The 118375-nt window shown below is 40.8% G+C and overlaps 1 protein-coding gene across 1 annotated transcript; it reads left to right on the top strand.

Annotated features, from left to right (window-relative positions):
• The first annotated feature begins 17569 nt into the window (after positions 1-17569).
• LOC137500982 (uncharacterized) lies at positions 17570-88312 on the top strand. Its single transcript, XM_068227770.1, has 4 exons — positions 17570-17638; positions 64129-64284; positions 73590-73754; positions 88038-88312. Exons 1-4 carry the CDS (start codon positions 17570-17572, stop codon positions 88194-88196), a joined length of 549 nt encoding a protein of 182 aa, XP_068083871.1. The 3' UTR covers positions 88197-88312.
• Positions 88313-118375: the final 30063 nt, after the last annotated feature.

The raw sequence follows: 118375 nt of genomic DNA, 5'->3' as shown, positions 1-118375 counted from the left end.
GCCTCCGACGATTATGGCAGCGAGTAGAGCCTCGCTGACTACTCGACTGTGACTGACTGAGATATCAGGCTATATTGAGCCCTCCCTACATTCGGTTTGGGGACATCTACGTCACATATGCCGTAAAGCTGGTTATCTCCTGAATCCCTCGACGGATTTTCTTGAAATTCAAGCATTGCGACGTTTATGTGATTCCCTTTAAAATGACATGTTGCTCAAGTCGCTACCATAATTATTATAGGAGTTTAAAAATTTTTCTCCGTCGAATGTGTTTGAAGGTGTGACGCTTGAATCTAGAACATACGAGTTCAGGCCAGCTGCACGTGGCATGACAGGCAAGTGATCTAACTAGCCCCTGCTAGGGCTCTCTAAAGACCAGGTATGCTCGCCCGCCATTATGGTTCATTCCTGCACTGCGTTGGTAAGGCAGTTGACCGCCCTAGCCTTGTATATCCCTCTTTTTTTACTGTTCACCACGCTAGAAAGTAATGCTAAACAAACATATTATACAAATACTCATTCTCAGTATTACTCATACGGTTACTCATCATAAATATTAGTATATTTGGTACATTATTGTGTAATTTTTACTCGAGACGGTGACTGTAAAAACAAGGTCGTTGATAATTTGCCTTTTAATAAACAAACAAACTAGGCATGTACTCTCACTGGATAAATATTAGCAAAAATAGATTACTAGTAAATCGGTTATTATTATATTATCGATAAGTAGAATAAGTTGTTCGTACGCTATGCGCCGCCGTACCGTCAAATGAAATGAGGGACACCGTGGTATTGATATAGTCTACTGTCATTCTTAAATCGTGGAATTTGACGTGGTAATCGGTCAGTGTCGAAGATATATAAATTGTGATACCATATGATCTCAATCGGTATTTCATACTTGCGTGAAATTGATTCAGCGCTATTTTCAATGTTGTCGAAATAATAAGAAAAATATTCTTCGAACAAAAATAACGCTGAAACGTGCTGTACGAAGATGAACACACGCAAGTAACTGGGATTCTTTAAGTTTATTTCTTTCTTCTAAAATTTAGTCCCTTTTCTTATTTACCAGTATTTTAAAAAAGACATTCTATGTGTAAAATAAACTTAATTTTTGGCGAGTGTTATGAATCTCATCTACTTATGCAGTTGTAATGAACACAGGATTTTACCAAGCTCGATAGCTGCAGTCGCTTAAGTGCGGCCAGAATCCAGTATTCGGGAGATAGTAGGTTCGAACCCCACTGTCGGCAGCCCTGAAGATGGTTTTCCGTGGTTTCCCATTTGCACACCAGGCAAATGCTGGGGCTGTACCTTAATTAAGGCCACGGCCAGTTCCTTCCCAGTCCTAGCTCTTTCCTGTCCCATCGTCGTCATAAGACATATCTGTATCTGTGCGACGTAAAGCCAATAGCAAAAAAAAAAAATGGATTTTAGTTTATTCAACCGAACATTCATGAAACAAATGTTATGTTATTATAAATTATATTCGGGAAGTAAGCAGGAATAGAGTAACTACTTCTATAGCTGAATCTTCTCTCCCAACCTGAAATATTGCACTGATAACCAGTTACCAGTGACTTGCAAGGGGAGTGACCCATGAGGTGTGGAGAATATTGAAAAATTTTGACTTTGAAAAAGTTAAGAGTACTTCTTTTTTTCTTTACAGAGATTCCTCTGGTTTGAGAAGAAGTAGTATTATTTCTTAACATAACTCACCTTATTATACTTCAAAAGGCTGCAACATTGGTTAACTTGTCCAGGCAGCACATTTAAAAAGAAATATATTTAAGTAATATTTTACAAATATACTGTCTCCTTTTATTACAGTATTTAAAAAACAATAATATTCCATCCCGTACATTTTTGTTAAAGTACACAACAGCATACTATCGAATTTTGAAGAAGTGTCTAACAATTTTTCTTTTAAATTACAGCATGTTGGAGAACATGTATTGGTACATTTGTCATTGAAAATTATCCCCTTTACAAGATTTGCACCACCGGGCGAGTTGGCCGTGCGCGTAGAGGCGCGCGGCTGTGAGCTTGCATCCGGGAGATAGTAGGTTCGAATCCCACTATCGGCAGCCCTGAAAATGGTTTTCCGTGGTTTCCCATTTTCACACCAGGCAAATGCTGGGGCTGTTCCTTAATTAAGGCCACGGCCGCTTCCTTCCAACTCCTAGTCCTTTCCTATCCTATCGTCGCCATAAGACCTATCTGTGTCGGTGCGACGTAAAGCCCCTAGCAAAAAAAAAAAAGATTTGCACCATTTTGAATTATGTATTATACAATGCTTATAGACCCTATATAAGTCCTCATAGTTGCAAATTAATTTCATAACTTCACAATTTGGTTTCTTTAGGCAAGCCAAATAAAAAATACGAATATTTCAGAGCTTGAGTCAGAAAACTCATAGTTCTGTCTGCATCTAGGCCAACCACAGATCTCGGTTTTCAATAATGCATTTGCTGCAATGCCAACGACGTTAAACAAATTATTTCTGTCATATGAAGTCAGTTTTGACAAATACAGTAATGCAACTGTGGTGTTTGGAATTTGAACTCCTGTTGCAGGACTTTGTGGGCAGAACTGAATATGGAATGATCAGTCTGACTGAATTAAGGCGTGTAGTAATGTCATTGGGAGCTGGATGCAGGTTTAAGTCAACAGTTGAAGTAGAAGGTGTAGCAGAGGCAGTGGAGGCATAATGCAGACCAGAAGGGAATCCAAACAACCTGTATCCCACAGCAGAGACATTACTGCAATTAGCTGCAGAACAACCCACCGTTATGTAATAAATATCCACACAAATATAGCACTATGCTGTCCCTGCACGCGGTGCTTAAAGCAATACGTTCGATGTGACGAAGCGAGCACACGTAGGAGAAACTAGAGTTTGATCACATGGCTCATTGCGCATGTATGAACCAAAATGGCGGCTAAGCATACCCATCTTATAGAGCCTTAGCCCCTGCAGCTACGTCACACATACAGCTGTCCTCAGCTTGCTCGCTCGTCCCGCTGAATGTAAACAAAGCAGGCTTGAACGGGGTAATACGCGTGATGATTAAATACAATTAACTCTCAAAAAATATGCATGTACAGGTCGTAGCCGGTACATTACACTGCGGGATATGTCAACATTACATTGGCCAGTCTAGTCTACTAGAGACACGAAGTACTTGAGCACAGCTACTTATTTCATCTGGCGATCTCGAAACTCATATCCTCATCATGCTCACTTCCAACAAGAAGATCTTCTGTTTTATCCGGATCGGCTGCTATTCCCCAGTGTCTATATGAATCCACAAACATTCTTATTCGCTATAGGTCATCATCAGTAGTACAGGCAAAGTACCGTCGAACACAATGGGTATTGAATCACCATTTCCCCACGGTTTTGGCGCGAAATTTGAATGTTTGCTGAGTCATAATATTTTTCTGTTGCAGGTTAAGTTTGGACGCTGTAATGACGTCTTAAACTAACATAACCTAACTTATCGCGCTAACATAACCTGACACAGGCTCTATATGGAGGATCAGTATCTGTAAGATTAACGATCTAGTTTAGCGATAAATGGTTCCTCTCCCCCTTGGACAATCTACCAGGCCATCCAAAAAATTAGGGGAGAGGGCTCTCCCCCTTGGAATATATCTCAATCCTACAGAAAACGGACGGCCTCCTTCGGCTGAAGGATATATAAATGTCGCTCTCCTATGAGGGAGAGAGTGAAGCGGAAATTTTTTTGATGGTTCTCCAGGTGCGCACTCACCCCCACGCAGGAACAGCAGTTAGTGTGATTCTGAAGGAAGTATCTAGGTTTTTCGATGTTCTGCATGCCACCAGGCCAGGTGAGGAATGAGTCATCATAGTAGTGTAATCGGGTAGTGTGAGAGATAACAACATAGGGAGAAATAGAAAAATACCTACATGCAATACCTAACAATGTGTAGGTAGCACATGCAATGATGTGCGCTGGAGAATTCCAGGTAGCTTTTTAGTTAGGAAGAGATATCATTCAATAATCGGATACCCATTCTAAAGCGGGCCAGTTATTTGAGAAGTCAATCTTTGTAGGCACTACTGGTAGCTAGAGCGCGCCTTGTCGGTTACCAAGCCATGCCACGAGAAATCCTACGACCTGCTGCGCAGCTCGATCTCCCTGGGATCCCTGGTATCCATTTCCCGATGTGGGATAATGCAGCCACTCCCGCCTAAGCAAGGGCCCACTGGACGATACAGCCACCTGGTGAGAGGCCACCTTCCTCTCTGCTCGAAACAGAGCTCTGTAAACCGAGCAACTGCGATGAGAGTTTGGATGACCCTCGCACATTTGGCATACACCGGCGCCTCACTAGGTGCTGTGCACGCCGTGTGGTGATGATCACCAGAAAAGCGATTGTAGCGTACCTGAATCCCACCCCGATGGTGACGCCACCTCATACAGCGGAAACATTGCTGTTGAGAGGGACGTTTAGCTGTCACTTGATTGCCACGTCTTATTGATGAGTTACTCTTCTGTTTTGTTTCTCCTTCGAATGCCTCCCTGGGTACAATCGTGAGTTGCGTCTGGGTGGCCTTCTCCTGGTGGGCCGGCGTCTTCCTTTTCCCTGTTAAGGGGCCGGCATCTTTCTCCTGGCGTCAGTCTCTCCTTGGAAAGGGAGGAGACCTCATTGCCCCCTTCCTTCCTGGTTCGTGGCAGCGTCGGTTGATGCAGTTATATTTGTAATTGCCCTGTCCTGTAGGGCAACACAGATGTCTGAATAGTGAAGCAGTCACTAGTGGGGTGGGTCTGGGTAGCAACATGCGAACGGCAATGGTTGTCGTCCGCCCTCCTGGACACTGCCCTGGTTTGCTCCCGAGTATTGGGCCTGTCCTGCGTGGCCCTTCCAAGGGCTGGTAGGCTTGGACGTCTGCAATCTCTTTGAAAGGCGAGGCAGGATGACCTGAGTTAGGCCATCACGACTCTTGGTGCCTCGCCATCCACATCGGCCCTTGCAGCTGTGGGCTTCAGAGATGCAGAAGGGCACGGATTCGTACCTACATGCTTATGCTCCTGCGTCCCGACAGTCTGCATGGTGGCAGTGCTCGTCGTCAGCTCCTCCTGCAGCTTCTGCATGCCCGCCTCCTTTCTACCGTTGGCGTCTTGGCTATCTATGGCACCTGGTAACCGGACGACCTGAAAGTAGCGAAAGACCAGCTTCTTGTGAAAGCGGATGTGGTCCAATTTGTCAAGGCGAATGATAATCCCCAATTGAGGACCGCGTTGGCGAGTTCGGTGTATTTACCTCCTCCAATGCGCTCCATTGGCGCTGCGAGGGAGCCGATTATTGCCAAAACCGCGGTAAAATGCTAATTCAGCTCCCATATTGTTCTTGAACTTACGTTGCCTATACTACTACCTAGATCCAGAAATACTTTGTCGTCAGAGAACGCTATTAAATGCAAGCGTGGATGGCGTTTTAGAGAGCTGAAAACACATCACACCAGGTAGGAGGTACCTGCTATATTGCGGTGACTATTGGAGGATCCAGATATTCGTTCGACTGGCACATTATAGCAAAATGAGTTAAAATCTGGGAATGTAGAGAAGTAACCCCAGTACCATGGAAGAATTGAAGAATACCATTCGCACTGAAATTTTGAAGATTCAGGAGGTTGAACTGCAGAAACTGCATTATCATCATGTTCTACAAGGTTTGTCTACAGACCGAACGAGAGAATTTCAACACTTACTGTAATGTGGTAAGTTTTATGTTTTCTTTATCTGCTTTTCAATCTGATTATCAATTTATCGAAGTTGATAGGTTTTCTATGGACGTATGAGAACAAGGTGATGGCAACCGGGCTGTCGTTCAACGACACGTAGCTTGCAGGAATAGCAGCACCCTTGTGTAACTCACTGATTTCCTTCAACAGTGTCACTGATTCATGAAAATGACCTAAGTTACTTTCACATACTTTTAATTATTCTGATTTTTCAATATTATACATTCATCCTTTTTATACTGTATGTAGCTATTTCAATTTTAATAAATGTACAATTTTGTTGTAAGTTACACTTCATGTAGTTGCAATTTTAATTTTATATTAATATTCCCATATGGCATCGCCTATCATTTTTAAAGTAACTCAAGTCCTATAGTCGTTTTGGCCATGAGTCCACATATTCGTGGAAGAGAAATAAGTAACAATTACGGAAAGTGCCAGAAACAACTTTAAGTGTGAAGTAATGGCCTCCATTTCATATTAATATCCAAATATTAAATAACGACCACGCTTAACACTGATCGAATATGACTGTAACATTCAAACATACCGCAAGATAACGCCGAAAGGCAAGCACAGTTTACACGAATGTAGATGAAAATGGCATTACGTTATTTCTTCTTGGCAAGGAGACTGGGACCCTGTCATAGCAACCGATACACTCGCTGTCGATATGAATGGGTGTCCGCCATTCTCATTGAAACATAAACCCACTAGAAATATTCTCCATCATTTGAAGTGTATGCGAAATTGTGCACAGAACAAACTTGATTAAAATTAAGGGGCGTTTCACTTATAGTTAACTGAGAACAATAATGACGTAACTGATGATTAGCAGTTTTGAGATAATTGTCTTCGAAGTTTTGGCGCAATTTCAATTATTCATTCTGCCGTCACCGTTCAATATTTTTCAGAATTTATTTTTTATTCAAGTTAATATGAAAGTATTTTTGCATTTTAAGAAATATTAAAATAAATATTTTATAGTTCATTTTACTGACTTACCTCGCTAATGAATTAGTTGGTGTCATATTCCGAGGATATCTCGTTACAAGGTGATATCTGTATTATTATTATTATTATTATTATTATTATTATTATTATTATTATTATTATGTCTAACGCACATGTTGCAATACTGCTAGCGTAACTGCCGAGTCATCGCTCCGTCATTGTGTGCTTTTAGCGGTGAGCTCACTTTGTTGGAGTAACCTAGAGTGCCCCAGGCAATTTCAACGTAGTGTGTAACAGTTTTAGTCGGGTGGGCGTAGATCATAGTTATCTATATGTGCCAGCTAATGGCTGTATAAGCTGGCTGTATCTTGTAGCGTCAGTCTTTAGTCATTAGTCATGGGGAGACTGAGGCCACAGTAGGTCGGTCAGTCAAACGGATGGTGCACAGTGAAGCAGTCAAATGGATGGTGACCAGTGAGCGAGTCAATTGAAGGGAGAGACCTCAGTCGGTCTGTTATTTGAAGATACGGACGAAAAGGCTTGCCTTGAAGTCATAGAAGTATAGACTTGCCAAGAAGTCATATGGATGGAGACACTTGCCAAGAAGTGTTGTACTGAGATGATAGTAGTCAGTCATCTGGTTGGAGAAGAAGCAGTTGCATGGATACTTAGTCGTTAGTGAAACAAAACGGATACATTACCGAATTAGGCTTGATACATCTACAGCAAACTCCAACTCAAAGGATTACGTCGTAATTACACTCAAAGTGTTGAAGGTACAGTCAAGTGAACCAGTGAGAGATAAATTTCGTGTATAATTTGTTAAATGTCCGGTCAAGAGGAATTCAAATTAATGCCTAGTTTATTTCAGTTGCAATGTCATACTTTTATATTCTCATCTGTTTTATCGCAGCAGTTCTTACTATTTTTATTGAAATTATTTCAAGAATATATTTTGTTCTATCAAAATAATGTATAGTTTTATTTCAAGACTATAATTACTTAACCTCAAATTTAATGGGGAAACAAAACGACAATCTCCTTTTCCCAGAACTGATATGGTATCTTGTCAAAAGTAAGCTTATTACCCCACACCCTAGAGATATTCAATATTCTCATTCTATTATTGCTGCACTGAGTTGTAGCTGGCGCCCTTCAAATATTATATGTGTAAGTAATCAGGTAAGAACCAAGTGCGAGTACATAGTCCGACGAATGAATATCTTATTTAATTAATATTCATTTTCATATTTTTCATTTTAATTCAGATTTATATATTTTTAAAGTAAGTAGCTGAGTCAGGGACATCTCCAATAAGTCTTGAGTTGACCTAAAATGGATAAATATCTTTAAAAAAATTGATAATAAAGGAATGTAGAGGCAGCGGATTCCCTACAATTTCGTATATATCATTCGTTATATTAGTACCCAAGTAACAATATTCACCTTCTTCCTTTAAGACATCATATCCTAATCTAATATCACCTGCACAACCTGACGTTGTTGGACCACACCCGATTCCTTTTGTTTTGGACTTACTTATTTTCATCTTGTATTCTTTCCCCATGAATATGCCCTACCACTCAACAAATTCCTCCATATCTTTCGCAGAGTCAGATAAAATAACAATATCATCGGCGAATCTCAGGGTTTTGATTTCCTCTCCTTAGACTTTGATTCCCATTCCAATTTCCTCTTTATTTACTTTATAGTATGTTGTATATAAACAATGAAAAGCAGGGGGAATCTGCAGCCTTGCCTCACTTCTTCCTGGATTGCTGCCTCTTTTTCAAAGCCCTCAAATCTTATCAATTCAGACTGATTGTTCTATAGATTGTAGATAATTTTCCTTTCTTATTATCTGATCCCGATCGTCTTCAGAATCTCAAACAGCTTGCACCAATCAGCATTATCGAAAGCCTTTTCTAGATCTACGAACACCATTTACGTGGGCTTACCTTTCTTAATAACTCGGTACTCTAAAATCAGACGTAAAGTCAGGATTGCTTCACGTGCTCCACATTTCTTCTGAAGCCAAATTGATCTTCTCCCAACTCATTTCCAGCTTGTTTTTCACTCTTCTGTAAATAAAACGTGATAGAATTTTGCATGCGTGAGATACTAAACTAATGATGTGGTAGTAGTCACAATTGTCAGCACCGGCTTTCTTGGGAATAGGTATAACAGCATTCTGCCGAAAATCCGATGCCACTTCTCCTATATCATTAATCTTGCACACTGAACGGAATAACCTCTCCTTATTGGTTTCTCCTAAGGCAGTCAGTAATTCTGGGAGTACATCATCAATTCCCTGCCCCTTGTTCCAACTTAGGTCTCTCAAATCTCTGTCAAATTCTGACAGCAAATTTTGGTTTCCCATGCCATCAGCATCAACAGCCTCTCCTTGTTCCAGAACCATAACATCTACTTCTTTACCTTGATACAACTGTTGGGCCTGTTCCTGCTATCTTTCTGACCTGACTTCCTTCCCTATAAGTGGTTTTCCATCTGAGCTTTTAACATTCATACACCTAGTTTTCCTTTCTCCAAAAGTTTCCTTGATTTTCCTGCATGCATAATCTACCTTTCTAGGAACATTCAACCTTCAAATTCCTTGGACTTCTAACTCAGCCATCCGTCCTCAGCTGCTCTACACTTTCTCTATACTTTATTCTCTATTCGCCTGTATTATTTCCTGCCTCCTCATTTATTGCATTCTTGTACTTTCGTCGTTTGTAAATCAGGTCTAGTATCTCCTGAGTTAATCCTTGTTTCTTAGTTGATCTTTCCTTTCTTCCTATTTTTTCAGTAGCCTTACTGCTCTCATTCCTTATAACTGTCCATTCGTCCTCTACTGTCTTTCCTTCAGCCTTTGCACTTAGTCCTTGTGTTACATTTTCTTTGGAACAACCCCTCACACTCTTTTATTTCAACTTGTGTAGATCTCTTCTCCTTGCATTCCTTCCTTTCTTTGATGTCTTCAACTTCAGATGGCATTCTATGACCAACAGGTTGTGATCAGAGTCCACGTCTGCTTCTGGGAAAGTCTTGCACACCAACACCTGGTTTCTGAATCTCTGCCTAATCATAATGAAGTATGTTTGATACCTTCCAGTATCTCCAGGTCTCATCCATGTATACAGCCGTCGTTTTTGGTGCTTGAACCAAGTGCGAGCAGATACTAAATTGTGATCGGTGCAGAATTCTACCAGCTGTCTTCCTCTTTCATTCCTTTGTCCCAATACGAATTCCCCTACTGCATTACCTTCTCTTCCTTGGCCTAACACCGCATTCCAGTCTCCCATAACAATTGGATTCTCGTTACCATTTACATATTGTACTAAATCTTTAATCTCTTCATATATTCTTTCGAATTCTTAATCCTACGCTGAACTAGTAGGCATATAGACCTGCGCTATTGTGGTGGCCATTGGCCTAGTATATATCTTGACAACCATAATCCTTTCACTATGCTGGTCGTAGTAGCATACCCGCTGACCTAATTCTTATTCATTATTAAACAAACTCCTGCATTTCCCATGTCTGATTTTGCGCTGATTATTTTGTAGTATCCTGACTAAAATATATACATTAGCTAGTAGAACAAAATACTGCAAAGATTATTAAAGTGAGTTACAGATATTTAGGAAACAGATAACAGTTGAAGTGCAGCACCTTTTCATAAACATATCGGAAAACGGCGGGAAAAGTTTACATTGCAGTAACTCAGGTGACCTAAAAATTGTTCCTTTTGATAGCATGTAGAGGACAATAGAAAATTAAATGAGTTACTGTTTGTTCTGATTAGCAATTGCAAAGGTATCCCTTCTGATGACTGTATTTTAAACTGTTAAAAATAACTTCTAAATTTACCATGTCTAGTATAAACTGTGTAAGTATGAAAGTGGATTCGAAGAATTTTGAAGTTAAACGTTGCTGGCCGGGCTGAGTGGCTTAGACGGTTGAGACGCTGGCCTTCTAAACCGAACTTGTCAGTTTCAATTCCGGCTCAGTCCTGTGGTATTTGAAGGTGCTCAAATACGTCAGTGGCGCATCGGTACATTTACTGGCACGTAAAAGAACTCCTGCGGGGCTAAATTTCCGGCACCTCGGCGTCTCCTGAAACCTTAAAATTCGTTACAGGGACGTAGAGACAATAACGTTATTAAACCTTGATGAACGGTTGGAAAGAACAACTCCCGCGTGACATAAACCTTCATGCTACTTGTCCATAGAGCGTTCCCACTCTTTTCCATTTCACTCCTTAATATCTTCTTCACATGAGGTGGGGGAGACGTGGAGAAGCTGAAATCTGCATCCCATCGGGCTGAGGATCTAGCTAACATGTCCGCCCTCTCACTTCCAAAAGTTCCAACATGACCGCTTACCCAACTGAAACAGATATGCAAGTTGCTGGATAATTGAATTCCTAATATTTGAGGCCAATGGGTGTAGATTATATTTGTGGTAGGTTGAGATTCACTAGATATTTGAGCACTGTAATTGTTTTGTAGGCACCATCATACTGCCAGTTTTATAGCTAAAAGTTATGCTTGAAACATGATGGTTGACGGTGCTATATCCCGTATTCAAAAATTCTGTATTATTAATATACGCAACGAATGAGCATCCTACATAGCCCATTTTGAGCCCTGATGCAGTATCCAAGAGAAATCAATGTATATTGTTGCATGCGCTCATCGTACAAGCCAGGATGACATAACACCCAAAAACGTGACTTATTTTCAACACCCTAATAGGTATTTGAAGAGAAGCGTTGTAACCTCTCTGTAAATTAGTAACTTTTGCCTTAAACATAGTTGTCAAATACAGTGGTTCAATTCCAGCGATTATCAGCGTAGCGTCGGCGGAGTTTCTCAGTATGCAGCATCTCTGAATCTGGCCTAGTTTCATTAGAGCCCACTGTTTGTCAAGGATATCTTGAAAAGCTGTCACACAGTATTTTATAATGGATTCAACAAGACCCCGATATATTGTTTCTAATATGGATTAGTTCAGGCCCCAAATAGGTTTGGTGGCGCGAGTTATGCTTGATAGGAAACTGGTAGATTTCATTTTAAGGTGATTAAAATGTGCCCGAAATATTAGTGTTTGATCCAGTATTACACTTGAGTAAGACGTCTGATTAACAAGAATGATTTCTATGTCATTCATCAACAATTGTTTTTTCCATCTTCCTTTCTTTCTGGTTGCAATCATAGCTTTCGTCTAAGCTTGATTGAAATGTAACTTGTTTTTATGACCCTATTGATAGAGTTGATCAAATGCTGGGTTAGTATGCTGAGTTATGTTGGCCATGTTATTGCCTCGAACCAGGGGCAAAACATTGTCCGTATATTCCATGAGTTAGCAATTATCAGGCAAACCTAATGGCAGCGTGTCATCATAGAATATATTCCAGAATCCCGGACTACATGTGGGCCCCTGCGGACAGCCGCTATAAAGTTTTTCCACATACGGTTAGTTGAACTTTTCTGTCTTTGAAATAACTTCGAATAAGTTTGAAGAGGTTTTCAGGACATTTCGTCAGTTTCATCTGAAGCAAAATTTTCGGCCATCAGGCGTTATTGAAGGCGTCAGGAATATCATCTTCCTGGTGAATATATCCTTAATCCACTCCACAGCCCTGAATACTGCATCTCCTGTTTATCTCTTCTCTGCGAATCCACATTGGTTTCTGTTAAGCAACTCGTTTCTATGCCTTTGAAACATAATCCTGTCAATAACAAGCTTCTCTAGTATTTTCCCGAGAACTGATTGGGCTAAAATAATTTGATGTGGAGTTGTTCCTGTCAGAACCAGTTTTAGGAATAATTTTAACCACAGCAGTTTTCAAAAAATCTGGAGAACTCCTGAATGAAATCATTTGTTGGAAAGGTTAAGACATAAGGATGGACTGCGCAGTGAACTTGTTTAATTACATTAGCAGAGAAAGCAACAATGCCGGGAGACTTCTGATCACTCTGTATTTGAGTGACGCGTTCAATCTCCTGCTCATTATGATTTTTCTCCGTCTTCTTCTTATTATTATTATTATTAATGAGCATGTTTATTTTATAAGATAATTTACCCGCGATTAAAATAATTCTGGATATTATTGCTTATATCGACAGCGATAATTTTCCTTGTTGCTGCAGCGACGTAAGTAGTGTTATATTACATGTTTGGGCTGTGTGTTTCCTCGGCGCCTAGAACATTTCTGTTTGTCTAGCTTGTTTACATTATCATATTTTATCATTTATCATTATCATATTTTAATTCATCTTCTCTGACATGTGCGTGGCGTACGTTTCTCTTACGACTTTCAATGTGTGTGATTCGTATGCATAAGCTCTGGGATCACGTTATTTTTCTCACTGAGGGCACAACTTATGACTGGACGATGTATTTATCTTGCTTGACTATTAGTATATCCTGAGTGGCCATATTTATGGCTTTTGGGATTGACGGGAAGAGGCTATTAGTGATGTATTTTGAATATGATGTGGTCTGCGAGGTTATGATTTCCGTTAATGTATTTGGGTAGACTTTTGTGGTAAGAGTCTGATCTGGAGCGACGTCCTCTGGGATGTATGTGACAGATACCTATGTGCAGCTGTGGTAATTTCTCTCCCTCCTGTTTATGGCACTATTGCGTCGTGTGAATGCTGGTTGAGTGTGAGGAACCTATGCCTTGTTCTCCGCCGAGATTTTTTTTCCCTTTTTCTGATTCTGTTTCTACTCAAGGTAATATCTTTTATGATTTTCCTCAGCTCTGCGTTTTTCTATCATTCATGAGTTGACATGTACTTGACGCTAGGAAATTGTTGTATTTATTTATTTTACTTACAGTGGCCCCCACCCTATGAAGGTGGGAAATGATATACTTTAAACGGTCCTTTGATGTTTACGTCCTTTGTGACTTCCATTCTGGTCTCGACCGTTGCTTACGTAAACTCCCACGGTATATCTCTTTGTTTATTGTTCTCTGGAATGTCCATTGTTGAGTGGGTGGAGTCTAGCATGATAATACGGGATAGCAGTGGGAATTGAGACATTTTTCTGTATTTATAATTTAACATTTGTTCTACATTTGAGTTATTGCGTCATAAGGCATAGTCAGTGCGATGAATCCTTTCTTATTTCGGGGCCGTTAATGTGACCGTCAGATAGCGTCTCAGTTGTTCTCATGAAGGCTAAGATCCCTGTCCTGAGCGGAAAACGAACTCTGGTGTTTTGAATAAGAATCGGAGTTGCTGCCGCTTGACCTCGGGTGCCTGCAAACTCAGCCTGGGGTAAAATAATTGAGAAGACAATCGGATTCGAAACCCCTTGTCGCGTAGCCAAACGTGACACATTCACTTTTGATTGTGTGTCTAAAAATGGTGTACTTGGGGTAAGAACCAGGGCCTTCACTCTATTTAAAAGAAGAAGTCAGCGTAGTCACTTGAAATATGATAGATATTAATTCTCGTTCTAGTACGTGCTACCAGCCGTAGCCGCAGTTGTTATGGTACTCTAATAAGGTTAAATTAAATGAGAAGTTAAAGTTGAAATGATGAAGGTTTAGTACAGAGGAATCAGTAGCAGTAGTCCTCCATTGTGCTAAACACAGTAACAGAGTTGTAGAAGCACACTGACGGTGAGATAGAATTGTCCATACATTATATATTCTTGTTTCCATATGTTACGCAAACACTATGTGAACCGCTTAGTCTGATTGTGATGGTTCGGTCAGCTTCCGCTTCGAACGCTAGCGTTGTGCCACGTCCTGGGGTCCATCTGGTGGTGAATGAACGTACCATTTCCACTTCTACTTCCATTAACGTTCCAAATTCAAAAGTGTCATTGTTTAAGAAGTCTTTCTCGTGGACAGTCAAGAATTCTTCTGAGGACGCAGAGCACAGTTTTCTGCGAAACGTTAAGAATTTCACCTTATTTTCTTGACACGGCACAAGCCCAAAAGCCTATACAATATCATGTTTATATACTCTTGTTTGTTGAGTTAATTACATACACATTACAAAATATTTCATGTGATTCTTAGTCAAGGTTACAAACATGTTATTACATTCTCATTCTTAGAATGGTGCTACATAGGTCTTCATTTTCTTTACAGCGTTATGCACATCTGAGGAACCCTATAGAACTTACTTAACTGATGACTATATTTTCTTCTCCCAAAATCTCTTCATCTGGGCACAGAAACTTTTCTTCCGTTTTTCATTCCATGATTTATTCTTCCTGGTATTCATTTCCTCAGCAAAAGTATCCTTGTTGACTGCTTTTTTCAATTGGAGACGATCTTGAAAATTTTCCTACGGGATTCCTATTTTGTTAAGACCTTTTCCTATTTTATTAAGCCAGTTGTTCTTGGCTTTCATTGCAAGAGCAAGGTTGAGAATCCTTTTGGTGAGCCTGTCATTGTTCATACTGAGAATATGGCCATAGAACTTTAATCACCTCTTTCTAATGGTGTCGGTGATCCTTTCAGAATGCTGATAAAGCTCTCGAGACTTCCTTTTAATTCAAATTCCTCTGATTAGACTGGATGAAACACTTTCCTCTGTGCCTTTAATAAGTGATCAGCCTCCATACAACAAAGCTTCCGAGGTTTGATAACTGAATTGTAATGTCTTAATTTTCCGTTCCTGGATATTGGTTTAGTGTTATATCTGTTCTAGGTGAGTCTATAGGCCTTCTGTAATTTTGATATCCTCTCATTATTTGCTTCACGATTCAAGCCCTATGGCTGAATTACTTCTCTTAAGTACTGGAACATTCACTTGATTAATTTTGTCGAATTTGGTCTTTGGAGGTTTCCCATTCCGATAGCGAGCGGATCCCTCCATGTACTGAGCTTTTCATAGGATATTTGGAGCCCAGTCTTAGCTGCAATTTCATGAATTTCCTCAAAGGCCTGAACTGCTTCGTGTTTGTTGTTAGAAATAATAACTAGATAATCTGCGAAGACCAAACACTGCAGATGAATTTTCTTCTTGACCTATAGTTAATACCTTTGTGTCATTTTCCCAATTCCTGATAACTTTTCAAGCATAAGATTGAACAATAACGGAGGTAAACCATCTCCTTGTCGAAGTCCTGTGGTAATATCAAATGAATCAGAAAATTCACCCTGAAATTTTACTTTTGATGTTATGCCAGTCAGCGTCTTGCAAATTAAGTCCCTCTTTTCTTGTTAATTTTGAATTATTCTAGAACATCGAATAGTGTGTGTCAGTCTACTGAGCCATAAGCTTTCTTAAAGTCTACACAAGCGATCACTGTTTGTATAGTTTTACGGATTTGGAAGATGGTTTTGAAATTGAGAATTTGTTATACAGAAGACCAGCCTTTTCTGAATCCTGCCTGATATTCGCCAATAAGGTGTTCAGTTTGTTTCTCAAATCTCGTGAGAAGGGCTTTAGAGAGAATTTTGTACAAAACTCATAGTAACGATATTCCTCTGTAGTTTCTTGCATCCACTTTTTTGCGGAGTGGGTGAATAAGTGCAAATTTCCAGTCTTCAGGAATTTTCTCCGTTAACCAGATGTCTTCAAGAATTGCTTGAGTTTTCTGAGCTAGGATTTCACCTCCTAATTTCAACATTTCAGCGACATATCTTCCCCGGGGAATTTGTTTATTTTTAAGTTCACTGATTATTTGCATGATTTCATCTAATAAGGAGGGGTTCTGAATCTGGACTTGGAATAGGTTGTTCAAATGAGAGTTGTTCTACAGGAGGTTTGCAGTTTAAAAGTTCATGGAAGTAGTTTGCGAAAATAATACAGTTTTCTTTATTATTTGTGACCAGGAGCCCGTCCAGACGTTTAACTTGGTAACTTGGTAACTTGATAGTTACTCAGCGATTGTTTTGTAAAAGTCTCTTGTATTGTTTTAAAGAAAGTTTGATAAATTTCCGTTATTATTATTATTATTATTATTATTATTATTATTATTATTATTATTATTGGCATTTTTACAGGAATTGCTACTACAGGCCTTTATTTGTTCACCTATGAAGCACTGTATAAAAATAGACCAGACGACTGGAGAATAGATCCAGTGCCAGTCTCTTACTTGGAGTCTCCAGGTTTAATTCCAGGCTAGTCACGGGATTTCAAATATGGAATTAGGACTGAAACGTAGTTCATTCAGTAACATGGGACGCATTGAGGGGTTATTTGATACGAGATGCAATGACCCGGTTAAGAAAGGCAAGGAATATGGCTGAAGAATTCGTCAAGTGACTCTACTGTCTGCAGGCCACTTGCTTGGGCAGTAGTCGTCGTGCTGTTGCGCCAAGGTTTGATTTGTTTCTTTGTTCTTGTACAAGTAAGAAGAAGTCGCAAGTACGGCCTAAAATATTGGCATTTACTGAAGTAAAATTTTCTTTCTTCTCTTCACGTACAGACACAGGAAAAAACGAATAAAACTGTTAAAACATCTACCATATAAACGACGAAGCATAGTTCTAAAAAAGGAATCATTTTAGTATGAGAATTTCTAACTCTACTCCATTTACTAAACAATGTGCGCACGTATGTACATTGGATTACATGTAGATTACGAAATTCTGGAAACACGTTTTGCTGTGTTAGAGAGGAAATTTGTGTGGTAGAGAAGTTGAATGTTATTGTAATAATCTGTATTAAGATCTAAAATAATGAGATGAATATCTTTTTATCATCTCTGTACAACAATACATAATGTATTTAGGAAGTCGAGGTCATTTATATTGATAAAACCCATTCGAAGTAGCATTGTGTACACTTCCGGATGTTGTATATCGTGCTATATAAATTATATCTTATCATAGAATAGTCTTGATTCACCATGGCTCGTCTGATCATTCTGTTAGCTGTTCTCGGAGCTGAGTATGTACATGCTGCGTACAAGTTGTCGGTAATGCCTCTACCATATTCTTTTAGATATGTCTTTACTTTAGTAAGAAATGGCATACTTAGATCAGTAATTAAGTTCCATGCTTTGTGGAAGTATCACCTTACATGAGACATACGATGTTCTGTACTTGATGATAAGTGCATTGTGGTGGTCAGCATCATATACTTGTTAGAATACTTTATGAAATGCTGTGTTATTGCTTAGTGGTGTCTTCATTATGGTGTTTATCTGTAATAATTAGGGCTCGGATGTTTAAGATGTAAAAATAGCCCAAATAAGCAAGCAAATATGACCTCAAATGTGACGAAATATTAAAATAAGTTATAAATCGAAATGGCAATGGCACGTTTTGAAGTTTCCGTTTTACACTGACGCCAACTATTCCATGTGACTGTTGTACTGAAAGTTCAACACTTCTCACAATTTCAATACTCGCATGAATTTCTAAGCTAGCAGCTTCTAAACGAGTAATTGCACTCGATAACATTTCGATTTAATATATGCCAGACTTTCTGACAAACTGTTGGAAAACAATTCCTGCGCAATCTCGATAGAAGAGGCAGAGTATTCCACTTGTATTAACTACAGATGTGATACCGGGAAGCAGTTTTGTGAATACTAGTTCTCATTCGGAAAGTTGACGATGATTTTGCACAGCTACAGCTGTCGTCAAACCGCCGAAATATTACTGAAATATGACGTTTCTACGAAAATAGCTCAAATTATGACCTTATGACAAAAAATAGCTAAAATATGCATTTATATGACAAATAAAAATCACTTAATTGTGACGATGATCACCTGAATTTCACCAAAATCCAATCAGGCAAGAAAATAGAGACAAAGAAAAAATATGACTTTTATTAAACATCCGAGCCTTAGTAATAATCATAAGTAAAAAAGCAAAGCAAAGAGCAAAGTCATCTCCGTACAGGCCATGAAGGCCCTTGGAGGGGTGGAAGGTAAAGGCTTCCACTATCCATAACCTCGGCACTTGATGGGGTAGAGTGGTTAGGTCTACGCCCGGCCGCCTTTGCACCCAGGAATTAACCTGGTACTCATGTTTGATGTAGGCTGAGTGAATCTTAGGGCCATGTGCACCTCCAGAAGTGGAAATCTCGTTTCTTAAATTTTACTGTCGGGGATTCGAATCCCTCGTCCTTGCGGCCGAACCGAGCACGCCTTTACCGCCTCGGCCAGGCAGCCCCTAATAACAATTAGCGCTGGTATTAAATTCCATATCGGGGAGAGTTTAAATCACGTGCCGTTCCGAAAATTACCTAGAAAAGTGTGTTGTCCAAGCTAATGGAAGTAGCCTATGTGAACTTGTATCTGCTGTTTCGAGTAGCAGGATATGAGATCAATCTATGAATGAAAAATAAATAATATATCAGTCATTGATGACCTGCATTTAGGGCTGCCATCCAGGTGGCAAATTTTCCATCAATTGTTTACCTAGCTTTTTCTTAAGCGTTTTCAAAGAACTTGCAAATTTATCCAACATTTCCATCGATAATTTATTTCAATCGCTTATTCTTCGTCCTATAAAATAATATTTTTTCTCTTGAATTTCAAATTTATCTTCATATTATAATCTTTCCTACTTTTCAAAGCTCCGCTCATTGTCATTCCATGCCACCTCTCAGATCTAGAGCAAGCTTCTGCTTCTCGATAGCTATGGGATACAAGGCTTTCATGGCCAAATTTAGGCATTCTTACGAACCTATTCTAACAAAGTTATACTTGATGAGATTGACGTTAGTTATTTGTACTGAATGAGAGGCTCTTTGATATAATACATTGTAGTAGCCCATATCAGAATCTCTGACGAATACTGTACATAAGCTGAACCTAATAGTCCAGTATCATTCGAAAGCATACTGTAATTTCCTACATCTTTATATTTTTCTTTTTTTCTTTTTTACAAGTTGCTTTGAGTCGCACCGACACAGATAGGTCTTATGGCGACGATGGGATGGGAAACGGTTAGGAGTGGGAAGGAAGCAGCCGTGGCCTTAATTAAGGTACAGTCCAGCATTTGCCTGGTGTTAAAAAGGAAAGCTACGGAAAACCATTTTCAGGGCTGCCGACAGCGGGACTGGAACCTACTGTCATCCAGAGGAAAGCTCACAGCTGCGCGTCCCTTACCGTACGACTAACTCGCCCGGTCGTATTACTCTCAAGTCAAGGCTCCTTCCTAAATATTCGCTAGGGTATAAATCCCATTATACAGCTTATCCCAGTCTCATATGTATACGGTCTTGGATGGCACACACATATATAAAAAACTTTCACATCCAACGAATTCGACACTTCAGAACAAGCATTCATTGATCTATATTGCCAAGTCTATCACTATCGCCTACCTTAATTAAAAAACGCTATCATCCTTCATTACTACGTGAAGGAGAACCAGCCGTTTGCTCTGCAGTCACCAAATGTGGATCAAGTTTTGTTCGCAGCACTTGGCAAACTTTATTACTCGTACAATCGTCTCCATAGAACACTCATCACTTTCTGTTGGAAAGAGATATTTCCTAAGCACAAATCTTTGTTCGATACATTTAACGGTTTGGTCTTCGACTTCGAAAATTTCGTGGCGTACATTTCTATCTATTTCTCCCTTAAGTCTTTATATTCGGAAGATTTATAAATTGAAGTCTCTGGAACAGTATAATTTAATCTACAACCTAGTACTCAGCACGAACGATCCATTTTGGGAAATATAGCCATTACAGCACAACAATAGACATTATTTTGCACAATATTATATACACCTCTAGCACTGAACAATATTCACAACTCGTTAAAGATTGTCTACATACTTTGAACTTTAATAATGCGGTTGAAATGGCACTTCTTATATATACACAATGTAAACATAGCGATGTGTGCACAACACATCCCTTATGACCACCTCAAAATCCATAATTTTCCCGCCAATTTACATCAGCAAAAGGTCAGAGATAATGTAGCCAGTTTAGGTCCCCGCTCCTGTCATGCGTAACGATCACTACTGATCTGCATTTAGGGCAGTCGCCCAGGTGGCCGATTCCATGTCTGCAGTTTTTCTAGCCTTTCCTTAAATTATTTCAAGGAAACTGGAAATTTGTTGAACATCTCCGTTGGTAAGTTATTCCAATCCCCACCTCCCCTTCCTATATACGAATATTTGCCCCAATTGGTCCTCTTGAATTATAACTTTATCTTCATATTGTCATATTTCCTAACTTCAAAGACATCACTCAGACTTATTCGTCTACTAATGTCATTCCACGCCATCTCTCCACCGACAGCTCGGAACATACCACTTAGTCGAGCAGCCACCTCATTTCTCCCAAGTCTTCCAAGCCCAAACTTTACAACATTTTTGTAACGCTACTCTTTGTAGGATATCACCCAGAATGAATCGGCTGCTTTTCTTTGGATCTTTGTCGAGTTTTTGAATCAAGTAATCCTGGTAAGGGACTCATACACTAGAACCGTATTCTATTGGGGTCTTACCAAAGACTTATATGCCCTCTCCTTTACATCCTTACTACAATCCCTAAACACCCTCATAACCATGTGCAGAGATCTGTAACCTTTATTTACTATCCCATTTATGTGATTACCTCAAAGAAGATCTTTCTTACAATGATTCCCATAATGAACTTTCACCCCATCAACGCAATAACTAAAACTGAGAGGACTTTTCCTATTTGTGAAGCACACAACCTGACTTTTAACACTGTTTATTATAAATACCATTGCCTATTGTCCATCTCACAACATTATCGAGGACATTTTGTAGTTGCCCACAATATTTTAACTTATTTATTACCCTATACAGAATAATTCCTCGGAATGCAAGGTTGATTGGCCATTCTGAAGTCCATATTGATTGTTTCGCAATAGTTTCGGTTTATCTTCTTTACGACGGGCTAGATTTTAGCCATTCTGCTAGTGAAGTAAATTCCTCTATGTTTAATTCGTTGTTCATTTCATTCTTCTTGAATGAAATTTAATGTGTTGTTTCTTATAAGAAGGAGAAAGGCTTTGTGTTATTAGCTATAAACGCGAAATGTAACGGAGAGTTGCAGCAAGACGTATTTGCACGATTCATCACAAAAGTAACTAATTCATGGCTCCAATTTTATCGCAGTATCTCACAGAAACAATGACATTTTTTGTTAAAATTAATATTCAGGAAATATATTCATTTAGTACGTGTTGGCTACAAAGTAATTAGAAATCATTTGGAAAGGTGCATTAGCCCAAAAATCTGTTAGTCCCATTTATGACCTGTAGGATCGTCGGTGAAAATATTTCCCTTAACCCTGGGAACATTTTGTTTGTTTTAAGTACCTTCGTTGTTATGTATTGTTTATTAGCTGCAAGAGTAATGGAAGGCACAACCACAAGAACTTCTATTATTTCTGGGGTTTCCCTTTCGCCTCCTCAACCATTGTCTCTCTTGTTGCTTTTACACTTTCCTAACCGAGTGCGACCATCCGGACCTGTAACGTTGACACAATGCATGAGAAAGAGATTAAATACAATTTGCAAAAAATCACTAATGTAGGTGTATTTCTACATTTCTGAGGAGTTTAAAACTACTTTAGGTAGGCCCACTTTGTCGAAACATTAGATCAGTTTGCTGCCATCATGTTGACTAAGTGGGGAAGAAGTCGTGAAGTTAGTCTTATCTTTCGTGCTAACGAATTCAGTGGGAAAGGCGTGATTCATGTGGAAAACACATTCAAAGTAAATGACACATAAATCCTTTCAGCTAATGAGTCCACAGGATTCTGGACCGGAAAGATAGTGCAACTTTTAGTAAAGTCTTCAAGCACAGAATAAATGAAAGAGCAAAATACGAGTTCGTAATGGGCACAAAGAAAATGTTCCCAAGGGTAAAATGCATTTTGTTATTAACTAACGGACCCGTGATGCTCCGAAACTTTCCTTATAAGTAGGTCGGATAACTCGGCTTGATATGACTGTTTCAGTCATAGTTTTATCCCTACTATTCTACTAGAAAAGGAAACAACAAACTGATTATTTAGAAATGTCATTTAGTCATTTAATCATTTAGTCATGAACATTTAATATCCGGTAAATAATAATTGAGTCATTCGTAATTTTGTTTATCACACTTCCTTCCATACAATATTCCTTTTTTTTCCGATCATTTGGCCGTATCTGGATCTTAACGTTTTCAAACGATATATTGTCACTTTTTCAAGAGTTTGTCAGTGCGCTTTATTAATAGTCATACCAAGACCGACTCCAATTCTCACGCAGTAATATTAAAGAAACATGGCGGCCGAAGTGGCCGGATTGCTGGGATTGGCTAACGCGAAAATATAACGTACAATGGCTGAAATTTAACATAATAAATGTTACATCATAGAGAAACATAACTTTTTCACATATGAAAACGTATCGCGCACAAGTATGTACCACGTACAATCAGCTACAATCACACATATTCTACTAGAAAAGGGAACAATAAGGTGATTATTTAGAAATGTCATTTATTCATTTAGTCATTTAGTCATTTAGTCATGAACATTTAATACCCGGTAAATAATAATTGAGTCATTCGTAATTTTGTTTATCACACTTCCTTCCATACAATATTCCCTGTTTTTCGATCATTCGGCCGTGTCTGGATCTTAAGGTTTTCAAACGATATTGCCACTTTCTCAAGAGTTTGCCACCGGGCGAGTTGGCCGTGCGCGTAGAGGCGCGCGGCTGTGAGCTTGCATCCGGGAGATAGTAGGTTCGAATCCCACTATCGGCAGCCCTGAAGATGGTTTTCCGTGGTTTCCCATTTTCACACCAGGCAAATGCTGGGGCTGTACCTTAATTAAGGCCACGGCCGCTTCCTTCCAACTCCTAGGCCTTTCCTATCCCATCGTCGCCATAAGACCTATCTGTGTCGGTGCGACGTAAAGCCCCTAGCAAAAAAAAAAAGAGTTTGCCAGTGCGCTTTATTAATAGTCATACCAAGACCGACTCCAATTCTCACGCATTAATATTAAAGAAACATGGCGGCCGAAGTAGCCGGATTGCTGGGATTGGCTAGCGCGAAAATATAACGTACAATGGCTGAAATTTAACTTAATAAATGTTACATCATAGAGAAACATAACTTTTTCACATATGAAAACGCATCGCGAACAAGTATGTACCACATATAATCAGCTACAATCACACATATTCTACTAGAAAAGGGAACAACAAGCTGATTATTTAGAAATGTCATTTAGTCAAATAATGTATTTTCTCAGATTTCACTTTGCTGGATAGATGAAAATACATGATAAAACTGTTAAAATTATATTTATAACATCATTTTGAAAGTTACAAATTAAGTTAATGTGTGATATTTCTCAATTTATTCGCTCTAAGAACTATGAAACATAATTTGTTTCATTAAGTTTGAAGTCGTGGACGATTTCTTATATTCAGCACCCAATCAAAGGGAAGTGCAACCAAAATAATAATATTATTGGCTTTACGTCCAACTATCTACCTTTTTACGGTTTTTGGAGGCGCCGAAGTGCCCGAATTTAGTCCTGAAGTAGTTCCTTTACGTACGTGCCAGTCAATCTATCGACACGAGGCTGACGTATTTGAGCACCTTCAAATACCACCGAACTGTGCCAGAATCGAACCTGCCAAATCGCGGTCAGAAGGCCTTAACCGTCTGAGCCACTCAGCCCAAGTACAGCCGAAATGATTGTTAACCCAATGAACGGCCCTGTTAATGCTAACATAATGTTGACGTATGGCATAGCAGCACTTCACACAATGGTGGTAACCTTAATAACGAAACGTTCAGACACTAAAAATACAGTAGGTTTTTACCCATTAAAGAACATAAGTGCATAATCTCTATTGGCAATAAACACTGATATTTAACCACATGGACGAGCTTCATTTCGGTGTGGACTGCTTGTTGACAGATAACCACAGCATGAATCGGAAGGTGTTTGTAGTGTTAAACCCTGCGTTACAAACCCACCTAAGCCGTCCAAGTCACTATTTCTTCTGTGTAACAGTATACAGATTGCTCCATATATCACACTTATAAGTTTTTTTGTACTCCAAGATCCAGCCGAATATTTCTGCAGGCAAGCACAGATTATTGTAAAATACACTTGCATCCGGGAGATAGTAGGTTCGAATCCCACTATCGGCGGCCCTGAAGATGGTTTTCCGTGGTTTCCCATTTTCACACCAGGCAAATGCTGGGGATGTACCTTAATTAAGGCCACGGCCGCTTCCTTCCAACTCCTAGGCCTTTCCTATCCCATCGTCGCCATAAGACCTATCTGTGTCGATGCGACGTAAAGCCCCTAGCAAAAAAAAAAAAAATACACTTGCATTTAAATCACTCGACACTTAAACCACATAGACTCTGACGGAATATCAAAATATCAATTATATTCTGTTTAAATTAATATTTGTTGGGAACACGAATAGGTTCACCGTGTGGAATTAGAGGAAAGTCTTCCCTAACTTCAGACTTATTTTCAAAATAATTTATGCCCACTACAGTTTCGTCGTCAACTTCAAAATAATCACGATATATATTTCTAATCCATTTCTCTCTTCACGTTTTATTCCGTAGAAAACTTAATAGTTGTGTGAGAGACATTACCATAGTTCACAATACGATCAAAACAAACACATTCTCATATAACTGCGCATGATTACAGATCCAAACAGTCCACTGGCTCATATAAATACACTTGCACACTTATATTCTACAAACAAATTAACATTTATCGCCAACTGTCATGAAATTACACCGACTACATACGGTAACAGCAAACCAAAACAAACCCAAATTTCCACATGTCCGGCTGCGAATCTATTCGCCATCTTTGAACGATCGAGAGTAGTATTGAGGTGTGAGGATTGGAGTCGGTCTTGGTCATACAGAAGGCTAGTCGACTTGATACCTTCCCGTCTGTACGCACGTAGATTGTTTTTTCTTAGCAGCATGTAAGTTATTAGGAACGTTCTGCCATCTGTTGAGTATATTCAGAAGCTGCGGAAGGTCAGAGAATCAAAGAGTATCTAGCAGAGAATAGTATTCTTCCATCATCAAAGGAAGTGTATACTCTTTGGCTTGACAGGTACTAATCAAACAAGGCTGCATGCAATGACATCGCTAAGGATGAAAATCACATATGGTATGTCAGAGTATTAATGAAATTGTTAGTCGCTTAGAAACCTGCTAAGTACAGAATGTATTGCTGGTTAGGGTAAGTCTTTGCCTGCAATTTGGGTGATAATTTAATGATTTGATCTTGAGAATAAAAATATTTATCCTGGCTTTTCAAGAAATGCAAAATTGTTCCTGTACTATAGAGAAGATTTGGAAGACTTTGATGCAAACCGCTCTTTTCAATTCTCTCTGGTTTAAGAGTTTAAGTTTTGTGAAACATACACGTTAGCGTTATATATATATAGATTATGCTATTTAACAGCTGCGTAGCAAGTGATGTGGATGTGTTGGGGTTTATAATTCGGATTGTTAAAAATGTAAAAATTAATAATATAATAGCATCTCTTTTGTAGGTTTGCGGGAACGAGATACTTCCTAATCGTACCACTATTAGTACTATATTTAAGCCGCATGTCTCAATAATACGGTCAAGGTTGACAGCATCGGCATAGATAGAGTTGAAAACCCCGTATTATCTTTCTAGCTACTTTACTGATACTTAATAAAGGCCCTTTTTAATTAATTAAAAGGAATTGCAGGAAGGAAATAAGGCAAACCAGCAATAATATTTTGTGATAAAACGATCTATTCTAATGCTAACTGTGTATTTGTGGTACTTATTGGAATTATAGAAGGGAAATTAGTTCAGAAACTTTATCTTGATTCGTGTTCCACAACGAGTCAAGTGGTAGTAAAACAATTAATGATTTAAATATAAATTAATCAAATGTAAAATCAATTTGTACGGACAGTATCACTTACATGCTGAAATGTGTTTAAACTCTGAGAGTACCAATAGGAGATCATTTGATTCGTTTCACATGTTGGTATCATAAATTTAATCTGGTAGGAGAAATATGGCAGAGAAATCTGAAAGATCATATTTGTGTTATTTCAGGTCAAAAAAGTGCTTTTAGAATTCCAAAGAAAACCAAATCACAGTATAAAATATTTGTTTCGGAAATTTGTCGTGACCTCACACCAGAATTGTTTCCTTTTCCTGTTGTGACAAGATGGTCAAGTTGGTTTATTTACATGGAATATCTGTTTGAGTATTTTGAAGGAATTATTTTTTTCCATCAGTACAATCCACTATCACGTCAAGGTCAAAAATTAGTTTAGGAATATTTTTGTAATGCAGACAAATGTAAAATTCTGAAAATCCAGGCTTCCTTCCTTGCTCTGAATTGCAAGCTGATCACAAAACATACATTATATAATCAGACACGCAAGAAACCCGCAGTATATTTGTTAATTTCACGAACTGAATCTCTAAAAAAGCAAATGTGAACTAATATAGTGTGGTCAGTTTGATGTTAAAGTTAACAATTTAACTGAATAGATCAGCAGTCCATTATTCGTTACAAGTACGTATGTGCTAAATCAGCGCATAAAATACTGAAATATTGAAATATTTCAAGCACTATTGTATATTTTTGAATAAAAAATTAATTTCCCCGGTTGGGGTGAATATATTTATAGATTTAAAGCAATGTTCAGTAAATTACCGGAGTTTGAAAATGTTGGTGAACAACGTGATTTGCTTTTAGGTTATGTAGAGTTATGCAGATAATCTAAGTGTGTATTCGTGTATAATGATAAATCTGTGCTGGGTGCAGTTGCCATACGGGAAGCATATAGAGCAAGAGGTGATGTGTTCACAGAGTTTGTTGATAAGTGTATGCAGTCATTGTGATTACTTCTTGTAAACGCTGATAACGAATGGTTGTCTTCATAGTACAATATGGTAGTGTCTGACATGAGAATAAGTATTAAGAAACAAAATGTAGTTACTCATTGTATGCTGATGTGTGATGAACGAACATGAATGAAAGATTTATTGCTCCGTGTACGATTTTGTTTTTGCTCCACACTTTTTTAATATAAAATATAACCGAGTAAGATTGATTTTCAAAAGGTAAAATTTATTATTTACTATTATTAACTTTATTTTCCCATAAGTGTTGCAAATGTCATATCTTGAAAAATCATTTATTGATTTATTAATATTGTGTATAAATGTATAGTGCCAAAATTATCAGGAAATTTTCACGAAATGACTTCCCAATTTTGAACTATGAACACGATATGTTATATATTTTTCACCAAATTTCTGAAAAATTAACGCCAAACAAATCCTACCCTTGTTATAAATACGTAGGTGGATCAAAAGGTTAGTTGCACTAACGCACCGCAGCAACGCGCTGTGTGTCGCAAACGTGGGCACAGCGGAGAAAGGGACAGACACTGCCCACACGTCTGTTAGGCAGGTCGCTGTGGTGTCTCGTCTAGTATTGTGTGAATAGCGGCCAAATGCAATGGTGCGTCAACTGGACGTTCACTCCAAATATGAGGTGCGTGCGACAATCTGATTCCTAAGGGCCAAAAGGAAGAATTGCACGGACATTCATCGTGAAATTAGTGCTGTGTATGGGGAGCGGGCCATTTAACAGCAAGGTATCGTAAAGTGGTGTCAGCAGTTCGAAGCCGGACGCACGGACATCACGGACTACCATCGCGAAGGCAGGCCCAAACGTCCAGGACCCGTGCAAAGGCCAACAGTGTGAATGCGATTATTAGACAGAACCGGCGAATTAAACTGTGATAAATCGCCACGCAGCTGAACATGTCGTATGGCAGTGTGTTCGCCATTGTTCACGAGGACCTTTGATATCGTAAGCTGTGTCAAAGATGGGTCCTACGTCTTCTCACCGATGAACACAAGGGACAACGTTTCCAACCCTCCCTGGCATTTTTGCAACGCTATGCCGCAGACGGCAACAGGTTTCTGCGGCGAATCGTCACAGGCGACGAAACGTGGGTCCACCACTTCACCCCCGAAACGAAGCGAACATCAATGGAATGGGTGCACCCCTCATCACCACAACTAAAGAAGGCCAAGGTTCAACCTTCAGCCGGTAAAGTTATGGCGACAGTGTTCTCTGACATGGAGAGTTTGCTGCACGTGGAATTCATGCCGAAAGGAATGACGATCAACGCGGCGTCGTGTTGTCAAACATTCCACCGGTTGCGTAAAGCGATTGAAGAGAAGCGCCGGGGGAAATTGAGCGCCGGTATGATTTTGTTGCAGGATAACGCAACACCTCACAAGGCCCGCCAAACGAGAGAACTGCTGCAGCGTTGAAGTGTGAGGTCTGGCAACATCCACCCTACAGTCCCAACCTAGCGCCATGTGGCTTTCATCTGTTCGATAAGCTCAAAACGGAGCTCGGTGGTCGACGTTTCCAGACCGATGAGGAGGCGAAGGCCACTATCTCCGAGTGGTTGCAGAACGCTGGAGGAAATTTCTATGAATCCGGCATCGACAAATTGGTTGTGCGTTCGCAGAAATGTTTGGAGTCTCTTGGAAACTACGTGGAAAGTGACGTTACAGTGTATGTCGTTATAGTCGTGTTGATGTTGTATAGGTGGTGTATTAAATGGCCATAGCTGGGAAGTGCAACTTATTTTCTGATCTGACCTCATATATATTTCTGAACATACATCTGCTTTCTATAAAAAGAAACTAATAAGTGTACTTGTAAACATAAAATTGCATGGCATTTGAAACTTATATTATTGACTAGACTACGCAAATATGCAACATTTGTCTGTAGAAGTGAGTTCCATTTTTTAAAAAGTCTTGTTCAGTATTTACTGAATTCTTTTGTTGTTGTAAGCAAGTATTTATCCATTTTCAATAGCTTGTATAGAGAACGTGAGCTGAAATTAAAATATTAACGTAAACACCGAATAATTGAGTAAGATAATTCTAATTATTTGATACTTATTTCTATTATTTGACAACGCAAGAAATAATCTTCTAGTGCAAGAGGGCCATAAATTAATATTGAGAGGGGGCCCAATTATTACAGATTCGACACTGATTTCAGCTCAGATATTTTGAATGTGTGCAGAATTTACAACATAAAATACAATAATGCATTTTTAAATGCCCGTAAATTTATTTTTCCCTTTCAAAAACTGAAAAATGATGGCAGAAAAAGAACTGGAGGTTGAAGTTAATCTAAACGTTTGTTTAGTTATATTATGGGACAGTATTATGGAATAGAAATATGATCCCTATACTTGCCCCACCTCATGAGCAACACATTTAACGTGTTTGTGTACAATAACGCTGTCTTGTACATTTCACTATGTGGTGGAACCCTCACTTCTTGCTAAACACTACTGGTTTACTTTTGATTGACTCTTTTATCTGTAGTAGAGTAGCAAGATATAAACATGCGTTACCAACTAGGCCAGATTTTCCACTGTCTGCTTTCCCAGGTGAATTATCGTAAACTCGTGTGTAAATATGTGACATCGGCTAAGCATTTTGAACTTCAAATTCTTTGAACAGGATGAACGAATTATGGAATGAGTTTAGTCTTAAAACAAAAGTTCAGGAAATGAACTTCATGGTAATCAGCTAGCAAAAAATCAGTAACGCTGTTATCACCCTGGACAGAAACACCGATACTCACTCTTGCAGGATGAAACCCATCTATTCCATCATTAACACTTCAGATGGAAGATACTGTATGTTTAAGATAGGGCTCAGGAGAGAACTGAATAAGGGCGACATTTTTTCAGCTATCTAACAAATACCGGCTGTGTATTGTTCGTTAAAGAAGGAATGGACGTATGTAAGCATGATAGAAATTACTTTATATCAGTTAATTGTATAAAATGACCAGCAATTACCTGCGGGTTCCACCCTCATTGAGTCATTTTGTTCATAAATATCCCCACAGATACGTATTTATAAAGTTACGAGGTACCGGCAGTGAAATAATACACATGTGCCCTTGATATAATATAATGGAATACGTATTATATCAACAAATACTTGAAAATACATAAAAAATACGAACTGAACTAAATTTGTTTTCTTTCAGAATGGTAAGTTTTGGAACTATTGCGATTTATTGATATCGATTCGTTTTGTACACCTTTTCTAACTGCGAAATCAAAAATAGAATTCCGTAGGATAAACAATATTACGTGACACATTAATAGGAGCATAAATGTACAAATTCTTCGAGTCGTACGAAAATCGGTTTTAACGACAAATAAAAAGTACTTAGTAATAATTGTTGACACATTCACCTTTTTTCTCTTATAAATTCGTTGAAAACATATCTTTCGAAGTACAAACATCAAAAGACGTAAGTGAATATTTTTGTTTGGTGCTCCCTTAAAGTTTACTGTTTAGTACCCCCTTACAACTTGGGGTTCAAATTTGAATTTGCCAATAAAACTACATCTACGAGCCATCCGGGTGCTTCATGTGTCTCGGTGTAACTTTTTGTACTGCCAATGAAAGCGTGTAGATTTGTACAAATAACAAACAAAATTACTTTTTATTTTATAGATATACTATATATTTGTAGTATTGTGTGATCTAAACAAGGCTAAGCTTTGTTACTGCACACTGTACCTTACTGGGTCGTTGATAAATAAAAATAGGTAGGTCACAGAGTGAGAAGGCACATTTTACCAAATTATTCCTGTCCTCTTCTTACCCGGCTAGTCAGCGGCAAGCTCGCGGACGTTGGTTGACTTGATCAAATACATACATACATACATTATCATTATAGACTGTTATGCCTTTCAGCGTTCAGTCTGCAAGCCTCTGAGAGTTTACTAAACGTCGCCACAATCCTCGATTTGCAACTAGTGTTGTGGCCTCATTTAGTTCTATACCTCTTATCTTTAAATCGTTAGAAACAGAGTCTAACCATCGTCGTCTTGGTCTCCCTCTACTTCTCTTACCCTCCATAACAGAGTCCATTATTCTCCTAGGTAACCTATCCTCCTCCATTCGCCTCACATGACCCCACCACCGAAGCCGGTTTATGCGTACAGCTTCATCCATCGAGTTCATTCCTAAATTAGCCTTTATCTCCTCATTCCGAGTTCCCTCCTGCCATTGTTCCCACCTGTTTGTACCAGCAATCATTCTTGCTACTTTCATGTCTGTTACTTCTAACTTATGAATAAGATATCCTGAGTCCACCCAGCTTTCGCTCCCATAAAGCAAAGTTGGTCTGAAAACAGACCGATGTAAAGATAGTTTTGTCTGGGAGCTGACTTCCTTCTTACAGAATACTGCTGATCGCAACTGCGAGCTCACTGCATTAGCTTTACTACACCTTGATTCAATCTCACTTACTATATTACCATCCTGGGAAAACACACAACCTAAATACTTGAAATTACCGACCTGTTCTAGCTTTGTATCACCAATCTGACATTCAATTCTGTTGGATTTCTTACCTACTGACATCAATTTAGTCTTCGAGAGGCTAATTTTCATACCATACTCATTGCACCTATTTTCAAGTTCCAAGATGTTAGACTGCAGGCTTTCGGCACAGTCTGCCATTAAGACCAAGTCGTCAGCATAGGCCAGGCTGCTTACTACATTTCCACCTAACTGAATCCCTCCCTGCCATTTTATACCTTTCAGCATATGATCCATGTAAACTACAAACAGCAAAGGTGAAAGATTACAGCCTTGTCTAACTCCTGTAAGTACCCTGAACCAAGAACTCATTCTACCATCAATTCTCACTGAAGCCCAATTGTCAACATAAATGCCTTTGATTGATTTTAATAATCTACCTTTAATTCCATAGTCCCCCAGTATAGCGAACATCTTTTCCCTCGGTACCCTGTCATATGCTTTCTCTAGATCTACGAAACATAAACACAACTGCCTATTCCTCTCGTAGCATTTTTCAATTACCTGGCGCATACTGAAAATCTGATCCTGACAGCCTCTCTGTGGTCTGAAACCACACTGGTTTTCATCCAACTTCCTCTCAACGACTGATCGCACCCTCCCTTCCAAGATGCCTGTGAATACTTTGCCTGGTATACTAATCAATGAGATACCTCGATAGTTGTTGCAATCCTTCCTGTTCCCTTGCTTATAGACAGGTGCGATTACTGCTTTTGTCCAATCTGAAGGTACCTTACCAACACTCCACGCTAATTTGACTACTCTATGAAGCCATTTCATCCCTGCCTTCCCACTATACTTCACCATTTCAGGTCTAATTTCATCTATTCCTGCTGCCTTATGACAATGGAGTTTATTTACTATCCTTTCCACTTCCTCAAGCATAATTTCACCAACATCATTTTCCTCCTCCCCATAAGCTTGACTGTTTGCAACACCACCATGATGATTTCCTTTTACATTGAGAAGATGTTCAAAATATTCCCTCCACCTCTCCAGTGATTCCCTGGGATCTGTTATGAGTTCACCTGAATTACTCAAAACACTGTTCATTTCCTTTTTCCCTCCCTTCCTAAGATTCTTTATTACTGTCCAGAAAGGTTTCCCTGCTGCTTGACCTAGCCTTTCCAGGTTATTACCAAAATCTTCCCACGACTTCTTTTTGGATTCAACAACTATTTGTTTCGCTCTGTTTCTTTCATCTACGTACAAATCCCTGTCTGCCTCTGCCCTTGTTTGGAGCCATTTCTGATAAGCCTCCTTTTTACGTTTACAGGCTGCTCTCACTTCATCATTCCACCAAGATGTTCGCCTTTTCCCATCTTTACACACAGTTGTTCCTAGGCATTCCCTTGCTGTTTCTACTACAGCATCCCTGTATGCCACCCATTCACTTTCTATATCCTGAACCTGCTTACTGTCTACTGTTCGAAACTTCTCACTAATCATATCCATGTACTTCTGTCTAATTTCCTCATCCTGGAGATTTTCTACCCTTATTCGTTTGCAGACAGATTTCACTTTCTCTACCCTAGGCCTAGAGATACTTAGTTCACTACAGATCAGATAATGGTCTGTATCATCGAAAAATCCCCGAAAAACTCGTACATTCCTAAAAGATTTCCTGAATTCAAAGTCTGTTAAGATATAGTCTATTATGGATCTGGTACCCCTAGCCTCCCATGTGTAGCGGTGAATAGCCTTATGCTTGAAGAATGTATTTGTAACAGCTAAACCCATACTAGCACAGAAGTCCAGCAAACGCTTCCCATTCCCATTAGCTTCCATATCTTCCCCACATTTACCAATCACCCTTTCGTATCCTTCAGTTCTATTCCCAACTCTCGCATTGAAATCGCCCATTAGCACTATTCTATCCTTGCTGTTGACCCTGACCACAATGTCACTCAATGCTTCATAAAACTTGTCAACTTCATCCTCATCTGCACCCTCACATGGTGAATACACGGACACAATTCTTGTCCTAATTCCTCCCACTGACAAATCTACCCACATCATTCGCTCATTTACATGCCTAACAGAAACTATGTTGCGTGCAATGGTATTCCTGATAAACAGCCCTACCCCAGACTCTGCCCTTCCCTTTCTAACACCCGTCAAGTACACTTTATAATCTCCTATCTCTTCCTCCTTATCTCCCCTTACCCGAATATCACTTACTCCTAGCACATCCAGATGCATCCTCTTTGCTGACTCAGCAAGTTCTACCTTCTTTCTTCCATAAGCCCCATTAATATTGATAGCTCCCCATCGAATTCCATTTCGTTCGCCAAGTTGTTTCCAAGGAGTCCCTCGCCTGTCAAATGGGAGTGGGACTCCATTACTCCCATAGGTCCGAGGCTTGCTTAAAGTGTTCTGAGCTCGGTAAATTCATGAAGCAGGATGCTGCCCTACTTGCACATAGTCCAAGTGAGGATCTCTCCTCTAACGGGTTATGGACCACCGGTGAATTGTGTAGTCCTGGCCGCCTGAGCACAAGGAGGGCCACGACTCAGAATATGTCCGAGATGCCCACTCCCATTCCATAGCAACTGGTATCCCGACTCTCAGGACCACTTACTAGGCCACTCAGCCGTTGCCCATGGTTCACGAACTAGGACGTGACTACAGTAACCCACAAACATGAACCAAAATAAACTAAAATAAATCTTAAAGATATCACAAGGCAGGAATCACGATTGTGTGAGTGAATGAGGATAAGAATTTCACAAACAAAACTTTAATAATTGAAAACATAAAAATCGGACGAAAAGAACATTAATAATCCCATAAATGTGTACACAAACAAACAAGTTCACCTCCGTAGCCACGAAGTGGCATCGTGATCAATAATCTATTCTGAGACAGTGGGAATATTACATAAACACTGCATTTTATATCTTGATAAGTTAGAAACAGATTTTACACAGTAATATTCGTACTTGTGGGAACATAAATTCTTCGCACATAAATAAACGAAATTTAACATTATTCCCATAAATTCGGGACACTAATACGCATGAATACAAATACAGGACTATCTGTCACCCCCAAAAGGCACTGAAGTTAAGATGAGCCCGCGCTCATTGTCAAAAGATGAGTATGAACTCGCAACCTCTAGAAAGCATACGTGCTATACCTCTAACCAAACTCAATCAAATGACAAACACTGAAAGAACCAACAAAATAAATAACAGAAAAAAATCATAAGTACCACCCCATCTGAAATAAAAATTACAAAGAAATACACTCGTCTTGCGGGCTTGGTGAATTAAGCGACTTTCTTCTTGGGTGATGGCATTGACCTTCCCTGGTGAGAGGGGGAGCGCAATCCCGTCTCTCCTCGAGTACAAACAAAGCATTACGTCAGCAGTCTTCTACCATAACACGGCCAAGTTCCTCCCACAACTGGGATCTGTCACGTGGCTGGAGGCCCCCACCTCATGCACTCCACAGCTCTCTCAGCTGGACAAACCCTCATCCCTTCAAATACGGACCACTCTACAGGCGCTCTTAGCCTTCAATAATATAACAAACATTACTCTGGTATATGAGTCACTTTCCTCAAATTCATAATTAGGCTTATATGCTGGACCTCTTTTCAGGCCATTCAAATCAAACGGAATATCAACCGTGCATTTCATTTCTTTATAGACCCCGGTTCATGCCACGTGCACAGTCATGAGAAAACTCGCCGGAATAATTTGGCTAACCTTCTCTAATACGACGTTGAGGACATCTGACCCTCAGCTTCTTCAACAACTGTGAAATTCATGCACATTTATATAGCATGTTGGCCCTATTGTTAGGTTGCGTGGTACTCTAAGTAAAGGTCAACCACTCGACGGTACAAGGCATCTATATCGTTTATATATTTTAAAGATCCTAGCTCCGCAAAACTACTATACAAAATAATCCAACGATGTAACATAACATTATCAGACACTAAATCAAACCTAAATCGAACCTAACTCCCTCATTACCATCAACAAATAATTCAAAGCTACTGCACTTACTACACATACGAAGTCCTGAGTAAAATAACATGATTGCCATAAGGGCTTATTGAAAGATTATATACAAGAAACCGGGCGAGTTGGCCGTGCGGTTATGGGCGCGCAGCTGTGAGCTTGCATCCTGGAGATAGTGGGTTCGAACCCCGCTGTTGGCAGCCCTTAAGGTGGTTTTCCATGGTTTCCCATTTTCACACCAGGCAAATGCTGGGGCTGTACCTTAATCAAGGCCACGACCGCTTCCTTCCCATTCCTAGGCCTTTTCTGTCCCATCGTAGCCATAAGACTTACCTCTGTCGGTGCGACGTAAAACAAATAACAAAAAATATTTACAAGAAATTATATGCGAAGCTAGCTGTCCCCATCTCATTCTAATAACATATGTTCAAACTTATCTTGTCATGGTGACCTCACGGCCCCTCCATGCCGGACTCAGTAATTTGACTTAGCCCAAAATCACTTCGTCTTCATCCTGGGTCGCTGGTCTTCGGTTCAACTCCTGGAGTTGATTCATGGCGATGCCGTCTGCTTGATTGATGAGTGTTGGAAGGTCTTGTGCTATTGGTAGCTCTTATCGTAGTTTCCTTACCGCACTAACTGCAAGTAGAGACACAGTCAAACGTCTGCTGGCGCACTCCGTTCACTCCTATTCCTTTATATTTCACGTGGGGGCTGAGAGTACAGTATACTCAGTCGAAAGTTATTTAACAAAATTCTTAGCGCTTTACCACACACGGTCTCTGAGTTGAAGTCTATCTTCCTTTCCTAGTTCGGGTACTACCTATTTCTTCAGGCTACAGTTATTAAACGTTTGACTCTACATTTTCTAAAACAGAGTCTTTGTGTAGTTTGCAAATTCACGATACAGCACCCTACGTGGCTGATTTCCACAACGAGCAAGACTGAATAAACAAATGACGCCCTCTCCACTTAGCACGCTCTGTGTTTTAGTCCAGACAGAGGTGCCACGCCAGGGGCCTCACCAAGATACACTCTTCACTTCTTTGTGTAGAGAAGAGTTTGGTTCCCACGCTTGCCTCACGCAAGTTTTATAACGGAAGGCAATGGCCATTAATACCATACATAAATTTATAGCACTCAGAAATTTATGACAAATTTTTCTGTAGTTTTAGTTTCCCTGGATTTCGTCCATAAGAGAAGATATTATCCTCGTTTCATAACTTGCCAGTCCTGCTTTCTGCCTCCTTCTTCTTATCACGGTGACACATGTGGTTCCCCAAACAGCATACGAGTCGCTCCATCCTTTATATGCGATTTCGTCGCCCTCTCCGTCTGCGTGCCACGCCCGTCCTGGCTTGTTCTGACGCCCCCGCGCTCCAAGCTTCTTCTTCGCGCCTTTCTGAATTCGACTCCCTGATGCCACATTTCTGATGCGTTAAATACTAATTTTCTTTCACCATGAACGATATGGTTCAATACATAGAGTTGTCTTGAATCATTCTTATGAGAGCTGTAAATAATTCTGGTTGCCAAGATTTTGAAATAAGAATCTCATTGTCATCATTTTTCCCTCTTATCAACAAATTTTTCTTCGATGATGTGGCAAAGGAAGGCATCGTGTCTAAAAATGTGACGCAGGTCTTCGCCTTCCTTCTGTCAATACCTTGATTGGGTTTCTTCTCTCATCTATGTTTTGAAGAAGCTAGGTGTTACTTTTTCCTCTGTACTATTTATTCGGGTAATTCTTCTCCATATTCACATCTCCATTGTTTCCAGTCTCTGTCCTCCATGTTTCCCCACCGTCCGACTTTCACATCCATACGTTAAGTACACTCCAGACAAAGTTCTTCACGAACGTCTTCCTTGTTTTTCCACGTGCTTACTGTTTAGTGACTTTGATGATTTTAGCTTTGGAATGCTTTCATAACCATGACTTTCAGTTCTTCAGCTCACTGATACTCCTGTTATAGTTGGTGACGATAAAAAAAACTAGCTCAGTTGCTCAGTTTTTGGATTGCAGACCTTAGTTGACCTTCAGGTCTTTGGGTGGCCTTAGCTATAACCATTGGCTTTTCATTTTTAATGTTTATTTTAAGATTTCCTTTGGTGTAAGTGATTAAATATCTATTAGAAATGATTGAATCTTTCTCCTCGTTGAGAAGAAGTTTCAGATAAAAATAATAATTACAAAGTCTAAAACTTGAATCATCGATACAATCCAAAGACTTACACATTTTTTGTGTAATTATACGCCTTTGAGTACAAGATCCGAGTTAAATTTATACTAAAATTGTTTGGATGACTAGGCTCTTCCATCCAGCGTTTTGAACAATTAAATGGCACTATATTTTCTGCACATTTTTGTTCAACAGAAGATAAGCAGTAACTTTCACTATGTATCTCCACTATACTGAATAAAATTCATCATCGTCATCATCATCACCATCATCAGTGTCTAAAGCCAATGCCTTATCTATGCAACCAATGTTCTCCGTCCTCAGCGCCTCGTTTCATATCATAATTAAAACCATAATGAAGACGGTGGCAAGTCTTGAAGTAATTCTTTCCTCGGTCATCCTCGCCATTTCTTCTCTGTGATATTGCCTTCCAAAAAATTTTTAAGAAAGACGCGACGAAAGAATTTGGCTCTTCTTCTCTGTATCGCTGGCATCAGTTTTCACTTCCTTTGAATTTATTGCAGAACGCTTTTGTTTGTTCTGTTTTCAATCTATGTAATCCGTAGGATTCGTCTCCCGACCCACATCTCAAAAGCTTCCCGTCTCGTTTCCACACCTGATCTCTGATTTTTCAAGAGTCGCAGCCATACAATAGCACACTCCATACAAAAACATTCACGAACTACTTCCTAATTCCAAAATATAAATTTGGACGGATTAAAAAATATCTCTTATTACTAAATGCCTGTTTGGCAAGCTCTATTCGACTTTTGATCTCTTTGCTGCACAATACATAGAAGCGAAAAATTAAATAAGTAGTATTTTCTCGAGCGAAATGATAATAGCAAAACAAAAGTCATCTCCGTACAGGCCATGAAGGCCCTGGGGAGGCTGGAAGGTAAAGCTTCTACTATCCGGCACTTGGTGGGGTAAGGTGGTTAGTTCAACGCCCCGCCACCTTTGCTCCCAGGAATTAACCTAGTACTGATTTTTGACGTAGACTGAGTGAACGGCAGGGCCATATGCATTTACGAATGTGGAAATATCGTTTCTTAAATATTTCGACTTTGTGATGGGAAATCGTACCCATGTCCTTCCGAATGAACGGAGCATGCCTTTACCACCTCGGCCAGGTACATATAATTTTTGAGTAATTTGATGTATTTCAGTACAAGATCCGAGTTACATTCATTTACATGCAATTGATTCGAACACAAGGCTCTTCCATCCTCGTGTTTTGAAGAAAAGACTATTTTTTCTGCACATTTCAATTCAACAAACTGACAATTTAAAAATCAGTAACTTAGCTATGCTTCTTCATTATATTGACCATAATATGAGGGAGTTAAGAATTAAATCGTCCGCCTCTGTGGTGAAGTGGTGAGTGTGATGAGCTGTCACCCCGTGTTCGATCCCGGCTCTGCCACAAAATCTGAAAAGTGATAAGAGGGTTGGAAAGGAGTTCGTTCAGCCTAGGGAGGTCAAGTGAGTCAATGGGGGTTCGATTACAATCTCAAACATCCTCGAAGTGGTTTTTAGTGGTTTACCATTTCTCCTCCGGGCAAATGCCGGGATGGTACCTAACTTAAAGACACAGCCACATCCTTCCCTCTCCCTTTTCTACCCTTCCAAGCTTCCCATCCCCGTGCAAAGTCCATGTTCACCATAACAGGTGAGGCCGCCTGGGCAAGGTACTGGTCTTCCTTCCTAGTTTCATCCCAATTACCCAAGGTCTCATGCTCCAGAACACTGCCCTTGATGCGGCAGAGGTGGCATCCTTCGCTGAGTCTGAGGGAAAATCCAACCCTGGGGTGTAAACGGATTAAGAAAGGAAGAAAGAAAGAAATAAAGAAAGAAAGAAAGAAAGAAAGAAAGAAAGAAAGAAAGAAAGAAAGGAAGAAAGAAAGAAAGAAAGAAGTCGTATTAAATCAGTAGAACTGTATTCGAGCTATGTGATAATAATTGAAATAATAAGCAGAAGAAGAAGAAGAAGCATATGTCTGACTACTTGTACATATAAAGAATATAGGAGGAGCCAGTCAGTGACTCTTTTCCGTTTTCTTAGTTTATGGAAACGTATTCAGATCAATTTCTTCGTTTATCTGATATTTTATTTTTCCAACGATCATGACCATCATCATCGTTAAGGCATCTAGTCTATACGGTCTGGCACAATGGTTAGCCGTTTCGAGTCCTTTTGATCGAAAAAATTTTCATCGCCGCAATGTTTGCCGCTGGGTTAAGAAAGGTGGTGGTATAAAATTTCTAGTCACTGGATTGAGTACTAAAAGTCTGGATTGAATACCTTACCTCTCTGCAGTGATCGTATGGAGTGAGGTTATATGTCATTGTTGGTGGTGATTCGTCCGTCGGATAGGGGCTTTAAGCCTTGAGCAGGCCCCTTGGTGCCATCAAATACTTTAATACACTAATACCGGACAGCTCTATCTCAACAGCATTGAGTGGAGTGCGAACAGCGACGGTGGTGACATCTAGCGTGTTGGTGTGAACTGCATACTTGTCTATGCTACAGTTGAGAGGAATGCACTGCACTTATTGGAAATATTGTTGTTAAAATAATTGAATAATCATAATAATTAAGAATGAAATTTTAAAATATGAAATGCCTTCTTCATAAACCTCCAAACGAGCATTATGGTAGCCGCGCCTTTCGCTATGTCTTAAAAATTATAAAGCAGAATTTGTTTGAGGGTCCACTCTGGGGGAAATATTTAACAACTACTCTCTGCTCTTTCTAGCCTTTTCTCGATTACCTAGCGCATGATTTTGTATGGACTTAGCCTAGTTTTCCGGCCGAATGCCTTTCCTAACAGCAATCATATGTGGAGTGATATATAACATACTATTGCGTGTTTCTGTGGTTGTCTTTCGTATGATGTGTTGTATATACTTGAAGATGCGCATGAATACGAACATAAACCCTTAGCCCTCGACCTAATGGAATTAACAGACGCGATTAAATTCTCCGACTCAGCCGGGAATCGTACCAGGGCCCTCTGAATCGAAGGCCAGTACGGTCACCATTCGATGAGGATTTTAAGAGGAAGTACAACTGACCAGCCATCCTCTATTAACACTAATCAGAAGGGAAATGGAAGAGGTCCAACACTCCGAAGAATGAAAAAGTGTGGGTAGGGGGGGGGGGGGGGGAACGAAGCGCTAACTATTCAGCCAAAGCGACAGAGGAGGCAGATAACTTAACAACATCCATGATTTATTATAATTTTGGGAAAGAGAAGCTGTAATTAAGGTACAGGATTTTTGGTCCATTATTTTTGACTGCTTCTTCGGTACGGCCAATCTTCCCGAACTTTACAGGGAAACTCACCTCACGCTGCCATCTCGCTCTTGCTGTAATTTGAATTTTCTGTTTTACCTCTGAAGACAGAAATACATAATATATATAACACATACTGGGTTTGCGTGAGTGAACTACGATGTTCCTGACAAGGAAGAAGTGTTCGTAATTTCGTTAAGTCTCTTTCACAAATTTATGCATGAAGAATTACCATACACACGTATTACATTAGTTGGACTGGTGCTCAAGCCTATGCCAATAATACACTGAAATAATTTTCTTTCGCCGGACTGATTTGCTCAGACGGTTGATGCGATGTCCTTCTGATCAAAATTTGGCAGGTTCGATCCTGGCTTAGTCTAGTGGTATTTCAAGGTGCTTAAATACGTCAGCCTTGTGTAGGTAGATTTACTGGCATGTAAAAGAATTCCTGCGGGGCTATATTCCGGCTCCTCGGCATCTCCGAAAACCGTAAAAGTACTTAGTGGGACGTAAAGAAAATTATTATTATTATTATTATTATTATTATTATTATTATTATTATTATTATTATTATCTTCCAGTAAAAAGGTGACTGGATTCAAAACTCGTGGCCTTCAGTTTTCAGTTTCAAGACTACCGCGATAACCACTACGGTACGCTACAGGCCCACAAGTTTTCGATTATGAAATTTAACAATGTGGACCCTCAAGTCTGAGTGTACTAGAGTTCCATATTTGTTAATATTATTGGTTTTACGTCCCACTAACATTTCAGTAGAGTAACCTATTTGATCGATTTTCTTAATATAAGGGGCATAGAATGTAACCTCAACACAAATGCGAGGTCATTACTTTATTTAATACTTGGGGTCCTTATCAGTTCCCATGCTCATTATTTTGTTGGACAATTTCCTCAGCGCATAATACTTATCTTGGAATATAACTGCAATGCAAGATTATTTAGTGACAAACACTGATATATTATAAACAACACGGCAGTGCGCCAAGAATCATTAGATGGCAATATGTTATTGAAGAGTTGGTCACACCAAGCCATGTAGGTAGCAGCACTATCGACTTTCTCGCTGAAAAAAGCAAGCTGTCCGGTATTGCCATATTAAAGTATTTGGTGCTGTTGCCGCTCTAGAGATACCGTGACCTTGTTGATCCTGAGGGTTGTGCCAGCTCAAGGTTACCCATGCTGGATTGTCCTTGGCTTTGAACTAGACCTGCAACGCGTCCCTCGAGGAGCCTGAGAGGTGTCTGTGCACCTTTTCTTTCATTCCTCTTTCTTTCCTTCCATCATAACCAACATAAATTTCATTTCTCTTACTGTCTACCTAGCCTCTCTTCCTCGGGTAGTAAGATTGTATGGAGGGGTATAACTCTCCCAATCACAAGTTTCGGGTCATGACGGAGTGATGCATGGATACTGGGGGAGTGGTCACTAGTGGCCCACCTCCAGATGTCAGGAGCCCTATGGAGTATATAACCCTACCTCGGCAATTGGGGCAAGTACTCGATGACTTCCATGACAGTGACCATTTCGTGATACTTCTTACGCTCTAGAATCAAAGACAGTCCGAAGTACACAAGTGCTGGTTAATTCGGTGAGAAAATTGGCCAGAACTTTCAGAACGCGCAGTGATGGCTGATGATATGCTGGAGTCTGTTGACGGCCACGTGTGTTCCATTAACACTAGAATTCTGACTTATGCAGAGGAAAAATTCCTTCTTCGTCCGGTATTTCTCGCCGTAAACGGATCCCATGGAGGACCGACGAAATTGCAGCTGCCATCGCCGATGGGATTTTAAGCATTATCGCCGGAATCCTGCCATGGCCAATCATATTACATTTAAGCGTCTGGACACTAAGTAAATTAAGTCAGTAAGTAAATTGCATGGGAAAAGTATGTGTCTTCCATGACTGAACATACTCCGTGATCACAAGTGTGGGTACAACTCCGCCGTACTGTCGGTGTGCAGACAATGCCCTCAATCTTCTGAATCTCCATTAATGGAAATGTAGTGACAGTTCCTGCTGTCACTGCAGATCACATCGCTTCACATTTCTCAGATACGTGCAGCTCTGGGAGATACGACCCTACACATTTCCTGCTAAGCGTGAAGCAGAGGCACAAAACCTCTCCTTCGCCTCTAATACTTCGCATTCCTATGAAATTAATTTCATGGAGTGGGTATTGCAGCGTGCCCTCGCGCTGTGCAGGGTCCTGGATCGGACAAAATCCACAATTAATGCTTCGGCACTTGAATGACCGAAGTCTTAACGATATTCTCACTTTATTCAACAAAATATTGAGTGAGGGAGTGTTTCCATCCCAATGGCGTAAGGGAAATGTCATACCAAGTCAGGTAAAGATCCAAAGCTTCTGGATAGTTATAGGCCAATATGCCTTAAAAATGGCCTGTAGCCTGTATGACATATGAAACGACGGTGAACCGGCGAATAGTGTGGTCCATGGTAGACAGCAATCTCTCGACTAAATACCATTGTGGATTTCGTTCTCATCGGTCTACCATGATCATCTGGTCAGACTTGAGAGCGCCATTCAAGAGGCCTTTCTCCGGAAGGAACTCCGGCTTACGGTTCAGCAACATGATCTTCGCTGAACATTTTACATAGCGCCTACCATAGTTAAGTTAGGCTGGCAAAGGGAGATTTCGGTACTAGCCTCATTCGCAGGCTACTGGCTGAAGCGGGAGTTCCATCTCTGGGAGTAGGGAGGCAAACGTTACTCTTCACGTACGCTGCCGAAATTCTTGATATGCCGCTACATCCAAGTTATCAATGCATCCTTATTACCAAATACAACCAGACGTGCCAAAACCGGCCGAATGCCACACAGCCGATTGGGATTCGAATTGATAGCTTGTGTCATGAGTTAATGTGTCTATCGGTGATTGCCTTGAACGGACTTCTAGCAAGGTACCTCCGTGGTTAGTGTCACGACCAGATATACGGTTAGATCTACTCCGTTGATCGAAGGTGAACACAGATGCCTCTGTTCATCAGAAGTGCTTCCAGGACTTCGTTCACCAGTAACCGGTCGCGAGACATGTCTTCACTGATGGTTCTAAAATCGGAGAAAATATGGGATCATCTTTCGTCTCCTATATCTCGCTTCATAGTGTCTATATCCTGTTTCCTGCGGAGCTTTTTGCCACGTTAGAAGCTCTGCAGTTTGCACTGGGTGGCGAAAGAAAACACTTTCTCACGTGTAGAGCCTCGTTACGTTCTCTGCAGTCTAGTGACAACTGTTTCGTGCAGTACCCACTGGTACATCAGATTCATGACATTCTAGCCACATTTGGATTGCGCGAAATGAACTTGCAGATGATGCTGCAAGGGAAGCGGTACTTCTACCTCCTAGACCTGTGAATGTACCTGCGAGAGATATTTGTTTTCAGCTATGTCGAACCATCTTGGCGTCCTGGGAATCGGAGTGGCTAGCTGTCCGTACTCCCAAAAAGCTGAGAGTAATTAAGAAGGAACTACCGAGTAGCGGTTCTTTTTCCGGCCTTCGCGGAGAGAGGTCGTGGTTTTGTGTAGGCTGAGCATAGGACATGGAAGACTTATGCACTCTTACCTCCAAAAGAGGGAAGACCCCGCAGTGTGTTCTTGTGGTGGCGACTTCACTGCTGCCCACATCCTCACAAAGTGTGCAGATCTCTCTCGCTTAAGACGGAACCTCTGCGAGCAGGACATACTCCAGCCCATACTAGACAATGACGCCACTACTGGTGATGTCCTCATCCGCTTTATGTTATTATTAACAAATACATCGCAATTGGGAAATATCCCGGTGGCAATGGTCTCATACAGTAGTGTGATAATAAAGTTAAAATATAATTACGCAACAACAACAACTACTACTACCACTACAGCTGATACTACCATTACTACTACTATTACAAGAGTATAATACAGGAGTACAACGAGCAATTCCATGGAAAAAGAATATTACACGAAGTACTACTAGTTTAACATACTTAGTCCAGCACGTAATATACAAATTCACACACAAATTAAATATTTCCAATGCTTAACACTACGGCTTACAACACTATGGGTTGGGCTTGCTACTAGTACAACATTACATCACCGTCATATACAAATTTACACGTGTCTTAAGTATTTCAAAATTTTACAGTATGACTTGCAGTAGATTGAGCCTGTCGTGCCACTGGCTTTTTACAATTGCGTTTACTACTTAGTCAGTTTGCTCCCCGAGCGGCTTGGGAGATATATACCATAACTTTATTTATTTATTTATTTATTGACCATTGAACATAGCAGGCTTTCGCCTAGATACATGTTCACCATACCCCAAAACAAAACAAATATACTATTCCTCTTACCACCTCCTACTAAATATGATTACTAATTTACATCTAACACAATATACAGTATATAGAACTGATAAAACAGAGAAATGATTCGTTCCTTGTCGGAGACCTTGGCAGAACGGCAACATTGAATACATATTAAAATAATGCCTTTCGGCGATAAAAAGAGAAAAAAGCATTAAAATAAATAAAATATATCGACACTCTAGGGGGGGTACATGACCTGCCCCCATCCTTACTGTCAGCAACACTTGTCCATTCACTTCCTCCCTCCTCACACTGAGACATCTTAGGAAGCAGGCACTGTCCCTGAACTCTGTTCAGTATGGTTGGACCTGTCTGCCTGCTCTTAGACATGCTCTATTGTTCCATTTCGCTGCACACACATAACTTCTATAGTCTGCTGAGTTAATCACTAACTACTTCCAACCCTGACACATTATTTAAGAGCAACATTTAAGTCACACTCAGCAAGTCTTTTTTTAACATTGTTTCTTTAAGATATTTGACCAATTCCTTCTTCGATTTTGCCCACACATAATTTTTTGCAGCACATAAGTATTTATTTAAGTTACCGGTCCTGTTCCATTCATTCACTACCCATTTAGTAATTTTCCGTTCATGCTCCTGCTTAAGTAGGGCCTGCTTTTCTGGATTCAACGATTTATTTCTCACTTTTTCTAAAGCAACACATTATTTCACCAAGTGCAGGTCATTGGACACTTTCTCGCATAATAAACACCGTGACTTACCAGCCCTTCTGGTCCATCCCTTATTTACATGCATCCCCATTAACCACCATAACATACCTTTCATTGGTAATGCTTATTCTTGCTTCTTTGGTGATTTCATTATACAGGCTAAGAGAACACTTTTCCCTACCTTCCTCTATCAGACGCTGCCTTTGAACATCTTTAACTCTCGCTTGGGAGATATATACCATTGGCCTAGGAGAACCACTTCGTGTGAAGAAATCTGAAGTCCTCTGCTTCCCTTAATTACCATTTAATGCTTTCAACTAGATGCTATTTACAATATGTACATGTGTACACTCAATCTTGACATGATAACTTATTCGATGACATGGCGTGGTCAACTCTGTAAGCTTCCCTGACTGACTTCTACTAAGTCCCAAACTTGTAATTATTATTATTATTATTATTATTATTATTATTATTATTATTATTATTATTATTATTATTATTATTATTATTACTACTACGGCGATAACATTGCGCTGACTGGCAGAGGTTCGGCTCACAACTGCCCGGTTGATCTGATCAAAAGACACCGACTGGGGCGCACGTCCTTGTTTTATAGTCTCTCCCGGTCACACCCAGGCTTCTCGAAGGGAGTAGAAACTCACCACTAAGATGGAACTGAGTTCCACCAATCAGAGGGCTAAAACCCCCGTGTTCTTTCAACGTGACTCGTAACTTCTAGAAGGCGATCTACGTCCTTGTTTTACAGGTAGGTGTCCACGTGACTAGCTATTGTTTGACCAAGCCATTTCATCCTCTTGCGCAACTGGACTGCTCGTTGCCTTCCTTCACACTCAATACTTCCCCCATATTCTAAAATCTTATGAATTCTATATCAATTTTACATCAAATTCTCCTCTAATAATATGCACACTCATTGTGTGTCAATTATCACCCTACATAGGTGTAAATATATATACATATTCTCCCATTAATACCTGGCAATGCCTCAGCGACACCATTCCTCCTACGTTCCTGACCACAAGTTTGATCCTCGATAGAAGTGGTTGTCCTGAGTTTGAATCTGGGTTAGACACGAAAAGCGGTCCAATTACTATTACAGCACTAAATACACTAAATACTAAATACAGCACGTTCATATACAAATTCACACATACCTTAAATGATTCAGATGTCTTATTAATACTACAATTTACAGTGGATTGAGTGTTGCATTAAAATGTGACATCATCTCATGACATTTTACACACAGTTTACAGAATGATGGAGTCTATTCTTGTAATGAGTGATATATAGAGTCCTGCGCCTTCGCCTAGGAACTGCACCCTCATCACGAAGTGTAAGGACTTGTAAGCTTTAGTAATGACTTTTCCTACGTGGGTATTCCATTATAGATCTCTCTTTACGTGGATTCCATGAGTCACTCTCTACCAGAGCGTCCGATCCAAGGCAATATTGAAAGTCATCTTGCCAGTGGGTATGCGTGACGTACCGAAAAGTGCTACCACACTACTTCTGAGAGTATATCTATCTAAATTGTCCACACCGTCTTTATTCCAAGCATTCATTTCTGAGAAAAATAGAATACATGGCCAACAGTACAGTTTATTAATTTTTGCACAACCACATAACAAATCCAGATATATGTACCACGAGTCACTGCTGCGCCATCAAATGTCTTTGCTACTGGTACTAACTTTTCACAACATTGAAATTCTTATAACATTCCAAAGAGATCTTTAGAGAGAGAAACAGCAGAACGGTCACCACATACGTACATCACTGAATCTAAAAAAAAATTTGAGTTTCGCCTTCGGGACTAACATATATAAATACAGTCGAGAGATGTGCTCTGTTAGAAACGTCTGTACCTTCATCCAAAATAACGACAATAAAGTTTTGCTTTCTTAACCTCGTCTTAATTTCGCTGGTCATAAAACTAGCTATGGCGTCCATAATATCATTTTGAATGTCAGATGAAAGTCCTGAGAAAACTGTAGATGTTTCTAAGTGGTGCCCAAAATGTCATCTTTCTTAGCAATTAATGCTAGTAACTCTCTGTAATTACCTCTGTTATCAGATTCTTTAGTTTCTCGATGACCACTGAAAGACAATCCTTGCTTTGAAAGAAAACACACAGTAGGCCTACCTATTAAAGGGCTGATAACATATATGTTGTTTTTTACTAGCTCATTATGCTCGTTAATTTTCTTTCTGTGAGCTGTACTCCATTCTGGACTGAAGATGATTACCAATTAGGGTCAAATCAATCAATCAATACTGATCTGCATTTAGGGAAGTCGCCCAGGTGGCAGATTCCCTATCTGTTGTTTCCCTAGCCTTTTCTTAAATGATTTCAAAGAAATTGGAAATTTACTGAACGTCTCTCTTGGTTATTCCAATCCCTAACTCCCCTTCCTATAAATTAATATTTGCCCCAATTTTTCCTCTTGAATTCCAACTTTATCTTCATATTGTGATCTTTTCTACTTCATTGAATCATATCGGCAACAGCGCTGATGAGTGCTGACACTACATGAATTGTCTACAACGTTTGTATTTCAAGCATTCTTTCCTGAGGAAAATGTAACACACGGTCAACAATACGGTTTACGGTATTCATTTTTGCACAACCACGTAACCAATCCAGATCTACGTACCAAGAGTCGTGAAAATATCGTAGAGTTCTTTTCGATTCATTGACTAAATTTTTTAGAAAAGGCTTGCGTCTGCCTTTTTCAATTACGTTTTCCTTTTCTTCAAAAGTTCTCTAAAAATGGCGTGTTCATTAAGCTTTCTTTTATACATTGAAGTTCTGGGGCCGCCAACTCACCTATTTTCGAGGTGGAAGTGACAGCATTCATTTTAATGTTTAATACGTAGGTGGATCAAAAGCTTAGTTGCACTAACGCGCTGTGCTTCGCAAACATAGGCATAGCGGAGAAAGGGACAGACACTGCCCACACGTCTGTTCGGCAGGTCGCTGTAGTGTCTCGTCTAGTATTGTGGGAATAGTGGCCAAATGCAATGGCGCGTCAACTGGACGTTCACTCCAAATATGAGGTGCGTGCAACAATCCGATTCCTATGGGCCAAAATGAAGAATTGCACGGACATTCATCGTGACATCAGTGCTGTGTATGGGGAGCGTGCCATTTCCCGGGAAGGTATCGTAAAGTGGTGTCAGCAATTCGAAGCCGGACGAAGGGATATCACGGACAACCATCGCGAAGGCAGGCCCGCAACGTCCAGGACCCGTGCAAAGGTCAACAGTGTGAATGCGATCATTAGACAGAACGGGTGCATTAAACTGAGAGACGGAGGTCGGTGGTCGACGTTTCCAGACCGATGAGGAGGTGAAGGCCTCTGTCTTCGAGTGGTTGCAGAACTCTAGAGGAAATTGCTATGCATCCGGCATCGACAAGTTGGTTGTGCGTTCGCAGAAATGTTTGGAGTCTCTTGGAAACTATGTATAAAAGTGACGTTACAGTGTATGTCGTTATAGTCGTGTTGCTGTTGTATAGTTGGTGTAATAAATAGCCATAACTGGGAAGTGCAACTTATTTTCAGATCTGCCCTCGTACGTTGTGCAGTCCTATAGGCTGTCCTTACCTAACATAAATGAAATATAAATTCACAATTTAACAAGAAAAGTCACATCGAATTTTAATAGAAAACAATAATATAACAACGCATTGTTGAGCGTGGCGGAAAGAACGGACAGAACAGCTCGTCACCGACGTTATAAGCTACAGAAACTTTTCCACTTTCCATTGTGGTAACACGACAAGATAACGTAGCAGGATACACCACGGTGTCGAGAGGAGAGGGGCCTTGCTTGGCGCAGACGCACTAATACTCGCCTAGCTGTTGGAAGAGATTCAGAGCGTAACCACTGCATGGAGTTGGTAACAGCCTCTCGCTCAGCTTTGACGGTGACGATCTACTGCAATAGAGTCCTCGCGGCAGGCCCAGGCGAAGAAACAAGAATATTAAATATTAGTATTAAAGAATATTCTATTTTTATATTTTTCAAAGTGTTACCAGTGGTATCAGTGGATACTAACACGCTTCATCACTGCCTCTTGCCTATGTTTCTTTCCCATTCTGATAAGACTGCATTTTCGAGAATGTATTTTCATTTTATTATCGAGTGAACATGTATGGAGTATATTTATATGTGTGAGGGAGGATTAATCAAGTGTACGTAAACTTCAAATGTTCTCTTACTCAGGGAACTTAGTACCCTTTTGATGCGTTTGTGACCTTTTAGGCTTAATACGATATTTTTGTTTTAAGTCATTTTTAAATTCCTCTGTTGAATTATTAGTTTAGTTATATTATAAATTTCTTTTCCACCGGGCGAGTTGGCCGTGCGCGTAGAGGCGCGCGGCTGTGAGCTTGCATCCGGGAGATAGTAGGTTCGAATCCCACTATCGGCAGCCCTGAAAATGGTTTTCCGTGGTTTCCCATTTTCACACCAGGCAAATGCTGGGGCTGTGCCTTAATTAAGGCCACGGCCGCTTCCTTCCAACTCCTAGGCCTTTCCTATCCCATCGTCGCCATAAGACCTATCTGTATCGGTGCGACGTAAAGCCCATAGCAAAAAAAAATATTTTCCACTTAATTTGTTGAGAGAGGATGATTGCCAAAATTTGCTTCCTCTTAAAACAGAAATCACCACTACAACTTTGGTGCTATTCGGAACAAGTAGGCTTTGTGTCGGCACTGGATTTCACCCTAGTACCGTGTGTCACGTCATTCAATTCACCTCATTAATTACTCTGAGGAGGTTGAGGTCAGGAAGGGCATCCGGTCGTAAAAGATCGCTACGAAGTTTCATACCACTTCATACCCCACCACGTAGAGGAACGGGAGAAGTGTTGGACACCTATTTGATATTTTACTTTATGGTAAATATTATGATACATAAAAAAACACAAGTACATGTAAATTAAGGTTTTACAATTGATAGTAATAATAATAATAATAATAATAATAATAATAATAATAATAAACAGGATCAATGCTGACCAAGACCTTATATTTGACTGGATCCATCCCAGCCAAGACATCGAAAACGAAGTTCTTCTCTCGTCAGCTGATAAGAGGCTGATAACATTGCTCTTTCGCCCTAGAGAGTGATCTCGATCAACTAGAGCAGGGCCTCTCAGGGTGCATGCGCCCGGTGCATGCACTGTGCACGGTGCAGAAGGCGACTTCGCTTGGTTGACCAGAGTGCAGACCCCCCCACTCCTCCCCACGCCTGTCTCGCTCGCTCCGCCTGTCTCCCACTTCCTCACTTGCTCTGTAGCGCTCCAAATCCGAGCCGAGTTGAGCCGAGTTGTGCCGAGCTTAGCCGACTAGCCCAGAGACGAAGCGTTGATCGGAACCGAGCCGAGCGAGATCGATGCACTGTGCACAGGAACTCTGCGCCACTGTCTGCACGCGTGAGATTTTGGGTGTTTGAGAGGTCCTGAACTACAGCCATTCGCACAGGGGTGATGAGAAAGGAACATATTGGTAGAAATGTGAATATTCGGAGAAAATAGCTTCTATACGAGCCTTATGCTGCGAGGTGGTGAAGACGGCAATCATCCCTCTCAAGACAAGAAATGACTTTTAATGGTTCCATCGTTGTCCTGAGAATGGTTTTCTGTCGTTTCCCATTCACTTCACTGAAGTCAATGGCGGGAGAGTTCTTTTATTAGGCCACGGTCGCTCTTCTGTCACTTTCTCCGCACCTCAAATCACCGCATCACATCTCCTGGCCTGAGAAAGTGCGGCGCCATGCATGGGACCGATCGTATCCGTCAATGCGGGGCATGAAAACAATTTGGTAGTAGTACTAATGAAACACAGAGCAAGAACATTCCTTTTCCTCAGAATGTAATTTTTTTTTTTTTTGCTAGGGGCTTTACGTCGCACCGACACAGATAGGTCTTAGGGCGACGATGGGACAGGAAAGGCCTAAGAGTTGGAAAGAAGCGGCCGTGGCCTTAATTAAGGTACAGCCCCAGCATTTGCCTGGTGTGAAAATGGGAAACCACGGAAAACAATTTTCAGGGCTGCCGATAGTGGGATTCGAACCTACTATCTCCCGGATGCAAGCTCACAGCCGCGCGCCTCTACGCGCACGGCCAACTCGCCCGGTAATGTAATTGTTAAAAGTCAATGAAACTGAATGTTTAAATCGAACGGAGCAGTGCCGTGCTCACCACCACAATTATTGATGTAGAACTCATAGCACTTGAAAGGTAGGCCTATAGCTTAAATAAGACATCTACCGTAGTCAGTTTGGGTTTGATACTTTGCGGTCGGGGACCCAGTTGCGCGGAACTTGAATGACGACGCTCGGCCACCTTAAATTCCAGATAAGCCTTTCGACGTCGGACACTGGTAAACGTCGACTTTTTATAGTTATAATTAGTATGACCAAAGTATGTTCTGAAGCCATTGGTGCTGAATCAACATTTTCCCACGCTTTTGGTGGGAAATTAAAGTTTTGCTGAGACAGCATTTTAGGGTCCAGACATTGTCAATGGCTTAATGACCCTTGATCTCTGGATGAGATTAAGACGTCATAATAACGTCATAACCTTTTCTATGAGACCAAATCCTAATATCACCGTTTCCTCTTGGAGGAGCCCAGTCTATGAGGCGACCTATGGTTGAGGTTAGGACGTCATTATGACGTCTCAACATAACTTGCCCACGAACGCTATCCTAAACTCGCACAGGCTCCGGAGGAGCCTATCGATCAGGTTTACGAGCAAGGAATTTTCGAGGGGGAAGTGTCCTCTCATTCACCTGGGGTCACCTCCCGACTCCGTCCAAAAGTAGGGAGCGGAGAGAAGGTTACCTCTCCCTGAGCCATCTCCCGACACGACCAAAACAATGCCGCATTCTTTGCCATTGGGAGACAGCTGGCTGCTTTCCCGAGATCGGGAGAACTGCGGGTTGTTGTTGTTGTTGTTGTTTTTGTGGGGTACAGAACCCCACACTTGCCGCATGGAGATTCACTCTAATACACTTCACCAGCTACATGCCGTTAGTTCTAAGAAAAATATTGACAGGAGGGGGATTAGAAGCGTGGTACTGCAGGTAGTATCTGCCTGTCCACATGCCTAGCATGCTACCAGGCCACATGTGTTGATGAGGTATCATAGTGGTGTAATCGAGTAGTAAAAGTCAGAACAAAACCTCATACGCAGAAATAGAAAAATGCCTACACGTGAAACCTTAAATTTTGTAAGTAGCACATGCAAGGATGTGATTCTAGAAAGGTCCAGTGTTCTTTGGGAACAGGTATCATGCCTACGTCTTTAGCCCGTTTCACACGCCAGTCCAGTTATTCAGGGAATCAGCCCTTATGGGCACTGCTGTGACTAGTGGGAGCCTTGCCACTTACCGAGCCATGTTTCGGGAAATCCTAGGACCTGCCTCACTACCCGATCCCTATGGTGTCCCTGGTGCCCAGTCTCCGATCCCGGAGAATGACGCCACGCCCGCCGAGGCGAGAACCTGATGGACGTTTGCGGCATATGACGCCCAGCCTTCTTCCTCTTCACCCGAGCCGTTGCTCTGTATACCGGGAAACCGTGGTGAGAAGCCGGGTGGTCCCCGCGCAGTTGGCGCACACTGGCTCCTCCCTAAGTTCTGCGCAGGTCGTATTGTGATGGTCACCACCACAGTGGTTGCACCGAACTTGAACGATGACCCAACCTCATACTACGGAAACTCTGCAAAAGATGCAGAGAGGGACGATTCAATCTCACCTGACTGCCACTAGCTGTGTGGCTCTCTCCTGGTGGGCCTGCGTCGTCAGCTTCCCGGTTCGAAGGCGGCGTCTACTCTCTGTCGGTGGTCACCTCTCGGCGGGAGAAGAGGCCTCTTCCCGATGATCACCCTTCTCCCTGCCTGGGGACCGTCTGTTAAGGGTGGCCCCACTGAAATGTCGGCTACTCCTTCCTTCTGGCTGGCTGCCGCGTCGGCGTGTGCTGACACCTTAGTGTTTGCCCTGTACTGTGGGGCACACATTGATGTCTGCACCGTGAAGGAGGCGCTAGCCGGCCATGCCTTATTAGCAACCTCCGAACGCCAGGGGCGTCCTTCACCACTGCTGTACTGCTGTCCGCCGTCTCGGGTTCTTTCCTTGATTGCTCCCTGCTGGTGTGCCCTTCCTGGTTGGCCCGTGCTGGCTTCGGAGTATCCTGATCAGTGGCCTTGGTCTGCGTCTTTTTGGTTGTACTCGGCTGCAAGACCTGAGTCCGTGTCCAGTTGTGGAGCCATGCCGCTCGGCCTGGATCGCGCAGTCGCGATGCCAGGGTGCGTCCTTGTCCACCTCAGTCTTCACGTCCTTGGTCTCCACTGGAGATGGTAGGTAGAGGTCGGTACCAACTGATTTGTTCCTCAACCCCATGTCCCTCTTGGCGGTCTGCGTCTTGGCGGCGATCTTTTTTTTTTTTTTTTTTTTTTTCATTGGGACTTTTTTATTTATTTTTTTTATTAGTATACACTTACACATAAAATTACAATATACACATAAGCACTTAACAAGGGACATGATGTATTGATACAGAATCGTGATGTCGTTTTATATCATCATTTGCACTTTTCTTGCACCGCAGTGTCCTGTGCTTACTTCTTACGCCTATGCACTTACATCAAAATGTATTACTTCATGCTACATGAAATTCACTAAGGAACACAGTCTATACAATGTAACTTGTCGGAATCCACGATCTTCACTGTAACCCTGCGCGTCGCTAACACGCGCACCGCTTTCCAGCACCTTTGTGACAGGGATTAAGAAGGAAATAATAACACACACGAGGTATCGGTGGAAGGTTTAGACACGGCTGAGACAACAAACCGGAATATATCACAGGATACTTTGGAGGTCTTTGATGAGTAGACTAGTGGCGGGACTACCACATCTTGCTAGTTTCCATTTACATTCTTGTAAGTAGCTTCTGAAGGAAGTCAGAGATACCTTGTCGTTGGTTTGAAGGTAAGAGAGATACCCCATACTAAGCCAAGTCAGAGCATGTCGATGATCCCGTCTGCTAATGTCCAAAGTCAATACTGCACGATACACATCGTTCGGGTTTCTAGATCCCGTCAACCTGTGGAACGCTACTCTGAGCCACTGCCAAATGTCCTTGACGGCTCCACAACTAGTCAGTCTATGAAACTGAGTGTCAATTACCGCGCATTCCTTGCATAGCGGCGATTGTGTCATCCGGTGGCGGAATTTCTTTTCTTCTGTCGGAAGTAACTCGTTTATAACCTTATAGCTAGCTACTTTCCATTCTAAGGGGATGCAAGACATTTGGAAAGTGGTCCAAATATTAGTCCAATTGTAATTGGGGTATTTGACCATGATGTGTGGAAGATGATCATGCTTCTGTAGCAATTTATTATAAAGTAGTTTAACAGTGGGGATAGTATGGTCAGAAAGTTGCAAGCTGTACAAAGCCCGAAGAAACGATTTAAAACAAGACGAGCGAAGGTAATGATTATTTTCCACAAGGGGGGAAAACTGGACTGCTCTAGCGTGGTCGGAAGACGAATACTGCACCATTTCTCTGATCAGGAGAGCTTTGCATTTTTCGGAGACTGCTATGAGGCCTAGTCCCCCTTGGTCAATTGGTTTCCTCAGTTGTGGTCTGGCTATACGAAAAGGATATCCTCTCCATAAGTAATATCCCACACAAAGTTCTATCCGTTGGGCAATTCTTTCAGGCATCGGTAAAATTTGTGCTGTGTACCATAGTTTTGACAGGGCAAACAAGTTGATATGCCATACTTTTTGTATTATATTGAGGTTCCTGCTGAGGTGCATCGATAGGGTGGAGCGCACCTTTTGAGTAATAATAGTCCAGTTTAAATCGACTATTTCTTCAATGTTTGGGGTAAAGATGATCCCTAGTATTTTAACACGCTCTTTGGTTGGTACTTCGGCTAACGATACTGCCTGCGGCCATCTACCAAGAGGAAGAAGTTCCGATTTTTGATAACTTACAAGGGCGTTGGAGGCCCTTTCGTAGGTAGATATTATTCCTATTAGCTGTTGAGCGATTTCTGGGGTCCGAAGATGAATGATGACGTCATCTGCATAGGCTCGTATAGTAAACAGATTATTTGGATTAGGTATGGAGTTAAGGACGTGGTGAACAGCACGTACGAATGGTTCTATGCTCAAAGAATATAAGATCATAGACAAGGGGCATCCTTGTCGTACTGACGTCCGAATAGGAATCGGACGAGAAAAGAAACCATTAAGTAGAATTCGAGAGTGGGCGGATTGATAAACATTATGTATAATGTTACAGAGAGCGTCGGGGAAACCCATATGTCTCAGAACTCCCAGCAAGTATCCGTGATGAACTCGATCAAAAGCTTTCTGAAAGTCCAGACTTAAAATGGCACCAGCCAGATCTGTATTCCGTGCATAAAATAGCACCGTGTTCCTAATGTCTTGAAGATTGTGTGTTATTTTTCTAGTTGGAATACCACACGTTTGACCTTGTTTGATGACTCTTCCCATAAAAGGCATTATACGACTGGCAAGAATTTTCATGAATATCTTATAATCAGTGTTGAGCAATGTTATTGGACGGAAGTCTGATATTGTTTTGGGCATTTTAACCTTGGGTATGAGTATTATTATACCATCACAAAACCCGGTACAATCAGGCAGTTCTTCGAGAAGTACATTCATTAGCTCCACAAAAGTAGTTTTGATGATGGGCCAGTAAGTCTTGTAAAAAAGGTAGCTAAGGCCATCGGGGCCTGGTGCGGACTTGGGACTAGCTGCGCGTATTGCCTCAAATACTTCCTCTTCAGTGATGGGACGGGTCAAATCCTGTTTCTCTTCTTCACCCAAGTGCTGCTCTACAAATGATAGAAGTTTTTGTTGCTCGGCTACGGAGTTCCCGTTATCTTGAAATGTTTCTTTGAAGTATTTCTCTGCTTCCTCTAGGCATTCTTGCGTACCATTCAACTGTCTACCATCTTCCGAGTGTAGGGTTTGAACAAATTTCCTCTGAGCCTTCCTTTTCTCCATGGCTATATGGTAGAGTTGAGCTTTCTCGTCCGCCAGGAGGGATGAGGGGCAGGACCGCACAAGGGAACCTTGAAGAATGTGGTCCTGGATAGATGTTATTCGACGTTTGAGAGCTGCTATACGGTTGGAGGCATCAAAGCCTGCTTGTTGGCGAATCAATAAATCATTGAGGATTACGTAGTAGGAATGTAGGGTTTGTCTCCTGTTATTTCCCATTTCCACCCCATGTCTTTTAAAAAAGGATTGAATTGCAGGCTTCAGTCTGTACAACCATGTTGATATGTTGAGGGGCCTCTGCCTTTGTAGTCGGTTTATTAAGTCTGTCCATATCTGAGTAAATTCTTCTTGTATTCCCTCCGTATTTAACAGGGAGTCGTTTAATTTCCAGTATCCTCTCCCTATCCTGGGTAAAAAATAGTCAGATCGCATTTTTAGGACAACTGCATGATGGTTACTGAACGGTACGATATTAACTGTTATGTCATGAACACTAGGAATAGTGTCTTTATTAACATAGAATCTATCAAGACGGGATGCCGCTGATCCTTGGAAATATGTAAACTGAACAAGCGGGCCATGTTTGGATTCCCAGACATCACGAAGTTGGAGAGCCGTATATAGGCGTTCAAGCGCTGGCGACGAATTGAAGTGACCTTTTTGATCTTTGGAATGCAACACGCAATTAAAATCACCTCCAATGACCAGTCTGTGACAGTTGTGTCGCAAATAGTATGGTAGTTGTGTGGTAACAAAGTCCTCCCTTTCATGTCTTCGGTGTGTCCCTGAGTGCAAGTAAATATTCACGTAAAGTGTGTTGTCGTCTGTAAGTAGAGATGTAATCCTTCCACTGGGATGACATTCGGTAAACTTGATGGGTATATTTGCTCGAAACAGTAGAGCGGTACCTCTGGACTCCTCTCCGGGGTTAGCAATGTAATCATATAATGGGCCAAGAAAAGATAGATTACTGATGTTAACCTCTTGCAAAAAAATGATGTCAAGGTCGTGATCGCGAATAAATTCTCGGAGAAGAACTTGTTTACTTCTACTTCGCAGGCAGTTCACATTAAGGGTGGCGTAAGTGCGAAGGAGTATTATAAACAAAAGGAGAAATACTTTAGCCACCCACATTTTACTGACCATTTTTGATCTGGCCTCGAATTTTGTCTTGCGGGATATTTTTAAGAAGTTTCGGTCCTCGCCCTTTACTAATATCGTCAACCGGGCGTTTTAATCTGGGGTCCCTCGAACTGGTGCTCGAAGGTTTGATTATTCGGACATCAAGTTCCGTATTCTCATGTGGGCTGGTTGGTAATGGAAGTGTTTGGAGTTGACCTGGACCATTATCCAAGATCTGTTTCGGCACTAGAACATCTGGAGTAGAAAGGTGTTCCGCTTGGTCAGCTATCATGGGTTCTTCGTCTTCCCCTATGTGTTGTTGGTCGCTTATAGATTGAAGTTCATGGGGTTGTTGTTGTTGTTGTTGTTCTGGGACATCTAACGCCGGGGGGGAAGAATCTTGTTCCGTAGACTCATCAACTGATGTTGAGGAGAGGTTCGGTACAACAGTCCTCTTGTCTGCACTTGTCATATCTAACTTACATGTCTCAATGGATGTATCAACATCCATGAGGGGCGGTAGTGGAACTTGTTCGGAGTTCTGTGGGTCCTCTGTCTCTGGTGGTGTGCACTCAAGTACTGTGTCAGCTGTGTGTGTGTTGTTGATATTGTCCTCGAGTGTGAGTTGGGCAGCTGATAACGGAACTCGTTTGGTTGGGAGTTTGCCACTCGCTAGTGTTGCCCAGGTCGGGGCATCGACCGCGGCCGGCGTTTGAACTGGATGTTTTCGTTTGGGGCATTGACCTCGCAGATGACCTGTTTCACTGCATATCAAGCAAGTTATTGGCTGGCTTTCGTAGCTGATTAAAGCTCTGAAACCACCGATATCAAGATAGGAAGGGATATGCTGTTTTAACATGATTTTAACTGCACGGACACCATTATTTACTTGATAGCGAAAACTTGAACCCCAGGTCTCATCAGTAATGGAAAGCACTGTACCAAATTTACCTATCCGATCGGAAATTAGTCTGTGTGGCACTTCTATCGGTAAGTTGAAAATCCTAACCAATTTGGTGCCTAGGCCGGCAGAGTCTATTGTCACTTTACTTCGGAAACCATTACTATGGAGAAAGGTGTGCTCACCTGAATAATCTTGGAGTAATCGGTCCGATATTTCAGAATTCTTGCATTTAACGAAGATTTGTCTTGATACGCCGTTGAGCTGGAGCATTTCGATGTCATTTTCCTCAAGTTTCAGGGTGTCGAATATCCAGTCGTGAACTTCATACGGTGCCGGTCGGGGAATATCACGATCAATGAAACTAATCACAATTGTGTTTTTTCTTTCGATTGCTGTCATGTTGATTTGTCTAATTATCGTTGCCAATATGTAGAAACACCTTGTCTGGAATTGGTAACAGGGTCACTGTTTGCAAAGTCCGAACACGACCAATACAACGGTACTCGTAACTTCCTCACCACACTACTACTAAACACGTCCGACGCGCTCGCAAGCACAGCGAGAACTGGGATCTTCACTGGTATCGGCCGTGGCTTCTGTCCGCGCCGGTAAGTCGCACGATCTGAAACAATCTGGAGTGATAGACGTCTATCTCCTTGAGGTGCCCAGCTTCCTTGAGCCTAATAATCAGGCCTCCTGACAGGAAGCTCTCGATGTACACTACCGCTTATTAATTTCAATACACCCTGGTATTTCAGATTTACAACAGAAATCAAACGTTATTTCTCACAAAATATAATTATATTGACTTACACATACATAATACAATCACAACCATTATATTTTACTTTCATAAAAGTATCCTCCTTTGGATTTAATGACTGCCTCACAAACTCGATGCATGTGGTCATCAGTTTTTGCAGGTATCGTCAATCTACATCCACACATCCTTAACAATATTCCAGCGATGTTCCTTGCTGAATATATTAACTTCCCTGATACGTCTGTCCACTTCATCCCAGACCATCTCAATAGGATTACAATCGGGAATTTAGGACGGCCATACCATATCTTTCAGTAGTTTCTGTTTTACCTTTGATGCAATGCCGACCGATGTTTTGGGTCATTATCCTGTTGTAAGGTGAGTCCTTTCCATATTGTATTGTCCATTTGGTATTGCATGATACTGAAGTATGCGGTGGTACTGCTTCTGATCCATACATCCTTCTATTTTCACAATATTGCCAACACTATCTCCGTCAAAACATCCCCAAACCATAATAAAACCTCCACCGTGTTTAATTGTAGGTAGAACACACTGCTGGGCTACCTTTCCCCCTACAAATCGGCGAAGAAGTATTCTTCTTCTGGTTCCAAAAATCTCGAACTTCGATTCGTCGGTGAATAACCCCTTCGTCCACTATTCCGATGTCCAGTTACGATGTTTTCTAGCCCTTTCGAGTCTCTTCTGTTTATTTATGGGCCTTAGAAGGCTTTTTCTTGCTGTGACATATCCTTTCAAGCCGGCTTCACTCAGTCTCCTTTTTACTGTTGCAACAGATATTGTTGCCATGTTCATTTCTACCAATTCTGCACGAATTTGGCGCGCTGTTTTGAATCTGTTTCTCTTACTGGTCATTCTGATATATTTATCATCACTTTTAGTTTTTTACGAGGTCGTCCTGGTCGTGGAATGTCCTATTTGCTACCTGTTTTCTTCTGGCTTTGAAGGGTGTATTGCATTCCCCCTATAGACACACTACACTGTTTCGCAATTTGGCGAATAGATAAACCTGCTTGGCTAAGTGCTACAATTGCAGCACGTTTTTCTATGGATATCTCCACTCGTAGAGCCATACTAGCGACGTGCACACTTCAACTGTCACGAAGGAACTGACATGCAGGAACCACATGTTATGTATCGTAGCAATGCTTGGCGTTCGCTGCAGATATCACATCACTACAGGGAACAACAAAGGTGCACCGAATGCGGCGTCCGTCGGCAACTAGGTAAACAAACATATCCGATAGATACATAACGTTTATGTACACAACATTGTTTGTTGGATGACCACAAACAAAAGTCATGACATGTGTACAACTGTTGTACTATTCCTTTGCTTCCTCAACCGTACCACGGTATTAGGCCTTATCTACAGAGAACTAGATGTCAACTATTGGGTGTATTGAAATTAATGAGCGTAGTGTATGTAGTCAGTGACGTCCTACTCCATCCCTCCGGCGGGTAGCGTAGTCGATGACAAGGTTTCTACTCAGTTCGCTCGGGAGTACCATCCTGTAGTACACAAGGAGGCATGGCATCAGTAGGTCTACGTAGCTCTCCCGGAACATGAACCCATCGGAGTGCTCTAATCCTTCCCAGCTGTAGTAGCAGCATTGCACGTTGTCTGTCATACTTCCTCCTGAATTAAAGCCTGGAAGAGTTAGCACTGAGAAGTACTAATAGAATGTACTTAAAAGTACGCCACTACTGACAGAGCCCGCCTTCTTGGAACTCACCGATTTATGCAGCTCTCGTAGGCAAGGGGGAGGGGGGTGATGTGGGTTGTGATGGGTACTGACGGGAGTGGTAAAGCGAGTTTCGTGTCCTCCGCTAGGTCGTGCTAGTGAGCAAGATGGCAGCACATCAAATCTTCAACGTTTGGGAATTATGATAAAGCACAATATCTCCTCAAAAGTGTTTTATGCAACTATTAATTCATTTATTGTACTTAAATCACGATATTTTGCTGAAGATGTACGTCTGGGGATGTGCGAGCAGGCATGCAACTAGTGCACCCTAACGGCTTGTTCATGAGTTACTTACTAGCTACGATGTTGACTAACAAACATCCCCCTGTGGGTGGGGGCGGTAGAATAACACCCACGGTATGCCCTGCCTGTCGTAAGAGGCGACTAAAACGGGCTCCAGGGGCTTTGAAGTTTGGAGCGTGGGTTGGCGACCTCGGGGCCCTTAGCTGAGTCCTGGCATTGCTTCCACTTACTTGTGCGAGGTTCCTCACTTTTATCTATCCTGTCCAAACTTTCTTGGTCAACTCTTGTTCTTTTCCTACCCCGACGTTGTTAGGTTCCCGAGGCCTAGGGAGTCTTTCATTTTCACGCTCTTTGTGGCCCTTGCCTTCCTTTGGCCGATATCTTTATTGTTCGAAGTCTCGGATCCCTCTTTTCCCCCTCAGATTAGTGTTATAGGCTATAGAGGATGGTTGCCTAGTTGTACTTCCTCTTCAAACAATAATCACCACCACCACCACCACCACCACTAACAGACAGGTGGCATTAGCAGTTAGTTCCGTGCCCTCCGCTAGGTCGTGCTAGTGAGCAAAATGACAGCATATTAAAACTTCAAATTTTTGGAATTATGATAAGGCACAATATCCCCTCAAAAGTGTTTTATACAACTATGAATTCATGTATTGTACGTAATTCACGATCTTTTGCTGAAAATGTACGTCTTGGCATCAACATTTTCTCAGATGTTCATTCTTTGGTCCTTTTTCTAAGTATATTTAAAGCTCACCGAGATGAATCAAAGAATACCTCGTACGAGGTGCTACCGTGCCGCAGTTAAAGCTACAGTGATTGACAGCTGCGCAAACGGTGATTTTAGTGCCTCAATATGGCAGTTCTACTATATCACCCAGTGGTATTATACCGAGGTCAGACTCTTGTCTCTTGTTATCCGCAGCCCTGAAGTTGGTTTTCCGTGTCTTCCAATTTCCATACTAAGCAAATGCTGGGGCTGTACGTTAATTAAGTCCATGGCCACTTCCTTCCCACTCCTAGCCCATTCCTATCCCAACGTCGCAGTAACACCTGTCTCTGTCAGGACGACTTTGTAAGACCCTTGTTGCTAGATACAGTAGCCCTTCATCTTTTCAATGAGATATTGAGCACAGTCGCTACAGGTGTCGTAACAACAGATATTGCTGTATTTCGATTTCAAATTCTCCATGCTCTTTGTAAAGCACGCCAGTCTTTTTAGGTTTCTTCCAAGCTGTCGCCGCTGTACTCTTTCTTCTCCTCCATGATCTATTTCCCAATTTATTGCGGTTGGCACTGGGTGCGAATTTGGCCCAGTATAGCGGCCGAATGCTGTTGCTGGAATCAACCCTATAGGGATGGATATACTTACTATTGAATGATTCTCTGCTTGTTCGTAGTGTGTTGTACGTAGATGACGAGACGTGTATTAATAACAACATAAATATCCAGTCCCTGAGCCAGAGGGTTTAACAATTCACAGTAAAAAGTTTAGGTCCACAAGGATTCGAACGCAGGGCCTTCTGAAACGAAGGCCAGTATGTTTAAGATTCAGTTAAGATTCAGCGTAACCAATTACAATAAATTTACTTTTCCAGGGCCCCTATGAAGTGAATATCTTGGAGGTGAACCAATGTCAGGACATGACCGACAACAAGGTTAAGTACACGACAAAACTAACAAAGAAGAGTAAGAGCGAGAAAGTGTGGTCAACTAGTTTCACTCTGCCTATTGATCTGGACGAAGAATCAAAAGTAAGTGGCCTAAATGTTCCTCAAAACCATACGGAGCTGAAAATGTTTCGTTCGTCCGAGATCTTCGTTGACGTAGTCCATCTGCTGGGCAGAGGTTACATCAGTGGTTCAACGATCTGGCGAATCTAGCACTTTCACTCCTCTGTATTTAAATATAATAAAATATATTTATCTGTCTATCTATAGATACCTGTGTTATAATAAGGTACGGCTAAACTTTCAGGACACATTCCTAGTTGTTACACCAGGTATGTATCCTTTATGAAATTGTCTTTCTGTCTGAATAGTGACCGATACTTTGTTTTTACACCGGGAAGGACAAATACTATAATTATTTTCACGAGAGTTTAATCCTGATGTAAACATGGTATGTCTACGCCACCGCCAAAGAAAGAGTAGTGATTTGCTGAGCGTGTAGTACCGACCTCCAATCAGTCAATGTCTCGTGTTCGGACGCGCAGTGCTTTGCATCGCATACGACAATAGTGCGAAGATCTGAACTTCTGAATAAACGACTAAACCTGGATTCTGTTCACTTAGTTTATTGAACACATTCACAATGCACAGCCTATGGTCACTTCTGAGCGGTTTTCCTCTTTTCTGCTTCACTACACGCGAATGTCCTACCTCGTGCTCCTTTTTTCTCACTATGAATACTGACTCACTGACTGCTGGAAGATGCAAAAACTTATCTCCACACTGTACAGCTTCGGAATTTTCCTCACTACGCAAAGACTTCCTGTATTACACCACTCCTTGTGCCTTCATTTCTCGTTATTTAATCACTATTTTATAAACAAGTACATATGAATATATATTATTGATTACGCACTCTTCCAATCTCTGTAAATGCAATAAAATAAAATAAAATAAAATAAAATAAAATGAAATAAAATAAAATAAAATAAAATTAATGCGACGTACTACTTTTCGTCGAGCTCGCATACAACCGATTAAGTGCGTCGGTTGCTCCTCCAATGAAGTATGTCTATGTCCACGTGTAAAGGCAAGGTGTTCCGTCTATTTCTTTACATCAGGATTAACCTCTTGTGACAAGAAGTATAACTGTGTCGAATTCAGCTTATTCTTTTCTGTTTGTTTGTTTGTTTGTTTGTTTGTTTGTTTGTTTGTTTGTTTGTTTGTTTGTTTGTTTGTTACAGCATCACGGGAAAATGAACAGTTGCATTTTCATGTAACTCGACCTTTATGCTTAAGATTTGGGCGAGTGGGATCTCAGCTACAAATCGTTCGAAACAATTCACCAGGAGGAGGCTTCAGTGGGCCCTCGAATATAAAATTCGATGTATCTAAATTACGGCTGGTTTTAGGGGTAAATTGATCAGGATAATTTAGTTTTAAAATGGCAGGAGGGTACTCGGAATGAGGAGATAAAGGCTAATTTAGGAATTAACTCGATGGATGAAGCTGTACGCATAAACCGGCTTCGGTGGTGGGGTCATGTGAGGCGAATGGAGGAGGATAGGTTACCTAGGAGAATAATGGACTCTGTTTTGGAGGGTAAGAGAAGTAGAGCGAGAACCAGACGACAATGGTTAGACTCAGTTTCTAATGATTAAAGATAAGAGGTATAGCATTAAATGAGGCCACAGCACTAGTTGCAAATAGAGGATTGTGGCGACGTTTAGTAAATTCACAGAGGCTTGCAGACTGAACGCTGAAAGGCATAACGTCTATAATGATAATGTATGTATGTATGTATGTATGTATGTATGTATGTATGTATGTATGTATGTAATTTACAAACTTTTATACTCGGTGCATTTTACCATTAAAGGGACAAGTAAGGGAAGTAAGGGAAGTAAGGGAAGTACCGGTCGTGTGAAAGTTTAAATCCAAGTGCCGGTAACTAACCCTATGTGGAGTTGCTATGGAAATAGTCTAATCCTAGCAACGTTTCAAAGCTTTATACATCTGTCAGTACTGGGTTTTTACCCTAGATTTAAGACATCAAACGAAGAGCAGTAATAATTTAAAAAATGCGAAGTGCTACAGACAGCAAGGAAATGAGTAGCCTACATCACGACAAACGGATGACAACCGCATGTACACGTACCTCATAATCTCAGGGACAACTTGAGGGGTTAACAAAAAAATCATCCACATTCTAAGTGAACCATGAGTACAACAGATACCAATATCTATATTCTGTATAATAAGAATTTTTTTCTGTACCTTGCTCAGAATTAGACAATTAATGGTATTACTGTGTCGGCCGTGTCCAGAGCAAGAAATAATTGCAATATATCATTTTCCGTCATTTCTGTCTGTCTGCCTGTCTGTATGTATGTATGTATGTATGTATGTATGTATGTATGTATGTATGTATGTATCGGGCGAGTTGGCCGTGCGCGTAGAGGCGCGCGGCTGTGAGCTTGCATCCGGGAGATAGTAGGTTCGAATCCCACTATCGGCAGCCCTGAGAATGGTTTTCCGTGGTTTCCAATTTTCACACCAGGCAAATACTGGGACTGTACCTTAATTAAGGCCACGGCCGCTTCCTTCCAACTCCTAGGCCTTTCCTATCCCATCGTCGCCATAAGACCTATCTGTGTCGCTGCGACGTAAAGCCCAGCAAAGAAAAAAGAAAGAATGTATGTATGTATGTATGTACGTATGTATGTATGTGTGTATGTATGTAACTACTGTTGTGTGAATGTATGCATGCGCATCACGAGAAAATGGCGGAACAGAATTTAATGAAAATCGGTAAGTAAATTTGGAGAATAAGGCACTACATTCTAGGCTACAAGTAATTTTAATCACCCTGGTGAAATGGTAGTTTAGTTCTCAAATATGTTTTATTTGTCATAAGTCTGTACAGAGTTCTCATCCATATTCAAAGACACTATGCATATGACTACCTGACTGCATGAATGAGTTAATTAATGAAAGATTCCATGATTGAATTTTCATGCATGTATGCATGAATCAATAAACACTTCTTCCCAGTCACGGATAACCACCAACTGAGGAGAGAGCATTCCTTGAGTGGATGGATAAATGCATGGGTGGATTTATGGATGAATGCATGAATAACTATAAAATCTACTAAAATTTGTGACTCCTTACACGGGCGGAAAACCATTCCATATGCAAGGGCCACGCCTATAACCACTGCTCGGTCGTGTTATCCACCCCTGGTGAGAAAACGAGCCACCTTCCCAGGGATAACACGCCCTGCCCTTTCTCTTGGGGCCCAAAAGGAAGACCCCCACCTACTGTAGCAATTGTCAAATACTAATTTCTCACCATTAATTCTCAAATACATGTTATTAGTGGTCCTATCGATAAAATTACACATCAAAAGTTGATGATTTTCGATCATTTATGTCTTATTCAGTTTTACCGTACCGGCTATGATAACAGAGGTAATCGTGACTTGTGTGTCTTAGTCCATATCAATGACGAGCATCGCTAACATCGATATATTGCTCAATCGCGTTAACTCGCGATGGTGTTGTTTTGCGTCGTGATTGTCTTCAGGTGAAAAACCACATGATCATCCACCCATGTCGACAAGGAAAACTGTCAATATGTCTGTCAAAATGAGAAAAAAATATTGCGAAAGGAACGAAAGCTTGAAGAATAAGACATCAGGGAGTCATAAAGGGAGAAACAAGGACTCCCTTTACATTGGATGCCCGAATATCTAGAGATGGCAAACGAATATCGATATATCGGAAATATCGATATTTTGAAGACCGATGTTTCAGTGACATCGATATTTTAATACCGATGTATCGAGAAACTGATATATCGATATTTTGAAAATGTTTGCCATCACTAATATCACAGAGTCGGAAGAAGGCTAAATTTGAAGGGCTACAATATCCAAAGCCCTTAAAATTGATCAACAATTACCGTACATTGACTATTGTTTGTTGTGATTTGCTTTGTCCACCGCCGTCTCGATCTTCTTATACTGCCTACTCTATGCCACTAGTTTAACAGAGGAAGGCGTAAATACCAATATTTGTTCACGTCGCCGTAAGAGTAGTCATAGACGCACAATCTTCGCGGTTAGTGTGGGTGTAGCGTTGTGTTATCGACGCATGCATATGTGTGAAAAGATGAGTTATTTAGTACAATGAGTAAACTAAATAAAGTAGTAAATGAAACTGAACTCACTAGTATTTACAGAATATGTTGAAAGTTATCTCCGTGAGCTGCGATGCGAGCTTCACACCTTGTAAGGGGATTTCGAAACACACTTTGCAGTTCATGAACACTGATCGGACGCACGGTGTTCCTAATCCGATTTTTATTTCTTCTGCAGTTCGAGAATTATTCCTGTAAACTTTTCCTTTGAGATTTACCCCACAGAGAAAAGTCGAAGGTGCTGAAATCACGCGAACGAGGGGACCATAGGCCTTTACGATCTGATCATTATCGAACACTTCCTGCAACCGTCGCAAAGAGCCGTCGCACCATCCTGCTGGAAATGGTCGTACCTAGTCGTACCTATTTTCTTCTTCAGTCATTTCAGCGAAAAATGGTTTGGGAATGTTGTGAATATAACGGTCGGAAGTAATTGAGTCCTAAAAAAATTATCGGTACGATAAAACGTCGGGACTAATAGCGCACCATATACCCACTTTCACTTCGTGCAGAGGTCTCAGCTGTAGAATGTGCTGGTTCTTTGTATCCCAGATGCTCTTGTTCTGTGAACTGACATGTCCACTCAAATGAAACCACGCTTCATCACTCATAGAAAGGAAGTTCGGATGCACGATGCCATCGTGGACACTATTCCTTAGGCAAAAACAAAATCTTATTCTTGCAATGAAATCTGTAGGTTGTATGTTACAGAGTGAATGAGTCCGGTAAGATCGTAAATGCAATAATTTTGTTGCATTACGTGTTGAGGAATACGAAATACCTCCTTTATGAGCTTATCTCCGAAGCGACCTATGTGGACAGCAGTCTTGCCTGTATCTTGTAATCTCTCTTGTGCGAAAACTGTTGTCCTTAGTTCTTTTTCTTATAATTTACGGAACCAGCACTACGCCAAATGTGAACAAATTGATGCACGTAACGTTTTGATGGTACTTTAGAAACGGGAAACTGTCTACGGAATTTTCTAAGGCACCATTTAACTGCTTTCTTCTTCTTGCGCAAATGACACTCAATCAAACGCTGTAGTATACTTAACCATTGTGATAATAACCTTACAACACACCTCAAAATTCCAATCATTACTAGCGAACTAAGTGTCAGAACTAAACGTCCTGCTGACTCAGCTATCAACACATCTTAACCCGCCAGGCTTCACACAAGACATATACACACGCTTGGGGATTCCTACAGGCTGTGAACAAACGTGGGAAGTCTTAAACTATACTCTCCGTATATTCATCGCTACAGGAGTCGGAAGCCACCTGTCAAAGTCAAGGTCAATAACTTCTTTTCACAGACGGACCTTCTGTTACATTTTCTGAAAATTACCGTGACATATGAATTATACAGATATGGTTATAGTTTTATTGTTCCTTTACATATTATTTAAACTACGTGATTTAACAGATTTACCTTCTGAAATATATTTTCAGACATTAAAATAAAACTTTTAAAAGACGGCAACATAATTAATTGGCGGAAAGGTGGTCATATAAATGTTGCTGTTTTGTGGGTCACTGTCACCTCCAGCTTATGGGGTATGAAAAGACATAAATGGTCGGAAATTGTGTTATTTAAAGGTTTTGTTATGTAGTGTTTATCGACTGGATCATTAATAACAAAACATATGTAGGACCCTGTTGGAAGTAAGATGGCTGAAATCCAAGACCCCCTGTAAGACTTATGAAGACAAGCGTGAACTTTAGGAACCAAGAAACAAAGTCAGTACATATATATTGTAACCGTAACGTTTGTATTTGGTGGCTAGACGATCGTAAGACCAATACAGGATGTGTGCGTATCTGGAGTGTTACAGAGAGAGAGAGAGGTTTGCTTGAAATAAGTATAATGGAATTCAAAAGAGCGTATGAATTTATAAACAAAAAAATTCCAAATTCCATATCACCTCTGTCCAGAAGATATAATGGATATGTCTTCTCTTCGCCCTGGGCAGGCAAGATTCGTTGTGGTCAGGCTGCTGTTCTCGTTCGACCCTGGGACGCCTCCCGATGGAGGTCTAGATGGCCTGGATGATCTGAAAGTTTTAGAAGTTCTGGAAGTTTTAGAAGTTCTGGATGGTCTAGACGTTCACGTGATATGAGCGTTGGTCGAGCTTATATACTCTGCACTCGCGTCCTGGACGAGCTTGAGTTATACAAACAGCTTCTACACAGATGAAAATGATTATAGAAACTGCCTCAGAATGATTTGCAACACTTATAGATCTTGCACTTAAAGAATGTATTCATTATTAAATTCCACTCAACACAATGTTAATAAAATCCGATCCGTGTTATGAGATGATGGTACTAGCTAGTCGTTTCATTTTTCTGAGAAGTTGACTCGGTTTCATGTCATCTACCTATATTTCACTTATAAGCTTCTTTATCTGATCCTCTTCACTCTCCTTAAAAACGGTTAAGAACATTGCGTTTCGATAAGCGTCCAATAAATGTACGCAATATTTTCGTAAGATCAAATGAAGATATGAAAAGGGTAGCAAAGATGGCACATAGAACTTGTGAGATGAAGTATGTTGAAGAAATCCAAACACCTAAAGTTCAAGAGCCAAACACATCAACGTATGTAGCCACGGTCAAGCGCAATTATTTACTTTCTATAGTAACTCATTTTATTACACCTTTGTTGTTAATGTATCACCAAAGAACAAAGAATCACTTTACAATAGATTCCCGAAATCCAAGAGCATAATAAATCTAATTTCACCGTTTACCCTAAGAAACTTAATATGCAGTGTGATTCAACAGCCCCTTCCAATATCGTTTGCTGCAGCCCAACTACCATGCATATGGTTATAGTGTTGCTATTCCCCTACAGGCGTACTGTGTGGTACTAATGTTCAGTGAGCACATTTTGCACCCCATTCTGAATCCTAGCGAAAAGTTATATCATCCGTTCGCAAAACATGACGCCTTGAAATCACGTAGCAGCGTCCTTTTACGATGTAACTATGTTAATGTGTCGTGCCTCGTAACCGGGTGTAACCAAGAGGGCAAACAATGCATAAAACTAGGCAACGTTGCAGTAATTAATGTCTTAAACACCGAACCGGATGGCGTATGTACTCTGATCTCGTCGTACTACCAGCATGTTTCCAGCAGTGTAGCGCAGCGCATATGGTTAGGCGTTCACCTAGCAATCGACGGAATATGCCAGCGGCGGTCCCAATCCTACATCGTTCAAATATTTTTGCATCGGTATGATGTTTGAATTCGTAAATACAGGCCCACGTTTGACACATTCAAACATACTCCATTGGTTAGGTCCTGAATGTACTGTGATCTCTGCTGTCATTCGGCATGTTTTCCACAGAGGAATACGTTGACATGCTTGTACTTTATGGCGAAGCCAGAAAAAAGGCGTGCGAGGCACTACGTCTGTACTAGGAACGGTATCCTGACAGGCGACACCCGGCTGCTACGACATTCCACCGTGTTGGAAGACACCTAAGGGCAACAGGCGTGATTTCCAACCAACTACCAGTCCGCGAAACAGAAGAGGCCGTTCTGGAGGCAGCTCTTAATAATCCACACATCGGTACAAGGGCTATTGCACGACAGGTGAATACCAGCCAGCCGTCCGTCTGGCGAATACTGCATGAACATAAATTTCACCCATGCCATTTTGAGCCACACCAAGTGCTCCATGGGCGGGATTTCGAAGCTCGAATGGAGTTCTATCGGTAGCTATTAGGCAGGCTGTACAATGATGCAGCATTCATAGCGCATATATTATTCTCGGACGAATCGCGCTTCCACAATAATGGGAACGTCAATCGCCAAAAATGCCGAATTGGAGTCCGGACAATCCTCACTGGGTACGGCAGGCGGCCCATAAAGTACGATGGGGAGTGAATGTTAGGTGAGATATCTTGAGGGATCGCGTGATTGGACCTTATTTCTTCGAGGGCCATTGGACGGGCCCGCGCTACCTGCAATTTCCGCGTCAGGAACTCCCACTGCTGCTGGAAGATGTACCCTTGCACGATCGTTTCACGATGTGGTTGCAAGAGGATGGAGCTCAACCACATTCGACTTTGCCCGTTCGTAACCATCTGAACGAGTAACTGCCAGGGAAATGGTTAGTACGAGGAGGCCCTGTTATTTGACCCGCCAGATCACGGGATTTAACGCCATTAGACTTCTTCTAGTGGGGACATTTGAAGAACGTCGTTTACACTCAAGCGCCTGAAAACCCCGACCAGCTCCCGCAACTCATCACTGGACGCCTGCCGAGCAATTACACCTGGAATGCTTCAGCGCGCAAGACGACCTATTGGACACCGGATCGGAATTTGCATTAACCAAACCTGTCATCACATTTTCCGCGAGGATTTGCTGCGATAGAGCATTGTCAGGGCAGTGGTGTTCCTATATTTCTGGTCTCTATGTGTCCGGCCTGCTAACTAATCGGTCCGTATCAGGGCCACAAATACTCATACACACACAGTTTGAATGAAAGCGGGTACTGAAATTACATAGCGTGCGGTACGTATTAAACAAATATTTCAAAAATTTGTAATCTTCGTCCCGGGCTCGAACCTCCCACCTGACATACAAGCCCGCCTCAAACGCCTTTACCATATATAGTACGGTTCCGTACGGCACACTGGGCAGCCTATAGCAAGTATTATTTTTACTGCGGTCACAATATCAATTTAGTGGTTCGCTGGCGTGTCAGGTTCATATGATCCAGAAGCACACGCATTTCTTCCAGTGTTTAATACGAGTATAATATTACGGCGTCCTATCATGGTAAGACGGTAAATACCAAGATAGCAAGTTGTGTTTTCTGAGCATACCGGAGGGCCAAATGTTTCCAGGACGGAATGAATATTGCGGTTTGCATGAAACTATATTGGAAATGGCGGCTGAATCACGCTGTATACTGACTTGGTTTCTTGGTTTCTAAGGCTCATACCAGTCATTGCAAGCCTTAGAGGGTGTCTTGGATGGCAGTCATCTTACGTTCAACAGGGTGCTACAGACATTTAAGAATTAAATTTAGACCTTCCCCTAAACTACCATTACATCTAGTGTGAATAATATATATGACAGACAGAATAGGCATTTAATGTTTATATACTTGCATACAGAAAGTCAATAACCTGTGATTTGAGTATCAAGTTGCTTTTCTTTTTTTTTCAGATGGTTCTTGATGCAGATATATGGGGATCAACAGGAGGATGGAATAAAAATGGTTTCCATCACGAAGCAGAGAATCTCTGCAAATTGCTAACAGACGATCTTCCTGATTTATATCAAAAATTGTTAGAACATTTTGGATTGAACGAAGGATGCCCAGTGAAAGCAGTACGTATACTTTACTTTTGTCGTTTGACTAATAATAATAATAATAATAATAATAATAATAATAATAATAATAATAATAATAATAATAATAATAATAATAATAATAATAATAATAATATCTACAACGAAGGTGTTTATCTAGGAACATCAAACTACAGCACTACAAATAGAATAGTCATACCGGAATGCCTATACGCGAGTGAACGTCTGGTACTGAATTACAAGCTGAATACAATAATACATTAATTGATTCTTTTCCAAAATCTGTACAGATATTCAAGAAGAAAATAACAGCAACAGAGAAAGTAAATGAAATGTTAGAGGGCATTCGACCAGTGTAGGTTATTGTAAATAAAAATGTGTGTGAATAAATTAATTCCACCCCCTGGTCTAAGGAGTTTGGACAGAAAAAGTAGGGGACTGTCTGTAGGGGTGAAGTACAGTGGGGACTTTGAGGGCCCTGGGACCGCTACGGTAGCTATGAAGGCCCTTCAGGAACTCTGAAAAGTGGTGGCAAAAGGGGCTTTGGTTAAGATGCAGCAGGTCATTATGCTACTTAGGTTTCAAAATGGGTAAAAATAAATGAGTAAATAAATGCAATGTAAATTTTAATCTTATACCAGTTTTATAGTATTATTTGAAGTAATTCCACATACTGTATATGATTATATTTGTAAGTACAGGAGATATTATAAGTAGAATTTTGTAAACAATATAAATTTATTAAAGATGAGCTGTGTGTTAAATAGAAAATTTATTAGCGTAAATTGTATAATATTGTATTCTAGGAAAATTTTCTTCTCTTGTTAATTTAAAATTTAGTGCTTGACAATAATATATTTTAGTGTACCATTTGCCACCGAGGCAGACACCTCATTTGCAAACAAAGAGATTTTGATTTGATTTGATTTGAAAGTACCGGAAAGAAAAAATATACGGAAGATACTCGGTCCGCTAAGAACTACAGAACTGTAGAAATCAAGAAGTAATGATGAAATATAACGGAACATAGAAAACATAACAGATACAATGCGGAAGGGGCGATTGATACTTTTTAGACATTATTACACAGAATGGATGACAACAGATTAACCAAACAGATCTTCAAATATCTTTGGAACAAGAAGTCAACAACAACATCGATACATGGAGACAAGAAAGATTTGAAAAGAAACAACATAAGAGACGAAGAATCAACAGAGAGAGAGAGAGAGAGAGAGAGAGAGATTTATAAAGAAACTGTTAAGAGTGGAAGGATTTCAAGGTCGGGAGGGAAGAAAACAGGCTCAAAATAATCCGAGAAGTGGAAAAGGAGGCCTAGTGAGCTGATGAAGGAGTACTGGAGGGAGAGGAAGGAACAACAAAGGATGAATCATTGAAATTGTCACGTGCTCCCGAGAAGATCCTGACGGAGAAAAAATAATAGTAATAATAATTGAAGAAAGCATACTCCGAAATGATGAAAACCTGTTGGGCCCTCAAGAACACAAACGGTTGAGATGTTGCAATCCTTATTGGCTCTAACGATGAGTAATAGTAACGATGATAATAATAATAATAATAATAATAATATCCAGTATCCAGTATGAAGTTAGTAATGTACTACAGCCTGAGCTATATATAATTTTATTCACTCTTGATGAAATGGTACTTTAGGGGAGGGCGCCAAAAATTAAATTTCTAAATACCTATGTTATTGGTCCTATCGAAAAGTATTACATACCAAAATTGATAAAGAATACATTTCTCGATCCTGTGTTGATCAGTGGTAGAGTGTCGGCATCCGTATCCCAAGATAGTGGGTTCGAACCCGGCAGAGGTAGTCGGATTTTTAAAGGGTGGAAGAAAGTCCATTCAACACTCCATGTTGTACGATGTCGCCATGTAAAAGATCTCTGGTGACACATTTGGTGTTTACCCGACAAAATTCATTAAATCTCAGACATAGACGCCCAAGAGAGTTTCAGTTTACTCGGTCCGCCATCTAGTGGGCGTAGAGTAAAACGGATACCGAGCTCGATAGCTGCAGTCGCTAAGTGTGGTCAGTATACAGTAATCGGGAGATTGTGGGTTCGAACCCCACTGTCGGCAGCCCTGAAGATGGTTTTTCATGGTTTCCCATTTTCACACCAGGAAAATGCCGGTGCTGTACCTTAACTAGGGCCACGGCCGCTTCCTTCCAAATCCTAGGCCTTTCTTATACCATCATCGGTCGCCATAAGACCTATCTGCGTCGGCGCGACGTAAAGCAAATTCTAAAAAAAAAGAGTAAAACGGAAAGTCGAAACTGACGAGCAGCCAGCCAGATGGCATCAAATTGAAATGCCTGCACACTGTAGCTGAGGCCATACGATTATTATTATTAGGCTATTATTATTATTATTATTATTATTATTATTATTATTATTAATAATAATAATAATTCCCAATCATTTATGTCTTATTGGCCTACAGTTTTACCGCACCGGATACGACAATATAATCCATGAATTTAGGCTTTTTTTCAGTCCATATTAACGCCGAACATTTTTATTTGGATGTATTGTTCAGTGGTAATAACTTGTGATGGAATTTGTCATGATAGTCTTAAGGTGTAAAACCGCGTGGTTGAAGATGGCAAAGATGAAATTGCAGGTGCAAGGCTCATTTCCAACGATAACTGGCAAGTATCGATTGCAGAAATTAGGAAGAAGAAAGGTCGATGGTTGGAGGGACGGAAGAAAATGGAAACCTGGAGAGGTCTTCAAAGGAAGCGTTTAATTTTTTGTTTGAAGGATGCGAAAGGTGTGAATATGTCGATATCGGGTAATGAGTTACCAAGAGTAGGGAGACGGTGGACGATAGAGAGTTTTTGTGTTGCGTGACCATGACTAGACCTAGGTACAATTACGTAGATACAAATAACATGTCTATATATGGAAATGCTTATGAGATCGTGACTAGAACGCTTTGAAGATAGAACATTTTTATCGACCTTTAAGATTACCTGATTCAAGAACTGGAAAAAATCCAAAGAAAAGCAGCTCGATTTGTTCTGGGTGATTTCCGACAAAAGAGTAGCGTTACAAAAATGTTGCAATGTTTGGGTTGGGAAGAATTGAGAGAAAGAAGAAGAGCTGCTCGACTAAGTGGTATGTTCCGAGCTGTCAGCGGAGAGATGGCGTGGAATGACATTAGTAGACGAGTAAGTTTGAATGGCGTTTATAAAGGTAGGAAAGATCACAATATGAAGATAAAGTTGGAATTCAAGAGGACAAACTGGGGCAAATATCCATGTATAGGAAGGGGAGTTAGGGATTGGAATAACTTACCAAGGGAGATGTTCAATAAATTTCCAGTTTCTTTGAAATCACTTAGGAAAAGGCTAGGAAAGCAGCAGATAGGGAATCTGCCACCTGGGCGACTGCCCTAAATGCAGATCAGTATTGATTGATTGATTGATTGATTGATTGATTGATTGATTGATTGATTGATTGATTGATTGATTGATTGATTGATTGATTGATTGATTGATTGAAGAAGGGATCAAAATAGCAATTTTTCACCTTAGAAGAATAAGTACAATAGTTACACGCCAATATTCATAGTTAATAAAACGCGAAGGCCACTTTTACAAATTTAGAATCACCAAAATTATGAAAAAGAAAAGATTACAGGGACAGGAAAGGAAAAGGCAGGGAATGAGGAAAGCAATGTTAACAGTGACAAGAAAGGAGAGAAACATAGGAATGACGAGGGTGAGAAATGGTAAAAATCAGGCTGCTGTAATTCAAGATATCGCAACACACTCACACAGGTCGTATAAAAATTTTCTGGTAGCAGAGTAGTAAGTCTTGAGAGGGCCAAAATATTGAAAATTTCTTACTATATTGAACTGCACTGGCAGACAAGAAAAGGGGAGCGAGTTAGCCGTGCGGTTAAGGGCGCGCAGCTATGAGCTTGCATTGCATCATTTTACAAATAAATTTAAAAATGTATATTACGAGCTCCCTAATCATATCCACTACGTTGAGGTTCGATCTTACCTTCTGCCTTGCTGCTGTGTATATTCCAACTCGACTCATCTTGCATTGTCTGCTCACAAGCCTCACTTGCGACTGTTTGCTGCTGTGTATATTCCAACTCGACTCATCTTGCACTGTCTGCTCACAAGCCTCACTTGCGACTGTTTGCTGCTGTGTATATTCCAACTCGACTCATCTTGCACTGTCTGCTCACAAGCCTCACTTGCGACTGTTTGCTGCTGTGTATATTCCAACTCGACTCATCTTGCACTGTCTGCTCACAAGCCTCACTTGCGACTGTTTGCTGCTGTGTATTCCAACTCGACTCATCTTGCACTGTCTGCTCACAAGCCTCACTTGCGACTGTTTGCTGCTGTGTATATTCCAACTCGACTCATCTTGCACTGTCTGCTCACAAGCCTCACTTGCGACTGTTTGCTGCTGTGTATTCCAACTCGACTCATCTTGCACTGTCTGCTCACACGCCTCACCTGCGACTGTTTGCTGCTGTGTATATTCCAACTCGACTCATCTTGCACTGTCTGCTCACAAGCCTCACCTGCGACTGCTTGCTGCTGTGTATATTCCAACTCGACTCATCTTGCACTGTCTGCTCACACGCCTCACCTGCGACTGTTTGCTGCTGTGTATATTCCAACTCGACTCATCTTGCACTGTCTGCTCACACGCCTCACTTGCGACTGTTTGCTGCTGTGTATATTCCAACTCGACTCATCTTGCACTGTGTGCTCACACGCCTCACTTGCGACTGTTTGCTGCTTCGCCTTTCTGGCCTCCATTCTACTACGTCACGATGTTCTCGCATCTTCTCGGCTACTCTTCTCTCCCGTAAAAAAGTCGGCGCTGCCTTGCGACCTGGGTCGGTAGATGCAGAGTGGGTTTCGGCCCTTGGGTTTCGTCCCTTAAGAGGCCACGGTTTGCCCATTAGTCCAACAGCTCTGTACTCTGACCGGCCAAGCAAGCAGGGGAAAGTTGACCACGGCTCTACCGTGCCTCTACGCCTCTGAATTCGGGAGACGGGCCTGGGGTACAGTGCCGGACTTCACGCCTGGTCCCACCCGTCGACTGTTCTGAGAATGGTCTTCCGTGGTTTTCCATTCTCCTGCACTAAGGCGAATGTCGGGACAGTTCGTAGTATAGGCCACGGCCGACCACCCCCTCACCTTCTCCGCACAGCTCCTTCACCGTAACAAATCTGAGAGACGGCGTCACCGTGTAAGAGGCCCGCCTCCCGCTTCAGGGGAGGAATGAAAACGTTTAGTAGTAGTAGTTGCAACCTGCAGTCAGGCATTCTGTGTTAACTTGAGCGGAGGGAGCTGAGACTTTTTCGCACGGCTGGTCCGTTGCGATTTTAAAATTGTACCACCTTCTATGTGACGTCTTTATTATCCTCGCTATGCTGGGTGAGCAGAATTTCATTATGTTATTCTAAGCACATTGGATTATTCTTCTCCAACTTTGTCCCTCAGGCCTTATTATTTATTTCGAACTCTGGCCCATTCAGGACAGTTCTTACTGTTTATTTGATGAACTTCAAATCGTCAAATCTTGCACAAAGGACTCATAGCTTGGGCGAACGTTTCAAGGTTGAATCAAGTGAAAGACTGACTGATACGGAACTTTTATATACGACCTGCGTGCGTGTGTTAGAATATCTTTGAATTATAGCAGCCTAATTTTTACCATCTCTCACCCTCTCTATTCCTATGTTTCTCTCCCTTCTTGTCACTGTTAACATTGCTTTTCTGATTCCCTGTCTTTTCATTTCCTGTCCCTCTAATCTTTTCCTTTTTCATAATTTTGGCGATTCTAAATGTGTGAAAGTGACCTTCGCGTTTTATTAACTATAAGTGTTGGTGTGTAACTATTGTACTTATTCTTCTAAGGTGTAAACATTGCTACTTTGATCCCTTCTTAAAGGTCGATAAAAATGTTCTATCTTCAAAGACGTCTAGTCACGATCTCATAAGCATTCCCTTATATGGACATGCTATTTGTATCTACGTAATTGTACCTAGGTCTAGTCATGGTCTAATGATCCTTTTTTAAATTCTTCTTTGTATTGCCAAAGCAATATTGTAAAACTCTAGTCACGATCTTAATCAAAGGTTTTCCTTTAATGAGCTCCATAAAACTTTTGGAATTCTATTTTATAGTTGAAAGCAAAGCTGTCACGATAATTTAGTCTTGGTATTTGTGAAAATCCCTGATTGTAAAATACTTTCTTCTGTTGGTGTTATCAATATATTTTGTAATTTGAACTTTGTTGTTTGAGCTACCTTAGCTATCGGCATTTCCCCTCTTTCCCCGCTTATTATGTACTTACCACGTCATACCTTCTGGAAAATAGCCCAGCAAACCCTGCGCTAATTCTACTGATACTTTGCGGTTTTGATTTATGATTTAGACTTCGCTCTATTTCCCTGTATGGTCTGGCACTGGAGCTTGACAATACTTTATGTTTACCATGTAGCGACGTGCTTGGTGCCCTCTATTGCACACGTCTTTTGGCCCAGTGTTTTAACTTTTTTCTGCGCACAGACAGATTTCTACTACATTTTGGCATTCGTACATCATTATCCGCGCAATTTGTCATCATCTACCATCGACTGAGGTTGTACTGTTTGAGACTCCTAATGTTGATACACTCAATGTATATTGACCAGGAGAGGACTATGTCTGGTCGCCTGTTCGCTGTTGCTCGCTTAGCACCACCCAGGGATAAAGTATTCACGAAACGAATAAAGAAGAATCTGAAAGTCCTGATGGACAGTGTCCCAGATATATCGGAGTACTCCATACCTTTCACTGAGAATGAGAAAACTATTGCAATTGCTGATATCAAACCAGGCAAAGCACCAGGTGTGGATGGTATTCACCCAGAATATATCATTCATTGTGGGGATAGAGCTAGAGTATGTTTGTCCACATTCTAAAGAGTGGGCAATTGCCAAAGCTATTAAAGCAAACAAAGATCATAGCCATCTTGAAGAAAGGCAAAGCCAGCGATAAACCAGAGAGCTATAGATCTATTGCCCTGCTTAGTGTGACATATAAATTACTAGAAAGGCTCCTTATCAATAGAATTGGCCCAAAGATCCTCGAGAAAATCCCAGTGGAGCAGGCACGATTCAGACCGAACAGAAGCACTACAGACCAAATAATGTCTCTTACAACTTACATAGAAGCAGGTTATCAGAGAAAGCTTAAGACATCAATGGCTTTTATTGATCTGAGAGCAGCCTATGATACAGTTTGGAAGGATGGCCTACTCTTCAAGTTTCTGAAAGTGATACCATGTAAGACGACTGCCCGGCTCTTGAATAATATGCTAAGCCAAAGACTTTTCCAAGTAAATATGGGGAATTCTGTGAGCACCAAACGATCACTAAATAATGGACTTCCTCAGGGTTCTGTTCTTGCTGCAATCTTATTTAGCCTATATGTCTCAGACATGCCTGCCACATTTTCAAGAAAATTTGGATATGCCGATGATTGGACTATTGCTACCAGAGATACAACATTCAAGAAATCCCAGATAACCTTAACGGACGACATAAAAGTGTCGGTACAGTACTTTAAATTGTGGAGACTTACACTTAATGCCAATAAAACAGAAGTATGCTGCTTCCATCTAAACAACAAGATGGCTAACAAACAATTGCAGGTGTAATTGGAAATCAGTTATTGAGACATAATAGATTCCCTAAATACCTAGGAGTTACCTTAGAACACTCTCCTTTAGAGAACACCTTCGTAACTTCCAATTCAAAGTAAGAACTCGCAACAATGTAATCCAAAAATTATGTGGTACAACTTGGGGTTCAACAGTAACTTTACTCCGATGCAGCGCTTTGGGATTTGTGTTCTCGGCTGCTGAGTACTGCGCTCCCGTTTGGCTGAATAGCCCTCACACCAACCTCATAGATACGCAGCTCAACACCGCGATGCGTCTCGTCACTGGCACAATAAGGTCTACACCCACATATCGTCTACCTATTCTCAGCCATATCTCCCCACCAGATCTTCGACGTAAAAACGCTCTCTTCAGAGAATTTAAGAAATTAATAAATAATCCCCAATCACCAATACATGACGACATCGCCGATGTTCATCTGAATCGTCTAAGGTCCCGAAATCCGCCAATAAGAACTGCAATAGAACTGAAGAATACCAACTTCAACATTACTAAGGAATGGCAAGGAAGATAAGATACTAGGCCTGAGTCAACTTTGCCACACATAGGATCGTCACTGCCACCTGGATTTGAGCTTCCTGGGAAAACCTGGTCTACTCTTAACAGGATACGATCGGGCCATGGTAACTCCGCAGATTTCCACTACAAATGGAAAATAATTCCTATGCCTGACTGCGACTGTGGTGCCTCTAAGCAGACCATCCTGCACATTATCAGCGAATGTCCAAAAAGAAAATACAGTGGCGATATCAGTGACTTTGCTCATCCGCTTCCAGGGACAGTTAGCTATATAAATAACCTGGATATAAATATAGAGTTTTGTTCTTCAAAATCACTGTGTGTTGTATCTGTACAACCCTACGCTGAATAAATAAATAAATAAATAAATAAATAAATAAATAAATAAATAAATAAATAAATAAATAAATAAATAAATAAATAAATAAATAAATAAATACATAAATACATAAATAAATAAATAAATAAATAAACTCAATGTATCATCCCCCCCCCCACTATCATGAATACGTAACAGTTGTAAGGTGAGGCGCGGACGGGACACATGATGAGTGAGCCGGTGGCGTGTGGGGCGGGAAGGAACGTGTATAGGGAAATACGCCGGAAGAGTATTACATTTGGTGTAGCCGTTGATTATTTTGTGAAGGCAGCATAGATCGGAGAACTGTAAATGGTTTCTCAGGTCAAGTATACCCAGATAGTTCATAATGTCAGATTTAGTTTTGTTCTTAAAAACAGGATTGCGAGTTTTAACAATGAAAGTGGAAAAGTGAAAAATACTATTGAGTTGAGATATGTTTGTAATAGCAGATGAGGAGCAGGTAGGGGAGCAAAAGTCAATAATTGGGAGAACATAGAAGACAAAGTATAATTTTAAGGCGTTAATACCATTAACTTCAGTGAACCTGTAAAGAATGCCTAGCGCACGCATAGCACGGGTTTTTATAGACTGAATATGAGCAGAGAAAGTTAGTTTACAGTCTATTATAACACCTAGGTCTCTTGCCTGAGAAGTCGATTGCAATGTATTTCCCTGGATGGTATAGGCAGTGTTCATTCCCTGCTTTAGCAATGAAGAGGAGATTGTGTTGCACTTCTTAACATTGGGATAAAGATCCCATTTCTTAAACCAGTCACCACACGAATTGAGAAGAGTCTGAAATTCATCAGAGTCATCTGGCGTAGACACTTCTCTTAGGATTTTCAGGTCGTCCGCGTACAAGAGGACGGAACATTGACTATTTTGGGTGCAAGGAATTGTGTCATCGATATAGAGAATAAAGAGTAGGGGTCCCAGAATACTGCCCTGAGATACAACTGATAACACAGATAACTATGATTCATTGAGTACCACTCTTTGTTTTCTTCTAGAGAGGAAACTTGTTATCAATGAGAAGACGAGGCCATGGATATTAAATCTGGTAGCGAGCTTATGAAGATGAAGTGCGTGATCCACTGAGTCAAATGCTTTGGCCAGATCTATATAGATTAAATCTGAGATTTATTTTATATTGCCGAAATGAGGTGGTGATTGAGAACTGTGAGGTTAGTAAGGCACGATTTTCCGGGAGTGAGTCCGTGTTGTTCTTGGCAACGGACGTTTACTTATACTTGTCATTTGACTTTGATGGCCAGGAAGGATTAGTTGCAAATTTGTAGGGTTAAGTTTCAGGCCGTGCGCAGCAGACCAATCACTAACAGCCTGTAAGTCATTGTTTATTAAGTCGATATTTTACTGAACGTCTCGTGCTATGGAGTCTGTGTAGAGTTGAAGGTCGTCAGCGTACGTATGGTATTTGCAATGTCTTAAATCCGATGATACGTCAGTCGCAAACAGTGAGAAAAGAAGAAGACCAAGTACAGTGCTCTGAGGGAATCCTCCGTTCAAGAGGAAACGATTTGATTATTACCTTTAACACTTTCTTGTTGTCCATGAAAATAGGAATGCATCCAAGCAATCGTATTTTGAATAAAATGTTGAGTCTTCAGTTTTACAAGTAATATGTCAATGTCTACGCTGTTGAAAGCTTTACTACAATCTAGTAGTATCAGAACTGTGAATCGTCTTCTGTCCATTGCTTGACGAACGCCCTCAGTCACTTTGAGTAATGTTGTAGTTGACTATGTACTTGTCGGAAACTAGACTGGAAAGGATTAAGGAGATTGTGCATTTGAACGTACTCAGATATTTGTGTCTGAACCACATCTTCTAAAATTGTATATAAAACTGATAAAAGACAGACTGGACGATAGTCTCGCTCGTTCGAATGCTTTTGACTTTTCGGAAGAGGTAGCACAATAGCCTTCTTTCAGAGAGATGTATATGTGGAGTATAAACGAGAGAAATCGTTTATATCGATTATACTGGTAATATATTGTTAGTACAAAAGCAAGTATTAGTTTGACCATGCCAGTCCCAATGTCATTAATTCCTTTCGCCTTCGTGCTTATACTAAGGACTGCTCTTCTGACTTGGAGAGACGTCACATGACTTAAATAGAATGTGTCTCTATCTGGGATGGGGTGTGTATCGTAATGGTTACAAGTCTCTGTTTGTCGTCAAGTCGTACTGCAGAGGAATCAGCGGTAAAGTACTGTAATTTTGTCTCTGTTCTTGCTCTTCGTAAGTCCAAAGTTATTATAGATTTCCGCAATGTCGTCGTTGTTCTACCGTTGGGCGTAATTAAACTGTATGTATGCCACAGTTAGCATTTCTTATTTGTTGTGTTGTCTTGTCTCGTAACTTCCTATGTTCGTCAAAGTTTTGTACGGTGGGGGCATTTGTGTATTGTCTGTGAGCACAGACTCTTAGTTTCATTATTTGTCTAATTTCGTCATTTAACTCGCCGCTTTGGGGCATGCTTGTCAAATATTACTATTAAAGGAGGTGACAATATATATCGTCTATATTGTTATAGTTCGTTGTGTCATGCCAGGCTATTTTTCCTGAGTCCTCTAAGATTTATTTATATTTCTCAATGGTCGATAAGTAATACATTTCTGGGAGGGTTGCGATGGCCGGCGGTTATACGAGATGTATATTGCGTCATGTGCAGAGGTAACAGGTACAGAGGTTTGACCAACATTGAGAACTCTGCCTGAGTTACTGGTAACTACAAGATCTAATAGTGTGTGAGAATGAGATGTGTGGTGAGTCGGAGAGAGAGGTAAGTTGTTCATATTATAGGCTTGAAACAACGTTTGGAGTCACGTGTATACGGAATTTGTTGTGTTTATTAAGTCCGTATTAAAGTCTCTCATAATTATTGTGTGTGGGAAGTCTGGTAATAATTCAGTTAAGTCAGCTTCAATAGCTTCTAAGTGACCTGTATTTGGAGCTTTGTGAACTACTCTTGCAAAGGCTTTAATCCCGTTTGCTGTTATTTCTACAAACATGTAGTATGGTTTCCTCTTGTACATGCCTGGTGAATGACCTAACAATTTGGGTTTGAGGCTGGTTAAGAAATAGACACTTCGTTTGTGAGTGCGGTCATTTCTCAGAAGCGAGTAGCCTTCATGATAACACGAAGGAGACGGACTGTTATGTGTTAACCATGACTCAGACACTAGTATCACATGGAAAACAGCTGGAGTGAATATTTCTACAACCTCGTCCAATCGGATGGCTGCTAATAAGATTTGCCCGTGTATGGGGTTGTGGGATACTAATGGAATACCATAGCCTAGGGCGTCCAAATTGATCTTGTATGTTACAAGTACTGAATTCGAATCTTGCTGCAAACACCACGGTGTGCTAAAGAATCATATCTCTCTTAAGCTCAGAGTTGCAACCATGTTCTGCGCGTAGAGCAGGCACATATTACTTGCTATAATGAGTCCAGCATAATGTTCCAGGTGGCATTAACAATGCACTTGACCGTAGGCGGTGTTTATGTGGTGATATTTATTATAATTTCCTTAGAAGAATATCTGAGAATACAGAAAAGTCAAGTCTTCGCAAACGATGCCTAGGCGTGTGAGAATAAAAATTAAAAACTGCGTGACTCAAGAAGGGTTTGAATACTCACTGCTTCAAGTAGCATATCCAGATACATCTACCATTCATAATTCCGAGCACATACTTCCAGGGTGAAAATTCTACCCTTAAAAATCTGCATTCACGAGGAGAGCGAAATTTCTCGCTTCGAAATATTTCTGATGTGTTACAGCCTAATGGCACGGTTTTATATGTTGAAAGTTCTAACGGTAGTAATTAATGTTCATTGTTATTAGATGTACAGCACTTGCGTGCCATGGATTATAAAGTACAGTAGAGAGCACGGTTCTGCCAGCTTCCATGTGATGAGACTATACAAAATGGTGGTGAATTGACATATCTGTAATAGTACTAACCTATCGCGTTTTCAATTATATCGTGACAGCCATTTTCTATCGAATTCAATTGGTCTATTGGAACAATCAGGTGCACAATTAATTATAGGAGTGGCTATGGTTTATGCAGAAGAGTAACATTTCGTGAAAATGACTTGAATATTAGACACCGCTCTACATAAGATGGTACAGTGTTTCTGACATGGGCCTGACTAACTGCATCTTGTTTCGTTTCTTCATTGTCTGGGGAAGTCTATACCAGGTGTATGCATAAGTTTCTGCCGGTTTTGCGGTAAAGAAAAGACGTAATTTTAAAGGGAAATTCGTTTTTGTTTATTCAAAATATTGGCCATCGGATTCTACACACTCCGTCCATCAGGGACCCAACTACAAATTTGCCTGGGTTCAACCTTCCTCGCTCCACCTCGACCACAGTCAAATTGATACGCTGCGGAGTAGGAAGAAATGCTTCTGCTCTGCATCAGTGGAGCTGAAAAGACTCTCCAGCTTTTGACTGTGGTGTTGAAGTGCAAATCATCCTGCACCTGGTTCCATCGAGGATATCATCGAGTGATCTCTGAGGCACTGTCTTGGCTGGAAGAGCTGGACATTCGTCTCTAAGAGACTGAATGTCCCCCCACATTAACCTTTTTAATGTGGATTTTGTACATATATTTTGTGTGTATATAGTCAATTTTTTGTATCATTTAAGAGCTTGTACATAGTCGATTGTCAACTGTAGCTAACCATTCGTCGAGCCATTTTCCAACTTCCTCGAAATTGCTGAAGTGCTGCTCTACAAGCGCGTGCCGCATTGATGCGAAGAGGTGATAGTCAGATGGAACCAGGTTGGGGCAGTACAGCGGGTGCGGAAGGGTGTCCCATCGAAGGGATTTAAAGGTGTCTTTCACTGGTTTTGCTGTGTGAGACGGCGCGTTGTCGCGTAAAAGAATCACTTTGTCATGTCTTCTGGCCCATTCCGGCTGTCTTTCGATCAATGTGTGATTTAAATTAAACATTTGTCGCCGACAGCGTTGAGTTTGAGTTGGGTCATCATCCAGTAACGCCTGTAATTGCTTATCTCAGCACATTTGTGGTCTACAAGAGCGCACTGCAGTTAACACTGATATTAACACGTTTAAATTATCGAAAGCTGTCTCAGATGTTCTTATCGATGGAGCGTGTTCACCATATGTTTCTACCAGCAAACGTTGACTTTACGCAGCTTTTTTATTTTGATTAAATATGAAAAACAATGCGTGCTGCATATGTTCTTTTTCAGGTACAACGTCGACATGATCACTGAACGATACAACAGAGAAGCTAGTGTTTGGCGGACTCAACTTGTGTGTGTTGGTAAGTTAATGTCAGATGAACAAACGGACGTATGTGTCAAATTCATACTCTGCGTATCGTACTATTCGCTGGCGCCATCTAGTAGTAAAACCGGAAAAGACTTATGCATACAACTGGTATCGGGAAAAAATGCACTCAAAATTGCTGCGAAATATTGTGCAAAATAGGAGTAAAAGAATTTAATTCCTAACTGGTTGCAAATATTCGCGAAGAAATATTGGAAGTAGTACCACATGGTATAATTTCTCGGTCATTTGATTTAAACGGTATTCGGGTTAAACGTTTTTCGGTTAACAGAGGTTATTCTGTACACATAAAGTATAATTATTATAATGGTAACTTCTTCCTTTTCAGGGCACCTTTGAAGTAAAAGACTTTCCCACAAAATGGGGAATTCAGAAGAAATTTCCTGAGTTGCCATACGGAAAGTTTCGAGCTGAAGTAAAAGTGTTTTCAGGTGATGAATACGCCGGATGCTTTTCTTTAACAGTGGAAGTAGTGGAGACCGCATGACGTTAGAGTAACCATGCATTAAATGTATTTCCCTGTAATATCTATTAATATAACCTTAATTATGTACTTTATTTGAATTGTACCATAAATTATTCAACATGTGGTCATAAAATAAATTTTCACGGTTGCATTACTTGTGTAGTTCATTTCTTTCGTCATAGCCCATATGAATCCCTACAAAAACGTCCCTGAATTTGCCTGACTCTTAACACACTGCCATAAATGAAATCATACGACAATATTATGCAGTTCGGTCATAATTTAATGTTCATTTTCAAGGACTTTTTATTTTGATTATTACGTCGGTTTCACCCTATTTCTCTCAGTCAAACTGTAATAAATTAACAGAGTACAACCACATATTTAGGAATTTAAAGTTATTTCCCTGATAGGAAATCTTAGAACAGAATAATACACAGCACATTAATAAAATAATTACTGTTGCTGGAGAGTACTTGGGATATCGCTCTGTCTCTGTTGTGAGCACCACACATTCACTATTACGTAGAATTCCGAATTGTACGGAATGTAGACAACGACATTTCGAGCCAAACATTCATAAAATGCGGAAGATCCGTTTTATTCTACTAAATGACAGAGTTAACCAGACCTCCGCTGGGCGTCCATGATTCAGTTTTGAATAATAAAACATTCTTCAGCTGAAACCGTCCAGGCTTCTCCAGCCATACTAATTTAGTGTACAATCCTTTAACGCGATATCACTCGATATCAAGATTATCCGCCATCGGCAATTATTCATAAAGACATATTAATTTAACTTCAATCAATTGTAAATAAGGCTGTTGGAATCATGCTATATATATTATAACAACATTTACTATTTAAATTATTATATTATGTAGGATAGCAATTCATTATGCACTGTAAATATGGTCAATGTTGAGACAGAGTTTGTGTCATTTCATATCATACAAGTGTACACGGAAAAATATTCTTGAAGCGGGGAATTTGGATGACTCACGGGGTTTAACTCATGAGGAAAGGTATTACACAGCGACCCACGTGCAAGGCTAGCAAGCTAGGAGACTACATCATAGCCATGCCTACTGGTTACTTGTGAAGAATGAAGAGAGGGAGATGATAATGAGATCTACGAATCAGATGCTTCGTTGTATACAGATTTGGTATTGAGCTGTTACTAGGAGTGGGGAGAGGTCCCTCGCGAGCAGTACATAAGCAGAAGGCAACCTCCTAGGACAGTTATGGATACAGCGCCTTCCGTCAAAAGTACAGGCCATTTTACAAACACAGACCGAAATGCCGCTAGATAAGGTTGCCATCCTGGCCGACAAAATTCTTGAAGTTTCAACCGTGTCACTTCCCGCCGCTGTACAGCACCAGTTAGAGAGGTGAGCCAGCTCACGAAGAGGATAGATGAACTCTCACACCAGATGGCAGCACGGCAAACTTCCTTCCACGCACGCTCTCGTTCTCGGAATTTGCCAAGGCATCCTAGCATCAGCCGCAGGTCTTCTCCGACAGCCGGTTAACAAGGTGTCAACTGGTACCATCGCCGCTTCCTAGAAAAGGCACAGAAATACGAATCGCCTTTCCGTCAAACTCCGATGGCAACCAGTGATGGCGGTAATTGTTTGCCCAACAGAAGGAACCGCCCCTTTATCACGGATAAGAGCAGTAAACATCAATTTCTGTTCGACACTGGGTCGGATTTGTATTGCTTCCCGCATAAATTCCTGAATGGGCGTCGCCATCAGACCAGTTATGAACTCGCAGCTGCCAATAATTCCACAAACCACACATACAGGACTCTGCACTTGAAACTGAACCTCAGACTCCGACGAGAACGACTGATCCCACCCTCCCTTCCAAGATGCCAGTGAATACTTTGCCTGGTATACTGATCAGTGAGATACCTCAATAGTTGTTGCAATTCTTCCTGTTCCCTTGCTTATAGATAGGTGCAATTACTGCTTTTGTCCAATCTGAAGGTACCTTACCAACACTCCATGCTAATTTTACTACTCTATGAAGCCATTTCATCCCTGCCTTATGACAATGGAGTTTATTATCCATCCTTTACACTTCCTCAAGCATCATTTCACCAATATCATTTTCCTCCTCCCCATTTGCTTGGCTGTTCACAACACCACAAGGATGATTTGCTTTTACATTGAGAAGATGTTCAAAATATTCCCTCCACCTCTCCAGTGATTCCCTGGGATCTATTATGAGTTCACCTGAATTACTCAAAACACTATTCATTTCCTTTTTCCCTCCCTTCCTAAGATACTTTATTACTGTCCAAAAAGGTTTCCCTGCTGTTTGACCTAGCCTTTCCAGGTTATTTTGAAAATCTACCCAGGACTTCTTTTTGGATTCAACAACTATTTGTTTCGCTCTGTTTCTTCCATCTACGTACAACTCCCTGTCTGCTTCGGCCCTTGTTTGGAGCCATTTTTGATAAGCCTTCTTTTTACGTTTACAAGCTGCTCTCACTTCATCATTCCACCAAGATGTTCGCCTTTTCCCAAGTTTACACACAGTTGTTCCTAGGCATTCCCTTGCTGTTTCTACTACAGCATCCCTGTATGCCACCCATTCACTTTCTATATCCTGAACCTGCTTACTGTCTACTGTTCGAAACTTATCACTAATCATATCCATGTACTTCCGTCTAATTTCCTCGTCTTGGAGATTTTCTACCCTTATTCGTTTGCAGACAGATTTCACTTTCTCTACCCTAGGCTTAGAGATACTCAGTTCACTACAGATCAGATAGTGGTCTGTATCATCGAAAAATCCGCGGAAAACTCGTACATTCCTAACATTTTTCCTGAATTCGAAGTCTGTTAAGATATATTCTATTATGGATCTGGTACCCCTAGCCTCCCATGTGTAGCGGTGAATAGCCTTATGCTTGAAGAATGTATTCGTAACAGCTAAACCTATACTAGCACAGAAGTCCAGCAAACGCTTCCCATTCCCATTAGCTTCCATATCTTCCCCCCACTTACCAATCACCCTTTCTTATCCTTCAGTTCTATTCCCAACTCTCGCATTGAAATCGCCCATTAGCACTATTCTATCCTTGCTGTTGACTCTGACCACGATGTCACTCAATGCTTCATAACACTTGTCAACTTCATCCTCATTCGCACTCTCACATGGCGAATACACGGACACAATTCTAGTCCTAATTCCTCCAACTGACAAATCTACCCACATCATTCGCTCATTTACGTGCCTAACAGAAACTATGTTCCGTGCAATGGTATTCCTGATAAAGAGCCCTACCCGTCAAGTACACTTTTTAATCTCCTATCTCTTCCTCATTATCTCCGCTTACCCGAATATCACTTACTCCTAGCACATCCAGATGCATCCTCTTTACTGACTCAGCCAGTTCTACTTTCTTTCTTCCATAAGCCCCATTAATATTGATAGCTCCCCATCGAATTCCATTTCGTTCGCCAAGTTGTTTCCAAGGAGTCCCTCGCCTGTCAAATGGGAGTGGGACTCCGTTACTCCCATAGGTCCGAGGCTTGCTTAAAATGTTCTGAGCTCGGTAGATTCATGAAGCAGTATGCTAACCTACTTACACATAGTCCAAGTGAGGATCTCTCCTCTAACGGGTTATGGACCACCGATGGATTGTATAGTCCTAGCCGCTTGAGCACAAGGAGGGCCACGACTCAGAATATGCTCGAGATGCCCACTCCCATTCCATAGCAACTGGTATCCCGACTCTCAGGACCACTTACTAGGCCACTCAGCCGTTGCCCATCGTTCACGAACTAGGACGGGACTACAGTAACCCACAAACGTGAACAATTTAAAGATCCTAATGAAGATTTAAAATATATCATATTTTTGACAAGATATTGGACAAAACTGCTCCAAACGTGAAAATGAAACCGGGAAGATAAGTCCACCTTAATTTACGAAGGAAATTATTGAAACCGTAAAATTAAAGGAATATTATCGAAAGCGTATGAAGAATTCGGAATACAGCAAGGTCATGTTTAAAGAGACGAAAAAGCTTTCGAAATCATTGATAGAAAATGCATATAAAACGTTCAAAAGATGTTCCGAAGAACTTATAAATACACGCCCATCATCACTTCAAAATTTCATTAAAAATAAACATAACTAAAATCCCGGAGTTATGACTTTAGGCGGTGAACCTTTGCAAAGCACGAAGCAAACAGTAAGGTATACGTAAGTAATAGTTACAGCGGTAATAATGAGGTGGGAACTCCCATGAAAACAAACTCTTCACTCCCAGTATCGCATGTAGGTGAAAAAGGACATACTCAGGCTATAAATAAACTTAAATCTAATAAGTAAAGTGAGCCAGATGAGATTTCCCCTTATATAGTAAAGGACTCTTCGGATATATAAATGCAACCATTACGTTATACATTTAATCTTATAATGGATACATGTGTCTTCCCAGTAATTTGGAAGACATAAAGGTACGCCCCATATACAAGGACGGAGATCATTCTGATGTACTACAGATCCATTTCCATAATTTGCACCTTCGTAAAACTTCCTTTATTGAAAATTTAAAATTTTGGTGGTTTAATGTAGAATTTTTAGCAAGTATGAAAACTCTCTTATTTTCCTACTGGAATACATGTAATGTAAGGGAACAAAGAGTGACTACCCTCTTTCGGTTTCCATTTAACTTGGCATGGGGTAACTAAACTTTTCAAAATCTATACATTTCTTAAAACTTATTTGGCTTGTTTATGGCTGGTAATGTGCAACCTTTCATTTCATACTAAGGCCACTTATTATGGGCAATTATGCCCCTGTACATTTATATCAGTGTGTAAAGATTTTTGGAACAGTGAACCCTAGGGTCGAACGTAGGGTGTGTGACGTTAAACCTAAACACGTAGCCTATAACTGTTGAGCTATAGATAAGCCCACATCGGGGCAACTGTGTGTAAGTGCTTTAATTGAGGACAACCTACCGGTTGTCAACTGAAACTTAAGTACACCATAAATAATTGATGGCTCGGCGAGGCTGGACTACGGGACCTTTGGAGCGCAGACTCCTATGTTGTGTAAATGATCGGAGCAAACTTGCTCTTGTAAAATATTGTTCCTGTCAAGAGCAATAAGGAACTTTTCTATGTAAATCAGCAAATTGATAATTATCTCATGTTTTGTACCTGAAGTTCGGACTATTTTGTCCCCTATATTGTTAGACTTGACAAACTCATTAATACTGTTGTTTTTCATTCAGTTTATCTATTTCTCAAATTTTAAACTAGAAGAAAAGGAAAGAAATATATTTTTTAATGTGTTGTGTTACGTATGCTCTAGTTAATTCTTTTTCCCGCCATTCAACCCTCAAGCTTCGTATCCCTCTACGGGCCACTAAATTTACGTAAGAGATATCATAAGAAGAGAAGAAAAATACCAAAGCCGAAATTAATCTGCTTGAATAAATGTCAATAACGTGAAAGTGTTCACTTCTTTGGGAAGTAAAAAAAGAGGTGATAGTAGAAATAAAAGATATCTGTTAACAGATCTAACCAAGCCAAGACAGCATCAAAAAAGAAAGTTAACCTATTCGCGTCTAACTAAGTCAATATGAGAAAAGAAAACACCCGATAAACTTAACTTAAGAGACTCAAAGTTCAACACCCGGGCTAGCCGCATACGAGTCTAAGCTTACGCCCAGACTTCAAGTTTGATACCAGGCCAAACTGCACAAGTGCAGACCTAAAGTTATGCTGACCACACGCTAAACTAACCTAACCTCCTAGGCTAACACCGTAAGAGTATAAGCTTAAGTAGGGCAGGTGGTTAAGAGTGCACCCTTAACCTCACATGATGTTATGCTGGCTACGTGTTTAGGTTTAACACCACACACCCTAGGTTCGACCCTAGGCTTAAGGATGTTAACCTTACAGGCCCAAGTTTGATGCCAGGAAGTGCAAGTTGAGCCTAACCGCCAACGTGGGCAAATGTGCGGACGAAACCTCACACCCCCAGGAGTTACCCTAACCTAACCTAACTCACAACCTGGATAAAAGTGCAAGCTTAACCTTACGCTGACGAGGCATTTCCCGTACACCCTGACTAAAATTGCAAGCTGAAGTTAACTGCCGACGTGTGTAAAAATGTAGTCTTATACTTACGCTGACCTGGTGTTAACCGAACTAGTGGCTAAATGTGAAGGTTTAAATTTACGCTGACCAGGCGTTAACCTAACCGTTTGCCCTTCCCTACTACTGTGCTAACAGTGCAGGCTTAACCTTACGCTGACCAGGCGTTAACCTATACGACTGCCATTCCCTACATTCTGGCTAGAGATTCGATCACAGGCTTAACCTAACTAGACAAGATGAGACATGGTCCAGGGGCTTTTTGACCTGAGCTTGGAACAGGATGGCGGCTACACACATTGTATTAATGGGACTAGGAAGATGGTGTTAGGGTTAATGCATGTGCTTTATTCATAGGGGTGTAAAATTGGGAAGCATCTTTGGGACTCGAAGCTGAGCGACTTCAGATTCGTTCCTCCTCCTCACCTCCTCCTCATAGACTTAGGCGAGACTCCGGAGATAATAATCGATATTTTGCTAACTTTGGCGATTTTTTATGACTGAAATTTAAAGGATTGGGTTTCTTCCTTCTTGTCACAAAGCTATTCTAATGATTCTAATGATTTCACTTTAATAATGCTTTGTTTGCCAGCCTGCACACAGCACAATTTGGCGTGGCGTCTGCTGAACTGCTTTGGTAGGTAATGATAACATTGTCATGTTTCCATTCAATCAAATATGCATCTTCTTTGCAATTACGCTTCCATGGGATGGGTTAATATCCCCGCTCTCCCCGGATATATTTACACAGAATCCAGCTGTAAGATCTACCATATTTCTGAATGAATTTATAAAGCCTGTTACGGACTAATATGTCAGTACTCGACTGATATTGAGCAACATTGTATGCTTGTATTGGTATCACTGATAGTAGTACAATAGTGCCGACAACTATAAGTTTTGTTATTTTTGTATACTTAATCTTTTTTTCAGTTCTGTGGTGGTATCCAGCCTGTTTAGTTTCGTGAAGTACGCGTGCTAGTAACCTCTTGTTGTTGCGTATCGAGGTACAATTATAATTGAAATATAGTGTATCCAAAGGAATAAACAATAGCGTAAACAAAAATCAGCCTTAGTTAAGAGACGAATTGCTGAACGTTTTGATAGGAAAGAGATGAGGATCGTCTATTACCGAAGAGGAGTCTCCATTGAAGAAACCAGGGACAAAGGGTCATGAAATGGTATCGAACTCAGATTGCCCTCATAAGGAAAGTATCGCATCAAGTTCAAGCCATGTAAATCATGCTCCTATACCCCACAGTGATGACATGACAGAAACTAAAAAACTCGACCCAGGAAAAGTTGTATTGTGAAGAAAATGCAGGTGAATTATTTTCCGATCCTTGGAGAAGAAGAAGAAGAAGAAGAAGAAGGGAGAAGCTTCCAGAGGTACCAGTACTCGCACAGAAACTGCAAAGAAAGAAAAGCAGAAAACATACGGTGTTGGTGAATTTTAAGTAATGAATCAGTAAGAAAAGTCACTTGAACTTTGATTCAATTTTCCGCCAATTGTTATTTTACATTTTAAATCCCATTTTCCACCATAATATTCTGCCAAATGTAACAAAATTTGTATGGTATTTGTATTACAACTATATTAGGAAACTCGCGTATGGAATTCGTAATTGCAGATTTTTCAAGTAATAGGCATTTTTAAGTCCAAAAATTTAGAACATAAAGTACGATATATATCCTTATACAAATTATATGCAGAAGAATTGATATGCAGTACTTTTAAAGACGTATTTTACCTAATTATAAATTTCCATTAACATGTTAATTTAATTTCATGAACAAAATTAAATTAAAATTTCAAAACTAAAAAGTTACTTTGGAAAACCTCTAATTCTATAACAAAGACATGTTCGTGATATCTCTACTTTTATGTAGGTGACATTCCCACCAAGTTTCGTGAAAATTCATGCATTAGGTAAAATCTCAGTGGTGTCGCCCTAGTAACATATGACTTCTTCCTCCTCCTCCCGAGTGAAAGCTTAACCTTAGAGGCACAGATTCGAATCCAAGCTTAATCTAACTGGCACTGATTTTATGCCAGGCTTAACCTTAAAGGGGCGTCACACACTTAATTTTGAGGTTCAATCCCAGACTTAACCTAACTAAACACGATGAGACTAGCTCCAGAGTAACTTTACGGGGCTTTGACGCTGAGCTTGGTGGAAGCTGAACTTGAAACAAGAGAAGGGCAAAAGGGAAAAAGAACTAAAGGGCAGACGGGTTAAAGGGAATGAGCTATGGTCTAGGGTTCAGCGCCGAAATTTGAAGGGCAAACGGGCAAAAGGGCTAAGGGACAAAAGGGCTAAAGGGCAGAATGGGAAAAGGGCACAAGAGAAAAGGGCTAAGGAGAAAATGTTTAAATGGCTGAAGGGAAAAAGAACAAAAGGACTAATGGGCAAAAGGGCTAAAGGGAATGAGCTATGGTCTAGGGTTCAGAGCTGAAAATGGTAGGGCAAAAGGGCAAAAGTATAAGGGGCTAAATGGCAAAAGGGTTAATGGGCACGAAGCCTAAGTGGCTAAAGAGCAAAAGAGCAAGAGAGCAGAAGGGCATAAGGTGTAAAGGGAATGAGTTACGATCTAGGGCTCAAAGCTGAACTTGGAACAAGATGGTGGCTCAGGACTAGGAAGGTGGTGTAATCCTTAATGCGTGTGTTTTATTCATAGAGGCATAACTTTAGAGATCTACATCATTACGCGCAGTTGGTTTTCTTAGTGTTTGAACACTGAATTTTTTATTGTAACATTTCGAGCTTATATATTTGAACTCTAGAGACTTATAATAGCTTACACAATTTTGTTGATATTAAAAGTATGTGTTCAGAACTGCAATCATTTCGCGCTTCACGTGACTGGGACAAGAAATCAGGGATCTTCCCTTTGGACTGATTATTATCATGCTAAGTAAATGACTGTGGATTAAAATCATGCGCTTAATTCAAAATACATAAAGTTTGAGCTCCTAGAAATTAAAAAACCCCTCCCTGTCCGGGAATAGGACTCTGCACTATTCCCCTTGGAATGTTGGCTGGAGCTCGCTTGGTCTCAAAGTTGAAGTGCTATTCCTATATCTAACTCCGAAAATTCAAACACATGACTCTGAGCAAAGAAAAATTGCTGACTCGTGGTTTTGGACCTGGAGGTTACTTGACCTCAAAACTGAAGATCTTAAGTGCATAAGGAGAGAAATATTAGAAAACCCCAACCAGACCTGGAATCCATGAGAAGCATTTCTATCATTGAAGACTAACGAAGTGTAAACGATTAACACAATGTATGTTAACTGAATACGGAGAGGGAATTCAGCAAATAAAGTTAGGTTGTAACTGTATGTGCGATATCAGCAAATAAATCACTGTACGAGCAAGTTGATTGGACTTGGAATTATTTGCTGAGGCATGAAATAGAAAGTTTATTCTTGGCACTTAGCTTAGTATTCACATCTCAGCTACAAATTAATTGGTGGTACGAGCAATTTGACTGCACTTGGAAATAACAAATTTTCTGACACAAGGAATACAAAGTTTATTGTTTCCGCATTCAGTTCTGAGCTGTAGAAATCAGCCCTGGATACTTCTAATAGCCTGCTATAACGTTTACATCACTTATCACATAAAGTTTGAACTGCGAGGAATTAAAAATATGCACCCCGAATGGGAATAGAACTCGGCTCACTTTCCCTTGGACTGCTGACTATCAGAGTAACTGAACGAATGTGCGGTAAATTCAAAACACTCAACCTTCGAGCTACAAGGAATTAAAAATAAAGTCGATGACTCGACTAGGAATCGAACCGGAGGCTCATTTACTTGGACAATAAACAAACATACTAACTAAATGACTGTACAATAAAAGCTTGTGTGTTTTTTCTTGAAACACCTCAATTACAGCTTCCGTTCGAGGTGGGGATAATAATAATCCTTATTATTATTTTGAAGATCCAACCTGCTTTCATCCTGAAGACTCAACATACATGCACAGTAAGAAAGAATAAACCAGCAATTTAACCGTCTGAGGTACTCAGCTCGGCAATTAAATTGTTAAATGCTGAAATTGCAATCCCATCTTCAAACAGTTTTCGAAGACGCTGACGTGCCAGAATTTAGTCCTGCAAACATTCTTTTACGTGCCAGTAAATCTATCGAGACGAGGCTGAGAAGGGCTGAAGGGCGGAGGGGAACCCGTGTAGATGGCGGCTACACATGGTACTAGAGAGATGGTGTAAGACTTATTATATATGCTTTATTAATACAGGCGTAACGCTGAAAGGCGACCTTAGGTCTTTGAGCTGAGCGACCGCGCTCTCCTCCTCCTCCTCGTTCGCCTGACTAAAAGCCAAAAGGGCTCCTCCTCCTCCTCCTACTCATTCTCCTTCTCCTCCACATCCTCCTCCTCCTCCTCCTCCTGGAAAAAGGAAAGAAGGGATTCTCCTCTTCTCCTCATGGACTTAGTAGCGTAAGTCTACCTCCTCCTCCTCCTGAAAGCAATCTAAATCTAAGAGGCATGGATTCAACTCCAAGCTTAACCTCACAGGCCCTAGATTCGAACGTAGGATTAACCTTAAGAGGGTTTCTGAGCTTCTTGGGAGCTGAAGTTGAAACAAGATGACGGTTGCACATTGTACTGATAGGACTAGGGAGATGAAGTAAGGCTTAATACAGGTGCTCTATTCGTAGGTACATAACTATAAAAAGCTACTTTACGTTCTTAAATCTGAGTGGCTGCAGAGTCAAAGATGCTAGCGTGTGAGCTGATGCGTAACGCGGTATTGGTTTTTGGTGTTTGAAACACTGAAGTTTTTGTTGTAATATTTCGAACTTATAGATTTTAACTCTAAAGACATTCAATTATCTAATTTAATGTTAGGTTAAGCTTGGAGTCGAATCTGTGCCTGTGAGGTTAAGCTTTCACTAGTCTATGAGGTGGAGGAGGGGAGGAATGACTCTGCAGTGGCTCAGCTTCGATCCTCAAGAATGCTTCCCAATTTTAAACCCATACGAATAAGAAATATGTAAGAAGCCTTACACCAGGGTCCTAGTCCCATTGATACATTGTGTGTAGCTGCCATCCATTTCTAAGGTCGGCTCCAAAGGCCCCAGACGCGTAGCCGGCGAAAGGACATGTGAGGTTAAGAGCGCGTCTTTGGCTAGTGGATCGCACCACATTGTGACGTCACACACCGGAACACGCCTTGCCCAGCGCCCAACGGAAACCGGTTGCCGAAGATCCACCCTAAACTATCTACTGACATTGTTCACAAATTATTTTATTAGTCAAAATTTGTCCACTGTACTTTAAGGCTCATGTTTGAAATCACTAAGGTATTATTTATGTACATTGATTCAAAATAATCTGTGTTGTACTCCAAAGAATCAAAAGTACATATCTAGTTTATAACGTAAGGTTGAAATGTCAGAAGTAGCAACAATACAAAAAAATGGTTTCGAGGGAATTATCACAAAAGTACTTTTATTATTGCCAAATATTTTATTGTTGAGTTATTGTATTAGTCATCAGCGATTTCCGTGACATCTACAGTTACAGACAGACAACCAATCACTTCACCACTACAAAAAAATTTGAGTTCCGCTCGATACTTCCCATACGGAAGCTCCGGAAATTTCGACAGTATTCCCCACTTTGTTGGAAATTCGTTCAATGTATAAGAACCCTGAAAAGAAACAAGAAAATATTTAGAACAATTCAAATATAATTGGGAGAACGTAATTTATCCAGTTCTTTAACGTCGTATTAACACATCGCAGGATTTTGGCGACGCAAAACTGGGGAAAGGCTAGAGTGGGGAAAATAGCGGTGTGTCGTTAACAGAACAGGGAAGTAAGGAGAAGAAGAAAAGGATAAGAATAGTGTAAAGTTGAGATTTATGTGGCACTGCCACCACAGGACCCTCTGGAAGAGGCCTCCACCTCATGCAATGTGCTGACTAAGAAGGCATGCTTAACCTCATGACCTTACTTGGCGGGCGATTTGAAAAGTAAGGCGGCTGGCTAAGAGTTCATCCTTAACTTCACATAATGTTACACTGGCTACGCGTTCAGGTCGAACATTACAGACCACGGGTTCGCCCATAGGCTTAAGGGTGTTATCCCTACAGACCCATGTTTGATGTCAAAAAATGCCCGTAGGACCCAACTGCTTGCGCGATTATAGTTAAGAGTATAAGCTTAACCTAACAGGCACGGATTCTACTCCAAGCTTAACCGGTCATGGAAGGCACACTGATGGGGCTTGGAGCTGAGCTTGGCACAAATTGGCGGCACGCGGCTAGGGAGATGGTGTAAGACTTAATAAATATGCTTTACTCATAGTGGGCGTAATATTGGGAAACATCTTTCAGGCTCTAAAATGTAGATCGAGTTTGGGACTCCCTTAGTTTAAAATAGAACTACTGCCGGACTAAATTCCGGCACTTCGGTGTATCTAAAAAGCAGTTAAGAGGTTATAAACATAATTAATATTTGACAAAATGCAGAGATCGAGTCTGGGGGCGCCCTTCAACAAAAGTAACATTATAAAATGGACTCCCTTGGACAAAAGAAGAACGCATATCTAAATTGGAAATCTCTTAGACTAAAGCTCAACATTAACCAGGAAAAGCGAACGCTAGATTTTTTCTGGACCGTACCGATCTGACCTGGATAGGAACCCGTAGCTCCTCTACTTGGGTAGCTAACAAGTATAACTGTACATTAAAAGTTTGTGCGTTTAATTGAAACGACACAGCTCAAGTGCTATTTTTTAATTCGGTACTCCTAACGTTTGAGCTGCAGGAAATTCCCACCCCGACTAGGATTCGAACCTGGAACTTACATGGACTCAGAACTAAAGAGCTCAAGAGTATAAGAGGAAAAATCGATGGTGAGTTTTTTTCCCTGAAGATGAAGTAGTGTAATATTGGAAAGCGACTTATGGGAGCTTGGAGCTGAACTTGGAACAAGAAGAGAAAGAATGGATTGCAAAATTATCTTTCTCCCTGAAGACTAACAACCGAAGGAGTTTCGGTGTAAAATTCTATTCTGGTTGAAATTTAGTTCACAATATTCCTACAAAGTTGTACAATGGCGTAGTGAAAACCGCACGGACCGCATTAACTTTTGAACGGCTAAAGCCTGCCGGGCGACGGCACGAGCGAGTAAGTGGGGAGAGGTAATGCTCGCATCAGGTCTTACATATCTCCCTAGTCCTATCAGTATGCTTCTGCCATTTTGCGCGTTTGCCCTACTACTCATTTACCTTTTTTCCCTTTGCCCTTCTTCCCTTTTGCTCTTTTTCCTTTCTACCGTTCTGATTTTATGCCTTTTTGACCTTCTTCCCTGCTGCCCTTTGACCTTCATTCCTTTTCCATTTAGCCCGTTTGCCCTTCAGCCTTTTAGCAATTTATTCCTTTCCATCTTTAGCCCTTTTTACACTTTTGCCATTTATGTGTTCGCTCAGCACAAAGACCTAAAGCCGCCTTTCAGCGTTATGCCCGTATGAATAAAGCATATGCATTAGGTCTTACACAATCTCCGTAGTCCTATTAGTACAATGTGTAGCCGCTAAGCTCGTGTAGGGATGGGCAACCATTAGGTAAACGCATGGTTTGCGTGTCGTTGACCTGAAAGTCTAAAAGTATAGGTATTAAGCCGTATAACCGCCATCTTGTTCCTAATTCAGCTCCAAGTCCTGGCAAGTTCAGTTGCGTTAACGCGTGGTAAGCGTAACGTTAGACCTGCAGTTAGCCCGGGTATCTGCCTTGAAAGGTAGGTCAGGGATTTTATTCCTCGTTGGGGAATTCTGATAATACGCGAAATCCTGCGGAGCTAAATTCCGACACCACTTTATTTTACCTTATTTGCATGTATATATTTAGTATTCAGTACGAAGATAGGTTGGGTCCTCTAAATTAATATTAGGGTGCGTGGTTGTGCATAAGTCGCGAATAGCTCCGAATTTAAATTGCAATCATAAGTTCAAAAGTATGCATTTATTTTTCCACGTGAAGACCGGACAATGGCATGTGCACACACCTGCAAAAATATCTAGCTGTAACGTGAAAATTCCCATTTGATTGTCAGCATTACTGCGAGCCTTGTAGTTAGATGAATACCTGCACATAAAGCTACGTTTCCAATTTTTTTCCACGCGCTGAGCGGGCAATAATATGTATGAACAGCTGCACAAAAGGAAATATGTGAAATTGTTTTAAACAGTTCCGCTCATTCCTATGCTTATCTAGCTTGCGAGGTCCGAAGAATGCAGTAACATGAAACCTGTTTGCCTGTCAGCTTTATTGCGAGCCTTGTAGTTGCAACACAGAAACCGCTTTGTTCTCTGACAACGTGAGTGATAAACATGTCTTTATCCTAGATTTTGTAATTGCTACGTGGGTCTGGGATTTTATTTTTATTAGGGAAATCTGATAATACGCGAACTCATGCGGGACTAAATTCCGGTACAAGACTATTTTTACATATCATGCTGAGTATTCAGTACGAAGGTGAGTTGGATCTTCTAAATTACATAGAGAGAGTGTGTGTGTGTGTCCCTGTCAGGGGGCGCCGTAGAATAACACACACGGTATCCCATACCTGTCGTAAAAGGTCGTTGAAAGGGGCCCCAGGTTCTCTGAACTTTGGATCGTGGATGTCGACCATGGGGCCCTTAGCTCAGTCATGGCATTGCTTCCACCTACTTGTGTCAGGCTCCTCACTTTCATATATCTTATCCAACCTTTATTGGTCAACGCTTGTTCTTTTCCGACCCCGATTCTATTAGACTTACGAGGGCTATGGAGTCATTTATTTTCACGCCTTTCGTGCTCCTTGTGTTCCTTTGGCCGATACCCTCATTTCCGAAATGTCGGATCCCTTCTATATTTTCACTCTGATTAGTGTTACATAGGAGATGGTTGCGTAGTTGTACTTCCTCTTAAAACAATAATCAACACTACCTGTGTGTGTGTATAAGAGTGTGTGTGTGTGTCCCTGTTGGTAGGGGCGGTAGAATAACTACTACAGTATCCTCTGTCTGTCGTAAGAGGCGACTAAATGGGACCCCAGTTGTTCTGAACTTTAGAACGTGGGTTGGTGACCACGAAGCCGTTAGCTGAGTCCTGGCATTGCTTTCACTTACTTGTGTCAGGCTCTTCACTTTCATCTATCCTATCCGACCTTCCTTGGTCAACTCTTGTTCTTTTCCGAAACCAACGCTATAACGTTTACGAGGGCTAGGGAGTCATTTACTTTCACGCCTTTCGTAGCCCTTGTCCTTCTTTGGCTAATACATTCATTTTTGGAGTCGGATCCCTTCTAATTTTCACTCTGATTAGTGTTATACAGGGATGGTTGCCTAGTTGTACGTCCTCTTAAAACAATAATCATTAGTACCGGTTAGTATATTTGTGTGTGTGCGGTCGGTTCTTAATAGTTGGATTGTCGGGCTGAGTAGCTCAGACGGTTAAGGTGCTAGCCTCCTGACCCCTACTTATCGAGTATTGAATAACACTTGGACACACGGGAAAACTACATTGAGGATAGCTGCCCAGCCGGTCTTAGTAGAATTTATTGTCACGTAAAGGAGCAGGAAACAATGAACTTTGTATTCCCTGCCTCAGAAAATACTTCCAAGTCTAATCAACTTGCATGTGCAGTAATTCTTTACTGATATGTGCATACTAAGCTAAAAGCTAAAACAAAGAAATTGTTATTTCATGTCTCAGCAAGTACTTCCAAGAATAATCATCCTGCTCATGCAGTCAATTCTTTGCTGAAATACATTTTGCTGTCACGACTTGTTTCTCACACTTAGTCTTCAGGGGGAAAGAAAAGTTTGCTGTCTATTTTTTTCTCTTCTTGCTCCAAGTTCAGCTTCAAGTTCCCGTAAGTTGCTTTCCAATGCTAAGCCACTTCGTCTTCAAGGAAAGAAAAACTGGCCAGAGATAGAGATTTTTTCTTCTTATGTACGTAAGCTCCTTAGTTCTGAGTCCAAGAAAGCTCCAGGTTCGACTCCTAGTCAGGGTGGCGATTTCCCGCAGGTCAAACGTTAGGTGTGTCGATTTTAAAAATATATCTTGAGCTGTTTTGTTTCAATTAAACGCACAAACTTTTAATGTACAGTTATGCTTGTGAGATACGCAAGTAGAAGAGCTACGGAGCCGAATCCTAGTCAGGTTGGTTCGCTCCAAGAAATAATCTAGTGTTCGATTTTCCTGGTTAACACTGAGCTGTAGTCTAAGGGAGTTTCAACTTCAATGTCCGTTCTTCTTTGGTTCAAGGGAGTCCTAGACTCGATCTCTGTGGATATTGGATATTTTGACTATTGTTACTTTGGTTCAAGGGCGCCCCAGAATCGATCTCTGTTTTTGGTGAAATTTTAATAATGTTTATGTCCTCTTAACTGGTTTTAGATACACCGAAGTGCCGGAATTTAGTCCTGCAGCAGTTCTATTTTAAATCAAGGAAGTCTCAAACTCGATCTCCGTTTTAGAGCCCCACAGATGCTTCCCAATATTAAGCCCCTACGTATAAAACATTTGTATTATGTCTTACACCATCTCCCTAGACCCGTAACTCCATCTTGTGCCAAGCTCAGCTCCAAGCTCACTGAGGATACCTTCCAACGTTACAACCCTATGAATTAAAGTATATGTATTACGCCTTACACCGTATCCCTAGTCCTATGTGCAGCTGTTATCTTGTGCCAAGCATGTCTCATCTTGTATAGTTTGGTTGAGTCTGGCATCGAATCTCAAAACTTGAGACTGCAACGCCCTTGTAAAGTTAAGCCTGGCATCAAATGCATGCGTGTTAGGTTAAGCTAGCACTCTTGTCCATAATGACGTTGGCATTTAGGTTAAGCTGAAATTCTTGGGAATCAATAATGGGACTGTAAACCAAACGCCCGTAAGCCTAGTGTGGAATCCATGACCTGTGAGGTTAAGCTTGGAGTCGAATCCGTGCCTGTTGGGTTTAGCTTACACTCTTGACTATAATCACGTTAGCAGTTGCGTCCAGTTTGCACTTTTTGGCATCAATTTGGGTCTGTAGGGATAACACCCTTAAGCCTAGGGTCGAATCCGTGGTCTGTAAGGTTCGACCTGAATACGTAGCCAGTGTAACATCACGTGAGGTTAAGGATGAACTCTTATCTAACAGCCCTACTTTTCAAACCGCCCGCCAAGTAAGGCCATGTGAGGTTAAGCATGCATTCTTAGTCAGCATATTCCATGAGGTTGAGGCCTCGTAAGATGGCCTGTGGTGGCAGTGCCGCAGAACTCTCAGATTTACATTACTGATAAAAACACAGAATAAATATATATGTAATATAGTTTTTAGGAATGCATAGTGTATATTAAAAGGGTTAGTACATAAAGTTTCTATGACAGCCGAACAGATCCTGGCAGCGAATTTTACAATTTAGTTATTTAAATGTGTAGACTATTTGCTCCATTGAGACCAAAGGTTTTTGATTTTGTAACTGCCGTGCCGTGACTGACGGGCTATGCCATACAATTGCGATAATTACATTCAGTGTTTTGTATCGAGTGTAGATCATCTGATTCAGTAACCTGGTTCAGGTGAAGACGATCTGAGATACATTCACTCCCGATATAGGATTGTTTGATCACTGAAGTCCATTTAACATACATGGGTGGGTATAAAATGAAACCTGCCTTGTTTCCACTCTTCACTGCGCGTGCTCCAATAATCTGTCGAATGTGGAGTAAGGGGGGGAGGTCAATACTGAGCGGCACCTAGTTTTTTAATAATTTCTCAGAATGGGCTTGTTAGTCTATTCCCCGATATAGAATTCACTTGTCTGTTATTTGATAATGATAACGTTTCTCTGACTTGATATATACCTCTTTCACGTTTAGACAGATGGCGCCTCGTGCCTGTATGATTTTCCAAAGCATTCCTATCGATCCCAATTTGTTTGCTTTGGTCTCAGAAAAAATGTAAACCTTAGTAAACACGATGTGAAACGTGTTTCGTTTCATATAAATGGTATATTAAGAAATATTCACTATTTAACATACGTGGCTCTCTGCCTTGAGCTAACGTACATGATTGATTAATACATATGGACCTTCTTCCATGTATTTTTTTATTTATCTACTTCCTTAGGGTTGCCACAGCTATGTTAAGCTAGTATTCATTGTGCTCCCGGTTTTGTTCTTTCTTCCTTGTATTGATTGTGGAGAATATTTACTGTTCGCTTTTCATATTTCACCGTATGCAAGGTACTGTATCTACATATTTACGTATCTGTTCCTACGTAGGGACGAAAAGGTAGCACTAACCCGTTTTAATTTATGCGTGTGTGGTGCTGTTTGATTGCGACGTTTTGGTTGAGCTCATATGCCGACGTGTGTTTAATAGGCTACTTAGGAACAATTCGTGTTCGCTATCGTGGAGTCGTATGAATACATCCCATTGCGTATTTGTGGTTAGTCTATTGCTATGATTGGGTGAGCTTTGCCTTGTATTGCGGCCGCCCTGGTATTTGGATCTGGACTCTCAGATCGAGCTCATGGACCTTCGAGTCACTTATCTCATGCTACTGCGGTTTCGTCGCGGTGTGTCTTGAATCTCTATTCATATCGCCTTATGCATCCGGTCTCTACGTGTGCTTGTACGAATGCGTTGTATGAATGTCGGATTTGTGTTATTTTTTGAATACCTTATGTATGTTACTTTCTGCCTTTCTGATATGTTTGTCTATTTGATTGCTTTATCTCTATTCCTGGCTGGTTTAGCCGTGTAATTTTTATATTTAGGTATCTGATATTAGTGTTTTGCATGTCGTCTTTGACAATGTTTATTTTCTGTGTGGCTATGGCAACGACCCTTGCCCTTTCTCCATGTTACCTCTTTGAGAGTTGTAATACAGTTTTCTGGCTGATCGGCTTCCTTTTCCATCTTTAAAACCGCTTGAGGATTTACTCTGTGTGGATTGTTGTTGGTGGTGATGCTTTCAAAAGGGAGAGAGTTTTTGCCTTGTTTGGTCCGGGGACAGTCGTATTTACCTCTCCTTCACGAGAGAAATGTTTTGAAATAAATACAACATACCCTTTTGCTGGTAATGTCTGAATGCATGAATATCGTCTCTCCCTATGTACCCATTTAAAAGGGTGAGGAAGTCTTTATGATGGTTTCTGTGGAAGTAAAAGGCTTCTATACATGATAATGAAAATGCTGTTCTCCATGAATATATATGTAAGTAACATTTATATTCTTCATGTATCCTTCGATTTGTGTTTTCCTCATCGTATTTCTGCATCAGCCAATTTACGAAAGTAAACCCCAATATATGTTAAAACTATGTGTGTCTCGCGTTCTTGCATTGTATGTGCAATTCATTTATATAAGAGGCCCAGATCCAGCTCCTGGTTGTCATTTATCCAGTTTCGACCCGTCCACATTCTATATCCTCGGGGTAGTTGGTGGAATACATACTAAAACAATATCAAAGTGATGTCTTTCAATTTTCGCAGTCAGCTAAGTGAAATTCCCTGTCGTATGAATGCTATATATGATAAAGAAAGATGTACCTAAGATGATAGTGAAGGATTTGATTCCCATGTTTCGGGTAGCTTGTCAGAAATTTGCCAACTTTCCACATTTTTATTTGTTCGGGCCTCTGTATAAACTTAGTTGTTGCCTCTACAACGTTGATAAAATCAAGGATGCAATGCTGGAATGGTTCAAACAGCAACCAAAGTAAGAGCGAATGTGAGGTTTGATATGTATTCCTCCCTATTCACTGCAGGGCATTACAATTGCTGTCCCAAAAGGACGTCAGCTGTCACAACCAGAATACCCATCATATAGAGGTGACATAATTACTCTTGCAACTCGGTTCGGCGTACTGTACATGAGGAAGTCAGCACTTGTGGTCCCATCACGGGTGACAGTAACCACAGCAACACGATCGGCACTGAGAGAAATGGACTTTGGATGTTCGTCTTGGGTATCCCTGCCCAAGCTGGTTCGATTCGTAACCAAAGCTATGACCATGGGTATCCTATACTAGGGGTGTAGTCGTTCGACCATGGAGCGAACTTTGTCGATGGGCGAGAGATCCGATGAACGCGCAACCAAAGAAATTACGATGGTCAATCAGGATCCTTCGAAGGACGTTTCACATATTGTAGCGCATTGTGCTGTTGGTTTAGGCCCCCGCGCCGATCCTGTATAAAATAGACAAAAAAGACACTACACATCACTGTACTAGTGATATGGACTAGGCGCGGGCGGGACTGGTATCTGATGGCATACGTACCGTAACTCTAGGTGCTGGGCAGGTGTGACAGTGCATAGAGCAGAACTCGGCCAGGCGTGCGCCACGGTGACGCCAGACATGGATATGACCATCGTGGTGCTGCATGCAGAAGCAGGATTCATCAGAGAAGACGATGGCATGCTATTCGTCCCTCCAGGCTCGACCTCCTGCGCACCACTGCAGCCGCAGACGCCTGTGGTGAACAGAGAGTGACAAAAATAGGTTTCTGGACGATATGCCCCATAGTCGCCTGTCCTCACGTTCAATGGTATGACAGGGACGTTGAGTTTCCGCACGTCAATCAGCCCGTTTTTCCTCGAAGTGCTGTTCGCACACCCGCTTCAGTATGGTTGCATTACTTCCATCGCGAGATCCAAATTTGCGACTGTGTAATCCAAAATTGCCATAGCCCTCTATTTTAACACTCAAAGGCGAAAACCAGTTCATATGGTCATCGTATACTTCGACATAACTCCATCTGTGCACATGAAAAACAACGCTACTACCGCTATTAGGCTCTCCGAGATCCGCTTTTACCATCATCCATCATTCACCACTGATCTGCATCTACGTCTATGGCCCAGGTGGCAGATTCCCTATCAGTTGTTTAGTTAGAAATTTCTTAAACTTTTGAAAGACTATGAAAATTTATCAAGTATGTCCCTTCGAAAACTATTCCAATCCCTTAATTCTCTTCTTGTAAACGAATATTTGTCCCCTATTTTCCCGCTTAAACTCCAAATTTGTTTCATGTTATGACCTTTCCCACTTTTAACAGCTCCACTTAAGCTTATCTCATTGCTAATGCCATTCCAATACATCTCTCCAAGGGCAGCTCGAAATATGCCGCTTAATCGGACAGAGCGTCTCCTCTCTTATATACCACTCATCAGTATCGCCATTGACACACGTGCTGCCTTAATTTGGCTGAAAAATATATCATGGTTTTATCCTGCTGTTATCTACTTATACTCCCATTTTTTGCGTTAATCATATTCTTCTTGGTCTTGAAACTTTAATGTGCAGCACTGTGTGTCCTATAGTTCGTTACATGTAACTTTATGCAAATTCTAATAGTTTTAAGTCGTGTGTCCAAGTCGAGTATGGCCCCATTCTCCAAATTAGGAAATGATTAATAATTGATCAGTTAGGTACTGCAAATATGAATGAGTAGAGGATACGTTGAAATTAAAACTTCACGATTTCTGAAACAAATTTAAAATTCCAAAAGGCAGAAAGATGTGGAATGAAAGTCTGCTAATGTACAGAGTATTGTGCACTTTCTGACATGAAAAATCCATGGTGGGAGTTTGGTCATGGTAAGTGAGCGGCATTCTCACTAGCATCTCACTGAGGTCGCTGTTGTTCGAATTTTGGTCAATGAATATGAGATTTCTGAAATGAAATATCACCTTCTTGTGGTTTTGATTCGTCGTAAAGCTGGAGGTGCTGCAGTAATGATCATGATATCAACAGCAGCACAGTAGCCGTCGTATTCAAAACGCCTTTACAGGTGTGTAATGGCTATAATGCAATGATTATGGTACGTTGGTAAGTAGTTAATGTCGTACTGCCCATCGCCATCGATTACAATGTTTAGTCAGCCAGGTCGCATGCTTCATGTTGATTTTGAGCAGTATTTCTACGAGGTCAGTCCAACAGGTTGGCGGCCTGCCATGTCGTCCCTTCTCGTTGGACTTTCCCTGGACCACCATCTTCTACATGTGGGGGGCTATGTGTGATACGCCGAGTGAATGTAAGGATTCTCTTGTGTATCAGAGTTGACAATGTTTGTTGCGGTCGGATTTTCTTGACAACGGATGTCTTAGTTCTGTGTGATGTCCACGAAATGGAAAGTATACGTCACCAGCTCCACATTTCAAATGCCTCGATGCGGTGGCGGTCAGCGGTGCGTAAAGCCCGTGTCTCTGATGCGTAGGACATAACAGTCAACACGGGGTGTTTACAAGATTGTTTTTAGCCGCATTGCTTATTGAAGTGACACGCCGTATTTTGATGAGTAGCATCATAGCACCCCCAGTAGTATGCGACTAGGCAACTTCGGCTCCCAGTTACCGCCACTTATCACGATGCTACCCAAATATAGAATCTGGTTCATCACCTCATATCTTCTAGTTCTTTTAACATGTGGTCGCTTCATATTTTCACGGTCCACAATCATAAGCATTTTACTGGCGTTGATGGGTAAAACATATTCAGCACTGACATCCACCAGTCGCACATCAGTTCTTCAAGTTCTCGTTGGCTAGATCAGTGTCATCGGCAAACCGGAGCTTCTAGATCTTAATTCCACCATGGACAATCCTCCATCCGACTTATCTAAAAAGCGTCACACGATGTAACTTATTTACTATAGACATTGGATAATAGTGGTGACAGGATACATCCTCGGTGGCAAAGAAGAAGAGGACTTTGTCCGTTTTCACTACTGAATGTTAAGAGTTATATCGACACTTCAGCACTTGGAAGGGTGGGGTGGCGTACCGACAAAGGGTATGCATACACAAAGAGAACAAGTTTATTCGCTGAACTAACAAGTGTACCCGTGCTTCGCTACGGTATTCTACATTGTATACGGACTTCAGAGTAAATTACTTTACACGCAGTGAGAAGAATTTTATTAAATTACTTGTCTCTTAGTGTTATCCGAGAAACACCACGGAGAGGTCCCCATAGCTTGTTTCCGATGTAAAGTGCCCGTTGGGGAGTTTTGATGATAATGGCAGGCTACGTTGTAAGGAGATTCACCCGTTAGAAAGTGCAATGTATAATCCAAAAAAATGTTAACAGGAAATAAAACCAGCGACTGAGACAAACTAAGAAATAAAGTGAGAAGTTTGAAGACAATGCTATGGAAAATTATCAACTGAAACTTCTGAAAGAATTTTGATGTGCCGTGCCTCATTAAACTGCGAGACCAAAGAGTATTACGCTACTCACTCTAATTTCACATATTACTCTTTACAGAATATAGACAGTTGCTACACGGTAAGAAAGTTCAGGATCTTTACTATTGCCGGTTTTTTCATTCTTTTACAATTTACGTCGCAATGACACAGATGGGTCTTATGGCTACCATGGGATAGTAAAGGGGTAGGATTGGGGAGAAAGTGACCGTAACCTTAATTAAGGTATAGCCCTGGCATTGCCTGGTGTGAAAATGGGCAACCATGGAAAACCATCTTCAGAGCTGCTGGCAGTGGGGTTCCAACCCACTATCTCCGGAATGTGAACTGATAGCCACGTGACCGACCCAAACCACGCAGCCACTTCTGTTATTGCCAAGTTTATGGAGATATTTAAATGGAGTGACTTGGAGAAGGATCTGGTTGTATTCTTTTGAAAATAACGTTTTTTCCATAATGAAGCCCTTCAATCAGAGAGAGAAGGCTATAAGAATGAAGAGTTTCTGAACAAAATATCTTAATTACAAGGTGCCTGAAAAGTAAGGAAGTTATGATGCAACAACTTACACACACACTTAAGAAATTATTTGGCATATATCTCTTGTAGTGACAAAAATAAAATTTCTTCAAATTCTTCAAATTCGAACATTTCATTTAAACTTGCCACTTCTTTAAAAAGCTGCTCGATATTCTCTACAGTAACAATCTACAACTCATTTTTCTTAAAATTGTACGCACCTTCTTACATGGGCACTCCAGAGGAATGCCACTGTGTTCCATCGCAACGTTGTAGATTTCTGGTACATCCTTAATGCCTGAGTTACAAATATCGTCTGCTTCGTGATGAAAGGCATTCTTTTGCCATCCTCCTGATCCCCACTTCTCAGCATCAAGCACGAGCTAAAGTGAAGCAAGATCACTATTAATATTAGTAGTAAACCACGTAACGAAAGAAATGTAGATAAATGTTCTTGTTAATAATAATAATAATAATAATAATAATAATAATAATAATAATAATAATCTGGCTGCTTGGCTGAATGGTGAAAGTACTGGTATCCAGTTCAGAGGGTCCTTTGTCCATTTAATACTTACCTTTGACTCACTGTCGAAATCACAAACTAGAGTAAAATCCGTTGTCCACACCTTTTCGGATTTGCTCTTTTTTGTTAGTTTGTTTGTGAAGCCAAATTGATTTCCTGTGTTGTCTTGGCATTGATTCACCTCTAATATTTCCGCCTCGTACGGACCCTGAAAAGTGAAAGAGAGATTGTGGAGTTTAGGGGAATAACGGCCCATAGTACTGAACCCTTGAACTTACCATTCCATCGTTGGTCGGCCACGGCTACTACAGTAGAACAATTTAGAACTCTTAAATCTTGGGTCGTTGCGGGAATAAATTCGGTCACGATCTTAACCAAACGATGGGGTTCAGAAGAGAGCCTAACTACTTGAAATGAGGAGCAAAAATGTGCTTACTAACTTTTATTAAACTGAAAGAGCACGATAACATCGTTAATTTAATATGCATTCTTGCCACAAAAAAAATAAAAAAATTTTAAATTATTGATTTTTGAAAAATTCCAAACACAGTCACATTACATAACGTCACTTCGTTTCTTCCAATGTCGAAGAGTTGCTTCGGAGAAGCTAATATGTTAGTGGACAGCGAAACTGAAAAACTGAAAAAGGGAAGACCTGAAAACCGGGCACCTATCATTCCAAACGAGAACTGAGAGTTAATCCACACGATCCGTGGAAAATCTGACTTTCAACAAGTAGAACGCCTGATTTTCTCTTAATTAAGGTTATCCACCAGTCAAATACCCTTCACGGATACGGAACATCCGCCGAATGGACCCTTAATCGAACCAAACTGACTATCAGTTGCTTTGGATAGGTTGCGAAATATTATGGGAAAGCATGGTGTTCACTACAAGTTAATGGCATCATTCACAATTGAAATAAAATTCCACCATGTATTTGTCATTTATGACACCCTTAAGTGATAAGGTAATCCCGATGCTAAACGTGCATCACCCCAAACAGCTGTTCGGAAGGAACCAACAACAACATGATCCGAGAGGATCTTACGTTAAGTCGTTCTAAAGGAACAAAACTGCGAAATGCAGGAAACACTTACTAATCATGCATTTAGAAGAAATGCCAAACACTGAAGTTAATCAAAAAGTGAAAAGTCACTTGAAAATATTATTATTGAACCGATTTTCAGGTTAGAAATGGGTTTATTATGCTTAATAAATTTACCAGTCCACGCTAAAATTTACTACAATTTAAGGAATTCTTTCCCTTGAAAAACAATGCTACCAGTACAGATCTCTCTATTTACTGTCTGTCCCAACACACTACTGGTAAAGTGATTACTTACTTATTCTAACCATGAATAAGAATGAAAATACGACAAGATGAAAATAATATAAATTACTGGCTGACGAATCGAAACCGCATTCGCAACTCAAGTCTCATTCTAAAACACTGAGTGTCAATATGCACACTATCAACGAAAACGGACGTCAAGACGAGGAAACAATAAAGTCCGTAAAAATAAATTAACATCTCGAAGTCATACAGCTTAACACGCACGAAGAAACATAGTAAAATATTTAATCTAGATCGGGTCGATGTCCCACACTTGGACAGCCCTCGACTCGTCTGATAGCATTCCCGTTATCTCAATGAGAGCTTCGCATAGACCCTCTACAATAAATCAAATCGTACTGTAACGGCTACCTTCCTCCAGGCCACTTCCACAAAAAGAACAAACAAAAGAAAAACATCTAAACCGAGACTTGAGTATGTACAGCTACCATCCCAGACCTATCGTCGGGCTCACTTGAAATCTGTACACCTAAACCTAATCATTATGTACATGATGCCTTCCAAATTCTATCGTCGGGCGTGACCTAGGACGTCTCATCATCAATGACTCCAAGAATAAACACGTGACGTCCTAAATCTATCGTCGGGCGTCAAAGTGGGTCGTACTACGCCTCCCTTAACATATCAGGCGAAATGCAATTCTCAAACAACTCTGATATTTAACACTAGATTTCGTCAAACAAATACGCACGACGGAACCCACGTCTCTATTATCAAATGAATGCAAGTCGAAATACAGCAAGTGTCTACATCTCGAAAAATACAGTAAGTGTCTACATCATTATAATATGTGAACTCAAAAATAAATAGACGTGACGAACGGTTCTCCACCCCGAACACAATCTCAGCCTGTGCACTGAAGTATTAGGGAAGCAAATGAAAATTCCCAACACACGTGTACCCTTTTAGTGGACGCCTTCAAAATAATAATCATCACCATCGCATTCGAAATTCTCAGATCGCCTATCATCAATACCAACCATCTTATCCATGACCTCTCCAATGAACAAATTAAATATAACCCAACCGTGTGTCCAAAGTACTCTTTGATCCTGGAGATCGTTCATTCTCTTATCATCCATGCGGGCTTTACGTAACATAGATCACTGGATGTGTACTACCCAGCCTTTAACATTTTACAAGAGTCGTTTTCACTTGGAATCTTTCTATAAATTTCACAATGCTTCACATCATAGTCATCTCAAATTCGGATTGATTGCGGAAAACAATACAGCCTGCCTCACACAGCCTGTTCCTAAATACTTCCTCTACAAAAATACAGCTTGTCTCAACACTCTTTCTCCTCGCTTTCCAGCGGTATTACTTCCATCTATCTCGTCTCCACATACATATCAATTCATCGCTCTCAATTCCTTTTCCTTCAAGATCCTTTTTCATACATCGATCCCCTGGTGAAAACGACAACCATTATTAAACACATCTCTTACTTTACTATTATTAAGACTTTCGGACCTCAAGAATCCCAGAGCACACATCGACCTTTCGCAATTCAAGTATACACGATGTCTCAAAATTTCCTTCCCATTAATGACTGTGACTCTAACAAATGTTATTGACATTATCTAAATATGCCTACGATCCTTGTAAAAATAACTGGTTAAATGTAATTTAACAGAGAGGAATTTCCTTATCCCGCGGTAAACATTATTATTATTATTATTATTATTATTATTATTATTATTATTATTATTATTATTATTATTATTATTATTGTTATTATTATTATTATTATTGACCAACATTTCTGAATGCAACTGACACCTGAAATTACGATATTCGCCACGACAAATTTACACTTATAACGTTCACAAATCCGCACTCTGAATGATATCTCATCTCAACACAAAATTTTAAGCGTCGCATTTTACCGTTCTTGACATGAACTTTACACACTGAAATTTTCACACGCTGACCAAGATTTACAACGCCTTTCGCCTGATAATTACGAATATCACCCGACAATCATCTGGAAATTTTGTTTAGGACAGACAGTTACTAACTAACTAACTACAACATAATATAAAATAGACAGACCTGCACATTGGTGACATTCTCAGCATTCTGATTACATCATCACCAGCAACCTCGTACTTAGCCACTCATTTTCACAGATAACATTTTCATTTTCAAAAACTCACTCATCCAAACACTACCCTTCACACACACGAGATTAAAATTACCATATAAATAATGCACTTTCTCTGTAACTTGCACCACGAACTTCCCTCGTTCTGCAGTCGACTATAACTGTCTGATGCGTTTCCCAGAGTGGTTTCTCTCCCCGTTGTTTCAATAAGAACAGGTGTTCGGCCGATAAGGGAGTAGAACTATTTTGAATCGCTTCCCCCAGACCTTCTTCACTTACAAGAGTACACGAAATGATAAAAATAAAATCTGCTGGGTATTTTTCAACCAGCCTACACCTTCCCAGTTCGTCTGCAAGCGTTCAGAACTTCTCCAATCACTTTTCTTCTTAACTAAGTATATGGACCTTAGCCACGAACATGTATTGAATTATTGTCGGTCAATCTGGCGCGAATTTCTAATGACGACGGGCACAAGCTCCCGCGGCTTCAAGTTCCAGATCGACACTGAAAAATCTACGGTGGGGGGTTTCTTTTATAATTTCCGGAAGGACGCTATCCCCTCTATGAGGCTTGGTTGTGAAATCTGCCAAATTTGCTTCTAATAGACCAATTTTGATAAGATTTGTCCCAGAACTCCGGACAGACTTGCACTTATGTTCGATGTTAATTTTATAATTTTCCTACACTCACAACAGGAGAAATAAATTGTTTCTGCCCGTGCGTTTCGCGCGTTTTCTTCTGCCCATGACCTTGGCACGTGTAACTAGCTCGCTGATCTCACGCTACCATGTACTTGGGCTTAACTGCACTTAAAATTTTCCCTGGTGTCTCTACCTTCACAGAGGGTGTATGAATAATTTTGCTTATTTCTTTCATTATTTACTATATTATCAAAATCCCTCATTCTGCAGAATTCCATGGATTAAAAGAATTGTCGGGCACTCGAGCTCCACCGAGGTGTCCCGGCAATCCACGAGCTCGCCGTAAGGAAGAACCTCCCCACGCAGCATCGGGCTCTTGGGAGCGCAAAATGGCTGCCCTCAAACATACAGTAGTTTCTGAATACCAAATAAATATTTGAGAAAAATAAAAAAATTTTCTCACCGTAGAATTATGGGTTCAGTACATCAAACGAAAACCGTGTACACACACTTTAATTCAAAATTTAAAAGGAGAGAAAAACGAAAAAATAAACTTTCCCTTTGCGAAAAGCTAATGATCATGAATATGTATTTCAATAAATGAATCTCAAATGGTGATAACGAACTATTAATTTTCATCATTTCACAGAGCGACCAAAGCCTACGGTAATCAGTAATGTGACGTCACTGATGGTAAACTTTATATTTCAACACATTTTTATCTCACATATAGATCTGCATGTCCAAGGACCTAAACTTGGTCCCTTTACATTTATGTACCTGATGTTTTTGTTTTAATTAAGGAGAGAGAAACTCACTTAAGGTAAGTTTCTTCTGATCTTAAAAGATATTCGCTATCAGGGAGAAATCGTATCCGGTCATGTATAAAATACATGATCTGAATGAAAACCCCGTACTTTAACACGCAGCAGTTTTATCTTTTATACATTAGCCACGGTCTTCGGGTTTTTCGCCTAGTAGGCAATTTGGAAATTTGGAAAAAGTCTTCTAATTATGTTAATGCTGCGATCTTGAGGACCGGCAGGGATACGACCTAATACACCTAGAGATGTCTTGTCTATGAACCTGCTTATTGTCGGTATTTGTAGGGAGGTGTGCAGTCTTTATATATTCGTGAATCGTCGGGAGTCGGTCATTTGTTTTACACGATCTGCAGTGCTCTCAAATATGTCTTGGGGATATAACCTCAGGCTTCGCAGCCAAACATTAAGATAGGCCTAATGAAGGCTAGGTATATCCTCTTTTTGACTTGAACAGGCAGATGCCTGTCTCTCAAGAGAGGAGGTAGAGCGGACATCCAGACTTTTGCTCTAGCGATAGCTTGGGCAATATGATCTCTACATAAAAGTTTCCTATGAAGGGGCAATCCCAAACGTCTTGTCCTGGGTTGCCATGGTTAAGAGGTATTGTTAAAATTCGGTGGCAGGTACCTATTTTTAGTCCAGTAAAGGTCATGGCAAGCGTCTTCGTCGCGTTAACCTTAACATGGTTAACGTCGCACCAGTCGTCAAAGAGTTTTAAATATTCAGATAACTATTTGAAGCTCAGATGTGGTTCAGCTATAACCTAAAATACAACATCGTCTGTGTATTGCGCTATACGTATGTGCAGTAATCTTGGAAGATTGTTCACCGTGACGCTGTAGAGCACCGGTGAAAGTGTGCTGCTTGGGATACT

The sequence above is a fragment of the Anabrus simplex genome, chromosome 5 (assembly GCF_040414725.1).
Source record: "Anabrus simplex isolate iqAnaSimp1 chromosome 5, ASM4041472v1, whole genome shotgun sequence".
Lineage (NCBI taxonomy): Eukaryota > Metazoa > Arthropoda > Insecta > Orthoptera > Tettigoniidae > Anabrus > Anabrus simplex.
Note: the sequence above shows the minus strand (reverse complement) of the source record. Positions and strands in the feature narration are given on the sequence as shown.

Coding starts and splice junctions, on each gene's coding strand:
- LOC137500982 (XM_068227770.1), top strand. CDS start 17,570: ATGGCTCGTCTGATCATTCTGTTAGCTGTTCTCGGAGCTGAGTATGTA. Junction 64,285..73,589: donor ATCTGGACGAAGAATCAAAA/GTAAGTGGCCTA, acceptor TTTTTTTTTCAG/ATGGTTCTTGATGCAGATAT. Junction 73,755..88,037: donor AAGGATGCCCAGTGAAAGCA/GTACGTATACTT, acceptor CTTCCTTTTCAG/GGCACCTTTGAAGTAAAAGA.